The sequence below is a fragment of the Haliotis rubra genome, unplaced genomic scaffold (assembly GCF_003918875.1).
Source record: "Haliotis rubra isolate DU_JTF1 unplaced genomic scaffold, ASM391887v1 Scf63, whole genome shotgun sequence".
NCBI lineage: Eukaryota > Metazoa > Mollusca > Gastropoda > Lepetellida > Haliotidae > Haliotis > Haliotis rubra.
The window spans coordinates 2,700,253-2,835,868 of NW_025767335.1; the positions used below are offsets into that span (position 1 = coordinate 2,700,253).

The following is a 135,616-nucleotide window of genomic DNA, read 5'->3' on the forward strand; positions in this document are numbered from 1 at the left end:
AACACTTGTCCTTTCGTGTGATCCCTTTTTTTGTTTCCTCAGTATATATGAAAACAAAACCCCATAATTCAATATTCTAAAATACGAACACATTCACAAATGTTGAGCCATATTCACACTGATTAGGTGGAATATATTGTCGTTTATCACTGTACTGTCTATCACACGAATACCAGATTAGTGTCGGCTTTTGAGAAATCACAAACTAATAATTGTCTTCCATAAAAGTCCGCTCGATTCCCAGAAGTTCATTCACGGTTTCATACAGTTTGTAACGAATTTCGTTCTATAAATGCACAAAATATATAAATTCCGTTTCCGTAATTGTAAAATAGATATTTCTTTTAACACCGAAATTAATTTTCGGAAATATATGAGTAAGAGTTGTTTTTAACTTTATCCCCGTTTGATCCTTACCGGTCGATATAAGAATAAAACTTTTATTATACCTAATAGATACCTCATGGTGGATTTGCTATCTCACATATGGAGAGAAAATGTGCTTCTGAATATGTCCATCAACCGATAGTGAGTGAGTGAGTTTAGTTTTACGCCGCATTTAGTAATATTCCAGCTATATGGCGGCGGTCTGTAAATAATCAAGTCTGGACCAGACAATCCAGTGATCAACAGCATGGGCATCGATCTGCGCAATTGGGAACCAATGACACGTGTCAACCAAGTCAGCGAGCTTGACCACCCGATCCCGTAAGTCGCCTCTTACGACAAGCATTGGTTTCTGAAGATCAATATTCTAACCGGGACCTTCACGGGTAATCAACCGATAGTCCTGACAATTGCACATTCGTAATTTGGACAGGTTAAGTTAAATAAATGACGAATATTACATAAAGATTATGGTCGTGATGCAGGGATCTCGATATGGTAAGACGCAGAATCAGTTATATTCAATACAACACAAAATGAAAAGTGATGTTATTAAAGTTTATTTGTCAGCTATGTCACATGTTTGGCTTCTTTGGCTCTTCCAAAGACTTCATACCCTGTTGAGACAAATACACAACTAATTAGTTACCGTCTCGTTTACACAAAGCAATTACGTATTTTGAACAACTCATTTACTCAACTTATTACGCATGTGAATGTGAGAATGGAAGCGTATAAATCACAGAGAATATTATGTTTTCTTTAACTTAATTGCTTGATATTACACAAACACAAGAAATGATAAGCTGTTACATCCTTACTTAAACATCTTGAGGATGGCATTCACACTCGTCCAGGTGGTGGTTGCAGTTGACGTTGCCGGTACAGTTAGTGCAGAGGTTGTTACAGAAGGAGTGACCGTTAGAGCCGGCAGCAGCACAACCACTGCCGCACGCCTCAGGTGCTGCCTCTGTCAAACACGTTAAGTTAGATGTAAGAAACATCATCTGTCATCAAGAGTGGCGGGGTCACCTTATATAGGCGAAGTCCCAGTTTCGATTTCCAATGCAAATATAGTTAAGAAGTATACATTTCGGGTTAACCAATATGTCTAATATGTGTAAATGAAAACGGTTACAGTTACAGTTACGATGCAGAATATGCATTATGGTTGCTTGGCCCGTCTTGTTACAATCATATCACGACAACGAAGGTTTATGTCCATTTTGATGTTTCCCTAAACAAACTTTTATCACGTGTCTATTCACAAGCAACTGTTCATATGATCTTTCTAAAACTAAACACTCGATTCATTTAATAGCTAAAATTCAAGTTCTTTACCTCTGCATCAGAGGCAGAAATTTTAAATATTGGATATCCGTAAGAAAATGTTCATCTCGTAAATATTTGGTTTCTCCTGTTAGACAGTTTGCAAACCTTAACCCTTGATCTGATCCCAAATATCATGAGTTCCCTCTGTCAGACATATCATGCCCGGCTGCCCCACAACCTGAATGTTGCTGTAACAGATGGAACGTTGACGATTTCTCTGTGCCATGCCCACACATGTTTACTACTGAATCCCTTTCTGACTCCGCGGGTAGGGGACACCGTGACGTGTGAGCTGTTAGACAACCCAGTCACTTCCGGAATTAGAAAAGCATTAGAAATACATACGTGAGGCAACGAGAAGAGCAGCGAACACTAGAAGGACAGCAAACTTCATTGTAGTTATTTTTTTGTGTGTAAAATGTTACTCTTTTGTGGTACTTATATAGTCTTTAATCGTTTCAAAAAGCCTCGATTTGAAACCCCAGACCAAAATTGAAGACCATGATACTCCAATCACAGACGCAAATCTACACAAGCCCATAGTACAGCTTAACTTTACTGACGTCAGTGTCTGTGGTGTGCGTCTTCGTGACAGCCTTATCGGGATCCCGCCGACATCTGTGTATTCTCACGAATGAATATTTGGACAATGTCGGTATTTGACCCTATATTCTGTTCACTTTTCATTTGTGGATAAGACATACGTGTTGTCACTGATGCCATGTCACAAGATACACAACGAACATACGTTAATGACAGGGATTACTTATTACTTGTAACATTATTTTGAAGAGAAAGTACCGTATATCAGTATGTCGGTTTTATTGTTTTGTTGGAGTATATATAAGTGACATTGAAATGATCAGTTTTCTGGGGAATCTGAAGAGCAATTTTCACGTCGAAGTCAATCAATTTGTCATGGGATTCTTTATGACACATGTGTATGATGTAAAGTTCGCAAGTCGCTGTGTCAAGACTCATATTTCGCTCAAACTATCAGAAGAAGATTTGAAGCTGATAAATCACACACGATATTACTAAGGGCGGCGTAAAATCATACTCACTCACTCAGCACAGTACATAAGATCGTTATGTACGGATTCGAAACAGGACATTCTTATCAAGACGTGCAGCCAGAAATATCAACCATACCATGTCCACCTTTGGTCAAACCGTGCAGCATTATCTTGACAGTTCATTACAGTACGGACATTTCTTTCATCTTTCATTGTACAATTAAGAAGTGATATAGCCACATAAAAATGATAAAATCTTATCCGTCAATAGTCTTTTGATTTACGTTAAACTGGTGTTAAACAAGTGCACGTGTTGTCCACATAAAGGTACACGTTCAAACTATCTACAGCTTGTTCAGCTTGACCTGATCAAGTGAATACTAATGTTTTGCGTGACTGTGTCACAACTGGTTGGGTATATTATTGTGAAGGGGTGCACCTTTGTCAGATGATTGGTGTAAACGAGTGGACTGATTGTTGTGCCCATGTTGAAAATTTGGAAAGCGACTACTGGGACAGAAATATTGCAGTTGAACATGAAATAGAAAAAGTGATAATTGAACTGGGCGTAGAGAGTGATAGCGAGAGTGAATCCGATTGTGAAAGTAACTGACGTCTATAAGTTGTAAAGTTACCAAACCAAACTAGATAGCATATGACTGTACAGACAATTCAGTTAAAACATGACATGATTGGGTGTTTTTCAGAAGTGTTGTTTTCGGGGACAAGTTCTGTAACGAATCTATGTATGCATGCTTCGCACGAACGCAACATTAATAACATTCTCTGCACCCCTATTTAATGACGATAACCCGATCTGCCATTTGTGCCATTTGACCTCCCGGGTCATGCATATGTAGAGTAGCTCAGCTGAACAAGCTGTAATTCTTTATCTATTCAGGGCATTAATCAAATGGCAAAACTAAGCGTCAAATACAAACAGAAATACATTTTATATGTGGAACAGGAATTAGGTGCGATACGTAACTAATCAACATGTCAATGTCGTCTTTCTCCGACGTTGCCAAACACATAAACAAACCATATTATCAACTAAAGTAGTGCTATATTTTCAGTAATGTCATTACAGTTGAAGATAAGGCAGGTATTCCTTTTGTACGATTTCATTAATTGTTATAATGTGTGATACTACCAAAATGTATCCAGTTACAACGTGTTTTTTCGTATTAGAATAGTTCATCGTCAACAAAACATTACACAAATATAGTACCCCTACCCACAACACATTTTGTCCAAGTGACTTGGGTAACGTTGAACTTGTTTAAGCATAGCGGAGATACGCTCTCTTATCATTATGCGTGTGTGACCTCTATGTCGTCCTTTGACTTCCACAGAAGAAAATCAAGTTTTGCACGACATTTTACATATTGCATGTATACTTGTGCACCTGCCTTAATGTGTCTCCTCACAACTTAAATAACAAACTAGGGCATGTCACTTATCAGGATAAGGTTAATGCTTAGTCTCTGAAAATGGGGAAAATGAGAACCTGAATAAGTTTTGTTCATTTACATTTTTCAATTACAAATAGGAGACATTATCATCGCTATCCACAGCAATGGTGCATATTTGCCGTTTATGAATACATGTATATGAAACTCGAAATATCCCACATATCAATGAATGTGCGAAGTTTTGGTGAAGAAATATTGTTCGCTTTTTACGCTACCGAGACCACCCCTTGCAGGGACCCGCGAAAGTCGTTGCTGTTCATAGAAATGGCTGGATTGAATGGGAAATGATATGATTCCGGGTCTGGAAGACAGGCTAGTCTTTTACATTTTACGAATGTGTATTGTATGCAAGTGATATGAGATGTGACAGTCTGAAGTACACAGTCTTCACTTCACCTTTCTTGCAGTCAAGGCTAAAAGAGATAGAGACATCGTCAGTATTCCACAACATAAATAAATAAATTTCAAGCACTGGTATGGGGGCACTTTTGTTAATGTAATTTGTAATTAAATAAAAAATCGTAATGCCAACACGAACAGTGTACTGACAATCATACTCCGGCTTTGAAGTAGCATTTACATTTACTGTGTGTCTTTAATACCCCTCAAAAGAAGTCAAGGAACACCCAATACTTCCATCACTATAGTTATGTACATGGAATTACTGAAACATTAGCGAAGAATGTTATGTTCTGTCGGAAGAAAACTGTGTGAGAATATATAGAGGCATCGTTGTTTGAATCATACACAATACTTGTATCCCACTGAGGCATCTTGTTTCATAGCTCTACTGGGTTAATGCTTTATTAAGTGTCTTGCATACAGTCATAGAAAAAGATAAAGACTCCTCATGGCATTGGTGACCGAAACTCTGTGATGACAATGGTGATATCACATGGTCATGTGTACAATGCACACATCAGGTGAAATTAGATAATATATGATAATGTTTTCATCACACCTTTTACATAAGAAAATCAAACTTGCAAAGTTCTTCACAGAAACTTCACAGAGTTTACGTGACGTTTGCATGTTATGGTTCCAATTTTACTCTTCTTGTTTTCAGGACAAAAGTTAACAGACGTGCCGCAGGTATTGGATTCGGGACATTGAGAGTGCATTTCAGTTTGTTTTGAAGACATATTTGTGGAAAACGTCAGTCCTAGAACCGACTTGATGAAATACTTCAAAACGTTGATTCGTCTCCACACATCAAGCATCAAATGCATCAAACTCTGTGGCCGTTTCCTGATAGTTGTATTGTTGAGGTTTTATTGAATTTATTTTTAATCGTTTCTGTTTTCAGGTTGAGGTTTTATTGAATTTATTTTTAATCGTTTCTGTTTTCAGGTTGAGGTTATATTGAATTTATTTTTAATCGTTTCTGTTTTCAGGTTGAGGTTATATTGAATGTATTTTTAATCGTTTCTGTTTTCAGGTTGAGGTTATATTGAATGTATTTTTAATCGTTTCTGTTTTCAGGTTAAGGTTATATTGAATGTATTTTTAATCGTTTCTGTTTTCAGGTTGAGGTTATATTGAATTTATTTTTAATCGTTTCTGTTTTCAGGTTGAGGTTATATTGAATGTATTTTTAATCGTTTCTGTTTTCAGGTTGAGGTTATATTGAATGTATTTTTAATCGTTTCTGTTTTCATAATTATACCTTTAAAAATTAAAGCTTGTATGTTCACAGCTAATCTTGGGAGACTACCTTTTTTGTGCTATTTTTAGCATGCCTTAGTGCAGGTGCGTTTTCTTGTGTTGGAGCGTGTGCTTGTTTTGCGTGCATGCCTGCATTTGTATGCGCGTGCTTTGGGAAGCATTTGTGCGTACATTCGTTTTTGTTTGTGTGTGTACGTATGTGCGTGTGTGCCTTCGTTTGAGTGCGCGTTTCTATGAGTATTCGAGCGTGTGTTTGTGATCGCATGTGCTTTCGTTTGCTTACGTTGGTACGTACGTGTTTATGTGTTTGGGGGAATCACATCGGTGCATTCATTTTTATGTTCACTTTGACATTGTGCGTGCCTGCGTGTGTTCCCATATACTCTGATTGTTAGCGGAGGTGAAGGCAGGAATAATTTCAACTCCGTGCTTGTTTTCTGCATACTCAAGATATGACCACTCAAATCGAACTAAATGGAATTTACGGCAAGCGTTTGTGGGTGAGCTTGTATACGTGCGTGCAATGTGCGTGTGTGCTTTTTTTCTGTTCGTATGTGTGTTCTCTTTTGCGTTTGATAGTGTGTACGAAACTTTGAAGTTTTAGGTAAACTACAGCCATGAATCATTTTTGCATGGTCAGTATTATTTGTTGAAGAATGTTCAGAATATACGTTCGAAAGCTATCGAAAGAACAATGTTCGATCAACAGAATGCCTCAAGTAAATGTTCAAGTGATATGCAAGCCTAAAACTAACGGAGATTTTGTGTGTGTCTTTGTGCGTATATATCAAATTGAAAATTCCATTTCATCCTTTACATACCTCATAATATACCTGCCATTTTACATATGGAGACGAAACGTGCATATGAATAGATATGCAGACAAAATATGAATTCAATACATCCATCTATCGGTTGACCTGATGATTGTACTTTCGTACTCTAGACTGGCTAAGCTGAGAAACTGACGTATATTACATGAGGATAGATTACGGTGGCGGTAGAGGATTATCTAGATGTGCGGATACTTTTGTAGAAGGTGTCACCTTAAATACAACACAAGATTAAAATTAATGTTATTTTAGAGTTTATTCGTCATCTCTGATACATGTTTGGCTTCTTTGGCTCTTCCAAAGACTTCATACCCTGTTGAAACATTAACAACAAATTGATAATATTTCACTCTCCACAAATAAAAGCGATAAAACCCACTCCACATCATAAGAGTCGATTGTACAGTTATGACTATATCATGAGCATATATTTGTTTCAGCAGTATTACAGCTGTACGATGTTGTTTGTAAACAAATCGAGTCTGCACCAGACAATCCAGTGATTGTCACCATGCGATACGATGACAGAGCATGTGCGTATGAATCACTCGCGGTGGGTGAGCTGGCTAAGGCGCCAGGCTAGTGATCCAGCGAGGTTGAGGTGTTGGGATCGAGCCCACCTGTGACCGGGTGTAAAACCTTGGAGTCAACTTTGTGTGCAGACTCTTTCAGTGTTGTCACAACCCCTAGTGTACAGTACACAACCCTGTGCACTTAATAGAACCCACGAATCCGTTGATATATGACCAGATGGTGGCCACATGAATACGTGCAAACACCTAGTTGCGGGTACAGCAACGTGCAGTGAACTTGGACAAAGTCCTGTGACTATGTGTCCCAGTCCACCCAGCTGTGAATGGGTACCTCGCCACAATAACTCGGTGCGCCTAGTGGCTGCAAGAGTTGTATACTCCCCAGGGAGTTGAGATTGATAATATGATGTGCCGTTAAGATTGAGATCCAATGATAGAGGGAAAAAATACCAGCGCCTTGAGCAAGCACTAGTTGCTTGGACATGTGCGCTATATAAATATCCTATAATAATAAAATAGTGACGATACCAGGTGTTCACGAAAAGGTGAGCGTATCCTGCCCCACCGGTGGAACCCGTTAGGAACAAAGGGAAGTCTAGTTCAATTGGTCACATGAAATAATTCAGGAACGTATGGTACAAGTCAAGATAGGGAATTGCATCGGACATAATTTTTGTCACTGATGCATCAAATTTCGAAACGTTTTCATCCATATGGCTGCAATAATTCATTTTGAAAGCTTTACTGAAGCCTTGAATGTGGTAACCTTGATCAAACAACTTTTGAGCAAGAGCGGAATGACGCTCTTTGAAATCTTGGTTAAAAGAGCATCTTCGATCGTATCTCAAAAGTGAATGAAGTGTATTAAGAGCATTTTGTCACTCAAGACAGTGTCTGGTATGAAACATATGATCAAACATCGCGTTCACGTTTTCAAATGCAAATTTGCCCTTTGCGAGAAGTGCATTTTTACCTAAGGATTTTGCAGGCACTGCTCCGCACATGCATGTGTATCTTGTATGCCATTCGTCCAGATTGTGGAGATCGTGCACGCAACCAGTACAGCTGGTGCGGGTATCGTAGGAAGAGATATACATGTACTTAGGGAAATAGAAACCTACGGCTGCACAGACCTTGCCACAAAAGGCCTCTGCAACCATGGTGTTTGTTCGTTTGTTGTACTCAGTTCTCAGCAACATTCCAACTATATGGCGGTGGTATGTAAAGTGATCAACAGCATGAGCATGGATCTACTATACGCAATTGGCATGTCAACCAAGTCGGCGATGGTTTGTCTCATCCGCACGTCACGATGCATGTACTTGTTAAGTGGCTAGACACTACAGGGAAACATGAAACTGATACACCATGATACAACTGGAATACTGTTAAAACGGCGTTAAACCAACTCACTCGCGGAATATGTACTTAGTCTATATTTACAGCCCTAAATATGGACTATAAAAGTTACGTGCATAGTGATGGTGGTGGAATTGGGTTTAACGTCGTGCTTGAGAATATTTCGCTCATATGACGACGTGCATGCGTGTGTATCTGTATGTGCGGCTGCTTGTACTAGCCCAGACTTAAGCTGGTTTTATAGTGCTAGCCGACTGAGATGCCATGCCACAGTGAAGCATGAATACCCCACTCAGACACATTATACTGACTCCGAGCCGACCAGTCCTTGTTGTACCCATTAATACCGAGCGCCAGGCAGGGACCAATAAGTACCATTTTTTAACGTCTTTTGGTATGACGCGGTCGTTCTAACCACTACACCACGGAGGCGGTCTACGTGCATAGTGAGTATGGTCATTAGCGTGACGCTGGCACTCGCCAATGTGTTTGTTACAATGGCCAGCACAGCTGGTGCAGAGGTTCTGACAAAATGGTGATTTAGTTAGCGCCAGCAGCGACCCAGCCTTTGCCACAGTCGTCGTGGGCTGCCTCTGTCAATGAGATAAATGGGTCTTCGCAGATTTCATTTTTTTTTATTGATTTATGCACCTTGGCATTTTGCTGGCACTCGTTCACACCCCCATACGTACCTTGTTTGTATGATAGTTTGCGAAGCACACCGGTACCAATCGTCCAGAAATTGGAGTTGGTGCATGAGCCCAGAACAACTGGTGCAGGTATCGCAGAAAGAGTTAGAGTTCAGGGAGTAAGGAACATGCCAGAAGAGGCCTCTACAACCATTTGTACTTTTTTTTGTTTAACGCTGCACTCGGCAATAGTCCAGCTATATGGCGGCGGTCTGTAAATAATCCAATCTTGACCAGTTCGATCATTACGGGTTCCCTTCTGCAACTAAACGATTCCAACGGTTCAGGTAGACAGAGTCTATTAACAACGTGAGAAGCAAAGTTTGCTAAAACAAACATTAGAAATACAAATAGCAAACTATTGTTTAAATCAATGTTAATGAAACAAAATGAATTTGTGCTCTGAAGCTGATAAAACACTGTTTGTTATGACATTGAACATTCCATCATAACACAGCGGTGTTGTAACAGGTCATAGATGTTATCAGCGAACGAAAGGCTTGCCGAACTTTGGTAGTTCATAAAATTTATCTTTTAGCAAAAAAATCTTTAGGTTTTACTGATGATAATTTTGACGTCATGCGAAACCTTGCACATTGCACGGGAACCAGCGCAAAGGACATATTTAAACGCGACGCACAGTATTATACTGACATACTTGATCTGAAACACTTGACATCAACGGCTGCAGGATGAAGATCGTGATTCTCCTTGTATTCGCTGTTTTCTTTGTTGCTACTGGTAAGACTTTTGTCAATAAGTATGTTAGTATACCTAACTAATAATTCAAAATGTCAATGACTGGGAATAGAAAGTCAGGAATAATATTCTTTCTCAAAAGTACAAATTATGAAAAGTACATTTTGGGCGTTTTAGAAGTTTAGGTATGAAAATCGGAACACTTTCGGACACAGTTAATAGGCGTGATCGTATGGTTGAAATCTGTTGTGGTTTTTTAATTTTTTTTAATTGATTTATATTTGCACAAATTGTGCCAGATTAATATATTCTCTGGCTTTGAAAACATTATAATTCCTCATCGTTTGTGAGAACCAAAGGTCTTCACAACACACAATAATACCAACTTATCTAACAAACAACGTCCACATTTAACTTCTGATCCCATGATTTAAATATATAAACCTTTATAATATAAAATTCTGTCTTACCCAAAATAATAATCCAGCCTTCTGTGGACAAGCTCAAGTTTACATTTGCAATCATAACAGTGGTGAATATGGTGAAACACATTGTAATGAAACACTAGTACGACTATACGTATTGAGAATATGCGATTCAAAATCACAAGAATGCATCTTGGCACGGTTAGCGGGGCACCTCAACACACAGAAGTGCGTTGGTCCTGTCACTGACTTGTGTCCGGGACGCCGTTTTGCGTTTTGAGCACGGACAGGTTTTCGGGGATGTATACGACCTAAAGGGTAACTGACCACATTTCAAACTGGATTACATTGTCAGTGTGTCAGTAGTTATTGTTTTACGCCGTATAAGCAATATAAAGCTACTCGACGCCATTCGCGATTACAAGGTGGCGGAAAGGATGGAGTTTGGGATCTTAGTTCAACCCTGTTATGTTTACATGATGAAAACCTGGTTTTATTTTCCATTCCACAACAACTGTATATCGCAAATGTTCAAATGAAACGTTTATCACACCAGATGCTGCCTCGGTGGCCTGTGGTACAGGATGTGCTTCCGCAGGCTCCGACGGTCACTCCTTCTGCATCAACCTTTGCACCAACTGTACCGGCAACGTCAACTGCAACCACCATCTGGATGAGTGTGAATGTCACCCTCGAGGTGATGACTAAGCTACATTTGCTGCTTGAATGCTTCTGACATCAGTTCACTGGCAATTATTGTTGACATTAAACTGTTTCTTTAAACTTGTTATGTTAAAGTTGCTATGTTAATACAAGAAAGGTCATGATAGTTTGTTACACCAAAGTGATAGGCTCGATTCACCACATGGGTACAACGTCACAAAGTGTGCTACTGACGTTTTTATGACCCAAATAAAAATATGATAAATTCACAATAGTTTGGTTTCGGAAGGGACGTCACCATGTATGGATGCGTAAGACGTGAGGTTGAACAGGTCAACATTAGACCAGGTTACTGCTTACTACGTAAGCTTGTCGAAAGAGACTTTATGGATCGGGAAGTCAGGCTTGACGACCTTGTAAATTGTGTTGAGAATGTACCGGATTGTCTGATCTGGTAGACATACTGCAAGGATTTGATAAGCGCGCCTGTAAACGACAGAAAACGTAAGGCCAACAATTTTCCGTACGTTTTATAATCCGGGGATGGGATTTGGCTGTACTGATCGCTTGTTTGAACGTGGTCTTTGGATCATTTTCAGTTTTAACAAACATTGCTGGTGGAGAGGTGTCGAACCCTTGAAGAGTTGTTTCCCTTGGCAACCTTTGATCGTAGGTTAAATACCAGTTGGCTGGTTGGTTGAGGTTTAACGCCACACTCAGCAATATTCCAGCTATATGGTCCGGTGGGCGGACCAGACAATCCGGTGATCAACAGCATGAGCATCGATCTATGCAATTGGAATACGATGACACGTGTCAACCAAATCAGCGAACCTGACCACCCGATCCCGTTAGTAGCCTCTTACGACAAACATGAGTTGCTGAAGATCAATTATGGGTCTTAAATACCAGATTCTCACTGATGACGATTTTCGATTGTCAGCACTGTACCTGTCTTGGAGGGTATTAGCAATCACTGGATAAAGGTCTTTTACCTGCATCACTGTCGGCTTTATTTAACATCAGACTAAAATACCCCCAGAGTTGTGTCCCTTGGGTGTGCCAGAATCCTTTGATCGTAGGTCAAATGCCAGCTTCGCACTGATAACCACCATGCATTGGGTTTAACTACTCCCGCGTTAAAGGAGTACGGCCTGCATCACCTTGGGTGTTCCTTGACAGCATCCCCATTAAGACATCATAATGATGCAACATTTATAATATGATTCCACGAGAAGTAAAACCAGTTCTCTTCTCAAGCATATATGTATCAATACAAGTGAATGCCACAATTAACAAAGAAAACAATCAAGCATTCTCACTAACAGTTTTATTTATTCACATAATGTATGACTTGTAATAACCTTCACCGTGTTGAAGCTTTTTTCAAGGCTGCAACAAATAAACATCTGGTCAGTTTTCAATTAAATAATCAATACATACACAATGCGAATACACATAATCCCAAACATAGCACATCCTGTAATTATATTCCGGAATATGAGATTACGTATGCCATATATCAGATAAAGACGAACCAGGGTTTCTTAATGACACTGAGGCGCATCATGACTTGGCGATCCGTGTCCGGTTTCCGATGAAGAAGGAGAGCGGAAGGTCGCGGGTTCGATCCCCGACCGCGTCATACCAAAAAGACGTTAAAATATTGTACTTGTTGCTCCCTGACTGGCGCTCGGCATTAATGGGTACAACAAGGACTGGTCGGCTCGGAGTCAGTATAATGTGTCTGAGGGGGGGTATTCATGCTTCACTGCGGCATGGTATCTCAGTGGGCTAGCACTTTAAAACCAGCTTCAGTCTGGGCTAGTACAAGCAGCCGCACATACACATACACACGCATGCACGTCGTCATATGAGCGAAATATTCTCATGCACGACGTTAAACCCAATTTCACCTCACCTCACCTCACCTCCGATGAAGAAACTGCTTGATGGATGTATAGATAGTATGGAAAAGAAATGGCTACAAAAGACGGATATATCCTCATTAGATTTGTCAGCATCATACCTGTGCTCTCAGGTTTCACCAAAGTAGCATATATCTACAACCTGCAGAGCAGTGAAGTGGCCTAGAGACCAGGTTTCGATTCTCCACATCGGTACAATGTGTCAACCCCTTTTCTTGCGTCCCCTGCGTTATATTGCTGGGATATTGCAAAGACCGGTGTATAAGCATGCTCACTCACTTACTCACACTGAAACCTTTTCCCCGCGTAAAATTGATACACCATGATACGACTGGGATACAATTGTTAAAACGGCGTCAAATTCACTTGCGGAACATGGACTATATTTTCAGCCTCAAATACGGACTAGAAAAATGTACGTGCCTTGTGAGTATGGTCATTTCCGTGACACTCGCACTCATCATTGTGTTTGTTACAATGGACGTGTCCAGCACAGCTGGTGCAGAGGTTCTGGCAGAAGGTGATTTCGTTAGCGCCAGCAGCGACACAGCCTGTGCCACAGACTTCGTGGGCTGCCTCTGTCAATGAGATAAATGGGTCAACGCAGATTTTATTGATTGTTGTTTAACGCCGCACTCAGCAATGTTCCAGCTATATGGCGGCGGGCTGTAAATAATCGAGGGTGGACCAGAAAATCCAGTGGTCAACAGCATGAGTATCGATCTACGCAATTGGGAACCGATGACATGTGTCAACCAAGCCAGCGAACCCTACCATCCGATCCCGTTAGTCACCTTTCACGACAAGCATAGGTCGCTGAAGACCAATTCTGACTTGAAAATTCACATTGTTGAAAACAAATGTTTCCCCCCTTGGGGAAATATCCAATGTTTATAACTCAGATAGACTTCGGAAATATCAGCACGCATTACAAATGAAAGGAATGAATTGGACATACTCTATCATCATCACTTTTGAATTCATGCTTGTGAATGTCTGCAAATCCGGTTTTAGCATACATCAACAGGTCAATGTGCATACGGCAATATACGATGAGCAAATGTTTCAGTGATACAGCTTCATATGAAATAACTACCAAAGTCAGGTAATATTGGGAAACGTCGCAAATCCGGTCATAGCATGCATTGGAGAAGAAGAATGAGGACTATTTTGTCTGGATATACACCTTCTTTATTCTATATAGAATAAAACAGTTGTATATCCATAAAATAGTCCTCATTCTTCATCTACCCAACTTCTAGAATGCCTTTCAAAGAAGTCATAGCATGCATTTCCTACTGTATTTACGTTTATTTCAATTGCGTAGTATCCGGTTCTGGGTCACGTGACATAGCCGCTTGTCACTCTAGTTCCAAAATAATCTTTGAAACTTGGAGGAAAATTGTAAAAACTATCCAACACATAATTAGAAGGGTTATAACAGGACACATTGTTCTGTGGGGTAAATGCAAGGAAACTCTACTTACGGGAGGCCACCAGGAGGGCTGCGAAGACGAGGAGGATAGCGAACTTCATGTTTCTTAGAATGCTGTTTAAGTCTCACAGCCATATATATACCTCAGTACAGAGTCAATATCACGTGTTTCTTATCTTTTGTATTGTTCAGTGACTATGGTATGGGTTTTATTTTATTTTTATCTCACGACCAAGAAACCCATTTTTTTTAATTCTTAGCCAATCAACTGCACCATAGTTTAGACGTTATCTCGCACTTCTGACTCTTAGCCTTATCAATTGTCTGGCGTGTTATTTAAAAAAGGTTTTCCAACCCAAACGAAAAGTAGAAACGAGAATTCAAGATAAGCTCCCATTTGCGACCTGAACGATTGTGATCCAAGGTATCCCTTGACTACGTACGTAACATAACGTTTTACACTTATGATATTAGACTGCCAACGTGCTGTGGTGGATAGGACACCTGCTCGAAGAGCGGAAGTCAAACCAAAAGACGTTAAGAGATGGCACTTGTTGTCTCCCTTTCCGGGGCTCAGCATATACAAATCCTGGGATCATATGGACACGTTTGGTCAGATGGATACGAGACAAATACAGCAGTCATATGGGCAAGAAAGAAATCGATAAAAGTTATGTATTTTCTGTGTTTTCCACATCCTGTTTCACCTGTAATTACAAATATGACAGTTAAATGACGAAGAAAATGACACATTTGCGAGTGTACTATCAGAAATGACAAAGGGCTTCATTATGTCTTGTAAAAAATGGTTTGAGGGGAGATGAGATGAGGTATAGTGTTGCGTTCATGTTTATTAGACAAACACACACACGCACACACACATATCCACACATTTTATATACGTGTGTCTCTCTCTCTTTCTCTGTGCGTCTCTCTCCCCTTCTCTCTCTCTCTCACTGTGTAATTTCGGTTTAATGTTGAATACCCCCCTTGACACAATGTCTGTCATCAGGAACCAACGAACGCAAAGGACATATATAATAGCGACGCACAGTATTATACTGACATACTTGATCTGAAACATTGACATCAACGGCTGCAGGATGATGATCGTTATTCTCCTCGTTTTCGCTGTCCTCTTGGTTACTACTGGTAAATGCTTTTTCAATAACTGGTATGATAGCATCCATAATTAATATTTCAAGATGTCAATGCCTGGGAATAAAAAGTCAGGAATAATATTCTTTCTCAAAAGTACAAATTATGAAAAGTACATTTTGGGCGTCTTAGAAGTTCAGATATGAAAATCGGAAAACCTTCGAATATTGTTAATAGGCGAAATATTAATATTGTTAATAGTTGAAATCTGTTGTGTGTTATTTGTTTAAATTTTTTTGCACAAATTGTGCCAGACTAATTTATTTTCTGGCTTTGAAGTTTTGACATATTTCAAAACATTATAATTCCTCATCGTTTGTGAGTACCAAAGGTCTTTTTCACTAACGTAACACAACACACATTAATACCAACTTATCTAACAAACAACGTCAACCACATTTAACTTGTGATCCCTTGATTTAAATATGTAAACCTTTTAAATATAAAATTATATCCTACCCAGAGTAATAATCCAGCCTTTTGTGGACAAGCTCAATCTTACATTTGCAATCATAACAGTGGTGACAATACAATATGGTGAAACACATTGTAATGAAACACTAGTACGACCATACGTATTGAGAATATGTGAACCATACGTATTGAGAATATGTGATTCAAAATGCCAAGAAATGCATCTTGGCACGGTTAACGTGACACCTCTACACACAGAGGTGCGTTGGCTCCTGTCAGGGCAGATGCAGATTTTGAGAAAGGGGATGGGGTGGGTGGGTGCACACTTCATTTTCAGCCGAGTTTCAATGGTCATTGAACTTTCAGGACAAAAGGGGTGGGGGTGGGGTGTTGTGTGTGTGTGTGTGTGTGTGTGTGTGTGTGTGTGTGTGTGTGTGTGTGTGTGTGTGTGTGTGCTCACTCCTGCACACACACATTCTACCGGATTGTCTGATCCGATAGACATCCGATAGACATTTCCTAAGTGCGCCTGTAAACGACAGAAAAACATGAGGCCAACAATTTTCCGTACGTTTTGTAAGGCGGGAATGAGATTTGGCGGTACTGATCGCTTGTTTGAACGTGGTCTTCGGATCGTTTTCATTTTTAAGAAACGTTGGTGGTCGAGAGGTGTCGAACCCTTAAAGATTTGTTTCCCTTGGCAACCTTTGATCATAGGTTAAATACCAGTTGGTTGGTTGGTTGAGGTTTAACGCCACACTCAACAATATTCTATCCATTAGGCGACGGGCTGTAAATCGAGTCTGGATCAGACAATCCAGTGATCAACAGCATGAGCCTCGACCACAATTGGAACACGATGACACGTGTCAACCAAGTCTCCGAGCCTGACCACCCGATCCCGTTATTCGCCTCTTAAGACAAGCATGGGTTACTAAAGATCAATTCTGAGCCGGATCTTCACGAGTCGTAAATACCAGGGTCCAGATCCACAAGGCGTTCGTAGCGCTACGATAAACTGTACGATAAACTCGAGAGTCACGACAGGTCATTGTGGATTGTGACAATGCTTTGTGGATCGGGACTCTTATTCACACTGATAACGATTCTCGATTTGTCAGCTCTGAACCTGTCTTGGAGGGTTTTACCAATCACTGGTTAAAGGTTTACAACCTGCATCATTTTCGGCTTTATTTAACAGCTTCTACATTTCGTAAACACGCCACGATGCAACAGAAATACGATTCCAAGAGACGGGATACCAGTTCATTTCTCAAGCATGTATGTGTATCCTTACAAGTGAATATCACAATTAACACAGAAAATAATCAAACATTGTTTCCAATACTTTTATTTAATTACACAATATATGACTTGTAACCCCCTTCTCCGTGTTGAAGTTTTTCAAGGCTGCAAAAAATAAACATTTCTAAATTAAATAATCAAGTAAATATATTCATGAATATGCATAAACACACACAATGCCAATACATATACAAAATCGACCCGTGAAGATCCGGGTTTGAATTGATGTTCACTAACCCATGTTTGTCGTAAGAGGCCACAAACGGGATCGGGTGATCGGGCTGACGTGGTGGACACATGTCATCGTATCCCAAATGCATAGATCGATGCTCATGCTGGTGATCCCTGGATCAATGTTCCAAACTCGCTTATTTACAAACCGCCGCCATATAGCTGGAATATTGCTGAGTGCCGCGCAAAGTTAAACTCACTCACATATTCAAAGTATAATATGTGATGTAATTATATTCAAGCATACGTGACTACCTATCCCATATGTCTGAGTAAAGAAATGTTTCAGCCATCATATCGATCAAACTAAAAACGTTATCAATTGTGTACTTCCAACAGACTCACTCTCATCCACGCAGTGAAGCAATACACGTCCGTCTTTGGTAGACTAATGGTTACAGCGTCCGCTTGTCACGCTTAAGAGCAGGGTTCGATTACCCACATGGGTACAATGTGTGAATCCGATTTCTGGTGTCCCCCGACTTCCCCGCCAAGATATTGCTGGAATATTGCTGAAGGCGGCGTAAAACCAGACTCATTCACTCACTCTAAGACCTGCCTCACTCTGTTCTTTCCCCCGCATGAAACAGATGCACCATGATACAGCTGGACTGAGGTCATTGCAGCCTAAAATATGGACTGACCTTCAGCCAGTAGCTTCTTCATCGCAACAGTTAAGTTGGGTCTCAGTGCCATTAAAACACCCTGGCTCGTTCTTTCTAGATTTGTCAGCACCATGGCCGGGCAATGGAATAGCCCAATTGTTAAAGCGTCCCTCCCCGGGCAGATGACCAGGGTTCGATTGCCCATAAAGGTACAATGTGAAGCCCATTTCTTCTGGAATACTGACCTTCATCAGTCTGGGGTTAACCAACATGAAACTGGTGAGTGAGTGAGTGAGTGAGTTAAGATTTAAAGTCACACAACATGAAACTGATACACCGTGATACAACTGGAACACTGTTAAAACGGCGTTAAAATCCAACTCACACGCGGAATATGTACTTTGTCTGTATTTACAGCCCTAAATACGGACTAGAAAAGTGTAAGTACCATGTGAGTATGGTCATTTCCGTGACACTCGCACTCATCATTGTGTTTGTTACAATGGACGTGTCCAGCACAGCTGGTACAGAGATTCTGACAGAAGGTGATTTCGTTAGCGCCAGCAGCGACACAGCCTGTGCCACAGACTTCGTGGGCTGCCTCTGTCAATGAGATAAAAGGGAATTGATTGTTATTTATTGATTGATTGTTGTTTAACGCCGCTCTGAACAATATTCCAGCTATATGGCGGTTGTCTGTAAATAATCGAGTCTGGACCAGACAATACAGAGATCAACAGCATGAGCATCGATCTACACAGTTGGAGTACGATGACATGTTATGTCAACCAAGCCTGCGAACCCAACCATCCAATCCCGTTAGTCGCCTTTTATGACAAGCATGGGTGACTGAAGACCAATTCTGACCCGGATCTTCACGGATCGCAGATTTTAAGACTTATTTTTGTAAAAAAGACCTGTTTCCCGACCTGAGGATAGATACATATTTCCAACCCAAGTAAAGTTTTGAATTCATCCTTGAAAATGACCGGAAATCCGGTCATAGCATACATGGAAAAGGTGCTTGTGCATACGGCAAGATACGATGCGCAAATGTTTCAAATGAGCAGCGGCATATAAAACAGTACCAAAGTTAGGAAATATCTCAAAGTTAGGAAACGTATGCAAATCCAGTCATAGCATGTATTTCATACTGTATTTACGTTTTTTCATACTGTACTATCTGGCTTTTGGTCCCGAGAAGTAGCCGCTTGACATTCTATTTCCAATGCATATAGACGTAAAACATTTGGAGGAAAATTGTAAAAATATCCAACATATATTTAGAAGGCTTATAAAAGGACACATGGTTCTGTGGAGTGAATGTAACGAGACTCTACTTACGGGAGGCCACCAGGAGGGCTGCGAAGACGAAGAGGATAGCGACCTTCATGTTTCTTAGAATGCTGTTGAAGTCTCACAGCCATATATATACCTCAGTACAGAGTCAATATCACGTGTTTCTTATCCTTTGCATTGTGACCAAGTGACCATGGTACGGATTTCAATATTTTTCTCACGACCAAGAAACCCATTCTTATTGATTTCTTTCCTATCAACGGTACCATAGTTTAGACGTTATCTGTCTTGAACTTCTGACCTTGTCATTTGCCTAGTGTTTTATTTGCCGATTTAAAAAACCGAAAGAAAGGTGAACGAGAACTCAAGATTAGGGACCGTTCATAATTTATGGCTAGGGGGGTGATGATGAGGGGGTCACCCATATTGTTCTAGGGAGGTAGGGGGTCATCAATTTTGAACACATGTTTCTAGGGGAAAGCAATTTTGTACATAAAAATATTTTTAAATTATTAAAAATATGGAAAGGGGGAGGGAGGTCATTGACTTTGTACATGACATGCAAGGGGGTCACTTAATTTGTACATTTTAGGGAGGTCATTCACATTGTACATGCTTCTCCGTAAAAATCATCATCACCACCCATCACCCCACCCCCACCCCCCTCCTAGCCATAACTTATGAACGGTCCCTTAGCTCCCAAATGCGACCTGAAAGATTGTGTTCCAAGGTATCTCTTTGCTGCTTACGTAAATAAAAACGTACAGACCACCACGTTTTACCCTGAATGTATTATACTGTCTTCAAGGTGTGGTGGCTTGAACACCCAGCCGGAGAGCGGTGAGGTGAGGTGGTATGGGATTTAACGTCTTACTTGAGAATATTTCGCTCATATGACGACGTGCATGCGTGTGTATGTGCATGTGCGGCTGCTTGTACTAGCCCAGACTTAAGCTGGTTTTATAGTGCTAGCTCACTCAGATACCATGCCGCAGTGAAGCATGAATACCCAGTTGAGACATAGTGTGCTGACTCCGAGCCGACCAGTCCTTGTTGTACCCATAAATGCCGAGCGCCAGGCAGGGAGCAACAAGTACCATATTTTAACGTATTTTGGTATGACGCGGTCGGGGATCGAACCCACAACCTTCCGTTCTCTTTCTGCATCGGAAATGGGACACGGATCGCCAAGTTATGATGCGCCTCAGTACCATTAAAATCCCCTGGTTCGTCCGCGGCTGTGGAAAAAATGATCAGATCTATAGAAATATTCTAACCCATGCACATTCTTGAAATGAACGGGTCAACTTGATCCTTTTCATTTATTTTATATAATTGTTTCAAAGACTATCACTAAGTGATCTAAATGTATAACACATAATAGTGACACAATTAGTAAAATACGTTTGTTTGTTTTTTCGGCCGCCCTTTCTCTTAATTGTTGGGGGCGGTGGTGTAGCCTGATGGTTAAAACGTCCGCTCGTCACGCTAAAGACCCGGGTTCGATTCCCCACATGGGCACAATATGTGAAGCCCATTTCTCGTGTCCCCCGTCGTGATATTGTTGGAATATTGCTAAAAGCGGCGGAAAACCCAACTCACTCACTCTTAATTATTGGGGATGGGGATGGACACATGGATACATGAACACTACGGATGACTTTATGTTTTACCCAAATGTTGCGTTTCTTGTGCTCCTTGTCTCCATATGGCTGATGTGACGTTAAATATTAATTCACTCACTCTTGTGGTCCATAGCACGTGGGACTGAATACATGTAGTCGTGTCGACAGTAGGAGATAAGACACAGTTTACCTGGATCCGTGTTGAGATAAGCATTAGTACCCATTACTGAAACTGACCATGCCCCAGATATATGACCAAGCCCCAGATATACAAGTCAATATGATAAGATCTTTTAGCAATATCCCCAAACAAAACAAGACTGAAAACATTTACCAATCTTTCTCGTTTTATGTATTATGCAGACAGAATGAGAGCAAAGTTAGAAAAATAGAAAAACAGGTATTAAAATTCTAAAGATTCCAGTCCAGCTATACATATATCTGTTGTGAAGCCCATATCTTGTGACACCGCCGATATTGATGGAATATTGCTAACGGCGTCGTAAAACTAAACTCAACCATATTCACATGTTACTAATATACTTTGATGGAGTGAAAGATAATCTATGCAGGTAAGTCCGTTTGATTTCATTTGAAATCGATGAATTGCTTACAAATACAAAATCTAATAAGTGCAACAAAACCAAATTTTGCACAGTCACATGATATCGACAGACCAACTCTGATGATTTGTCTCATAATTTTGGACACCCGAATAAAAAGTTTTCTAACAAACGATCATTAATTTGTTGTCGGGACTTTTCGCTATTTGAGAACTTGAAAGGAAAGGAAATTTCATGGGACCACTTGCTGGTAGAACAGCCATGGTGTGCGCTTTGCATGTGAGAACTTGAAAGTTAACCTATTTTACAATATCTTCGAAAACCTGCATTTTCATATTTTCAGAGTGATAAAAAGAAGTGAGCAAAAGCTTGACCCATCCCAATTTTTCACCACACATGAAGAGAGTAAATTAGAATGCACTCCTAAAAAATTGTGGTGGGTCACGCTTTTGCTCATGTCAAAATGTTTAAAAAAGTATGTTTTTTCTGTTGTATGAAATTGCCCCATACAACATCTCAAAAATCAACATTGGCGTAAAATAATATCTCTGAAAACTATCCGTCACATTTACACAACTATACCATGATTCATTACTATTTTGAATGTTTTAGAGCACTAAAATGAACTTATCAAACATGTTTATTAAAACATTTCAATATCGTAAGGGACTGTCAAGGCTGATTACTTTGAGGTAAACAAGGGTAGTTTTTTGGAGACCCTGTTGATCACTGCTGGAAAAATAAGAAGACATCAGAAGATTTTTCAAAATATGATCAGGCAGCATTCTAAAGGTGAGAATCTGTGTAATTATGCTAGAATTTTATCATATTTGTTCTATCATCTGTTTAGCAAACCCCTCTGTGTCACCTGTCACTGTCAAATAACACTGGCATTCCACTGGATGTAACAGTGTATAAATATACACATTTTAACAAAAATAATGTACCTTGATGTTTTCTAGGATATGTCAGGCTACATTTAATATTGTTAGAATAAGAACATTGTATCAAGGTCTAGCAGATTATGAAAAGCAAGCAGACGTCAAGTGACACATTGTTGCAAAGTGTATATATAAGCTTAAAGTGACAGATAATAACAGTAGAATCTGTAGCCTAGTGGTTACAGTGATGGCTTCACAATTTTTTTTCTGTTATCAGACATTCAGGTTCAAATCCTAATTGTTTATTTCTTTTCTTCTTTTTTTTTTCTTCAAAAGTTAAGTTAAACATTGTAAATTGGCTGACAAAACTTGTGCACATGAAATAATTTTTTTTTTTTTTCTTTTCCTAAGTTGGGTAATGTAAGTTACACTGTTCAAACAAACTTGAATTAACATCATGTAAATCTTGTTTAACCTTGAAGACACTGACTTTTCCACTTTGTCCCCACACAATAAAGAACCTGTAGAAGGTAAGCATTGTTTCAAAATGTTAGTATGGTAATTTCTTTAAGTAAATATTTACAAACTGTCCAGAGCTGTTAATTAGTGGTGCACTGATCACACAAATAATTAGTTTATTGATATTTTGTGGGCTGCCAGTCAATTACCGATAACCAAATCACATAATCAATTAAAGCGTTCACTATTTCTTCTTAAAAATATGTTTACAGAATCAATGACTATTGGTTTCAATTGTCATATTAAAACTGAGGACTGATTACCTTTGTTTTCATGTGCTCTAACAGTTGTTTTTTATCTTATATCTATAATTGATCAAAAGTGGCCTCAACAATTGATGATGCTTTGGAGGTCAATTCCCTCCCTAATAACTATCCTATTGACATGTTTAGCATTAGAAAATTACAAAGCACCAATTTCTTGAACATAATGATAATTCTTTTATGATTTCAAATATTTGTTTTCAGATAAGAGAAATTAGCTTGGACTGATTTCAGGAGTGTCATTTCATGAAGATGACAACTTAAAACTTGAGGTGGAAGGTAAGAATAATGTGAGTGCTAAAAAATAACCAATATTTTTTTCTTCAATTTTCTTATTTAATGTGACAGAATTTCAGAAATACCGATGTCTCAGTGGTGATTAAATCTGCATAAGCCTTCAAGGCCAGACTACTGACATTTGAAATAAATAAGTAATGTTACCCATGAATAGATTTATAATATCAAAGTTTTAATACAGGATTTTCTTTTGATATAAAGTCATCTGTTTTTCAGTTGAGAGAAGATCTGGGTATGGCAGACACCAAGACAATATGCCTGTTTCCATCCATAAAATCCATAAAAATATCTTGGACATCAATGTACAACTTCTAAATGCCACTGAAAGACATCATACGAGATGTTTACTGTATATTTGCTAAAACCGGTTGTAAATACTGACTTTTAACACTTACATGGTGTTAAATCAAGCTGTGCCAATAATGTAATTTCACCTGAAATAGGCCCCTCTGAGGTCAAGACCTGTGCTTTTTAGTGCAACATGATTGGTTATTGTAATAACATGTTGTGAATGAGATGTTCACTGTATATTTGCTAAAACCGGTTGTGAATACTGACTTTTAACACTTACTTGATAAAATCAAGCTGTGCCCAAAATGTAATTAGACCTAAAATGGGCCCCCTGTGATTTTTCGTGGGACATGATTGGTTATCATAAGTACATGTTGTAAAATTGACCTATAGTTTATGTTTGCAAAGAAAGTTGTGAATAATGTGCTTTTTGTAATCAATTGGCAAGTAATTGAATTACTGTCCACAATGTATTGCAACCCTAATTGGGCCCCTTGAAGTTAAAACCTTGTGATTGATTTTGACATGTTTCTTCATCATGATTTCACTACACACGCTTGTTGATTACCTGGCTGTTCTGCGTGATTGTTCACTCGTGTTCAAGGCGAAATCCAAAGATAACAGAGATTACCAAAATGAAATAAATGGGGAAGTTTTCTTAAATTGGGTGAAAAAACAGCTGGTACCAGCACTTCGGATTGTCATTGACAAGGCACCATATCATAGAGTGCAGCATCGAAATGCAAAAGCTCCAACATCCCACAGTAGGAAAAGTCATATGGTAGCATGTCTAGAAAAACCAGATATTCCATCAAAAGCAACTAGACCTGTTTGTATGACATAATAAAGCGCAACAAAACAACACCAACCTATAAGGTACATATACATCAACGTCTCAACGGCTCATGGCCATGAAACTTTACGTTTACCGTCTAACCATTGCGATCTCAATCCAATAGAACTTATCTGGGGTATCATAAAATCTGATGTGGGTCGCAACAATACCCCGTTCAAACATTCGGACGTTCAAAACGAAGTAGACAAAGCCATAATTGAAATAACACCAGCAATCTGACAAACTGTGCACAGACAGTTGAAATGAAATAGAGAATCAGTACTTGATAAAAAGTGGTTTAGACTACAGTCCGTTTGATGTCAGTTGAGACCAATGAATTGCTAACTAAAACAAAATCTAATAATTGCAACAAAACCAAATTTTGCACAGTCACATGAAATCGACAGACCAACTCTAATTTTGTCTCATAATTTTGGACGCCCGAATGAAACAATTGCTTAACAAACGATCATTATATTGTCGTCACCATACGCTGACTTTAACAAGGGGGAGCAGTATCTGGTAGAAGAGCCAGGTGTGCGAGTTGCACGTATGAAATTGAAATTTAACTACAGACGTTTGTTGATTACCTGGCTGTCCTTCCAGCAAGTGCCCCCCCCAAAAAAAAACAAAAACAAAACAAAACAAAACAAAACAAAAAACAACAACAAAAAAACCAAAAACAATAGCGAAAAGTAACAACAAAATAATGATCGCTTGCTAAACGTGTCCAAAATAATGGCAGAAATCATCACAGTTGGGCAGTGTACAATCTGAGAATAGAGAAAGTGAATCTGGAATTTCCTCAGATTCCAGTCCGGAAGAGTTTTGATACGCCCCCTAAGCACTGACATCCTAAGCTGCACGTGCTTCCCGCCCTTGAGAATACATGGATACCACGGATGACTTCATGTAAATATTTAGTTGTGCCCAAATTTTCCGTTTCTTCTGGTCCAATACACCTGTAGACTGAATACATGTAGTTCTGTCGACAGTAGAAGATAAGGCACATTTTCCTGGGATCAGGAAATTGAAATTGACCAAACCCCAGGTGTATGTACAGACAACAATGTCGAGTAATCGGGAGTAACAAAATATACACTAAACGGCAGTAATGAAAAGCATGTTTTATTATGACAAATGGTGACATATGACTTTACATGCATGTTATAATGTCAATGCAGTACACATCAAATACATGGAATTTACGATATATGGCCTCACAATGTGTCGTCACAGAGTATACAGCTTTAATATACTGGTGGGGTAGCCTAGTGGTTAAAGCGTTCTCTCTTCACGCCTAAGGCCCGGGTTCGAATCCCCACAAGGGTATGATGGGAAGCCCATTTCTGGTGTCCCCCGCCGCGATGTTGCTGGAATATTGCTAAAAGCGGCGTAAAACTCAACTCACTCACTAGTATGCTGGTTGTACCACGAAAATCTCTGGAACTGGTACTGAGGAACGCCAACATGATACACACAGAACTTACAAGTGGATACCAAGAGTAGACGGATGCTCATATTATCAACCACCTGTTTAGTTTGTTTGTGCCAGTAATTCGCTGAGATTCATTTCATCCCCGGCTCAATATGTTTCACAAATAATTTAATCAAGCAAAAAAAGAACAGATATGAGAAGTTGTCATCATTCATAAATGAACGTGTTTCTATAACAATGAGTGAGTGAGTTTAGTTTTACGCCGCACTCAGCAATATTCCAGATATATGGCGGCGTTCTGTAAATTATCAGTCCCGACCAGACAAACCAGTGGTCAACAGCATGAACAGTTTTTATAATAAAGCATATTACGTAGAATACTGATGATTGAGACAGTAGACATTTCTGCGCGTACAACGTTTTGATAATATTCAGTCATATCCGTATATGCATTCAACTTCAGACTTAAACGTCTTGAAAAATACCTTCGACTTAAGTTGTGAGAACAACCGAGTGTGTATATGTGACCAGGGAAGTAACCCAACATTGATGACCTAAAACACTTTGTAATTCGTGGTAGCTGTTTTCTATAGGCACATAGTGTTTAAACAGGAATGGCATTCAACTATTAATGAAAGTTCTAGATATGATTCATATTGTCAATTTAAGTCGTTGCTTGAGACACAGTCTTATCTTGCTCACTTCCGCTACAGAAATGTTTGCAATGCTTCTAAACGTTTTAGATTAGGCTTTCATGATTTTTTAATTAACCGTGGAAGATATTTTTCTATCGAAAAAACCAAAGATAATGCCCATTCTGTTACATTATTGAAGATGAATTCCATTTTATGTTTGTTTGTCCTGTATATGAAAATCTAAGAAATATGTATCTACCGCAACTGTCTTTATCTCAAATCAATGTTAAACTATTGTCATCCTTACTTTCCTGCAAAGAATCTCCAAAACACAAAGTAGCCCTATTTATTTACAATGTATTGCTGTAGAGGAAAGAATTGTTTAGTTATGTATCTCTTTTGTATATGGGCCTATGGCCTTTCATACAATAAAGAATTGAATTGAATTGAGTGTATGGAACGTCTTGTTCATAAATACTCCTCATGAACATAGTCAATACCTCAGCCTTCTAATACATTTGAAATATACCTTACTTCAGCACATGACTTGACCACATACATTTATCACAGCATTGATAAACAGGGATATGCTGAAGACAATTGATGAGACAACAAAAGGTGATAGCAATGTTTCTATATACATATATGTACAAGAGCTCCGTCAGTTTGTTAAAGCCATGACGATGACCAGCGACCCTATACTCACATTTTATGACTGCTTCAGTTTGCAAAGCTTTTTGGACGCGTTTCGACATCTGTTTTCGAACAAACCGCTCCCATCCCTGCCTTAATGGTTATTCCATAAACGACTGAAATTGGGCCACAGAGGCTACTCGGCGCTAATGAAGCTAACGACCAGTGCCCCTTTTCCAGATTTCAATATACTAGTCAAAGAGGTTAGGGAACACCCGATTCTTTTATTTAAATAGTTACTCTGGCCTGTCACGACATAATATATCTACAGTAATTTGAACAAAATATTTTTTGAAGCGGTAGGGGAGTAAGGGTTTGACATAAATAATGTAACTATTGGTGACTTGGTTTACTAGGTGTACTTTTCTAGCAGGTGCATGTTCAATGAAAGTTTCTCTCTGATCGATGTTCCAGGAAACATCATATCACATGTATTAAAGGAGAATACTGGAAGATTGTCTTGCAAGATGTAAAATCGGATCGTATTGATACGGTCTAACATCCATTTCAGAAATGACACCAGGAACATCTTTTACTGTTCAGAATCCATGGAAACGTACGTTGTGAGGTAAAATCAAAGAGGAAGTCATCAGCAACAGCCACATATGACGTCATATCACGTGATACCCCCTCTGCTCAATAACTGTCGGGTGTTTCCGTAATAGGCGGAAATACGTGTACATTTTTTGTGTTTTTATTGCGATTTTATAAACTTTTTTTATTGTGACTTTTAGAATGCCTTACCGATATCAAAAGTTTTGTTTTCGCACGTATTCTCCTTTAAGTAAAATCCTCAAAACATCCCAAGGAAATTGAGGATGGTAACTACAAAACACACTTCTTTAATTTCGTACTTTTCATTCGCCTATCACCGACTGAAACGATAGACAAGTTGGTTGTGCGCTGTATCATATTGGTTCGCACACACGAAAAGCATTCGAGAGTTTGTTTGTCATTGCCTAGCAACTACAGAATCCGAGAAGGCCTAAGGTAAAATAACATGCAGTATTGACCCCGTGTGTTGTCCGGCAACTGTAAAGGAGGGCCATGATGAACCAGCATCCAAGACTCATTACGTGTCAGTTATACCAGAGACCATATCTTAATCTATAGTCTCTGGTTATACATATCCTTGTGACGAGCACATCGGTCTGAGAGAGTGTATTCTTTCAACCAGGATGTGGACAATGCATATATCGTGATGCTCTGTACAACAAAACAATGGCATAAAGTCAAAGTTACAGCATACAGTTTCCACAGGATTCAAATGTCACTACCATTAATTAATCTAATCTTTGTCTGACTTGGACTACGAGCTCATGTTCTGTGCAAAACGACTCGCGACTTTACAAGACTTGGTGACTTTACAAGACTTGGTGACTTTACAAGACTTGGTGACTTTACAAGACTTGGCGACGTTACAAGACTTGGTGACTTTACAAGACTTGGTGACAACGTCGCATGTGATATACTAAGTATGTACACCTTATTGTTACATCTTTATGCTCTAGTGATTGATCTTAAGGAGTGTCCGTTTATGTTACGTGTCGTTGACCCACCGCAGCGTCAGAATACAACATGGTGGCTCAGTTCCACAGTTCATGGCATTGCACAGCTGGGATACATATATTGTTCTGACTGGTAAAAAGATTCCAATTTCACTGAGCACTTGGAAGTTATAATTGATATACTACGGTCTCCTAAGAAACATCGTCGCGGGTAGGGATCCGTACAGACCCTTTAAAACTGCCTTAATGCGCCTTCCTGTTCTTCTCAATGCCTTGTCACGGGTTCCACACTATCGCTTTAATACTGGTAGCAATCCGTTACACAAACCTTTCCGAGAGAGTATGAACCCTGAAATTCTGAAGCCTGTCTTCTTGGTTTTGTACTCGGACCCCTCTAGGCCTGTTACCGGGTGGAGGGCTACACAGCACCCCTCAAGCCTGTCGCCCTGGGTAATGATCCACCCTAACGTCATCAAGGAGGATTTCCTCGTTCACTGGTTCCACCATGTGTGCGGTACGTGCTGGGGGTGGGGGTGGTATCCGCCGGGGGTGAGTATCAAACGCATAAGCCTGGTTTTCCGTTCCTGCCGTTGTGTTATCCACGGGCATATAGTTTTTATAGCCTCTGCGCCCTCCCGCTGGGCCGCCATAATTTATACCAGCCTCGGTGTCGTGGTTACTGCTGTAGTGGTTGCCATAGCCACCACTCACGTGATTACCATGGCCTCCGCTCACGTGATTGCCGTATGAGGTACCGAGGTTGCTGTCGTAGCTGCGAGCCACGTGATTTCCGTATTGATGAGGCGCGTGATTTGGTGATGACGTAGTTGTAGGCAGGGTACTGACTTCATCTGTCAACAACGAAAATTTGCCGTTGGTGAATATACAGTTTCAAATAAATCATGCTTCACAATATAATCACCTGTCCGAATTGCAGGTAACGATATAGATACCTTGAAACCTATACACAGCATACACTGTGCTGAGTAACATCCTCTATGCCAGGGTCCGCTGATCGGGTGAATCACTTATTTCTATTACGATCCCGCACTTCATAGCATTGCGAAACCCATAGAGCATCTATTACATCCTTCCAAACAATTCTGACATACTTGATTCTGAAATCAACACACTCACGTAGCGCTGGTTTAAAGTGACTTAGGGGCGGTGGGGTAGCCTAGTGGTTAAAGCGTTGGCTCGTCACGCCTAAGACCCGGGTTCGAATCCCCACATGGGTACAATGTGTGAAGCCCATTTCTGGTGCCCACCGCTGTGATGTTGCTGGAATATGGCTAAAAGTGGCGTAAAACCAAACTCAGTCAGTCAGTCAGTCAGTCAGTCAGTCAGTAAAGTGACTTAACCCCCGGTTAAACATAAAATATTCCACAGATATGCGTACAGTGTGCGCATACAACGGATCGTATTCGTTGAGAATCGGGAATTCGAAAACTGAATTTATAATTTTACAACCATGCACATGCGCAGTATGACGTGCGGGTCGTACTAACACGTGATAAATATATTATTCCTTCAGTACGTAAACCGTAATAATCACGAACGACAACTCTTACCCTCGTCCGGATCCGGATATGATGGTGACTCCTCTACACTACGTGGTTTTCGGCGACTCCGACTTGGGTCGAATATATACTCATATAACAAGCCAGACATTAAACCGCCAACCATTGGTCCAACCCAGTAGATCTGGAAAAGGAGGACCGACTTGAAGCATGTGGTGGTAAACATACGTTCTTGCAGAAGACAATCATTCCAGCCGTGACGTTTGAGGTCATAATCGGTAGTTGGTCATGCTGGCCACGTGTATTTTATACAATACAATACAATACAATACAATCAGGAACACCATATACTGCTTGTAGTTTAAACGATAGAATAGGTGTACTCTGACGACAACTGTTTCGTATCAATAGACTAATTGGCATACATATAGATGAACATTTGTGTTATGTAAAAGAGATATTGAGAATGAAATCCACTTTGTCTTTACATGTCCTACTCTTAATAACCTGACAATTCTGTATATACCCAAAATAGTACTAAAATAAACCACCAGAAATTGCATTCTCTTCTTTTATGACCCCCAGAAAAGATACCGATATTTTACACCTATATTAAAAACATGCAAGAACCTTAAGAAATAAAGTATTGAAAAATAGTATACATCGAAATTGATGAAATACTGCATGTAACATGCGATCGTGAAAGTTATGGTTTGTTCTGTATGTGGGCGGGAGGCCTAAAATACAATAAACCTCTCCCTCTTCTTCCATAGATTAACATTTAGCCCCAAAATACAGGTATCACATGTAGCAACATATATGCCAGAGCTTACAGATCAAAGAGTAAAGTACATATGGAGCAGAGAACAATGCGACATGTCATGAGCTGAGGCAATGAAGACTTAACAAATCATTCAAGGCTTGAGTTGGATTCCCCTTCTAACATATTGTCTAGGGTCTGGAGACAGACCAGAGTACCTGTAGCAGTGATTATTGTGGCGATTGATGACAACAGTAAACGTCACATGTGACGCCAGTGAAGTGACTTACCCAATGGTTCTTCCAGCGATTCATGACAAAGGCGGGGCCCAGAGATCGCGCTGGGTTCATGGAGCTTGTGGTGAAGCGATACTGAAACATCAACAGTTATGGTGATAAGTATGTTTACTTGCACCAGTTAATACCTCCTGCAGGAACCTAGGAGCATACTACCCCTGGTGGGTCTTGATGGCATGTTGTCACACTGTTAAAGTAAGGATTGACACGACGGTATGTTGAATCAATTTTTAAAAGCGAGGTAATTATCATTCTCCAGAGACCAGTTTCTCAAAGCTATCGTAACACGTATGACCTCTTTGAACAATCACAGTTCTAAGGTCGCATTTGGGGAAAAGCATCCTGCTTGACAAATTCAAGGGCTGTTGGTCAACAAATGAAACTAAAAGACATTACTCTGACATATCGCCATGCCAACACACTCACATTACACATACAGTGACTCACATTATATCTAAACTGACTCATATTACGTCTGGACTAACATTGCGTGGATCTGACTCATATTACGGCTAGATTGACACATATTACATCTAGACTGACTCACATTACGTCTAATCTTACACCTTACAACTAGACTGTCCAACATTACGTTTAGATTGACTAACATTACATTTAGATTACTCACATAGCGTCTAGGCTGACTCACATTAAATCTTGACTGACTCACATTAAGTCTTGACCGAACACATTACGTCTAGACAATCGTGCATAACTGACTGACTTGCTTTAGACCAAGACTGATTCACATTACATGTATGCTTAGACTGACTTCAATTACACCTAGAGTGACTCATATTCCACCTCGGCTGATTCACATTACATTTAGACTGACTCACATCACTCACTCACTCAACACGAGTTGATATATAGACCCACGTCCTTACCCCTGCTAGGTGGCACAGAGCTACAGCTACTCCGATGGCGAGCGCCTTGCTACCCAGCTCCTTCCTGTTGGGGTCGATGGTGGCGAACACGGCGAACACCATGATGAAGGTAAGTAAGGTCTCAATCCCCAAGCCCTGCCACATGGACACCTGGGAGTCCAGGATAGTCACCCCTAGCTGCTTGTGACACTTGCTCGGCGTAATCCTGTAATAATGAATGAATGAATTAATGAACGAACGAACGAACGAATTAACGAACGAACGAATTAACGAACGAACGAACGAACGAACGAACGAACGAACGAACGAATATTAATCCCCAACCCCTGACACATGGACACTTGCTCGGCGTATCCTGAAATAATGAATTAATTAATTAATGAACGAACGAACGAACTAACGAACGAATGATTAATCCCCAACCCCTGACACATGGACACTTGCTCGGCGTATCCTGTAATAATGAACGAATTAATTAACGAACGAACGAGTGAGTGATTAATCCCCAAGCCCTGACACATGGACACTTGCTCGGCGTAATCCTGTAGTAATGAATGAATGAATGAATGAATGAACGAACGAACGAACGAACGAACGAACGAACGAACGAACGAACGAACGAACGAACGAACGAACGAACGGACGGACGAACGAACGAACGAATGAATGTTTCGTGTTCATGAATAAACAATCGGTGTGTGAAGTTATTATTTTTCGACGAATATATTTATATTCTAATATCACCTGGCCTAGCTGCAGCATTATAACTCGACACTCCACAAACCACAGTGTTATTTGGTCGGACGCAAATGGCCGCAATATACATAGGATTATTTCACATTGTCAGACTTCGTCCATAATGCATGGCAAATAGTCAACATACACATTGTTTTTGCATGAATATATGACAGCCTTATCGCTCAGAGGGTCATAAAACACAACGCTCAGAATGCCAAAACGTCTATACCACGAGTATGTTGACCAAACGTAATATTCACCCATGAATAGCAAACATAATCAGATCCCATACTGTTTAATGACATAATAAACATGCCTTTATGCATCATTTCGGTCCGACTTACTGCAAGTCTAACATTTCGGGCTGCGTTTTCTGATGGACGTCATAAATAAAACAGCGTTGTTATTGCGAAGACTATATTGATGTCCATGTGTCATTCCTATTGGAAGTGATCAGCATCTATGGCCGTGGGTTAATGCTGCTGTTTGTTGTAACCATGACATTTATTATAACCTAGACCGTGGACCCAATGACTTCAATCAATATCCCGATACATATCTGAAGTGTCTGTATTCACAGACGCTGCTCATTATAGAACACGAGAAGATTGCGTGTACAGTGCACACCAGTGCAGACATCGTACGTAAACAACTCTTAAAGCTCTTTGAACTTTAGGCAGGAAACTAACGGGATACGGTATTGGAATCGGCAGTATTTTAATTGCTTTTTTTGAAGGATAAGTTGTGCAAGTCTGCCGAAGTCCTCGGTAATGCATCGTCAATAATACGGATGAAACCATGAGTGAGTGAGTGAGTTGTGTTTTACGCCGCTTTTAGCAATATTCCTGCAATATCACGGCAGGGGACACGAGCATTGGGCTTCACACATTGTACCCATGTGGGGAATCAAATCCGGGTCTTCGGCGTGACGAGCCAACGCTTCAACCACTAGGCTAACCCACCGTCCCGATGAAACTTCAAAGATGAAACCTATGATAGCGTGTAAGCGTATGTGTGTATGTGCATGTGTGTATTGTTTTACACTGCTATTGGCCAAAGAAAATCGCCTTCACGCGTACCCATTTGGGAATGAACCCGGGTCTTCCGTGTAACCAGCTACAGCTTTAACCACTAGCCTACCAAAAGCTATGTAAAAATATGAGTTTAACGATCACATTGGTCTTACTCCATCACGCAAAGATGGTTTCCTCCCGATACCCATAATGCCAGCGTGACCTTCATGTTTTCAGCCCCAGGGTGCTCATCTGTCCGCACTGTAGCTGCAGTAATCGTGGCGGTAGTCGTAGCAAGGTATCGGAATGATCGTACAAGTAATGCTACTGGCAGTAGTTGCAGCAGTTGAGTGAGAACTTGTCGGCGTGGTCATATCAAACGTGATATTTGATACAAACAAAACAGAATACTATTCATTTTTTCGCATTTTGTGTTGGCGTCAAAGAAGCGGATGTCCGTGATATGACACAAGCAAGAATATATATAGAATTAATGTAAAGACTTAACGAGCCGATTGACAAACTGTCCTATTTATGAGCAATAACAATAAATAATACGCGCCATGGCAGGTAAACAAGTCGATTAACGCAGCTGGCCTGTTTATAAACAAAACAGTTTCTTGCCCTCAACACAACAACTTTCCATTTCTTTTGTTGTAACCGAAGAAGCATTTCCCGCTGATCCTTATTCCGGGCGTGGAGTGGGATGCTACCGCAGTTTCCTCCTCTGTATCCCTCGTACTCGCTGACACATATGAAGCAGACCAACTTGCCTCGTCGTCCCAGACGTAGACGATGCAGACAACTCATACGGTCGTCCCAGAAACGTAGAGGATGTAGCCAACTGGTATAGACGTCCCAGACACGTAGACGATGTAGCCAACTCGTATGGACGATGCATGCAGGAAGTTAACTGCCTAGTCAAACTAAACCAAACTCATACCATGTAATTATTAGACTCTGGGGTTATGAGTAAAGTGTTGGGCATGATATTAAATATGGTCTTGAAGCTGCGGCTACAGTTGTTGCATGAGTTCCTGTACGAACAGTTCATCGGCAGGAACTGCAATAAAACTTTGTAGGCATTACGTGTCCCATGGGTGAGTGGGGTGATTTCGAGTAGCAGCTGTAGTAATTGTCCACAAGTTTGTATTTGTGCACTTGGTGACTGGATGACGTGGATGGAATATGTCTCACGTATCCCGGCCTGTCATATCCGTGTGGAGAACGTCCAAAGGTTTTCACGGATTCGGACCCCCGGTTATAGGATCGTGACACGACCAAGGGACGCAACTCTGCAGAACGCGTCTTCGACTGCATCCATAATGTGCCCAATGATGAAGGAGTCAGGTTTGTCAATAAAGAAATGAAACAAATTCAACAAGAAGACAAAGTCATCAATATCCCCCGCAATGGCAAAATCCTCTTCATGATTATGTCTACGAGTTATGATTATGTCAAATATTTAGGTGTGTATATAGAAAAGTGGAAGGAGAGTATTGAAAGGTTTTTAAAGTTCTGCTCCAGAAAGCAGCACTATCATCAATTTCAGTCAAACTTGTTGCCATGGAAATGCACCAGTACACCACCAGACCAATCTATGTGCCAAGTTTGGTGAAGAAACATTGAACGGTTTTAGAGTTTGCTCGGAAAAGAGCACTACTACAATTTCAGGCTAAGCCATGGAAATGCCAAAAATATTTTTATTCAGAATTCCGGAAAAGAGCACTACCTAATTTCAAAAGGCACCAGTACACCACCAGACCAATCTATGTGCCAAGTTTGGTGAAGAAACATTGAACGGTTTTAGAGTTCTGCTCCGGAAAAGAGCACTACTACAATTTCAGGCTAAGTCAAACTTGTTGCCATGGAAACGCCAAAAATATTTTATTCAGAATTCCAAAACTACCAAAAGGCACCAGTACACCACCAGATCTATCCATGGACCAAGTTTGGTGAAGAAATATTGAACGGTATTAGAGTTCTGCTCCGGAAAAGAGCACTACCACTAATTTCAGTCAAAGTCGAACTTGTTGCCATGGAAACGCCAAAAATATTTAATTCAGAATTCCAAAACTACCAAAAGGCACCAGTACACCACCAGAACCATGTATGTGCCAAGTTTGGTGAAGAAATATTGAACGGTTTTAGAGTTCTGCTCCGGAAAAGACAAATGTGCACGGACGGACGGACGGACTGACGGACGCACGGACGGAGTCCATTTTAATACCCCCCGCAAAACGCGTTGCGGGGGATAACAATCGTAGCTGAAATATCAAATTAGTGAAGTAGCACAAGTAGTAATGACGATTTTAGTATCTACGGTATTGCCACTCAGAAAATAGGTAAACTAATACAAATTATCGACACATACAGAAACAGGCGACGGGTATCACCTATATCAAGATTCTATAGGGGCTCCCTGTAGATGAGAGTTACTTCCCTTGTATTAACACGCGCGTATCATGATGGAACCCTATAAAACTACCAAGGGAATTATAAATATTACATTCAGTAACCGGAATCAGAAAGTAAACACATCGTGCAATACGTCTCCTTCATAGGATAATATTATAACAGTGGTTCATAGATGAATTGGATTCTCGTCCATAAAGGCGAGTTATCCAGCATTATAGATATAGAACAAAGACTTTAATCCCAACGGATAGCACGGGAAATCTCCGTCAAGTGACTCCTCTTAAGTGCACAGTTGGCGTTCTCCCTCGCCTACAGCCTTTATTGCCCATCTATAACCACTGACAACAAAAGTCTGGTGTATCCTTTGCCAGATCGATACCCATCATTCCCTGTCAAACACACCATCCAGACTAATATTTACTGCATCCGTCATAACCTGGGTTGATGATGGAGCTCATCTGATTGGCAATGTTCTCCCGTCATTGATAATTCTCAACGTCCAACACAGGACTCTGTCTACATATCTTATCGACTAACAGCCATTGATACACAGTATACATTTAATCAGTATGAAACAAGTGGTGCTGGGGAGTTTAGAGACTGACCGATGAGTTTAAGGTAGAGATTTGATTATATAATTCTTCACTTATACGTCCGTCTGGTGGTGTGAGATCAGACGGCTAGACCCGACGTTAAGCTGAGCGATCAGCGGAATAAATGCATTGGCATGACAACTAAATACAGGAGAGGCCAGGGAGAAAGACGATTACCAATTATGCTCGCACAGCACCGTCTGTTATGTCTACTCCATGCATATGTCTACTCATGTACCCTCCTGTACCACTCTCGCTTACATTGAACACGTCACCTTAAATACAGTCGACATGGTTGACATAGAAGATAATATAAGCTCCATAGAAGATAAAACAATAACTGGCAGTACGTGCAGGTTCGTCAGCCAGTGAATGGTAAGAAGATAACAGAAGAATGATCTGTTTGCCGTGGACTCGGGATCGCCAATATACACCGACAAGGACACGTGTACTAAGTTCAATCTAGCCCAGCCTTCGGAACCTAGGGAATAAATTAAGTGCGAAACTTACTCAACTTGAGAATGATTTGGCAAGTCTAGATTGACTCAGCTCCCGAAAGTAGGGATTGTTCTCGGCTCCCTTTAGATTATTTATATTTCGGGACTTAATATCAGTCTAAGAGCCTGAAGGTACAGATGATCCACATTTTGCACCAACCTCATTTGAAGAATCCCGACACATAGCAAACGTACATGTATAACTACATGGCACTATCTGTGACGAACCGGGTAAGAATTGATCTTCAGTAACCCATGCTTGTTGTAAGAGGCGACTAACGTGATTGGGTAGTCAGGCCCGCTGGCTCGGTTTACACATGTCATCGTATCCCAACTGCGTAGATCGATGCTCATGTTGTTGATCACTGGCTTGTCTGGTCCAGACTCGTTTATTTACAGACCGCCGTGGTACAGCTGGAATATTGCTGCGTGCGGCGTTAAAATCAAACCAACCAACCCACATGAAACACCTGTGATTAACACCTGCACATACTATATGAGCTCGGGTTTTGATGTACGATTATGCCCAAAATAATAAATCGTTTGTGATTGGTTTGAATTGCAAGTACTGTTTGGATAGTAGTTGCAATTACGTCAATGAATGGAAACAGTTGTCGATATCAACATGTGAATTGTGCAGCTTGCACATCAACATGTATTGCATCGCTCTGCGTCCCCTGAAGTGGCATGCATCATGATACCCGCACCTGTCGATGAATCATTCAATCAATAACTCCAAAACAATTAATTCATAACCTTCATTGATGTAACACGGACCAGTGATGAATATGTTCTGCAATACCATTAGCCCATAACGTCATTATTCTACACAAACAAAACTTGCAAACCGTACATGATTCTCCCAGCTCCGTATGAGTTCCGTCACGAAACCCTGTCTAAAGCCACGGAGTGTCTAACTGTGGCCTTACGCCGCTTTTAGCAACATTATGTCGGGGGACACTTGAGACGAGTTCCCAATACCGCGTCTATGTGAGAAATCCAAATCGGGTCTTCGGCGTCGCGAGGAAACTAATAAACAACAGTCCCAGTCTAAGTCCACCCATCCCGTAAGGATTAGAGCCGAAAAGACCGAGAACGACGTTAATAAGAAAAACATTGATATATTAATGACCCTTGTCACGATAGAGCCAGGGTAATACCACCGTCATACTTACGAAACACTCTCCCAGTTACCTATAACGATGCGTTTATGGAAGCATTACATTCTGACAAAGCATGACATATAGATACCATTAAACCACTAGAGATTCGTTTCGTTGAGAAGTTACGATAGCGATGACACATCGGCCTTGACTAATTTCCCCTGTAATATCATCCAGCTGAACCTTGTTGATATCCCATTGACCACCTGGCTGTCACGAGGAGCATGATAAAGCCGAATTTATTGTCCACTCTGCCAGATGAATACACATGGATCCGTTACACTCTTTGGCCGCTAATGGAATTGGGATGCAGCACTGCCCAAGGGAGCAGGGAGATACAATGGGCTGTTGTTTCCAGGAACAGTTGTTGGCAAGTTTTCGATCTGCCAAGTGGAATATCAAATTCAGATTTTGGTTGTTTCTGGTTTTTGATCGTGACCACATGACAGTGTTAATTAAGCGGTTGGTTTGATAATTGTGTTTGATGATTTTAAGCATCTGATTGTTTTTACTCTTTCTTTACATGGCGCACAGTATATTTCATCTTTTGTATTTACTCTTTCTTTACATGGCGCACAGTATATTTCATCTTTTGTATTTACTCTTTCTTTACATGGCGCACAGTATATTTCATCTTTTGTATTTACTTTCTTTACATGGCGCACAGTATATTTCATCTTTTATATTTTCTCTTTCTTTACATGGCGCACAGTATATTTCATCTTTGTATTTGACTTTTTCTTTACATGGCGCACAGTATATTTCATCTTTTGTATTTACTCTTTCTTTTGGCGCACAGTATATTTCACATGGCGCACAGTATATTTCATCTTTGTATTTATTTACTCTTTCTTTACATGGTGCACAGTATATTTCATCTTTTGTATTTATCTTTTTCTTTCTTTACATGGTGCACAGTATATTTCATCTTTTGTATTTACTCTTTCTTTACATGGCAGAAAGTCATACAGTATTATATTTCATCTTTTTATTTACTCTTTCTTTACATGGCGCACAGTATATTATATTTCATCTTTTTGTATTGACTCTTTCTTTCTTTACATGGCTTTACACAGTATATTTCATCTTTTTTGTATTTACTCTTTTCTTTACATGGTGCACAGTATATTTCATCTTTTGTATTTACTCTTTCTTTACATGGTGCACAGTATATTTCATCTTTGTATTTACTCTTTCTTTACATGGCGCACAGTATATTTCATCTTTTGTATTGACTCTTTCTTTTTACATAGTTGCACAGTATATTTCATCTTTTTTTTATTTACTCTTTCTTTACATGGCGCACAGTATATTTCATCTTTTTATTTTACTTTCTTACTTTGGCGCACAGTATATTTCATCTTTGTTTTGACTCTTTCTTTTTATGGCGCACTATATTTCATCTTTACACTCTTTCTTTACATGGCGCACAGTATATTTCATCTTTTGTATTTACTCTTTCTTTACATGGCGCTTACAGTATATTTCATCTTTTGTATTTACTTTCTTTCACATAGTATGGCGCACAGTATATTTCATCTTTTTTTTTGATTATGCTCATTTTTACATGGCGCATTGGTGCAGTATATTTCATCTTTTGTATTTATTTCTTTCTTTTACATGGTGCACAGTAGTATATTTCATCTTTTTTTGATTTCTTTCTTTACATGGCGCACAGTATATTTCATCTTTTTTTATTTTTTTACATCTTTTTTCTTTATTTCCATTTCATCTTTTGTATTTGACTTTCTTTTACATACTCTTTGCACATTATATTTCATCTTTTTTTTACCTTTCTTTTCTGCATGTGCTTGCTTTCCATCAGTATATTCTTTCTTTATTCAGTATATTCATCTTTTGTTTACTCTTTCTTTCTTTACATGGCGCACAGTATATTTCATCTTTTAGATTCTTTCTTTCTTTACATGGCACAGTATATTTCATCTTTTTTTTTACATCTTTCTTTCTTTATTTGGCGCACATCTTATATTTCATCTTTTAGTTTCTTTGTATTTTCTTCTTTACTTTGGCGCACAGTATATTTCATCTTTGTTTTTACTCTTTCTTTACATGGCGCACAATATTTATATCTTTTCATCTTTTTACATTTGCACAGTATCTTTCATCTTTTGTATGTTACATTTGGCATGGCGCACAGTGTATTTCATCTTTGTATTTACTCTTTCTTTACTTGCAGTATATTTCATCTTTTGTTTTACTCTTTCTTTACATGGTGCACAGTATATTTCATCTTTTTATTTATTTATGATTTTCTTTACATGGCGCTTTCTTAGTATATTTTCATCTTTTGTATTTACTCTTTCTTTACATGGCGCACAGTATATTTCATCTTTGTATTTACTCTTTCTTTACATGGCGCACAGTATATTTTCATCTTTTTATTTACTTTTTCTTTTACATGGCGCACAGTATATTTCATCTTTTGTTTTTACTCTTTCTTTTACATGGCGCACAGTATATTTCATCTTTTGTATTTACTCTTCTTTACATGGCGCACAGTATATTTCATCTTTTGTATTTACTCTTTCTTTACATGGTGCACAGTATATTTCATCTTTTGTATTTACTCTCTTTCTTTACATGGCGCACAGTATATTTTCATCTTTTATGCACAGTATATTTATCTTTTTTTGATTTTTTACATGGTGCACAGTATATTTCATCTTTGTAGATTTACTCTTTCTTTACATGGCGCACAGTATATTTCATCTTTTATTTATTTATCATTTTTCTTTTATATTTCATCTTTCTTTTTACTTTTGATATATTGGCGCATTAGTATATTTCATCTTTTCCTTTTTTTTCTTTTATATCTTTTTGTATATTTCATATTTTTCTTTTACATGTTTTGTGCCAGTATATTTCATCTTTTGTATTGGCGCACAGTATAGTTTCTTATCTTTTGTTTACTCTTCTTTCTTTACATGGCGCACAGTATATTTCATCTTTTGTTTTGACTCTTTCTTTACATGGCGCACAGTATATTTCATCTTTTGTTTTGACTCTTTCTTTACATGGCGCACAGTATATTTCATCTTTTGTATTTACTCTTTCTTTACATGGTGCACAGTATATTTCATCTTTTGTATTTACTCTTTCTTTACATGGCGCACAGTATATTTCATCTTTTGTTTTGACTCTTTCTTTACATGGCGCACAGTATATTTCATCTTTTGTTTTTACTCTTTCTTTACATGGCGCACAGTATATTTCATCTTTTGTATTTACTCTTTCTTTACATGGCGGCGCACAGTATATTTCATCTTTTGTATTTACTCTTTCTTTACATGGCGCACAGTATATTTCATCTTTTGTTTTACTCTTTCTTTACATGGTGCACAGTATATTTCATCTTTTGTATTTACTTTCTTTACATGGTGCACAGTATATTTCATCTTTTGTATTTACTTTCTTTACATGGTGCACAGTATATTTCATCTTTTGTATTTACTCTTTCTTTACATGGTGCACAGTATATTTCATCTTTTGTATTTACTCTTTCTTTACATGGTGCACAGTATATTTCATCTTTTGTATTTACTCTTTCTTTACATGTTGCACAGTATATTTCATCTTTTGTTTACTCTTTCTTTACATGGTGCACAGTATATTTCATCTTTACTCTTTCTTTACATGCACAGTATATTTCATCTTTTTTATTTACTTTCTTTACATGGCGCACAGTATATTTCATCTTTTGTATTTACTCTTTCTTTACATGGCGCACAGTATATTTCATCTTTTGTATTTACTCTTTCTTTACATGGCGCACAGTATATTTCATCTTTTGTATTTACTCTTTCTTTACATGGCGCACAGTATATTTCATCTTTTGTATTTACTCTTTCTTTACATGGTGCACAGTATATTTCATCTTTTGTTTATTTTTGTACATTTGCACATAGTATATTTTCTTTACTTTCTTTGCACAGTATATTTCATCTTTTGTATTTACTTTCTTTACATGGCGCACAGTATATTTCATCTTTTGTTTTTACTCTTTCTTTACATGGTGCACAGTATATTTCATCTTTTGTTTTGACTCTTTCTTTACATGGCGCACAGTATATTTCATCTTTTGTTTTGGCTCTTTCTTTACATGGCGCACAGTATATTTCATCTTTTGTTTTGACTCTTTCTTTACATGGCGCACAGTATATTTCATCTTTTGTTTTGACTCTTTCTTTACATGGCGCACAGTATATTTCATCATTCGAAACAATAAATCATTTAAGGCAACTTTCAGCTACATAAACTGCTTTTTTACTGTAAAAATGTTTGCTTGTTAAGATACACTGCTGGTCATATCTCCGGTCACATCACTGATGATTAAAGTTACCAGCAAATGGAAAGTATTAACATCTGATGAGATGCCTGATCATTTCTTTATTGTTGCCCTACTAAGTAGCGTGAAGTCAGTGGCTCGATCCTCAGTCGCGTTAAATCAACAGACGTTAAAATATGTTATTTGTTGTTACCCTGCCTGGCGCTTGGGTTTATTGGTTGAGTTTCGTTTTTCTCAATCCTGCAACTTCACGGCTGGGACACTAGAAATCGTTTTCACATATTGTACCCGTGTGGGAAATCGAACCCGGGTCTTTGGCATGACGAGCGAACGCTTTAACCACTAGGCTACGCCACCGCTCCCCATCCCTGGCGATTGGGACTAGGGACATATAAGATGGACTTACATGCACGTTCGACAAATAAAACAACAAATTTTGTAAGTGGGTCATGTTACGCCGGAATGAAGCGAATTTCAATTTCAACAGGGGTACCCGGAAGAGAGTTTTCATTTATAAACTATTCTTACTCTACACAAACAAGACAAAATGGTTGCATATGACTTATAACCTACCTCGTCATCTGGTCTCAGACGCGCATTAATAGATTAACGAAATTTCCACTTTCCCAATCTACTGTCTAGCGAAACCATAACAGGCTCCATAACTGATTTACGTTAAGAAGCTATCTTCCCAAGCTAAGCCTCCAGATCGTCAACGAGCCTACGTGCAGGGTTGTAAGCATGACGCATATAACTGATAGTTGAGATGCTCCTGTAATTTCATAACGCGTAGGTAGTAAATATAATAGTAAGTCGGGAGATGGGGATCGAGGTCAGGAATGTTGCCTTATACCTCATTTTTATAATACAAGCGGACTTAACTCGGGTTTTGATGGCTAAAATGGCGGCCAAATATCGAACGTAAGCGTGCTGGGTTTGTGCTGTTTATAGCTTTATTATATTCATATCACGCCAGGGGATATAGAGTATAGGGTTTAAACATTTTATCCATGGGGAGAATTGAACCCTGATAATCGGTGTGAGTGACTTTCAATGTATCCACTTCACTAGTCCATTACACATTAAATACCAATGGCGGCAACCTCTTAGCTGTGAGCGGGAGCTTGTCTTGCGAACTGCGTACACGGGTGCTTATCCTATCATTCACTGGTTTACCTGGGCTAGGTTGGATGACGCTTGGAACCACTTCGGTGTAAGTGTCAAACCAAAAGAAAATGTAAACTGCATTACTTCACAAAAACATGGTTGCCAGTTCATTGGAATCTTCATCCGGATGATAAAGAACGCTTTATGCACTCTTAAATATCCAGAATGGAACGGTTTACAAAAGCATGGCTAAGGTGAAGTTGAGGAAGAACGGTACAATGCAACGTTATGAGTGAGTGAGTTTAGTTCTACGCCGCACTCAACATTATTCCAACTATATGACGGCGGTCTCTAAATAATCGAGTCTGGACCAGACAATCAAGTGATCAACAGTACGAGCATCGATCTGCGCAATTGGCATGCAAAGTTATCTCACTGCACAAGGACAAAACAACCGCAGAACACGTGTGGATTTACCCGAAGTATTTGGTTATGCTCTTGTTGTCTGACTATCCAAATGGATCGGATAGAAAGGCTTGAATGTGTCTCATTCGTATTGAGAGGTTACTGTCACTGGTTTGCCTCGTCCAGACTCAAACTGACTCATTAACTGCCGTTATATGGGTAGGTGAGTATGGTTTTGCGCCGCTTTTAGCAATATTCCGGCAACATCACGGCGGGGACACCAGAAATGGGATTCACACATTGTACCCATGTGTGGAATCGAACCTGGGTCATCGAAAGAACGCACTAACCGCTAGGCTACCAATGCCCCCTGTTGTCGTGATACAGCTGAAACACTATTGCCTCTTGGGTAAACTAACGGTCATCAAACGGTCAGTTACATGCTGGGCACGAAGATACTGTTCTGTTCACATAAATGATGCAGTTTAATCCAGTTCATGACAGATGAATCAAGTAGGTTCTAATCCTTCATATTCCATCAGAAGAGATTCATAGCCTGCGGACGAACTTCTATCAACAATCCAAAGCCAGATAATGTTATCATATGTATATTGAAAAATTGTTATTGCGACCTCCTATTTTATACATTTACTGTGTGACAAAGCTATGTGGAATCCCCAAACTATCTGTCGATATGTCCTCTTAATTCGGTGCACGGAGTACAACCATCAAACAGCATCAAATTCAATGAAGGCAATTTGTGATTTTATGCTAAATTTCACATTAGGGTTTTGATAATAAAACTAGCGTTTTATGAAAAACTGTCTGGATATCAGTTGCACATTATTCCGTTATGATTTTCAATTTAAATATTTCCCTTTTGAAATTCCAAATTTGATTCCTTGATCAGTCATTATTTCTGACGTAAAGTTTTTATTGGATGCTGTGCGAGATTCCCATATGCACAGTTTCTGTTTTATGAAATACCTTGCATTTGGACAAAATGTTCCATGTTCACAGATTAAACTATGTAACTATGCGAATCGGTGCACTCGGCGTACTTGTAGTTCCATTTAATCTTGTATCGATTTCGTGGTATGGTGGATGGAGCGCTTTCTCTGGGAGCAATATCTCGTCGTGTCGATCTTCATACCAAAAGACGTTAACAGGTGGTACTTGTTGTTAACCTGTCTGGCTGATCATATCGGAGTCAGTATATTGTGTCGACTGACTGACTGACTGACTGAGTTTGGTTTTACGCCGCTTTTAGCAATATTCCAGCAACATCACGGCGGGAGACACCAGAAATGGGCTTCACACATTGTACCCATATGGGGATTCGAACCCGGGTCTCCGGCGTGACGAGCCAACGGTCTAACCATTAGGCTACCCCACCGCCCCGTATATTGTGTCGAAGTGGGATACCCATGTTAAACTGTGACGTGCTCAGCATGGTAAACAGTCTGTAAAGCGAATAACAACCACAAGAACCATGGATGTAGCTATACAAGTGCAAAAATGTTAAACTCAACAAACAAATCATTCGTTGAGATTTGTTACATGACGAATGACACAGGTACATCTCAGTAGCAAGTCAAGTTTTGTTTTATCAGCAATGTTCCATCAATGACATGGCAATCTGTGAACAACCCAGTCCAGGACAGACGAACCAGTGGTTGATGGTATGAACAACGCCCCACCTAATGTAACAATGCTGCATAATCAACAAAGTCAGCGATCCTGACCACAAGATTCTCTTTATTACCTCTAATGACAATCATACCTCGGATAGAATTTCTCAGGGGCAATTTAAGCAAATATTATCCCATCTATCAGATAAACTCCCCATCAAAAGTTTAGACTCACTAGTGTACATATAGCCACTCACTTCAGGCAACTGTTCTAAACTAAATTTTGCAAAATATTCCATACTGTTTAAAGGTGCTGTTTATACATGAACTGATGTATTGTAAAACAAATTCATAACGTTGAAAAACTTATTGTCATGCGTTCAATAAATGATGAAACTCGGTTAAAAAAGGCGAATTCTTATCAAAACTTTACACCAAAACGCAGCTGTTCACATGCACGATATTTGCATATACTTGTCAGAAGTTTGATACATAGTCCTGCCTAATCTGCATAAGGTTTGCAGTTGTTTCCCCCGAGTTAGTGGAGAAATTCATCTTCGTTGTAACCATATATACATACATAACATATAGTGAATGTTTTAAGTGAGTCTAAACTTTTGATGGGTAGTATATAGGCCAATATTCCTGATATTGATCAGTTCCCTGAACTTCAGTCTGAGTTTGATTGACTTGTTTTATTTATAATCGGGGGGACTATTTGGTGCACTATGCCTACAGTATATATCATTTCTACAACCACTATTCCTCCTCAATTACCATGTTTGCCTGGTCACCTTACAGTTCCCAGTCTTGCGAATCCAACACCTCCTCTTGTTCCTACTTACAGTAAGTTGCTGTGGCAATTGTTAAGAGGTTGCATGGAATCTCTAGGTTTATATGTCGTTGAGGAATAGTCTAGCAAGAATTTGGACGTTTGAAACACGAATGTTTAAGGTTGAAGATGTTAATATTCATTGTTTTTTGTGAGATCTATAAAAACTATCAATACTCGATGTGAATTATTAATATGTTATCTTCTCATATGTGTATTGCTATCGGGCAATGAATAAATGATCATGAATAAGTTTTTGAAAGAGCAAGAAAAAGAGAGAAACGGAGAGAGATAATGACAATAGGGAGAATGGCTGATAAATTAATTAAAATGCATGATATTGTTCATACAGATTATTTTTAACCTCTTAGGATGAACCTCCAATTTGATTAACAACACGAATGTTCAAGAATGGATATAAAATCTGGCCATAACCTACTATACCCATGTGGGGAATCGAACCCCGTTTTCAGCGTAACAGAGGAATGTGTACTTCACACCGATATACCACCGACGGCTTAACTGAGGAAACAGGCGAAATTTAATCATACTAACAAACGTCTAAACGCCAGAATCTTGCCCTTGTCAGTAAATGAATCATTGGCCTCATTCCACGCACCGCCATAGCCTAAACACGTCACGTTATTGACAGGTAATACATTTCCCCGGGACCCTCAATGACGTTCACCTTGACCTGGGCGAGATGTAAGCAACCGTTGTATGCTTTATTACGACTCTGTAATAGCGCCACTGACACTGATGTGGTTAGGGACATTCTATTGATCATATACAGCGCCCACCATTACATCTATCTCAGACCATTTGCCAATCTCAAGTCTACAGATGCCCTCTGGTCAATTGGGCAGTCTAGACATGAGATAGCCCGAACCATCAGGCCCTACTTTTGTATTTGGAATGTCCTGGAGCTATACATCATACGCATGATGCTTTAGGGGAGGATATTGCGAAAAGGATGAGTTATTACATTTGTCTGTCTTATTGCACTTCAATTCATATAAATGAAAAGTACATATAACGCCCTCTGAAAATTGAGCAATTACTGACTGTCACGTGATTATTCCAGATCTCACAGTGACAACCTCAAGAAAGGATCAACCGTGCATGTTGTCAGTCTGGAGGCAAAACGGTTCCGATATTGTCATTTTGGTATAAGTTTAGTGGAGATTGTTCACATCGTATTTATACTCAGATACTGGGAGTGTCCAGACGAGGGAACATTCGGCCTGGATGTTGCGAGACGTTTGCATGCAAACGGAATGCAATTTTGACATCAAACTGATGTCAGGTGACCCACAGTAAATATGCGAGAGCGATGTTTTCAGAAATACCCGCAATATCCAAACACGTATTGCAAATAGTGGGTGTATGAGAGACACTGAAACTCTGACTTAGATGAAGGTAATCTTCGTTGAACACAATCGTCACCTTTCTCACAAAACTGATAAAAAGACAAAACGAGTCCTACATTCACGCAGAGCTACCATCCCAATAAAAAAAGCTTCTCTGAGATGCTGGGTCCTGAGGCCAACGCATAATTGAAAATTCCCTTCTCCTAATAGTCACTGAAAACGATATATTCACCGAAATTCCTATTTGTGTGATTTTTGATGATTTTTATTTTATTTTTCATATGAACCGTTTGAACCGTGAGATTTATCAGTTTTGTCGTGAAAGACGCGAGTATCGTTCCATATGCGTTAGAGTTGGCAGGTATGTGAACAATACCTCTCACTCTTGATAATGATACAACGTTACCTTATATCATGCGAACAATGTATATTTTTGTTTGTTATGAAATGAAGCAAAACATGTCCGGTTCTATGTCAGACCACGTCCATTGTTATTACAATACAACAACATGTCTAAACATCCAGATTTATCTCCCAACTGGGCTCTCAGAATACCATTCATGTTGGGTAGTGGATATTGGTTTTGTCAGATTCACTGAAAAAAATCAAGTTCGATATTTCACTGTGTGATCAATTTGTTTCAGGACACAAGTTACTCGTGAAATAACATACCAATTTGATAGAAATCTGAAAAACTATTCGCAAGCCTCTACAGTGTATTTGATCATTTGCTTGCTCCTCGGTGAGCGCAGTTAAATAAAACATGATTTTTTTAAAGAGAAAAGGTTTGGTCGTGCAGCAATACGCATAGACAATCATCAGAGCGCATGAGAGATTGCAGTGTTACAAAACGGCTTAAAAAATCACGTACAATTTCAAGTCAAACATCCCATTTGCAGCCAGAGACGAGTATAACTTCTTGGAAGATTATAAAACGTGTTGTATTATAAACTTTATCGTGGTTTTGGGGAAGCTTGCAAAATCAGGAAACACGAAATCATTACAAATATCGATTACGTCCAAATGGCCTCCCTTCTAGGTCAGGTAATATCGTTTACATCCAGTCCCACTGGTGCCGGGCTTAGTTTTATTAAAATATTTATATTACATCATTGAATTCATCAAAGTAAAGAACATCATTAAGTTATTATATCGACGTTGTATTACCCCGAAATCATTTCTTTTACCTCAAGGCACTTAATATATACACGTTTTGTGTGTAGCGTATTCCATATGCAATTTTGTAGATTGAAAATGCATTGTTTTTAAGAGTGGGGATAGTTCCCCAATACTTCAATCGATAACATGTCAAGGGGAGTAATTGATTTTCCACATAGGTCTGAGACTCGGTGGAATCACGGTGCTGTCAGGCAAGTGCAGTGCATTAAGTTCTATGACAGATTGGATTTCGCCAATGACTTACTGCACTGCTTTGGTATGTCGTTTTGCGTGTGGAGTGCACGTGCGTGTTTACCCGAAACGTGTGTGCATTATTTCTTCTGTCATTAGGGCATACTATACACATGTATATTGGATTAATCACATTCAGTTTCTTTCGTAAAAGATGGTAATTTATTTTTTCCATCGAATTATTCATTTTGTGTAAAGAATTATTTGTAGATAGGTTTTCTTTGGTTGAGGCAAATCGAATTTAATACACTACCGGTCTTGTTTTTGTTACCCTATAATATGGTATTATACACGGCAGAGGTAATTTAATCTCGATTGTTTGGTGGATTAGAGGAGAAACCTTCTAAATCTGCATAACCTGGCTTCTATGTTTCATCTGGATTAACTAAGTTTCCGGGAAAAGGTTATAAGTGAATAAATATACCCCAGCTGGGATATGGTAGGGATGTTTGTGAACAAGCCAGATACTATTTTAAACAGACCCGGCGAACTTGATGAATATATAGTTATTGTGCTTCACTCTCATTTACCATTTGGTGCCGACATTGGAGGAAGCTGTTGCGCTGTGGCTCAGGAAACAATGTCGTAATGTATCTGGGAGTAGATCTTGAAAAGAGTTATTGATTATTCACTGTTTACATTTCTCAGGGTTTCAGACGAATGCTATTATAAGGATTAATTATTCAAGCGTATTCTCAACACAGGGCCAACATTTGAACAATGTGCGTCAATACAGGCTAGTCGTTGCCGCAACGTCAACGACGTGATCGACAATACACATGACGTTGTACATCACTACCTCGAGCAAAACACAACATGCCATGCACAACAACGGGGCAGGGAGGCGAGAACCAGACCACGTACTACAGAATACAGGCAGGCGCAGCGGAGATTTCCACCATGTACAGTCGACCACTGTAGGGTACAGGGAAGGACAGCGTGGGCTTCCACTAAAGAGTCGACCAAGGTACAGAGAAGGACAGCGTGGGTTTCTACTGTGTACAATCGACCACTGTAGGGTACAGTGAAGGACAGTGCAGGCTTCCACTAAGGAGTCGACCAAGGTACAGAGAAGGACAGGGTGGGTTTCTACTGTGTACAATCGACCACTGTAGGGTACAGAGAAGGACAGTGCAGGCTTCCACTAAGGAGTCGACCAAGGTACAGGGAAGGACAGCGTGGGTTTCTACTGTGTACAATCGACCACTGTAGGGTACAGAGAAGGACAGTGCAGGCTTCCACTAAGGAGTCGACCAAGGTACAGAGAAGGACAGCGTGGGTTTCTACTGTGTACAATCGACCACTGTAGGGTACAGAGAAGGACAGTGCAGGCTTCCACTAAGGAGTCGACCAAGGTACAGAGAGGGACAGCATGGGTTTCTACTGTGTACAATCGACCACTGTTGGGTACAGAGAAGGACAGTGCAGGCTTCCACTAAGGAGTCGACCAAGGTACCGAGAGGACAGCGTGGGTTTCTACTGTGTACAATCGACCACTGTAGGGTACAGAGAAGGACAGTGCAGGCTTCCACTAAGGAGTCGACCAAGGTACAGAGAAGGACAGCGTGGGTTTCTACTGTGTACAATCGACCACTGTAGGGTACAGAGAAGGACAGTGCAGGCTTCCACTAAGGAGTCGACCAAGGTACAGAGAGGGACAGCGTGGGTTTCTACTGTGTACAATCGACCACTGTAGGGTACAGAGAAGGACAGTGCAGGCTTCCACTAAGGAGTCGACCAAGGTACAGAGAAGGACAGGGTGGGTTTCTACTGTGTACAATCGACCACTGTAGGAAACAGAGAAGGACAGTGCAGGCTTCCACTAAGGAGTCGACCAAGGTACAGAGAGGGACAGCGTGGGTTTCTACTGTGTACAATCGACCACTGTAGGGTACAGAGAAGGACAGTGCAGGCTTCCACTAAGGAGTCGACCAAGGTACAGAGAGGGACAGCATGGGTTTCTACTGTGTACAATCGACCACTGTTGGGTACAGAGAAGGACAGTGCAGGCTTCCACTAAGGAGTCGACCAAGGTACCGAGAGGGACAGCGTGGGTTTCTACTGTGTACAATCGACCACTGTAGGGTACAGAGAAGGACAGTGCAGGCTTCCACTAAGGAGTCGACAAAGGTACAGAGAGGGACAGCTTGGGTTTCTACTGTGTACAATCGACCACTGAAGGAAACAGAGAAGGACAGCGCAGGTTTCCACTAAGGAGTCTACCAAGGTACAGAGAAGGACAGCGCAGGCTTCCACCATAAGTACCTTCGACCACTGTAGGATACAGAGAGGGACAGCGAGGGCTTTCGCTACGGACTGTTGAGGAAAAGGAGCTTCCACCGCGTCAGCTGACCGCTATCGTGTACAGACGGGAACAGACCAGACAGCAGGTATACGAAGACATGCCTGAGTACCCTGTCTTGTTTGGCCCCTGTTGCGATAAACATGGCTTGCTGAAGACCAATTCTAACCCGGATCGCTAGCAGCAGCAACAGCAACAACCTTATCACCATCACCACCATTATCATTATTCCTATAATTGTTTGAAATCAGACACATCCTTCATCACAGACTGATATTTATGGATGCAGTTCCCATCGCCCATCTCATAACGTCCTTTTGATATTCAAAAGAGCCATTAAGTCACAGAAAAGAAACAAACCGTTGCAATCAATACATTGTGTTTGTCATCTATAATGTCAAACGTGTTGTGACAGATCTAATAATGCCCGTACCTTCAGACATTGTAGCAAATAACACCCATAGTCTGCCACAGGCACAGATGAACACTAGATAATTAGAGATCTGATTTCTACGTCTATTTTCAATAAACTCCTTAATCTTGTAGCTTTTGATGACGAAGATGCGAACACTGCCAGATAATGATGTTCTACGTTTCGTAAATGCACCAAGTTTCCTAACGACGCCTATGCTGGTCAGAGGACGTTCATGATTGATGTTTGAGATTGGTTGAAGTAAACGTCTTTCGCAAATTGGTGCTTTCATTTTCAATTCCAGATAGTTCACCTCGTCCGTATCTGACAGCCATGGCTACGCCACGCCTGCAACTCCGTCGTATTAGAAGCTCTATCACTCACACACGTCCGCAGCCATGGTCACTTCGGCATCCTCCCATCTTCCAGGAATCAACAGGAATGTACAGTACTGTGTTGTCCTTTTGTCCTTGTGCTGAGCACAATGTAAGATCTTACTCCCACCTAAAGCACACGTGCGTGTGTGTCTGAATGTTGTTTTACGCCACACACAATATCTTAGCCATATCGTTACGAACTGTGAGCTATCGAGTCGGGGCCAGGCGAGTCATTTGTTGCTTGCTTCAGCGCTGACATGGGTACTAGGGATATATTCCCAACGTGTAACCATCGGGAATTGCTTACCGGTACAAACCTAACTACCAACAAATGTTAAGCATGTATGGAATTTGTTTCATTTTGACCCTAACGTAAAAATTTGAGAAAATCTGTTCGTATGCTCTGTTGTTTAACCTTACAGATAGAGGTCATATGTTTTGAATCAAGGATATTGGGGATGAGGAGGACGATCACAGCTTCAGCTCCATGGGGTATTTGAACATTTTGAACTTCTGTGCATGCTTTTGATATCACTCGATGTTAGTAATAACTGACATTCATTCATACTACACTGTGTCGGTATTCCCCACATGGTTACTAAAAACACGGTCAGCTAAAACACGGTCTTTATCATTTGTACTCTTTTACAGTCAATAAATATCAATATCACGTTTGCTCCGTGATACATGTAAGTGAGCGAGTGAAAAAAATAACGTCGCATATTCATTGTTGCAACTGATGATAAAAATGATTTTAAAGATTACGTATACATTAGAAGAATAGGGTTCCTGAGTTTTTTTCCGAATACATAGTTATAAAAAAACGGGCAAAAGAATGCACACACCGTCATTTGATGGTGACCAGAAATGAATGAAACTAAAACCGGTTTTTCGATGTTGATGTTTTCTATCTGCACGGACATCATAGTTGTGTGTTGGACCTTAAAGTTGGCTGTGTTTGGGGGATTATTTCAGACAAGTAAAGGTTTTATAACGTTTGTAGTTTTTGTGAAATGCAGTTGTATATTAAGTTTTCTCACACCAGGATGTTTACATATATAGGCGTATGTGTCCCAAACACATCCCATCATGATGTATCATATGTCGACCAAGTCATGCATTAAAGCCAAGTCGGGGGCGGTGGGGTAGCCTAGTGGTTAAAGCGTTGGCTCGTCACGCCGAAGACCCAGGTTCGATTCCCCACATGGGTACAATGTGTGAAGCCCATTTCTGGTGTCCCCCGCCGTGATGTTGCTGGAATATTGCTTAAAGAGGCGTAAAACCAAACTCAGTCAGTAAGGCCAAGTCGTGTCAGTACGCTATAACACAATATACAAAACACATATGTCTCGACCCCTGATTAGATATGTCGTGTGTATAACGAGTTATAATTTCATGTCATGATTGCCATTAATAATATATGATTTATATTAGCACAAAAATACATCCATTGCGCCCCAAGACCTCCGAGGTTATGCCCCCCGTTATCAATGATATTTGCCCATGTCTGAGTGGTTCATTTAACGGTGACGATGGAACGCGAAGAGTCCGGCAAGTGCCAAGTAACCACTGTCACAAGTACTGGCACTGTGTCTATGCTGACAATTAGCTGCTCAGTTCTGTTCCTGCTCAAGTGGCCAGCAAGGAAATAGCTGCATAGTAATCCCCCTGTGCAATCAGCTGACCAGACAATAGCCAGTGGTCAAGGGGAAGCGGTTGTCAGTCAGGCTGACCAAGACCTTTCACACATAACCCAATCTTGAGGTGTGTGCTTAAACATAGAGGAAATGGTTTCTCCGCCAGTGTTTATGCAGGACGAAATAGGTTCTTTCAGGTTGACCGAGAGGAAGCAAGGTCTGCTAGATGGAGTGTTTGATGAATTCTCGTTATATAATCCAGCCTTATAGGCTTCGTTTAGACAAGGGCTTAATTCGATGTTGACCCGAGCAAGATGTGCCTTGTAAAACCGTCCCGAAAGAGTTGAAGACGGCCATGTGGGAAGCGGAAGATGCAAAACAATGAACGATTCTTCACTGCATGCATTGTTTGAAGATTCGCAAAAACGATATTATCGACAAATTATCGTATCATTGACAGCACTAAGACCCAAGATACATAAACACACGAATGTAAGAAACTGGTGTCAGTAAAGACGAAAATAAACATTTTCAGCATTACACACTCACAAAAAAACCAGCGATCAGGGAAAGAATACTTTAACAAGTTTATCAGGTAGGCAAACATGCTTCGTTATTCTTTGTATGAAACAAGCGGATGTCAATAACACTAAATCCAACACATTTGCCTGAGCCTGGGATGGAGGTCAACTAGATCTTGACATTGGATGATTTGAACGTTCCTCAACAAGAAATCCTTTGTAATGTTTTCGAACTGGGCAATGTAGAAGATAGGTAACATGTTCTGAATATTTTCGAAGACGTATGATGAATTACATCAACTCTATATACCAAATATACACACACGGTTATTTCTGTGCGTGTGTTGATGCCAATTGGTAAAGTTGAGAACCATCTGACAATGTATGTCCATGAAGAACTTAGGAAAAAACAAATTGTAGATTAGTAATGTGGTGTCTGGAAAAGGCTGTGGCCCGCTGACTTTCATCTATAATGGTAAAACTATGACAAACAAGCCTGAAAAAAACAGATGTAGGTTCTAATTTGTCGGCCAGTGTGTGGCACAATTAGATTTAACCCGACGTCTTGAGCTGCGAGATCTGTCTCCAAATCAACATATTCTGTATTGAATCAAAGGACAAATTTAAGTAATAATACAACCCTAAGTGTTAAATTTAAGATCTCATATTTTCTCTGACACTTATGAAAATACCCCCAATCACCAAGCAGATTCAAAATCTCGAGATTCAACATCGTTCAGTTTCGATAATATCCTTTTTCGCCAAATATCAAAGTTAACATTTTCTGGGAGTCTTTATACTCTGCCTGAAATCATTAAAGGTTCAACGGGATCTTAGCCGAGGGCTTTTTTCATAAAGCGCCAATCTGACTGAAAACAAGTATATATTTGCTTTTAAAATGGGTCTAGGTTTTCGCTCAATTACTCCGCCATGAGCCTTTGATATACTCCATCAGAATGTTTGCTTTCTTTGAGCACTCGGACGAAACTGTGTCAACAATCTCCGTAACGTTGAAGTATTACATTTGTCAAAGTAAACCCACATATTTCCATAATCATATATATCGATCTAGTCAGGGGTAAAATGTCTTCTGGCTTTCTGAACAATTTCTGTAAATATTATATTTACGTGGAAAACAGCCTCATGATGCTGATCCACATACGTCTCTGACATTTCTCTTCCTTTTGATGTGTCCCCTGCTATCTAACACGGGAATTATCTCAGTCTAAGGACTCGCGTATATTTGCTTTATGATGAATTTCTCTGCTTTGATTCGTCTCCGTTTACTGATGGATTTACTGCCTGGTGGCATACACGCCTGAATGGCCCACTGACGTGCGACAGCTTATAATATACCATCAAGGTATATGGCTCATTTCTTTGTGGCTGGGGATTTAGTAGGATAAGTAATTTGGCGTTACTTCTTGGTCTACAGTCTACAGCCATATCGTGCCGACTTATGATGGTATCTCAGGAACCAGCGGTCGCTTTTAGCAATATTCCAGCAATATCACGGCGGAGGACACCAGAAATTGGCTTCACACATTGAACCCATGTGGGGAATCGAACCCATGTCTTCGGTGTGACGAGCCAACGCTTTAACCACTAGGACTACCCCACCGCCCCGGTCGAAGATGTAAAAAACAAATTGCACTACATGTACATACATCTTGGTAGGATATGTCTGGATAACATATAAACTAAAATATTATTCATAACCATCGGCCATTGTGCCCACCCAATCCACACTCTATGGACAGGTATGGAAGGCCGGTGTGTACTAGTGTCACTCCAAACTATTGCCGTCATGTGACGTGTGCCATCTGTGGGTCAAGATACGCTTACCTTTTCGCGATCATCCGGTATTATCGCTGACTGATTGTGGTTAATAATCTCATGAATTCGTATGGACGTAGGAAGGGTGTTTTTATTCATTGTCCCTGTGAGGGACAGAGGGCCGATGATTGATGTTAGTTTTCGTGGATGGGGCAGATGAGACAGATGACATGGATGGGACGGATGAGCTTTGCGGTCACTACTTCAAAACAAATGATGCTGTCTTCGAAGGACGGAGCCTATACTCTTTTCAATGGCCGATGGTTATGATTCGTATTCCCATCAATTTGTTTCCCATCTTCTTATACTCTCTTCCGTTTGAACATAAGAAATCGGCCCTGATGTAACAAAGGCGCGAACAGTAAACGGGGTTCGCACAGATTGTCGCCCAATTTAAGAAAATCAGGCGGAAACCAAATCACAGCTGGTTACAACACTCCACGACAATGATAAATGCATTTCTTGTAGCAATAATTGTCTCCATTGAAAAGAAAATATAGAAAATTTCCACAACTGAAAAAACATATCATGAACATATCAGCTAGCCAGAGAGCGCGACGAGCACAAAGGACGTAGATCATGGAACCAGTCAAACGACAGTAATAAATTTACATAACGGGAAAGTTTGACACAAAGCCTTCCTAAAGCTGAAGAACATCTCAAAAATATAAACAAACATAGCACCAACATCATACATGTTTTGTCTCCAAGGTTTCCTGCTCTAAGAACCGGCTCCGTGTTTCTCCCAAGATTGCAGGGACTGCTTGTATGAGGAATGAGCTTAATAGAGAGTCTAGAAAATGTCGATTGCTCTAGTCAATGTTCTGGAGACTTAAATGAATAGGCATCGCCCGAGACTGTTGATAAATAAAAGGGATCTACTCTGAAGATCTTTATTTTGGTGGCCAGACGCCATTTATTTACACATGTAAGAGGTCGGGCCCCTCTTGGTTCTCAATATCAGTCGCGGCTCTTTGATTACCTAAAAACATCTCACTGTGATCTGCAGCTGCTTCTGTGACGTGTACCCTTTCAGTGGATCCACTTAGATGAAGCACTTCAGACAGGTCGAGTCTTTTTATCATACATAGTGTCAGTTGTGTAGCCTTCTTATTGCGTTACTTCCCACTTTGGTGTTCTTAATTAATACATGTTTGACAGGATACATTGACAACTTAAATAACGAGACTGAATGAACGTCAGGGGATATAAATCTTAATGAATGGGAAGAGCTGATTGGTCGACAGAACCGGAAGTGCACCGTCGCCATAACGGACGTTGGACAGACTTGTGTCGTGGTTAGTCAAAAGATGTATAATCAAAGAAAACTGAACCTGCACTGCACGTAACCTGCGCAAGAGTAAATGGGAAACGCATCTCTGATAAAATTCCCATGAGATAAATAATTCCAGATGCATGTTTACACAAACCTAGTTAGCTCCTATAATTAAGCCTACGTGATCGTATTAGAGATAAAAAACCACAAAATATGATGAAGTTAGGTGCTTAAACTGAAAATCACACTTCCCTAAGAGGCCATGAATTGCGTTTATTTCTGATGTAGAGGGCGCGAGGCAGATCGTATGACCAGCCGAAGTGCTGTCAGTGCCACAGAACTGGTTATAGTAGACGCGTTGTACTTGACAGTGTCTCTGGGGCGAAGTCAAACACACTGATACGGCAAGTGAAGCATCTCGTTGTTTTTACAGCTTACAAACAGTTATGTAATTTGCCATCGACAAGGGCTTAAGAAAACGAACGACGTGATAACGTGCACCTCGGAGATGTAGGTTTTGTTATTGATTTCTCAGATTTGCCCACGATGAACTAACTGCTAATGGTCCAGTTTGGCTACACGCGTCAGTGAAGACTTAATTTCACAATATCTCTTGTTATTTAGAAACAAACACATCCATCTTCAAGATTCAATTGTTTGTTTCCAAATTTGACCCATATGTGAGTTAAATGGTATCCGATGGAATTTCCCTATGACTTGCGTCTTGTTCCTGATGGGACCAGTTGATTTGTGTATGTGTCGGGTGTCAACGTTGGGACAGTAAACACTTTCCGCGAATATCTTGTACTATCACTAATAGTATAGAACAAACTTTATTGATAAGAACTTCTTTTATTCGTGATTGCGACGTTTCGAAACGTCGCACTACGAATAAAAAAGTTCTTATCAATAAAGTTTGTTCTATATTGTACTTCCCAACTTTTAAAATTCCACTCAAAGAAGTTATCACTTATAGTACTGAGCAATATGTACACATTTTCACATATCAGTGCTATCGCCATCCTCTGTACCCACGGTACGCTTCATATATCACTGTAAGAGTTGGAGTCATTATTAAGGTGAGGTGAGGTGAAATGGGGTTTAACGTCGCGCTGGAGAATATTTCGCTCATATGACGACGTGCATGCGTGTGTATGTGTATGTAGGGCTGCTCGTACTAGCCCAGACTTAAGCTGGTTTTATAGTGCTAGCTCACTGTGATACCATGCCGCAGTGAAGCATGAATACCCCACTCAGACACAGTATACGACTCCGAGCCCACCAGTCCTTGCTGTACCCATTAATGCCGAGCGCCAGGCAGGGACCAACAAGTACCATATTTTAACGTCTTTTGGTATGACGCGGCCGGGGATCGAACCCGCAACCTTCCGCTCTCCGGGCGGACGCTCTAACCACTACACCACGGAGGCGGTCCATTATTAAGAGAATCTGAGTAGCAATTCATGAACACGTGATCATGTTAAGGGCGGTATCATACAAGAGTCACTGCTTTTATCAGAAATATTTTGTATGAATATGGAAAGGGTTTCGTCGCTTCTCTTTACGTCTTCTAATGGTCACTTATAATTAAGCAGAAGTCTGTAATGATAAAAGTGTTTGAGGACCATGGTGTTTGTCATAAAAGCAGCATCTGTGTAAAGAGTATTGGGTGGTCAGGATCTGTCACCTGACATGCTGTGTGTTATCTAAACCCGAAGGCATGGGGATTGCTCACAATGTCCGACACTGGCTGGGGTGCTGGAATATCCAACAACATCCACTGTTATTTCCTGATCTGTCTGAATATCAACAATATCGATAATCATCACAGACGCAGAGTGAGTTTAGTTTTACGCCGCTTTCAACAATATTCCAGCAATATCACGGCGGGGACACCAGGAATGGGCATGACACATTGCACCCATGTCGGGAATCGAACCTGGTGTGACGAGCGACCGCACAAACAGAATTTATTCATTGGTTCAATGTCAGGCTTCGCTTCTACAAGACTAACCTGGCATAGCAATGGTATTGGAGTAATATATTCACAGCTTCAACTAAGAACACTTAATCACTAGTACTACATCAGTGTTGTGGGTATACCAGAGTACTGCTTGGTTCGATCGCTGTATGTATCTTCATGAGTGATCCAGACCTTACACATGGATCAGCAACCTGCAACTGTGGCATGCTACAAATATTTATCGTTCCCTGTGTATATATGTAACAGGTAGAATTTGCAAATATGTACACCAAGAGTTTGAAGATTCAAAGACGGCAGAATGACAACTTGCTCTGAGACTCTTGAACGACGAGGTCTAAAAACTGGTCAAACATGAGGTGTAAAGAAGTCTCATGGAGACCCTTCAACTTGCATCTGCGCATGTGAGCACCTGCAGTGTGTGAGTGAGTTGTGTTTATCATCCAAAACTGTGTTCCACAGGAGATATAGCTTGTGTGAGATCATATGATATCTCCTAGGAGATATGGTTTTGACAGTAGATTTTGTACAAAGCACTGACAATGCTATGACGTCATGAACTTGATGACATCACAATGCTATGACATCGCTGCACTGCAAATCTAAAGGCAGAACCGTGTTTAGAGATGTACATTTTTCATTGAAAACTAATGAAGAGTGATTTTGGATGATAAATGGAATCTCACCCTCGTGTCTTCTGAAATCAAATATATCAACAATCGTTGATAAAAGTTAAAATATCCACGGCAAGCCTCGGATATTTGTAACTTTATCAACTCGTATTGATATAATTGATATCAGAAGACACTTGGGTGAGATTCTCTATTTAGCACCACGTGATGCAGTATGACACCTGCATCGCTCCTTGTCGACTTAACGCAGATCTATAGTATAACCCATGACGGTGAGCAAGGTACCCTAAAACATCATCAGCTAAGTCTAGGATTCAAACTCATGATGCCAATAAAACCACGTGCATGAATACCGATGTATTGGTTTCATCACACCGGGCTTTCGTAGCCGAAATCGTTCGCTCGTCTCGCCGAACCCTGGGTTGGATTTCATCATAAAGACAAGGTGTGAAGTGAGATGTCAGTGTTCTCTAGCGTAATAGTCAAAGAATGTTGTTTATCCCGGCGTAAAGTAACACTCACTCAAAGCCTTGTCAAATAGTTCCAAATATATTTCTTTTGAAAGTGCATTTTTTTATCAGAGACTACACATCATTGGTGCCACAACGACAAGTGCATTTGAGTGAGTCTGGCTTAACCCTGGTGTAAGACATTCCGCAGAAAATTCACGGTGGGGGACACGCAAATGGGCGTCACATATTGTACCATGGGTCAAACCAACCTCGGGGGCATTTGAAGGACGAAGATCCACGGCAGGTTGAACTGCATTCATTAGTAATGTCTTTGATAGACCAGAAATAATTTTATTCGAACAAACATCCCATCAATCGACTAAATAAAACATTAAATGATGGTTGAGATATTCCATGTTTATTTAATAACTCTGAAGGCCTCTTCATCAACATGATCAATGTTATCATCCGCGTAATATCCCACCGAGGCATCTCTACACAAATACACACTTGTCAAGGATGAATAGCGGAAACTCATATACGACAGAACCGCTATTATGTAGATTGGAGAATGATTTCCTATTCCCTAGAACATGAGCATGAACAAAAGCAATACCAAGAAAAACGTTAAGTTACAAACACCAAACTTTGAAATGTATTTGTCAAAGGTTTTTCGTTCAAAGATCTTATTTCAAATAGATCAACTTTATAATCAGTCGTCCGGTAAATATCATGTGGCAGCCTTGACTTTCACAAACATCCATCAACAAATACACACCTTATCAGATATAAAGCCTAATTGTAAGCAAATTGTAACAAAGGTTCCACCACGTTCAATCCTAGTATATTTATCGACGTAAGACCAAACACGCTATCCGTATCAAAGGCTCAAAACGTCCACTCTGTACAGATCCGTATCATCCGACATCTGAAGAAAATTGATACGTTCCACTCAGGATAAAATACGACCACTAAGTATCATCGATGAAGACTTATAGTCCTATATAAAGAAACGCTATGCTCAAATATGAATGCAAAAAGACGTCACTTTGAGATTCGTGGAACAAGTGTTACAGACGCGAAGTAAATTGTGCGTTAGATCAAGAAACAATCTTCTCTGGGTTATAAAACAATGGATTTTTATGGAAGCTCTACCGGTATGGCATGAAGGGGGTTTCGACTGTTAACGTGTTATTGATCGTAGTTCCGGGGGGAGCGGGGATTTAAGTGCAGTCGTTAAGAGGAGTTAGTGCCTCAACTAGAAAAGATCTGTCATCAAATTGCAATTTTCCACTTGGCTCAAAACTAGGACATAATTCATCGTCGTATGTTAGAAATGAATTGAAAAGATTTAGAGCAAGAGAAAATGTTTTTAGATTCATTGAAACTGATTACGAAGTTTTTTCCTCATGAAAAACGATGCCATTTCAAATTACTGAAAGCGTCATCAGTCGTTGAGTGTTTCATTGAGAGCCTGACTGATGACAGAAGAATGTTTTCTGAAGAATAGACTCAACTCTACTTAGGTCAGACACGGCCTGTTTTCAATTTTCTCTCGTTTAATTCAATACGAATGTCTCGAATGCTTAAATGTACTTTGATTCCTCTAAAATCTGAACCGTCAAAGAGCTACAACGAAAACCAGCGGTTTGCTGTTTACACCACTGCTGCGACAGTTTCAAATCATAATCAAGTTTGATTTAAATTAATTAATTCTTCTCGTGTTAAACTCCCATTAGAAAGGAACACCATTGCCGTTTTACACTGCCTAATGCATGTGTATTGGTGCAGAATTAATTTATTTCAATTTAACTGAGCAAATGGTTTTGCCAGGGGCAGTTTCTGCTAGTTGAAATGGCTGATAACGTGATTGCTTTGTTTCGATTTCGGAACATAAAACAGACAACGCTGTGAAGTCAGCCCCGTCTCGAATTATTGTGTCCATATACATAATAACAGTTGGGAACAATTTGTGTTTTGGCATACATACGTGAGTCCATTATAAACGCATCAAATGGGTTATTAGCCGCTGGCAGACATTTGAGGAAATATGAAGTTTCTAAATGAAAGCGACATTCAATCAGCGACCAGCCCGAATGGTGAAAACACAACGCCCATTTCCACTCATGAATGTCCTGTCTGGCGAAGGGTTCTCACTTTGGCCTAATATCAACATGTGCAACATCCAGCCAGGGTCTAGACAACATCATTATATTATATTCGTGTCCTATTTGATGATGGCGGGCTGTCATTTCTAAGTGGAAGAAAATGATATTATATGCATTTTGTGTGTACGTGGTAAGGGCAAGCGATTTGAAGGTTTGGTTTGAACCATATATCATACTCCGGTGAACAATCAGGAAATATATAGAAATGCGATTTTAAAAGTAAATGAAGAAATGATGTTACTCGGGGGATGTTGATCATGTGCTTAAATGTCATGACGGCAGCCAAGCTCTTTTGTCAAATTATGAAGCATCAAACATTGGTTTATCGTGAAACCAAGATTTTATTGGCGGAATAATATAGCTGGTCTCGGAACACCTCGCTGTAGAGATGGAGGAGATGCTCCTGGAGGACGTCATTGTATTGACGATAGTCTGTCTCACAGTCCCTGAACCGCATCATTTTCCCCACAGCCTACCCCTCCCTGCAATGCTAAAGCCCTAAATGAAGCAAGTCTCGATTTCCTCAAGTTCAGTAATCTCTGGTCTCCCTGGGGCTCCTTTTCAATTAATCATTATGGGTATATTTGTTACAATAAAAATTATATATATTCAGAGACTAAGCGTTAGTCTAAACTGGTGAATGCGATCCTCACTGAAGCCCCAGCTGCTGTGGTGGAGGTTCTCTCGGATGACCTAACATTATTGCTAGAAGAGATCAGTTATTACAGTCAAAACTGCATTTGTTGAAGCGGAGACGCTGGTATATTGCCCAGGCGTCGAAGTACACCGTATGGAATTGGACGTTCCGATGATCGTTGGTCAGCATCCCATAACGATCATACCATCACGCTTACTGAGAACGATCACTGTATAATCAGCGCCAGCCGTGCTAACTGATTTCATCAGAGAAGTTATAGCCTTGTGCCTGGAGAATGCTTGCATGTGGCGGGCAAATGGACCATTCAATAGTTTCATATGAAACCTTGCACTTCATCATCTCACACCCACGTCGGGGCAAAATGTATTGTCTCATAGATAAAATCCCAGGAGGATCTTAACTTTACATGACAAACATTTTGGTTGGAGCTTATGCTGAACGTTAACTTTACATGACAAATTTAAACGTTTTGGTTGGACCTTATGCTGAACGTTAACTTTACATGACAAATTTATACGTTTTGGATGGACCTTATGCTGAACGTTAACTTTTTATCACAAATTTAAACGTTTTAGTTGGAGTTTATGCTGAACGTTAACTTTACATGACAAATTTAAACGTTTTAGTTGGAGTTTATGCTGAACGTTAACTTTACATGACAAATTTAAACGTTTTGGTTGGAGTTTATGCTGAACGTTAACTTTACATGAGAAATGTAAACGTTATGGATGGACCTTATGCTGAACGTTAACTTATCATCACAAATTTAAACGTTTTGGTTGGAGCTTATGCTGAACGTTAACTTTTCATGACAAATTTAAACGTTTTGGTTGGAGCTTACGCTGAACGTTAACTTTACATGACAAATTTAAACGTTTCAGATGGACCTTATGCTGAACGTTAACTTTTCATCACAAATTTAAACGTTTCGGATGGACCTTATGCTGAACGTTAACTTTTCATGACAAATTTAAACGTTTTAGTTGGAGTTTATGCTGAACGTTAACTTTACATGACAAATTTAAACGTTTTGGTTGGAGTTTATGCTGAACGTTAACTTTACATGAGAAATGTAAACGTTGTGGATGGACCTTATGCTGAACGTTAACTTATCATGACAAATTTAAATGTTTTGGTTGGAGCTTATGCTGAACGTGAACTTTTCATGACAAATTTAAACGTTTTGGTTGGAGCTTATGCTGAACGTTAACTTTTCATGACAAATTTAAACGTTTTGGATGGACCTTATGCTGAACGTTAACTTTTCATGACAAATTTAAACGTTTTGGTTGGAGCTTATGCTGAACGTTAACTTTACATGACAAATTTAAACGTTTTGGATGGACCTTATGCTGAATGTTAACTTTTCATCACAAATTTAAACGTTTTGGTTGGAGCTTATGCTGAACGTTAACTTTTCATGACAAATTTAAACGTTTTGGATGGACCTTATGCTGAATGTTAACTTTTCATGACAAATTTAAACGTTTTGGTTGGAGCTTATGCTGAACGTTAACTTTACATGACAAATTTAAACGTTTTGGTTGGAGTTTATGCTGAACGTTAAGTTTACATGAGAAATGTAAACGTTTTGGATGGACCTTATGCTGAACGTTAACTTTTCATGACAAATTGAAACGTTTCGGATGGACCTTATGCTGAACGTTAACTTTTCATGACAAATTTAAACGTTTCGGATGGAGCTTATGCTGAATGTTAACTTTTCATGACAAATTGAAACGTTTCGGATGGACCTTATGCTGAACGTTAACTTTTCATGACAAATTTGAACGTTTTGGTTGGACCTTATGCTGAACGTTAACTTTTCTTGACAAATTTAAACGTTTTGGTTGGACCTTATGCTGAACGTTAACTTTACATGACAAATTTATACGTTTCGGTTAGACCTTATGCTGAACGTTAACTTTTCATGACAAATTTAAACGTTTTGGTTGGACTTTATGCTAAACGTTAACTTTTCAGTAATGACAAATTTAAACGTTTTGGTTGGACCTTATGCTGAACGTTAACTTTTCATGACAAATTTAAACGTTTTGGTTGGACCTTATGCTGAACGTTAACTTTACATGACAAATTTATACGTTTCGGTTAGACCTTATGCTGAACGTTAACTTTACATGACAGACGTTTTGGTTGAGAACCTTATTAACAACGTTCAGTTATCGTCCCATGAGGATCTTAACTTTACATGACAAACATGTTGGTTGGAGCTTATGCTGAACGTTAACAACACATGACAAACATTTTGGTTGGACCTTATGCTGAACGTTAACTTTTCATGACAAATTTAAACGTTTTGGTTGGACCTTATGCTGAACGTTAACTTTTCATGACAAATTTATACGGTTTGGTTTGAGTTTATGCTGGACGTTAACTTTACATGAGAAATTTAAACGTTTTGGATGGACCTTATGCTGAACGTTAACTTTTCATGACAAATTTAAACGTTTTGGTTGGACCTTATTCTGAACATTAAGTTTACATGACAAATTGAAACGTTTCGGATGGACCTTACGCTGAATGTTAACTTTTCATGACAAATCTGAACGTTTTGGTTGGACCTTATTCTGAACGTTAAGTTTACATGACAAATTGAAACGTTTCGGATGGACCTTATGCTGAACGTTAACCTTTCATGACAAATTTAAACGTTTTGGATGGACCTTATGCTGAACGTTAACTTTTCATGACAAATTTAAACGTTTTGGATGGACCTTATGCTGAACGTTAACTTTTCATGACAAATTTAAACGTTTTGGTTGGACCTTATTCTGAACGTTAAGTTTACATGACAAATTGAAACGTTTCGGATGGACCTTATGCTGAACGTTAACTTTTCATGACAAATTTAAACGTTTTGGATGGACCTTATGCTGAACGTTAACTTTTCATGACAAATTTAAACGTTTTGGTTGGACCTTATTCTGAGCGTTAAGTTTACATGACAAATTTAAGCGTTTTGCGGATGGACCTTATGCTGAGCGTTAACTTTTTCATGACAAATTTAAACGCATTTTGGTTGGGCCTTATTCTGAACGTTAAGTTTACATGACAAATTGAAACGTTTCGGATGGACCTTACGCTGAATGTTAACTTTTCATGACAAATTTAAACGTTTTGGATGGACCTTATTCTGAACGTTAACTTTACATGGCAAATTTAAACGATTTGGATGGACCTTATGCTGAACGTTAACCTTTCATGACAAATTTAAACGTTGTGGATGGACCTTATTCTGAACGTTAACTTTTCATGACAAATTAAACGTTTTGCTTGGAGCTTACGCTGAACGTTAACTTTTCATGACAAATTTAAACGTTTTGGATGGACCTTATTCTGAACGTTAACTTTTCATGACAAATTAAACGTTTTGCTTGGAGCTTACGCTGAACGTTAACTTTTCATGACAAATTTAAACGTTTTGGATGGACCTTATGCTGAACGTTAACTTTTCATCACAAATTTAAACGTTTTGGATGGAGCTTATGTTGAACGTTAACTTTTCATGACAAATCTGAACGTTTTGGTTGGACCTTATTCTGAACGTTAAGTTTACATGACAAATTGAAACGTTTCGGATGGACCTTATGCTGAACGTTAACCTTTCGCGACAAATTTAAGCGTTTTGGATGGACCTTATGCTGAACGTTAACTTTCATGACAAATTTAAACGTTTTGGATGGACCTTATGCTGAACGTTAACTTTTCATGACAAATTTAAACGTTTTGGTTGGACCTTATTCTGAACGTTAAGTTAACATGACAAATTGAAACGTTTCGGATGGACCTTATGCTGAACGTTAACTTTTCATGACAAATTTAAACGTTTTGGATGGACCTTATGCTGAACGTTAACTTTTCATGACAAATTTAAACGTTTTGGTTGGACCTTATTCTGAACGTTAACTTTACATGACAAATTGAAACGTTTTGGATGGACCTTATGCTGAACGTTAACTTTTCATGACAAATTTAAACGTTTTGGATGGACCTTATGCTGAACGTTAACTTTTCATGACAAATTTAAACGTTTTGGTTGGACCTTATGCTGAACGTTAACTTTTCATGACAAATTTAAACGTTTTGGTTGACAAATTTAAACGTTTTGGTTGGACCTTATGCTGAACGTTAACTTTTCATGACAAAATTTAAACGTTTTGGATGGACCTTATGCTGAACGTTAACTTTTCATGACAAATTTAAACGTTTTGGTTGGACCTTATTCTGAACGTTAAGTTTACATGACAAATTGAAACGTTTCGGATGGACCTTATGCTGAACGTTAACCTTTCATGACAAATTTAAACGTTTTGGTTTAAACATTGCTTTTGGTAATGGAATTTAAACGTTTTGGATGCTGAACGTTAACTTTTCATGACAAATTTAAACGTTTTGGATGGACCTTATGCTGAACGTTAACTTTTCATGACAAATTTAAACGTTTTGGTTGGACCTTATTCTGAACGTTAAGTTTACATGACAAATTGAAACGTTTCGGATGGACCTTATTCTGAACGTTAAGTTTACATGACAAATTGAAACGTTTTGGATGGACCTTATGCTGAACGTTAACTTTTCATGACAAATTTAAACGTTTTGGATGGACCTTATGCTCAACGTTAACTTTACATGACAAATTTTAACGTTTTGGTTGGAGCTTATGCTGAACGTTAACTTTTCATGACAAACGTTTTGGTTGAAAACCTTATTAAGAACGTTCAGTTAACTTTTCATGACAAACATTTTGGTAGAACCTTATGTTGAACGATCACTTAACTGTATATGACAAACGCTCGATTGGAGATTATGTTGAACGATCACTTAACTGTATATGACAAACGCTCGATTGGAGATTATGTTGAACGATCATTTAAATTTACATCACAAACTTTTTGGTTGAGAACCTTATTAAGAACGTTCAGTTAACTTTTCATGATAAACATTTTGGTAGAACCTTATGTTGAACGATCACTTAACTGAATATGACAAACGCTCGATTGGAGATTTTGTTGAACGATCATTTAAATTTACATGACAAATGTTTCGGTTGGAGCTTATATTGAACTTTCACTTAACTTCATGAAGACACGTTCGGGTGGATGTTCTGTGTCTAAATAAGATAAGATTATAGGGATGAAGAACCCCGAAACACCAACATCGTTTAACGGATATCGAGATACGTATAGAAGAGTTCTGAGCATTACTCCATATCAATGACCCAGTCCTATTGCACGTGTGCACATTTCTGCCTGTCCTTTTTCAAGTTTCTGTCAGTCGGAAAAATTCATTTAACACAAATACCAGCAGGAAACGCCGACAAATGTACATGCTATATTACACAGACGTTTGCGTAAAAGCCGGCGATGAGTGATGAACAGTAATACATACCATTTACACGTGTCTTCCAGATCAGCTGGGTCGTACACAACTATCGGTACACCGCTACACATATCATTAACATGTTCTCTTTCATAACAACCAGTGGTTAAGTTAGAAAGTCGATCCCCCTCACACCCCTGAGTAAGCGAAAGAATGAGAGAGGGCTTATTTAGGGTTAGCGTTAAATATTTGTTGAGGGGTTGTTTTGAATTTGTATCCTAGAGATTGGTTCTGCCCTTCCACATTGCTCATTACATCTCTTTCAAGATGGTGTCGAACTCGTCAACAGGATATACCCGCTATAAGGCAGGAATGTCAGCATTTGCAAGAACGTTTTGATATACGGTGATAAAATGCATTAAAGGATATACACAAAGGGTCATTAAAGGATATATAGGCAGACAATGTTACAACAGCATGTGGCTCTTACGCTGATAAAAGAGGTAGTGTACATTCTATGTGTAATACACCCTTTGCCATCTGTTGTTACTGCTGTTAGCTTTGTCATTGCAGTCGTATTCTCGAGACTGTTCTTAGATGTTTGTTTGTGTCTCAAGGAAACAGAAAATAACTTTTCAACAAAACGTATGAACCAGCCGCGAATTTAAGACGAAACAACAAACACTGGCAGGAGGTACTTAAATGTACTTAAATTATCTTCTTTCAAAGTGTAACGCCCACGGAAATGATATCTTCGCCTCATATAACTCGTTTCTATATAAGGAAACAGACATTGGGGCGTAAGTGTTTTGACGAATTTCGTAATTACCCTGAATATATCGAGAGATTGGATCGCAATTACACTACTTTAACAGTGTCAGAATATGTATGAGACATTAGCATTAACACAACAAAAATAAACCAATACATCGATATTTTCCCCAACCCTGCAAAACCAGTTATACGAAACTATATAGACCAGGAATAATATTTAAACGAAACCCTGTCATTCAGCTATAAGAATAGCAATACCATCTCTGTTGCACGAGATACGGTTTCTGAAACCAGATTTTGCACATTGCACATGTAATTAAAACGTGTCGTCACATGTAAATGGGTCGCATACAAAGAAAAAGAATGCCTCCTACCGGAAATGAAAAATATCGCGCAAAAAAATATCGGCATGAGTGAAGCTGGCCATTCGTAGATTCCAGACATGAGGTAAATTTAAACTGTGGCTGGTGGAACGATGTTTGGGTTGGTTCAGATGAGCGTTCAGATGAGCGTTTGCAGAGGTATAGGCCCATAAAGGCAGGATCGATATATGCACCATCCCGCTCAGGAACTACTTTCTGTACAAGCACTGGGGGTAACCTTCAGGAATCAGTTTCTGAAACCAAGACGTCCTTCCAGGGGAATGTGCTTGACTATGGCACTAATACGTCTACGATGACAATGGGCACGTCATTTTGGAGGTCATCATCAGTAGCACTGGACATACACAATGTTTTCTGGTGGATCAGCAGTCAAAGGACGCGACAGGTACAATGTGGCGGCATCATGGTCTGCGACAACAGGACTGGTCTGATGATCGTGCGAGGGATCTATGTCAAGTGGACCAAATGTTACGGCAAGAGGTCACCAAATTTCCCAAGCGCGCAAACTTTGAGGTCGAGGTCCACGCACGTTTTCAAACGGCCCGTGTTGCAGTCCGAGGCAGCAAGGTGTCATAATATTCCTGATCAGCCAAATGTCCAGATATATCACAGCGCGAACACCGTTGGTATGTTTTGGGCCGAAGGGTTGTCAATCGACATCAGCTTATCCAGAATATACAACAGCTTGGGCAGGCCATACAAGAAGAATGGTGAAGGGCACCACGGAAGACAATCCTCCGTTTGATACACAGTATGATCAGAAGATGTCCTGCCTGCGTCGATGCTAGTGGAGCATGGGCCGGATGTCGAATTCCAGAATTCAACAACGCCATTTCTTTTCGTATCATATCTGAATACATTTTGGTGTTCCCTTAAATACTGTTTAGGTATATATCATTATAAGTAACATCGAGTTGTAAAAACATTCTGAAATATAAAGTCACATTTCAACAAAATCTCGCTTACTAACAAGTGATTGTATGTTTACAATTTATGCCCATGTTTCAAAAATGACAAACGTGAAAGTAGTGTTTCTGAAAAAATGCCAGCTCTTACGTTGTAGATGTTAAATGTGTACAAGCGGTAAGTATTCCTAAAATGCGCCTATACACATTTAAATAGCCTTTCCTGCTCGGAATCTGGAAGAAATATGCCTGTAGCCAGGTTCGGAATCTCTCTATTTGAAGTTAAGCCTCTCATGAAGGCAACGCACAAAGACATTGCTATCTTCCCTTATCTCCAAAACAGGACGGGCAGGATTGTTGAGTAGTCCATTCATTTAGCATACATGGAGATCAAGCCAGTCCAACCAGATACCACTTCTCCGAGATCCATTAACCAGAGCTTAGGTTGATAAAAATACACGGGCAAGTTGTCAAAATAATAATCCTAATGACAATGATGCATAGCAATCGGGCAAGGGAAAGATAGTTGTCTGCCTTTGTAAGACAGATCCCATTGTTTTCTCCACACTGATAACTTAGATAGGTTTTGTCTCTCATCGGTGAGGCTGTGAAACAGATCATGGCTTTACATACCGGAGGTCGCTGATGTCTTTTAGTCCCTTAGCAATCGTGGAGGATTTTGTTTTTAGCGGAAAAGGCGTTAGCCGAGTACAGCCAGCGTTAATTTGAAAACATATTTGTCAAATTAAACAAGCTGCGTTAAACACTTGAAGCTCTATTTAGGATTGCGTGACCCGCAGAGGTTCGTGGTGAAGAATACCCTTTGTTCTCGTGACCCCTGGAACACCCACGTGGGCACATCAAGGGGGGAATAAAAGCAGTTGATTGGTTACATCACTTTATCATCCTTGAAAGTGTTTCGGCACAAAGAAGTGCCACGTGCACATCTACTGAGATACGCCATGATGTGGTTCTGGAATACATATTGCCCTGCCACGTCATTGAATGGCGTCGCTCACTACTCGATTGTCCGGATAGGACTCGATTGACTCGCCGCGGTCGTATGATAGGAGTTTATTAACATTTTATTTCTAGTCTCTGTTACAGACAAACCCAAACACCAAGGGTCGTGCTTGGCCAAGATCAGATAAGAAAGGATCAAGATACAATTAAGGTTATTACATGAGTTCAAAGACATTTATTCTGCTGGTAAGGTTCGTATTAGAAATATGATATTATGGACTCAGATACTCGAATGTTAAATTAACACTGAAATAGACACTTATTCACACTCAGATTCACTCACATTCTGCACTAAACCATAAAAAGTTTAATATAGACACTTAATATAGACACACATTTAAGTAATGATGTTGTATCCATTAAAATCAAAATCACTGAGCTTCCGAAATTGACACATCGACATATGTCTAGTTCATATTACAACATCCACTTTATAAAGAAAAGGCACAAGTTTTAGAGGCGTTTCGCAAAAGACAAATGGTAACCTTTGCAAATTGTGTGAGTGGCGGGTGCTACCGGTATGACATGCCTATACAATGTAGGTAGGACACGACATACCTAACCTTTTTGCAAACACCGGGTGTTTTCACTGATTGTCAGTCCTATATTCATATTTTCGTCACCGCTATATGTTGCTTTTCATGTTTTGCTGTTCATGTTTCAGCTGATCTGATTATTCTCGGCCTTGCTGTCATCCTTAACTCGTGTCATTCATAGACAAGGAGAATGGCGACTCGTGTCCCTCTCAGGGCTATTTATCTGCGGGTGAGCGGAGAGAACACGTAATCATGAGCGATAATTGACGAATGTGTGCTTGCTCTGTTGTAAGCAGATAATTCCTCCATGCCTCCAAGTCGCGTCTTTCCGTAACACGCTAGACGATTTGCCCCATGTCGATCGACGTTATGCGTGAAAACACTACAAAACCAATCAGTTGTCACGTACTACGGTTAACTGACTGACTGACTGACTGAGTTTGGTTTTTACGCCGCTTTTAGCAATATTCCAGCAACATCACGGCGGGGGACACCAGAAATGGGCTTCCAACATTGTACCCATGTGGGGATTGGAACCCGGGTCTTCGGCGTGACAAGCCAACGCTTTAACCATTAGGCTACCCCACCGCCCCTACGGTTAACAGATCCATATCAAGATGCGTGAAAACACTACAAAACCAATCAGTTGTCACGTACTACGGTTGACAGATCCATATCAAAGATATGTTAAGGGTGCATAATATGTTCTAAACAAAATAACAAGGTGACATTTGGAAATACCAAAATGTTCCAAATGGCTGAAAAAGCAACTTAGCCGAAGAAATGATAAATAAATAAATGAGCCGAATTGAAATCAGTACTTAAAACAAGTTCTAATACTGTTTTCGCTATGGACTCAAATCGATTAGAGACGAACCATTTGATATTCCAATGTTTCAATTTGTTCATCTACAACTGCACAATAACATATTCTTTTCAAATAAAAGTTTGACATACCAAAATGTTCCAAATGGCTGAAAAAGGAACTTAGCCGAAGAAATGATAAATAAATAAATGATCCGAATTGAAATTAAAGCACTTAAAACCAGTTCTAATACTGTTTTCGCTCTGGACTGCAAGTCGATTAAAGGACCCCAGAGACGAACCATTTGATATTCCAATATGGTGTTGGGGAATTGTTTCAGCTACAACTGCACAACCACGTATTTTTTTCCAATTAAAAGTATGAGCCTTAATATTAGTTTTATGAAAAACACATTGCAACAATGACTGTATTTTTGTGGCAAACAATCTCATTTATCCAACAGTCTGAAACATTATTATTTTTCCTAGGAAGTCTCGACCTTCCGAATATCGAATGGTCTACCGTTAAGCCCTTCGTCTTGTACCAGAATGATACGAGTGGGCATGAAAGGAACGACTTACAACTGCCTCTTACTAAGGTCAGCTTGAACCAATGTACTGAGATGAATTTAGACAAAACCGAAACAGGCTTCAATATTCACAGCTGAGTGAGAAGAAAATCTTAACGTCATTATGTTATTCACAGTTCAACGTTAGATGTTGGACGTCGAGATGGACCCCACATCGATTAAATGTTTTTTCATGAACATCATTATTATAGCATAAAACTATTTCAAGGCTGCACTCGCAACGAACCAACGCAATACGCGTTACAAAAACAATCCGAATTAGGAACGTGACGAAATCCAATTCAAAGATGAATGAAATCCAATTCAACATTAATGAAATCCGATTCAAAGACACATGAAATCCGATTCAAAGACTAATGAAATCCAGTGTCCACTTTTGTTTGTTAATATTGGCTTTAGAACAGCACTCCAGCGGCCTTTCTTGGCGGCGGGGAACTAGCCGTCGTGCTGGTGGAACACACAGAAACAAGACGCTGTCGTGAGATGCGACTAAAGTTTCAAGTGCGCTCACTGTTATTAACTTAAAAGTATCGAGACAATTAAAGTCGGATACAAAGCGTGGGTTATTGAAGATTGATATATGATATTCCGGATTTTTATACCAAGTTATTACTGCCGTTTTAGTTAGAGTTAATCAAGTTCACCTCAAAAGAAAATAAGCCATGATTAATTCTGACACCATGAAAGAAGGTATTACTGAATAACCTCCGAATACTTGTACTGAGTACGCCAAGTCTCCGTGAAGCGCTGAACTGAAATAGACAAGTCGTTCCCAGCCGAATTTATGTTCGAAATTCTATGTTATTCTTTTAAGTTGAGCATTTATTCTATTTTGAAAAACGCCAATGAAAGATCGCAGTATCAGAACAGGAACAATCCAATTTGGTTGTTAATATCTTCAGAGAAATGGAATCTGATGATGCGATAAACAACTGTATCTTCAAACGAAAGCATCATATTTTTCACATCCGTAGTTCACAATGACGAGGGATACAAATAAGCTCCATCTTCAAAAAGGCTGCCATATTGGATGCTCGGCCGTAATTTCCTAACAAAATCAATAATTATTAAATCCAAACAGAATAAATATTGATTTTTTTTTTCAAAAGTAATGTTTCCATTTTCATTCCCCTTCATTTATCAATTTGCATTGTTAGAAACAATAGCACAAAAACATATTTGAAGTTCCGCAGGCATATTGCTTTACAGCAATTAGGGACTGATTTATGTTGTTGAAGCAAATATTGAAACGGTTCGAGACGACTTTGAAAGCAATAACACCGACTATTGCTCCCTGAAAGAACGATGTTGACATTTAACGTTATTGCCATAAATTGCAATTAATTATCAGTAATCTCTCTCGTGAATCAAAGATCCTCATAATGAAGGCTACACCGTGGGGAATTCGATTCTCTGCAATACCAAGGTTATTAGCCGACCACCTGAAATGTCCAATAATCAAACAATTTATCATTCATACCACTAATTTTGGTTCCTCTTAATTTACATTTTCTTTGACCACAGTCTAAATATGTCCGACAGTAAAAAATATTGAGTTTAAGATGTGTTTTATTGACTTCCAAAAGAATGATTAATGCATTAAAATTTACACCGTTATGTGATGACGATTTCATCAGCTAAACTGTGCGATCTCTTTCTGCTGTTTATCTCGCTTAGACAAATATATATCCATGAGAGAGGCAAATATTTCACATCATAACAAATAACAGCAAATTAGGAAAATATACGACTATTCTGAATGTACATTATCTTGGCAAAATAGAGAAAAACCTACTTGGGCCTTACAAATATTTTGATAAGAAATATCCAAGGATTGAACAAATAACACAGATTGAACGATTTTTGACTTTTCGTCATTGAAATGACACTTGTGTGAGAAATGTCTGTGTTAGTGTTTACTCTGTCTACGAAGTGTGATGCATGTCAATATCAGTGGGCTGAAATTGACATCTCATTGCTGAAATAAGCACCCAGTGAGTCCGTAATGCTCCGTTTACCATATACATACAGAGAAATACACAACCAGTGGATACAGCGTTCGGGGAATGTGTCAATATATGGTTATTTCAATTTATAAAGTTTGAGCCTGTCAGATGATGCGGTGTGGCAATCGGAGTTAATATTGAAACCCAAGAAGTATATTTGTTTTTGTGTATGTTCTGTGGTGTTAAAGCGACAGAACCGTACATTGTTTTACAGTGACTATAAGAACCTATAGTCTGTTTGCAGTGAAAACGTACCGATGAATTTCACTTTAAACAAAAAAGTAAATCAAATAAAGTGAAATTAAGACTGCGAATCTTGATAAATTTGCCTTGCCAACTGAACATTTAAATCTCAGAAATTTATTCATTGTAGGACAAAAGTTGTTTAACAAACGATCATACATTCAAATCGCTATTATTGGTTTGTATTACAAGGGGGTGAGCGCAGTAGATGGAACAGTGAAACAAATGCACGTGCGGCTCGTGATGAGCGTTAACTTAGACCAACTCTAATTGTTCTCGGTGTTTCATTTAATGTGCATACCCCCTTGTAATTAATCAATAATAGCGATTTGAAACTATGATCGTTTGTTAAACAACTTTTATCCTAAGTTTAATAAATTTCTGCGATTTAAATGGTCAGTTGGCAAGGTTAAATTATGAGGATTCGCAATCTTAATTTCATCTTATTCGATTTTACTTTTGTTTAAATTGACATTAATAGGTACGGTTTCAATGCAAACAGATTATAGGATTGGTTGATTTAGTCGTTGTTTAACACCACACTCACCAATATTCCAGCTATGGCGGCAGTTTGTAAATAATCGAGTATGGACCAGACAACCCAGTGATCAACACCATAAGCATCGATCTACGCAATTGGAATACGATGTAGAACCTAGGAAGGACTATATATCATGAATAAAAAAGAGAAAGTTGTTGTTTGGTTCTCGTCTTTTCGGTTTGAGAAAAAGTTTAGTTTCGTAATTTTTCCCAATGGTCATACTGTCACCAACAATAATTCGCAATATCTTTGCAAGCGCATTATACATGAAGGACCAACCGTAGTTCCTAACCGTCTCTACTGTTAACAGTTCCTATTCTTGCCTTGTTTAACATTCTGGATGAGGTTCATGTTTGTAGCAAATGCTTTTTGGAACGGATGCCCTTAGTAACGGTTTCCACGTTAACCGTTTACCACTGAGCTGCAAGTGATCCCTATCAGCCTGGACTCACGTGAAACACCTATACAACGAAACCGCGTTAATACGGACAATGCATGGGACCAATCCACGCGAAATCTTCCAGATGAATGAATTTCAACGCAATGATTGTCACGGTTGCAGAGTTCTGGTTCACGAGGTTTCCAGCTAACGAACCTTCATTGCATATGTACATAAAACATAAACAACTATAAAACAACACAGATGACCCTGGGTGTACTAGGGAAACTAATAGTGACAATTCTATGAATTGATCACTGAAAATCTGGGATAACACCGGGCGTGCTCGAACTGATTCATTCGGAAATGTGAAATCTTCACTGTAACGGGATCTTCTGGATTAAGTGGTATTCACAAACAAATGTGTTCCAGTCACGAATGGTATAAATGGAGTTTACAATCGCGACCACCTGGTGTCATGGGTGTTATCTCTGCGGCTTGTAGTTTGTGATGTTTTAACAGTTGTGTGATTTGACCCTGAAGTTTTAACATTTGTCTCATTGGACCCAAAATGTAGTTCCTGCTATTTCTTAATTTTGCTGACTTTCACCATTGACGCCCGAATGGCGGGTTTGCGCTCTCGGTTAATTCACAAGCAGGTCATCTCTGAAGGCTTCCCTCGTCGCCATCAGTCCCCAGCCTCTGTATGCCCTAAAGTGATATTTATCAACGTACCGACAAAACATGTCACGTCAGCAGGAAGGAACTCAAGAATGAAAAAGTAAAGAGCTTCGTTCCCGTGACGACGGGAAACTGAAAGCACTGTTATTTGGTTGATTTAATTTTGTCTTTTTACTATTATCCTTATTATGCATTCATTCGTTTTATATTTTTAATAGGGGAAGGGGAGAGGGTGACTCATTTACAGGAATCGACTTACTACTTACGACATGTCGTAAATGGGACGGCAGACAATATGAAACAGATAATACGGAACTCTGGGCAAAATATCCCATATCCTCATTGGCAACATCAAAGCCCTGAGATAATCACATTCAGGTATAGCACATTTATTACACGAAATTAAAACAACTTTATGAGACGGCCCCTAACCTAACTTGATAATTTTGAAAAAAGATTATTTTGAACTTAAGACAGTTTATCAAAAATAAACAATATGTCCATGGACTGTTTAACAAAACATTCCCTAATCCACACAACATACACCGACAGGGGGCAGCTGCGTATTCACTCCGTTCCTCCTAATCAACTACGCATGCGCAGTTTTTCAAATCAAGTCCCTTAACCGAAGCATGTAATTTGTACCACTTCATTTGTTGACAAAAGTAAAACTCAAAGGGGGTATACATTTAAACAAACTGAGTCGCTGATCCTTTAGTTCAAGCACGCCGTTCGCTTCATCAGTCCCTTTAACTATCAGACGGTCTGCTTCTAAAAGACACGTCAGCCCATGTATAATGCAAGTAGCAGCCCAGCGTTATGATGTAATTACCTAATACAGTAATAGCACATCTGGATAAGTGAACTGGGCTTTTCTCTGTTTTGCGTGCCCTGAACATGTCAGGTCTAATTTGGACTCCCAACCGGGCGAGAGAAAAAACAAGATGGATTGGAAACCAACATGGAGAATGGGGCCGAACAATTCTGGCTATTTCCTTGGCAGATGTGGGACGGTTTCACTTCCCAGATAATCATGAAGGTTCTTTTCGTTTTAAATATTGATATTTACATAACGCGATATGAAACGCTTGTTCAAACGTTTCGCTTTTGTGTTCTTAAAAACGAAATGTTCTTCTTGTCATGGCTCTGTTCGAGATTGTGTTCAATAATCGATTGATTTCTCCCAAATGATAGCTGAATTACAGAGAAATATCAGAATTCAGTCTGCAAAATGTGTCATTTAAGAAATGTTAAAGATTTCAATAATTCTATTCTCATTTAACCAAATCCATCCTTTTCGAATTCCGAAGCGGTACTGAAGCTCAACATGCTAGACGTTAATGGAACGATAACGTGTGGACAAAACCTAATATCGCCAGAACATCTCTACACATACATCACGCAATGTTAATAAGAAATATCAAAATACATGTATATCTTCATGCACCATTTTTCCTTCTGCTGTCTAGCATCGTACAGTCCCTCGGTATAAGAAATGAAAGACTGATTGCAGTTCATGGTTGTGACTCTAATTCGTGAACTTGTAGCGGTGCCATTGTAGTAAGGAATCCCATCAGTTAGTAACCTAACCTGGCGATGGCGCAAAACACATTTGTAAACTTTGGGGCCAAACAGCCTGATGGGAACAAGATAAGATCTCACTTGTAGCTTTTAGTGCCCTATTATGCCTACACGTAATGATTCTTAGCCAACTGTCGCTTCTAATATGCCCCAACACATAAACGGATGTTTCTAAACTGAATATCTGTTTCACCATGGTTACCAGCTATTGAAGAGCACAATAATATTTGTACAGATTTGCTTCTGTTTTCTGCACCCAAGAATCTGCTTCAAAGTGCCGTGTATTTGTTCCGATGCGGCCTAAATCAATATTCAGTCATCCATTCACAAGCACACCCGTATCACATGCAACCAAATTCAAGCATACTGACCGGGCTCCGTCTTCGTGTGATGTATCTTATTTCAAACTGCGGGGGCACGGACAGAACCTGTCTAAGACATTCTGTCTTAAAATTTTTTATTCTGACGGGCGCGGTATCTCAGTTCGTATATGTCAACATCTGTATATCTTGTGGTGAAATAAACATATTCTGGGACAACAGCAACTTCATAAGCTAATTCAAAAAAAGTGCAGATCTATTTTCACTCTTGAAAATATAAACGGCAAGTTTCAGGAAAACTACAGCTACCCTTGCTCCGAAGTAGCCATAACGATGTCAGTATGGGGTCCTAGTCTGACATATGGCAGAAATACGATCTAACATTGAACACTCTGCACCAACAAGCCAGCCTGGATCCAAGTGGGAACACTCCATGTGTAGAAATGTTGGACATTTTATACACATGTGTTGAATTGAGATGTACAGGGCTTTGAGACAGCACATTTTTTACCAATCTTCTTCTTAGTACGTAAAATGGCGTGACGGCTGTACAACAGGAACGCGCCTGGATTAATGTCGCGCGTTATCTTCACAGAGGAAAGACACATTATATGTTTGCTGTCGAGTGGATCGTAAAGAGATCTATGACAAGTAGATATTGCACATGGTGTGTACGTTGCCTACATGCCTGTCACGATACGGTGCTGCGAAGTCAGTTTTATGGTTCGTGCGTTTCAGAACGTTTCAGAGAGCGATTTTGGGATTTCAGCGTGTTTCAGGTCCGATGAGGACAATGAAACCATTCCGTATGATTGAGTCGACCCATGTGGATGCAACAGTCTTCTCACAGTCCCCGAGCCGCATTGTTTCCTCTTCTGTCCATCCCTTTCTGTAATGCTGAAGTCCTACATGAAGCAAGTCTAGACTTCCCCAGGTTCTGATTCTCCCATATCACATTGGGGTTCAATTTAAGTGAAACTATTTGCTTCTTAAATTTTATATATAACATGTATATTCAGAGACTAAACATTAGTCTAAATGCAACATTAAGAGTGTCATCTGAGAGTTGATTATTATAGGTGATCATCCTAGGTGGCCTCTGGTCAAGGGAAACCCTCTCTCAACAGCATTAGTGAGATTTACATTCTCCCTAGCCCTTTACGGCCATTGTTGAGTCACCTAACCTACTAGGAACCTACTTGTAACCTATGGTTGTCGAGTCAGAGTCAACACGTAGTTGTGTCAGTTTCAAAGAAGTAAACCAATATGAAATCCTAACTAAACTGACGTTCAAAAGAAAGTACACACCTGGTGTTTGGGGATTATTTGAAAAGTGTTGTGATTTTGACTGGCAACTTCGCAATTGGGTACGATATCTGTGACTCTTAAAAACTCTTTTCAAAACATTTACGTCGCTTTTTGGAAAGTAATCCAAAAGCACCAGGTGTGTACTTTCTTTTGCACGTCAGTTTATATACTCCATTATTAACGTCATTGTCGACAACAACATACCCGACCAACGCAGTCAATAACGCTGTATTTGTCAGTAACACGTCACATGGTTGTCTCATGTGGTTTTTCATTATCCCTGTTTATCGAGACACTTCTAATCAAAGAATAGCACATTCTTGCAAGTTCTATAACGGTTGCAAGCAAACGCTATATTTCAACACACATTGCCCAAAGCAGCACATGCATAACACATGAAGAACATACATATTTATAATTTCTCAATCCTTTGAGAGTGCGTAAATGAATTGAAGGAGTTTGTGTCGGTCATGTAGAACTGAAGTGACCGGGCAAGCTATAGATTTTCTCAGTAAACCCATGTATGAACCGTCGGGATGTTTCCTCACAATAAGACCAGAACACGTTAAACTCACCATAAAACAACAATGGCATGTCTGAAAAGCTGATGACTATGAGAAACACCTACAGGAGTTACAAGTGACACAGACAATAGTGGACGAAAAGTTAGCTTCTTTCTCAGTAGGTACTCTCTAACAAGAACGGTATGTCATCAAGTCAGACTGGGCGGACAACGAGGCCGAAAATCCCTAGTCTGACCTAACCTGACTGCTTATGTGAATTTGTGAACTCACCTTTCTATCTTTAGGCTTTTATCATACATTGCATCTAATTAACTTATGTTCTTTACACTTCGTTTCTACTGACTTCTGAATTAATTACACTTAGGGCAAAATCATCGTCATCAATCGATACCAGCATCAGCCTTTCTTGCATTATCTAGTATTCTCCTTGAGTGTCTTGTTTCGTTATTCCTCGGAACCACGATAAATTTAGTGGGCTTTCTGTTTGAGAGTATGTGAAGGTGATAGATGCGACAGGGATATTGCAAAGCCAGTCTTCTTTGCGTTACAAGGAGGAGTATTTCACGTCCGAACATGAAATTGAGCATATGATTGATGTGTGTAATAAACGTGAAGCACATCTATATAACGCCATGGCATTTGGGCGTAACAAGTAATGTTAAAGGCTGTCGCAGATACTGTGTGATACTCAACGTAACCTAAACCATCTGTCCCATTTCAGGCAGATTATGACAGTTTACATATTTCTTGGCAAGGTCCATGTTTACCAAAGTATAGCATTAATAAATACACCTCCCAACATTTCATCTTTTTCGTCTTTGAAGACTTTTCCATCAGTTCATCCAGTCTCATGTGTTTTTCTGGAATGGTTTAATATTTTTAGATCCTGGACTATATGTTATGGTATATCATATTACCTCACACAGGCTGTTCGCAATGCTATCCATATACAGCTGGGCTACCATACGTGTAATGTGGCTGGTGATGAAGCTGGAGAAGCATTGGTGGCCCAGAGGTCGATGGTGCAGCTGATTGTTGTACAGAGTATCGTCGTTTAGTCGTGCCAGGATAGGCTGTTTGTCGGCTCGACTCCAAGATCCGTACTGATTATAATCCTTGGTTTGTCGGCACCGTATCCGTAGTGGCAAGTTTCGAAAATGAAACTTGGCAGAGTTATTTCCCCTTGCCAGGATCCGCTAGAAGTGTATCCAGGTCCAGACTCGTCATGAGTGTGACATAAGTGGACCGCAACAACGACCTGCGTAGTATTTCCCTCAGCATCAAGCTGGCTGATATGACAGAAATGCTGTTTAAAGCAAAGTTAAACCAAACTCACTGACGTTCTCATTGATTCAATTGCCGTTGCCTTATTGTGCTATCTCTCCAATGCATTTTGACTACCAAATTCCGTGGATGATGATGATGATGATGATGATGATGATAATGATGATGAATTCATTCCAATTACACGTTGTTTTCAGGTGCATAAGCGAGTGAAATTGGCCAAAAGGCTTCGGTGATCTGTATCATAACATCCATGCTTATTTGGGATGACTTGTGGCGTTTTCATACACGCTCCGTTTGCACATAGGAAGAAGTCTAAAATTCAAACATACCTCCACTCACGAATCGCCTAATAAATCATCATAATTTGACAAAGGTTTACGAGTCCCCTAAAACCTACAATACATAATTCATTCACACGTTCTCCAATTGGCTCCTAAGAGGTTTTAGCAATTTGTTATCAGTCGAACGTGCAGATTCCTGTTCAGAAGCGCAAGCACATGGAGACGATTGCAAACATCCACAAGAAAACAAACACAGAGAAGACAGCAAATACTCGACATGCTTCCCATCCCACGGGAACTACATATCCGGCGAAAGAATACAGAGGGAGTAATTGGCTCGACCATCGCGGAAGATTACAAGCAGATGCAGTGAACAGGTTGGGGTATCAGCAACTGTCTGTAATCACAACCGAACACAGGCACAGGTGACGAGAGAAGTATTACCCACTTAATTACATGCAAATGGAGCGAGGTGGGACTGCTTTACTCAACCTGGGGGATCCCAATCTGTGCATACAAACATGATATAGAACATCTTCGAATAATGACAGCTTGTAAAGATCGGTTTCCACTGATGAGGGATTGCCTTACATGCAGATTTGGTTTGAAATGAGAAAAAGAGTCGTATTTTGAGTGTTTGTTTTGTAAAAACAAAGCTCAGGAAAGCAGCGTGCCTTGCAGTTGTTTATCTGAGAGAACTATAGTGCGGTTAGAGATACGATTACTAAACTGAATGTATAAGTGATGTACCTGGGTACTCTAGCCATATCATGCTCACATAACGATCACAGATATCAGTTTAAGTGTCCATTCATTTAGACCATAGATGGGTTGGAATGACATGAATGCCTGAGCCAGTCCTGGCAATAATGTTGCAAAAATGGTATTATTTTTCCTAATTCGTACATGGTTAAGAGGTTTGTGGAATTTGGCCAATTACATACAAAACACTTTTTTGGAAAAACCTCATTTACCGGAAATTGGTGCGACGCATTTGAACAGAAGCGACAATATTCCGTGTTGTCGAGGTATCTTGCCTACACAGTCTAATGCAGAAAAAAAGAAGGTTAATTTAATCCTCACAATATTTGAGCCGATGTTTCTTTATGGGCTTTATAGAGTCTTTGTCGAGGTTTAACTGATTGTTGATCGAGTTGGTTTTGAGTTGGTCGCGACCTCAACGATGTACATGTTGCAACCAATATCTTAGGTGTTATTCCAGACCAAAGGGCTTGTGTCAAGCAGAGGTAACGGCACACATCATTATGAGTGGCAGACATACGACATAAGTACGTGCAGACGTTCACTGACGACGTCAGGTGGTGAAACTCTACCACAATCACCGGCCCACATGGTACATACCATTCAGATCAACACTCCCAGGGGATGTGACAGGGCGCCTCACTGATACCCGCCTCTTTGGATGTAGGTAGTGTTTACACACCTGTCCGTGTTGGGGAGAGAGGTTAGGGGGTATATCGGGGTGAGGTCGTGCTCAGGGTGGGGTGAGACCTTTATGAAGCAGGGGAGGCTACTTGAAAGGGTAAGATACGTTGCGAAGCGCTGGGCTGAGGAGGTGCGAGCTTACAGCCGCCATGTAGGCTGTAGACAGTGTTGTTACAGCTGGTACTTGCTGCCAACTGAGGAAGTGCAGTGCACTGGGTGAGGGAATGTTTTCTAGTTGTGGGTGTGGTTATTCCGGAGAGGGGGTGGGAAATTAGAAAGTCTTGTCACTTCCTCTGGCGAATGATGAATAAATAGAAGCATCGTGTATGTCAGTGGACCAGCATTTCATCTGAGAACGCAAGGAATACTTGCACTACTACCGGAACAAACAGCAACAGCAAGCACGTAGCCTTGACCAGGGCGGTGTGGTAGCCTAGTGGTTAAAGTGTTCGCTTGTCACGCTGAAGGCCCGGGTTCGATTCCCCACATGGGCACAATGTGTGAGGCCCATGCCTGGTGTCCCCCTCCGTGATATTGCTGGAATGTTGCTAAAAGCAGCGTAACACCATACTTACTAAATGACTGACTCACCCGTGACCAGCTTGCCAGAAATCAGAGTGTTTACAAATGTTTCGTACAAACCCCATAAATCATATTTAACTAGTGATTGATATAATGAGCAACAATCCCGGCCGTCGGGGAACGTTGACGCGCTATCGTCCAAGTCACTGAACCCTTACCACTCTATCCATTAGGTCGTCTCGTACATCCTAAGGCAACCCGTGAAGATCCGGGTTAGAATTGGTCTTCAGTTACCCATTCATGTCGTAAGAGGCGACTAACGGGATCGGGTGGTTAGGCTCGCTGACACATGCCATCCTATGCCAATTGCGTACATCGATGCTCATGCTGTTGATCACTGGTTTGTCTGGTCCAAATTCGATTATATACAGACCGCAGCCGAATATTGCTGAGTGCAACGTTAAACAACAAACCAACCATCCAAAGGTTGCTGGGACAATTTCTATTCCCGACTCCCAACGAGATGAACATAGATTAATCGCTAGGTTGCTTTTGTTTCGGTAAAAGGTAATTTGACTTCACTGGAATCCTCCAATTTATTGACATTGTACTTGTTTTAACATTTATATACATGTATATAAAACTCAACATAAGCAACACATCATAACTGAGACTACTTTGATCACAAGGTAAGACTGCATAACGCTATACTGGCTGATCAGTGTTCTAACACAATTATAATCGTGTTTACGTCAACCACAAATTCAGACATCAAGCGACTACTATAGAGGAAATGAGAGCAGTTGTGAGAGGGCCGTATTGATTGTCTTCTACAGATTGGACATGGATAGCGTATGAATTGTGAGAGCGGATTTAGAGTTTATAGCTGAAATTAAGTTGTTAATGGGAAATGTTATGACGGAGTTCACTTAAACTTGATCAACTAGCACAAATCTATAGGTGACAAGTGACACGAAGCATGCTCCAAATCCTGATGTATGTCTCCATTTTACAACACAGGATGGGCCATAAATCATTCAGTAGATTTGATTTCATCGTCCCTGTAACAAATGATTTAGAAAACAATCGCGGCGTTGCTGTGATGTGCAACAGACAGATGTAAATCAATGGTAGCCGCGATGGACGATCTCAGTGGGACCCGGTTTATTACAGCAACTAAACAAGACCTTTACCAGCTGTACGGAGCTTGGTCCTGTAGCAGTGGTCGATCTTACGTGTAGTGTGGTTTGACTTGGTCGCCTTGTATATAAGGCAAAGACACGTGAAGAGGATAGATTTAACAGCATGGTACATGGCAGCATGGTACATGACAGCATGGTACATAACAGCATGGTACATAACAGCATGGTACATGACAGCATGGTACATAACAGCATGGTACATAACAGCATGGTACATAACAGCATGGTACATGACAGCATGGTACATAACAGCATGGTACATAACAGCATGGTACATGACAGCATGGTACATGACAGCATGGTACATGACAGCATGGTACATGATGGTTCGTTTGTTCATTAACGCTATCCACCGCAATATTCCTGCTATATGGCAGCGGTCTGTAAATTATTGAGTCTGGAAACAATCCAGTGATCAACAGCATGAGCATCGATCTATGCAATTGGGATACGATGACATGTGACAAGCCGACCCCGACAAGCATGGGTTGATGAAGATCAATTTTACATGAACGGTGTACATGAACGATATTTGTCATATTGGTGTTGATGCCACCTGAACATTATTTCGGGTATATGACGAAGTGTCTGTGTAATGGAGACACCATCCCGACGGTGTACGTCATCGACGTTTCCACGTTGGTAATCCCCGTACAGGGATTGATGTTGGCAGCCTTGACTCAGAAACGGGATAAATTTATGATTCGAACCCGTCATCGGAACCTGGCAAGAAGGAAGCGATTAATTGGGTGTTTTATGGCAAAGGATCATCAATCTGACCAACACTTTTGAGATGGAAAGTACATGGAGAGCTAACGAGTTTTCCTGTTGAATTGAGATATGGCCCAAGGTTGATACTTCAAAACCGAGAAATTGGAGCTGAATTCACGTTTCAAATTCTGACACCCCCTTGCTTCATTTACGAGCACGAAGCGACAGGGGCTATCTAATTATCGAAAGTGGCTGTCGGGAGTAAATGTCTGTATTCTTACACGATGAATGGTCCGTGTTTGTATACGGCATATCAATCTACACATTTGGTTATGATATTCAATAACCTGGATCGCTAGTACACATCTAGTGTTCAGTTCCGGCTAGCCCGGGCATTAGCTCGTTATTTCTTATCCGATTACTGAGCCATAACTTGTGACAAGTCCGCCATGTAAGAGTGAATCAGCCCATTGGTGCCAAAGGTGCGCAAGTAATCTACATCGAGATGTTACTAGCGTCTTGGAATTAGACATGGAATAAAAAGGGTGAAACTGATTGGCTTGTTCCGTTTTAGTTTCTGAAAGTGTTGACCTATGCCAAATGTACACCAACTTCTTTTAAGAAAGGACTAAAGAACTGAGCACATCGCCTTAGGCGTACGTCTTACATAGACGCAGAATGGTTAAAAGAGGTTATGTAAATGAACCATCACGTTAAAAAAAATCGATTGGAGCTTTTTCCAAAGTGAATGATTAACAAATCCTTCAGAGTCGTGACAAGAGGCAAGACCAGGTTGCGAAGTGCCTCTGTTTGTCTGTGAGGTTAGATTTACGGATGTTTGTCTATACCATGTAAATGCGTGAGGACTATTCCCCAGTTCATCCAGGCCCAACAAAAGGCATATGACAAGGGGAATGCTTCTGGAGACGCGTGTATGGGTGTGTTGTTGTGTTGATTGATAGTTCACGTAACAGAGGGCTTTCAATCATCACAAATTACTACGTATCTGCACTTTATAGCAACATAGTTGTTGGGTCGAGATGAGGGTGATCGATCGTTTTAGAGATGTGTTGGTGCAGGATTCAATCATGAATAGCTGTTGATGTGGCATTAAGAAATATTCATTCACAAGCAGGAACCCCGGTATTAAAGTGTCGTGATTTCGAATGAGTCAGCTGAAAAATCAAGGCAATGAAAATTGAACAAAATTGTCTTGAAAAATTTATAGAACATTAGGCGTTCAAATAATTCTTTTCACCTTGATTTACATTACTCTACTTCTTCCGATGTACATATATCCTGAATGACTCGATGAAGCAATTTTGAAACGTTTCGGTTCGTTTTAACTAAGTTAATCTCGCCATTGATGTCCTTTGAAAGCAGACCTTCTTCACCGCATATCGACGTTCTTCAAACTCGCCCTCCATCTTACAATCAACTCACAATGGCGTTTCAAATTAGTTCAGAGCTAATTTACTCTACAAAGAACATGTCATGCACGTGATACTCGCGGATTAATCCGACACAAAATAGTTCTTCGTAGGTCTGTTGACTTTACCGCGGGTTAGATCAAATTGGTTGAGAGTTAATTTGTTAACCAATAGCCCCTTGCTGTTGTAACAAGGAGCATTCTATTCTCATTTTTCATCTCAATGGTCGATTTTCTAGTCCAGGAAATTCGCTTCTACTGTGTAATGGGTTTGGACACATTTTAGCCAAATAGAACGGTTCCAAGGGATTTTGCAAACGGTTGTTTTCGATCAATACTCGATATTCTTAAACGTTTTTTTACTGCAAACGGATGCAAAAAATGCCCGAACGTGCAACCGTCACGTCTTTGCACTTTAGTTCCACCTCAAACAGGAATGAATAGCGGGTTTAGGTCATAAAAGGAGAAATTGAATTTGGATGTTTTGAAACCGAAGATTTCCATGTCAGGCCATAATCATTGTCCTTCTAGCACTCAATCCTCAAGCCATAAACGATTAACGTGTATAAAAGTTCATGGGAAATACAAATAGTACTTTTTTCATCCTCCCCACGTGAGGTTTCAGAACATCTTTTAAAATGAAATAGAAAGATAAATGTTTATGTTATTTGTATCTTTTCGCATATTCATATTTCCATGTCCTAAATTGAATTAAATTATAATGCGTGGTATGGTGCCCAACACAAAAAAGATCCCCCGTGAGATATCTAACAAATTAAGCATCAGAATGGAATGTGAGAACTCAAATCCCAAAACTCAAAGTTTCCATCAATCTCGAGTTTTTACTAAACTTATTGAGAGAACTAATGCAGGTTGGATTCAATGGGATGTCCTGACTTCAGAGTCTCCTTGACATTCACATGCCCACACCAGATCTTGAGAGATCTCGAATGTCAAACATGGCCGACAAATAAAACCTTACAGCACAATAACGACAGTAATATTACTGGTAAACATTAACATTACCACCACCGTATAAAATGAATTCTCATACACCAGATAACGAGATTACTGTAATCGCTCTTGACGTAAATTGGTCATATCACTAGACGGCGCCCAGTCCTTCAGGGAAACACGCAAATGCACCCACCCATACAACAACGCACTGCTGTGAGTGTATGATCGATGACCTCAGCATAATGACTGGGTTTCTCTCCTAGCCGCGACATGACCCCAGTTTGTTCATTACTGTCAGGGTTAGTTCAGGTCAGGGTAGGTTAATTTCACTGTCTGACTAAAGAAATTGGCAGCTTACACGGGCAAGTAATTCGTCATTAATCGTATCTTTCCGTAAACTGCAGGACTGCACGGAATGAGACGAGTGCAAATTCTGAGCTACACAGAAAAAGACATTCTTATACGCCTGTGTATTCTTTAGAAGATACATGTACTCTTTGTTAGCACGCCTGTTTCCCTCTGTATGTGATGACAAAGAATTCGCCAAGTTTACACCAGACAAATCTCGATACCGACAAAAAGAGTGGCAAATATGTCATGCGCTAGGTTAAACACCCTGTGTAGTGAACTGGTTCTCGCCTGGGACAGCTTTATCTAAATACTCTGCTGCTAACCAGAGACTGATTCTTTTACAATTAAAATTAATCCTCTGTGTGGAATGACTCTCTGTTTAACTTTCTCAGTCTTGTCTGACAATAATGTCAGATTTTTAAAGATTTTTATCCAAATCAAATGAAACATAATGAGCTTTAAAGTTTTTACGTCACTGGCGTCACCGGTTTCCAGTATGAAGGAGAGTCATGTACTGCTATCCACACGTCAGTACTTTAACGGATTTCGTAACTTCCATTTCTATATGAAAAAAGATATTCTTCCAGAATGCAATACGAAATTGAAATTATAACATTTATACTGACATGTTTGTTGTTGACTTTAAGGTACACTTCAGTTTATCGCACGTGACGGAGACTGTAACACGAAACTGGTTACCCAGGTGCGCTTTCCGAGCGAAATATAATCTCAGCATTTTCTTCTTTTCACTTAGAAAATATCAAATCCAACTTTTTTCCTCTAAAAATATTAACGAGTTCCATTTTCCCCAACGAAAACCATGACTAACACATTTTTTTCTATACTGAAATGACAAATTGATAATTTGTCGAACTTCACCGGAACGGCACGGTCCAATTCAATTCAAAGCAAGAAAGAAAGCCGAACCCAGGGATATTCCAAATCTATATCACACTCACTATGTTATTACACCCTGCCATCAATGCTTATAGGAACGCCGAATAATGACATGAGATAATGATAGCGTATAACTGACTCGTGATCCGCCATGACTTCACCAAACATGTCCAGGTATTCATGGGAGCTCTCCCTCGCCAAACGCATCATGTTCCTGTGAATACAGAAAGACCATTTCCTTCGTGGGGGACGAAGAAATCAGACCCGCTTGTGTGCGCTTACCCTATCATTCCGATCCGAGAACTGTAATCGTGGCCTGAAATAATGTCAACGGCCGTAACTATGTAAATCCGAATGGATTTTGTAATAACATACAATAACAACCAACTCCTATAGATATTTAATAAAGGAAGACGTGCACATTTGGAGAAATGAATGAAACTCTGATTCATAGTTAAACCGTTTCAGTACGGCTTTCAGAGCTTCTACCGCTTTGTGTGAAAATGGATGCCTTGCTCCCATACGAATTGAAATTTTGTGTATCGTTACAAAAGAAATCAGATATGAAATGGATATGAAAGAATTCTCCCGTTATTTATCAGCACGTGCACGCATACCAATAGGACGCCCGGATCTTAAAGATGAGTTTTTTTGACATATCGGATACTTTATCACAATGATTATATTAATAGAAAATAACGACCGCTTGAGGAATGAATAGGCTGAAAAACACCCTGATGACTTCCATCGAGCTGCCATTGATGGCGCGGCCTAATTCCTAGCCTGGGACATTATGATTAGAAAACTTTCTGAGGCTAGAGATTTTAGCGAGCATCAAATTAGTAAAACCCTTCTTTGGATATGCAACGAGCAGTCGTTGGAATTAATCTCCGTGGCACACGTATCGATTGGCCATAACCTTCTTAATCCCTAATCGAAATTATGCCTTTAACGGCCTCGTTGAAAAATTACTTGCCCGTTAGAAGCATATCATGTCTAGAGTAGTTATTGCAGCTCGCAAAACAGAGCATTATAATCCGGGTCGTTTGGTCACGTGACTCATCATTGCCATATCAGGGTTGATGGCGGATAGTTGGCAATCGATGGGCAATAAGGCTGTTGTAAAGATATCTTTCCTCTAAGCTTACTGAACTGTGTTGCATTATTTTCTGAATTCTTCGCAGACACGACACTGGGAGAAAATGTATTTCAACGAAATCCAATCGTTGGCGTAAATAGGATTAGACGGGTTTATATTGCATAAGTTCTGTTAGTTTTCTCAGCGGAAAACATTGATGGATTTTGTCCAGACGAACAGAAAGTGTAGATTACCCCTCAGTGTCAAAGGGTCTTTGAATGAATCTTCACCATGCTTTAAGAGAAAAACAATTTTCACAGTAAAATTAATGGTTATTGCTAAAGGTTCAGATTTAATCATGCTTCAAGGGCAGGAACAGATCGAGTTCTTACCGGTTACATGTTATTTCATCCCCAAAGAGACATATGTCTTTCTCGGAATAATATTTCTACGCATTCGTAGAACCTGTTTATATCGATAATTGGGAAACATGTTCATATATACTAATTAATCATTAAAGATCACTGATCTATAATCATGAGGTACACCCTTGACTGGGGCCTGACGTGTATATAAAATCACATCATGATTACGCATTGTACTAGTCCAGTGGATACAGCGTTAGCTGGTCACATAGGAGGCTGTTCGATTCCTTACATGGTCTCAGTGACCTGAAGTCCACTACAGGTGCCCCCATCGCCACAGGTGTATGGATTACAAGTTGCTGAAACCGTAGACTAACACTTAGTCTCTGAATATATATGATTCTGATACAAACAAATAACTTTTCAATTGGAAAGGAACCCCAGTGAGCTCGGAGATTCTGAACCGGGGGAAAATCTAGACTTGCTTCAGATAGAGTTCTTAAAGTGCACGAAGGGTTGGGCGATGGGAAGTAACGTGGCTCTGGGACTGCAAGACATACTACTGAAACCAAACCAACTTCATTAGATTTCCTCATTATGGTACAAGCATTCCCATACAAAAAATAAACTGATGGGGAAATAATAGACTTGCACATGTCTCTAAGGTAATAATTAATAGTATAAATGAAAATTTCTGAAAAATATATAGAACAGACTGGCGTCTTTGTACTGTCCGATTATTTAGATTTGCATCTTAAAGGATAGAATTACTGTACGTCCATGGACTCAGCATTCAGAACCGCCTTGGAGCAAGGCTAGGGAAATACGGATAACTATGCACCTTTGTTTGTTGTGGCTAACACTGAAACAAGCAGGAAATTGTTATTCAGGGATGGTTAGAGACGTCTCGATAAAGAAATATTCTTTTTTGGGTTAAACCCAGTTTTTCCGAGTACACCTCATTTTGTTCGGCAGTATTTTGAAGGAACTGTAATCCATCTAATCACGAACCATCGCATACAATACAAATTGTTGTTTAGATTTATGATAAATCGAGAGTTCACTCATGGTCTAGAAGGCAATTTTCCTCCAAGCAATAATGAAAAGGGGTCGAAGATTGGTCTAGCGTTCAATCGATGTCTTCAGCTCTCGCTCAGATGATCAAGTTGGGCTTCATGTTTGCATTGTACGTTTTTGCACTCCTGTCTGTTTAGCCCTTCGCTGCAACACGTTGCCGGTTACCATATAGGCTAAAAACTTGCCCTGGATCTAGTCTGTCTCACAGTCCCTGAACCACATTAATTTCCCTACTGCCAAGCCCAATCTGCAGTGCTAAAGCCCTAAATAAAGCAAGTCTAGATTTCCTCAGGTTCAGGTTCTGAATCTCTGGTCTCCCCTAAGGGCTCCTTTTCAATATAAATGGGCTTGTTTGTTACTATCAAAATTATATATATTCAGAGACTAAGCCTTAGTCTAGCCGTGGATCATACGTACAAGCGGGCAACAGGCATTCATACGTACTGACTGGAATGTCTGTTCCATTCGTGCAGCCACGTCAAGCAGCGGGATCCGACTAACCTTATCAGGCCACAGGAACCTGATTACTGCGATAGGGTAACCGACCAGATGACTGTTATCAGATGCTGTTATTCGACGTCATGGCTTATCAACGTCACTTATCCATTTCTACAGGAACATGTATAAAAACACGGGAAAGTAGTTTCACGTTCGAGAGACTCCGCTAACATGCAGTAGATGGAGTCGATGGTTGCGCGGGCAGTTTTGATATCTAGATGGGTCATTTGACATGCAATTCACGTGGTTTCTAAATCACACGTAATGTCCTCCCCGCTGCGTCGCCCCTTGACCTGACATTCCACACTATTACTTAAATCACTTAATTAATGTGGTGAGGTTCATAAAGTTACACACTCGTGTTGAGACGTCACTGGCGTTTGATCCTACAACTGCTGAGTTAAATCGCCCGAAAATCTCAATTGCGATGCCCCCGGTTTAAATCGAATACTGGCCATTACTCTGCACCTCGGTCTGGTCAGGCGTGAACTGGACAAGAATTCAGGGGTCGTCTCATAAGTTAGGAAAAAATTCTCTTCATCAGCGAAGCGGCTATTTAAAAGTTTTTATGTCCCCACTTTCTCCAGAAATTCGTTAACTGGCATGTTTTTATGCGAATTTTCTGTCTAGGTTATTTTGAGGATTTAAGTTGGTAGAAATCCCCCAGGCTGTTACTATAAATCCTAGCTAAGTGCAACCGTTCTGTTCACTACAGTCCCAGAGTCACGTTGTCCTCGTGTGGATGTTGTTCAACAAAATAAAATGATCAGAAATGAAAAGAAGTTTGCAGTGCTATTTCTAATATCATCGACTATTTATAGCTGAAATACAGTGTTTCTTATGAAAACAAACAACGACGGGTAATATGTGTATCATTCACGAAAATATTAAAAGCTGTGAGAAAAACCCCACAAAGGATATAATATTTTCCTGCATGGCACGGGGCGATATTGTTGCTCATTTAGAATGCATGAATATATGTTTATTCTTGTTCTCGCTTACACCACTGCCGGTGATAAATAGATAAATATATTTCCTTCTCTTTCTCCTCTGTTCTTAGAGTAGTTTATATTCCATATAAGAATGTGTGCCGTTGAGATCTTTTCGAAACCTTAAAAACTGACTGAGTTTGGTTTTACGCCGCTTTTAGCAATATTCCAGCAACATCACGGCGGGGGACACCAGAAACATTAAAGACGCCCTGGTCAAAATAACGTATAACACGTAATAACGTTTTTTATCAAACACTTTAGTCAACGGATATTAAATGACAAAATGAAAAAAAAAATGTTATTTAAATTTTAATATACTGATCTGTATATCATTACAATACAGAGTGTTTTGATATTGCTATATACAACTGATGAAGATGAGGATTTACTCATCTTGTCTTACAAGGCATTATTTTCTTCGTATCCGTGAGATGCTCCCTCCCAATACCATCGAACGGCCCTGAAGGGCAAACTTGAAGAGCGATGTGTTTGTTATGAAGGAATGTGTTCTCAAGGCTCCAGGGTGTTGATTCAAAAAGTAGCAATCACGGTTATCATAATAATATCTCAAATTAAAAGTTATTCCAGTAAGACCAAGTCAATATTGTATATGCCTCAGAGTCGTGAGGGACAATTGGCAAGCACCGAGTTGAGAAAGTGTTTGGCAAAGACTATTACCAGTCTTATTCTGTGTTTGATGAAAACCGCTGTGAATTTTCTTCTGACTGAATTGATTATCTGCCTTATCAACATGGCTTTCAGTGACGCAGCTGCCTTCTTTAAGCTACCAGTATTTGTAATAAGAATCAATATCATTGGCATGATCCCTATCGTCTCTTACTTAGCAATCAACATTATCATCACTATAACTATCATCACTTGGGTCTTCATTACAGGTATCTAATCGAGTTTTCACCATCATAACTAACCTTAAACAACCCTATGATGACGTTGATGATGTTGGTGGCCGTGACCATCATCGTCATCATCATCATCATCATCGTCGTCACCATCATCATCATCATCTTCATCACCATCATTATCTCCACCACCATATATATTACTTATATGGGGGCGGTGGGGTAGCCTAGTGGTTGAAACGTTCGCTCGTCACGCCAAAGACCCCGGGTTCGATTCCCCACATGGGTACAATGTGGGAAGCCCATTTTTGGTGTCCATCGCCGTGATATTGCTGGAATATTGCTATAAGCGGCGTAAAACCATACTCACTCACTCATCCTAATACCCATATGACCCCAACTCACCACAATCTCTACAGCATCAACACTGCCCTCACCACTACTGCCAGAGACCCACCAAGACAACGAGAGGGTGACTTTCATGACTATTGTGTAGCAACATCCCCTGATATTGCACCCTGTAGTTAAATAATAGGTTTCATTAACTCTGACTTCAAGGGATAGTATAAATGTCCAGGTTCACACAGTCGTGATACTAAATAAATGTGTTTATATAAGTAGACACTCCGCTTGTCCATTGAAGGGTGTTAAATTACAATCGATGATTCTGTAAGAAGGCAAGAAACGTCGAGAATGAATGAATGAATCAGCGAATGTGGTGACTTCATCTTTCCGACAGTCATCTTTCCTTTGTTGAGTAATACCTCAGCAGCTATGGCCTTTGGCTGTCTACACTTCACAATTCTAGAGGTACAAACAAACATGCCCTTTCTACCTGATTTCAAGGAGCGTCAAACGACTCTTGGCCAGGAACACATTTAAGATCTCAGTGAGGATCGATGTAGTAGTCATCCGGAGGACATTTCAAAATGTGACGCCACAGAGACCAACTTATGTTTTACACAGTACCCTATTTAACTTGTACCATATATTAGCGGATTCATTGGGTTGAACAATTGTCTTGGCACTGCATGTGTTTTTAATGAGTGTCACTCGTTGATCAGGATAAGCATTTTCAAGAACATCTGGTCTGATACTATCACCACTCTACAGTGAATGACTGACTGACTGAGTTTGGTTTTACGCCGCTTTTAGCAATATTCCAGCAACATCACGGCGGGGGACACCAGAAATGGGCTTCACACATTGTACCCATGTGGGGATTCGAACCCGGGTTTTCGGCGTGACGAGCCAACGCTTTAACCACTAGGCTACACCACCGCCCCCTATAGGGAATGATAAACCAACAGTTACGGTCGAAAGTCGAAATGGTCTGTTTATGGTCAGATATATGAATACTTTTAAACTGCAGTCAATAATATTTTCGGCTAGTTTACGACAGTCAGAAAGTAATAGAATGTGTGTCAATAAAACACGTGGATGACGGCATGAGCATAGATATCGACAGAATCTCATCGGTATGCAACAAGAGATAAACACTGGGTACTGAGAACACTGTCATGGGATCCCCCTGGGGCGGAAATAAAAATCCCAGTTACGTCTAAGTCTGAAAATGCCAACTAAAATGTCAATCGATGAAAATTATATCATTTTAGAGTAGAAATCATGGGACATTTGGTACGTAACCATTTGATGCAACGCTGAAAGCGCTGCCATCTCTACCACAACCACAAGAGCAACAACATCTTCATCTCATCACCACCCACCATCATCTTTGCCGTTAATAACACTTACTACCGCTATAATTATGATAACTTAGTTCAGCCAATACTATCGTATGGCTCTGTTGTTTGGGGAACACGTGAATTCAGGTGTATAAATGCTATCCAAAATAGGGCATGTCGTTTCTTTTTGGGTGTAGGTCGTAACACCCCGAACTTAGCCGTAAGAGGCGAGAGGGGTAATAAAAATCCCAGTTACGTCTACGTCTGAAAACGCCAACTAAAATGTCAATCGATGAAAATTATATCATTTTAGAGTAGAAATCATGGGACATTTGGTACGTAACCATTTAATGCAACGCTGAAAGCGCTGCCATTGCTGGTGTAGGTCGTAACACCCCGAACTTAGCCGTAAGAGGCGAGATGGGTTGGTATTCTAACCTCACAAAACATCGTATTAAATCTGTCCGTTATTGGAAACGCCTACAGTCTTCTAGGCCCGATAGTATTATAAGCAACATTCACAACTGGTCATTGTCCTTCCGTAAGTCATGGGATAACAAAGTTCTACAATTATCAAATTTTGGGGATTTACCTCTTGTTGATATGTTGCATATTTCACCAATGGATTTCATTTTCATTAAAGAGAAGTTGTTTGATATTCATTATTCTAACTGGTATTCACAACTATGGGATGATACTGGTCGTTGTTACGGCAATAAACTACGAACGTTGAGGATGTTTAAGACCTCTTTATCAGTATCAACATATGTCCGTCCTATTTTCAATAGGTCGCAGCGAAGTACCCTTGCCAAACTACGATGTGGAACTTTACCTCTGGAGATTGAGCTTGGTCGTTTTTCACGGCCTAAAAGCCCTCTTGAACAACGGCTATGTAAATATTGTAAGAATAGTGCAGTTAAAGGCGAGGACCATTTTCTATCGAAGTGTTATATATATTCCGATATAAGGTCAGTTTTAGGGCAAAAGGCACGCTCTCTTAACCCTCTGTTTAGCTTGATGACTCCTGTTGACCAGACCATATTTATTATGGAATGTGAAAACCTAGTATATCCCTTAGCTGCTACAGTGTTATTTATGTTTAAAAGAAGAAAATAACGTACGATATTACACCACCCACCTTTTCTGTAAGTTTTACTATGTGTGTATGGAGCTATATTTTATTTATGCAATGTTTTATGGATTTTATGTGTCTCGTAGGCCTGTAAAGGCCGGGCAGATGTTTCATATATGATACAGAAGATTTTATATATTTTGTAAACATCTGCGTGACACAATAATAAAATACTCTCTCTCTCTCTCTCTCTCTCTCTCTCTCTCTCTCTCTCTCTCTCTCTCTCTCTCTCTCTCTCTCTCTCTCTCTCTCTCTCTCTCTCTCTCTCTCTCTCTCTCTCTCTCTCTCTCTCTCTCTCTCTCTCTCTCTCTCCCACAACCATCCCCTCAAAGCATCACCCAGTGTGATATATACAGTGCCATTTAGGAGGTTTAAGCCGTTTTGGCTGAGTGGGTTAGATACCTGACTTTGTGTGCTTGCGATTTGGTGCATGTGGGTTCGAATCCCGGATGGGACTCAACCCAACAAAAGTACTAGAATCTGTAGTTTGCTGATAAAGTACAATCCCAAATATAGCATGTGTTATCACCCAGTGTAAGTAAGCAGCAGTAGAGAGATTGTTGTCGTATCTAAACATCTCGCATTTAGTTTAAATTTCATATTGTAAGTTTATTTTGTTGTTGTTGGGATTAATTCAACACCTCAATACACCTTTTGAAGCAAAATAAGTAGGAAGTTGATAAATAATGTCACAATGCTCCTTTCAAAGTATGAATGTTTACTGAGTAGGGGTGTCTTGCTACGTCCAATACTATTAGTACTATATTGCCTTTGTGATAGTAAGAACGCACTGATCATTGCAGCAGTAGGATTCTGCCTGGAAATGGCTATGGAATGTATATCTACTTCGGTATGATGGATGCTACGCATGCACACTTCCAGACCCCGAAATCATTATTTACAAAATATGGAAGTGTCAAAAAGCGAACAAAGGCAGCGAACATGCTTCGGTAAATGAACATTCCGTTCACGCGTGGTTGCTGTCTGGAGTCGACAGCAGCACGGGAGGCACGGATCAAAGCGAGGGACATTCCAGTGAGAATTGGCTGAGGTCGTCTTTAAGCCCACGATGCATATGTGCCGAGCTTCAACACAGCCGTGGTGGGTGTATTTCGAGCCAAGGGTGCAAGTCATTTATCATAGTTTACACATGTACAAAGTACAACCGACAAAACTCCAGAACGAAGCCTCGAATGCATTCATACTTTCTTTTCAGTTTCTTGTCAAACTAAGAACTTTCGACATTTGTAGTCTGTTAATGCGTAAGATAAAGCACGTGCTTCATCTATATCTAGTACGAAACGAAGTCTGCAATGAGGTCGAAAGGAGGAAGTAATTTAAATTATCTGTTCAATTGGCTTCACGTTTCGTGTAGGTGTTGAGACATCTGTCAACAGCCAACGGTTCCAAATGACTAGCATCTTATGGTAAATATCTCGTTGTCAGCAACAAAATTGGTTGTGCAAGTGCACATATGTTTCCATCTCTCGCAATTTATCAGCCATTCCGTGTTCCACATGCATAGCGGTTCCTATTTTACATGACACCCACTAGCCGGGGCAGCTGGTTCTGTGTTAGTACGCCAAGCACCCATTGCGCTAATTGATTTCTATAGACTGCGCCCTGGTCTGCGGGTGACATCTGGTCGCGGAGCTAATGTATAGTTTTTTTCAAACAGCCGATCTTGTCACGCATGTTCACTTGTTTCTTATTGCTGAGTGCATACCATTCCGCACTACACAGTTTACAGTACCACACAACACCAGTCAAGCTGCCAAGACGGGGTTCCGTTGCTACATTGTGTAAACCGTGTCCCACTCCGGTCTTCTACAGTTGCTATTTGCCATTACTTAACAACAGCCACTGGTAGAATGTAATCGCTGACTAACATCTCTGGTGATTAACTGCCTTGATAAGTGTGCATCAATCACAATGTCAGACTAATGGAAGTCTAGTATTACTTATTTGCATGTTATGAGCATATGGCATTTTCATGTGGAGCTTTGCGCATTATATATACGTGGATTACTCAGTAGATTTATGTGGTAGCCTATGGTATGTGTTTTATAGGCCCGTGCGAGTCCTTGTCACGAAGTGTTCACATCCAGCAGAGCGCTGTGTGCTCAATAATTGGAAGCGATGGGAGATTACACAAGCGTATGTCTCAGAGAAATACCAAGAAGATATATGTCAGTGTGACAATATATGGTTATAAGCTTGTTATAAGCTTGTCATAAGTTATTACATACGCTGAGGTTAATACCCTGTTGATCAGTATAAGACCATATCGTTATAAGCTGTTATAGACGCTGAGATTAATACCCTGTTGATCAGTATAAGACTATATCGTCATAAGCTGTTATAGACGCTGAGGTTAATACCTTGTTGATCAGTATAAGACTATATCGTTATAAGCTGTTATAGACGCTGAGATTAATACCTTGTTGATCAGTATAAGACTATATCGTCATAAGCTGTTATAGACGCTGAGATTAATACCCTGTTGATCAGTATAAGACCATATCGTCATAAGCTGTTATAGACGCTGAGATTACTACCCTGTTGATCAGTATAAGACTATATCGTCATAAGCTGTTGTAGACGCTGAGATTAATACCCTCTTGATCAGTATAAGACCATATCGTCATAAGCTGTTATAGACGCTGAGATTACTACCCTGTTGATCAGTACAGGACTATATCGTTATAAGCTGTTGCAGACGCTGAGATTACTACCCTGTTGATCAGTACAGGACTATATCGTTATAAGCTGTTGCAGACGCTGAGATTACTACCCTGTTGATCAGTACAGGACTATATCGTCATAAGCTGTTATAGACGCTGAGATTACTACCCTGTTGATCAGTACAGGACTATATCGTCATAAGCTGTGATAGACGCTGAGATTAATACCCTGTTGATCAGTATAAGACCTTTATTATCGTCATAAGCTGTTATAGACGCTGAGATTAATACCCTGTTGATCAGTATAAGACCTTTATATCGTCATAAGCCGTTATAGACGCTGAGATTAATACCCTGTTGATCAGTATAAGACTATATCGTCATAAGCCGTTGTTGACGCTGAGATTACTACCCTGTTGATCAGTACAGGACTATATCGTCATAAGCTGTTATAGACGCTGAGATTACTACCCTGTTGATCAGTACAGGACTATATCGTCATAAGCTGTTATAGACGCTGAGATTACTACCCTGTTGATCAGTACAGGACTATATCGTCATAAGCTGTTATAGACGCTGAGATTACTACCCTGTTGATCAGTACAGGACCATATCGTCATAAGCTGTTATAGACGCTGAGATTACTACCCTGTTGATCAGTACAGGACTATATCGTCATAAGCTGTTATAGACGCTGAGATTACTACCCTGTTGATCAGTATGGGACCATATCGTTATAAGCTGTTGCAGACGCTGAAATTAATACCCTGTTGATCAGTACAGGACTATATCGTCATAAGCTGTTATAGACGCTGAGATTAATACCCTGTTGATCAGTACAGGGCCCCGTTCCTCAAAGCGATCGTAGCGCTACGACAGTCGTAAGTCTATGATAAAGTATGGGAGTAACGACTGTCGTAGCGCTACGATCGCTTTGAGGAACGGGGCCCAGGACTATATGGTCATAAGCTGTTGTAGACGCTGATATTACTACCCTGTTGATCAGTACAGGACTATATAGTCATAAGCTGTTATAGACGCTGAGATTAATACCTTGTTGATCAGTATAAGACCATATCGTTATAAGCTATTATAGACGCTGAGATTAATACCTTGTTGATGAGTATAAGACTATATCGTTATAAGCTGTTGTAGACGCTGAGATTAATACCCTGTTGATCAGTATAAGACCTTTATTATCGTCATAAGCTGTTATAGACGCTGAGATTACTACCCTGTTGATCAGTATAAGACTATATCGTCATAAGCTGTTATAGACGCTGAGATTAATACCCTGTTGATCAGTATAAGACCATATCGTCATAAGCTGTTAAAGACGCTGAGATTAATACCCTGTTGATCAGTATAGGACCATATCGTCATAAGCTGTGATAGACGCTGAGATTAATACCCTGCTGATCAGTATGGGACCATATCGTTATAAGCTGTTGTAGACGCTGAGTTTAATACCCTGTTGATCAGTATAAGACCATATCGTTAAAAGCTGTTAAAGACGCTGAGATTAATACTTTGTTGGTCAGAGAATCCTTGTGGGATCAGTATAACACTTTGTCGTTATCAACTGTTATTTTCTGGATCAGTCTGACGATATATCGCTTTAGGGTGTTGTAGACGCTGAGATTAATACTTGTTGATCAGTATGACGATATATCGCTTTAGGGTGTTGTAGACGCTGAGATTAATACTTGTTGATCAGTCTGACGATATATCGCTTTAGGGTGTTGTAGACGCTGAGATTAATACTTGTTGATCAGTCTGACGATATATCGCTTTAGGGTGTTGTAGACGCTGAGATTAATACTTGTTGATCAGTCTGACGATATACCGCTTTAGGGTGTTGTAGACGCTGAGATTAATACCCTGTTGATCAGTCTGACGATATATCGCTTTAGGGTGTTGTAGATGCTGAGATTAATACCCTGTTGATCAGTCTGACGATATATCGCTTTAGGGTGTTGTAGACGCTGAGATTAATACCCTGTTGATCAGTCTGACGATATATCGCTTTAGGGTGTTGTAGACGCTGAGATTAATACCCTGTTGATCAGTCTAACGATATATCGCTTTAGGGTGTTGTAGACGCTGAGATTAATACCCTGTTGATCAGTCTGACGATATATCGCTTTAGGGTGTTGTAGACGCTGAGATTAATACCCTGTTGATCAGTCTGACGATATATCGCTTTAGAATATAGGTGTTGTAGACGCTGAGATTCATACCCTGTTGATCAGTATAGGACTATATCGTCATAAGCTGTTATAGACGCTGAGATTAATACCTTGTTGATCAGTATAGGACCATATCGTCATAAGCTGTTGTAGACGCTGAGATTAATACCCTGTTGATCAGTATAAGACCATATCGTTAAAAGCTGTTATAGATGCTGAGATTAATACTTGTTGATCAGTATGACAATGCAATTAGATGTTATAGACGCTGAGATTAATACCTGGCAAATAAGTATGACAAATGTGGTTATAAGGTGTTATAGACTGTTAGGCGATTATACTGAGGCTCAGCGTGACAATATGTAGTTATAAGATTTTTAAGAAACTCACTTTTTTGACAGTGCCTTTGCCTAAGCGCCTCTGAGCAAAGTTGTTGGAAAAGGCGCTATATAAATACTAACTTTATTTTTATTATTATTATTATTATTATTATTATTATAAGCTATTGTGGGCCTTCAGATAAAGTAGTCAGAGAGCCGTGTGATATGGCTGGGATACTGTTGAGTGTGTCGTAAATATTATAACCAAACATTACATAAAATCTTGCTTTACTGCTACAACTGCTGCTACTACTAAGACACACGCACACACGCACACACGCACACGCGCATACGCACACACGCGCACATAAAGCAAATTTACACCCGCCGGGACTGACTCAACAAACTTGAAGAATTAGATATCGTAAATCACTCGGAAACTACCGATGCATTCCAGTTAAGCTTCTGATATACTGCACAACTGCTGTATATACGTTAAGGTGCTAAAATATCAGTTTATATCAATTAAGATACATCCCTAATGGAATAGCGGTGCCTCGGAAGTGAGCCCAATAGATGCAGCCCGTCGCTAATCGGCTCAAGCACAGAAAATGTGTTCACACCATCACGCAAATCTTTCCACCGAGTATCGCACAACGAGTCTCCAGCGTGAACTAATCGATGTGTATACAATCAAGTGCATTTCGACGTACTTAAATCATTCTCTGTGACCGTCAATACAGTGAGTATGTATTATAAACCAGTTACGTTCCCGGTGTTGAAAACACTCCATTTCTAACACTTATCAGAAAAAAAATATGTTAGGCAGAACATTCTAGTTTTAAATGACACAAACCCGTACAAAGGACATCTGGCACTTAATTTGACCCGAATTGCATTTCAAGTGATCCAGAGCCCTATTTAGAGCGAACATTGTTTTGCAATTGTGAGAAACAAACCGACGGAAGGCCAATTTCATTAATGTACTTTGTATTGCCCGGCTTTCACGTGCTGAGCACCTGACTCTATAACCGTGCAGTTAAACGTGACATTTACACGTGACGAACTGTTGTAGATTTCACATGTTCCGTGCATCTGATCGACACCGCCTGACTAAGCGAGGATTGTTATCTAATCAATTACTTGTACATTTCAGCTAATACATACACAAGCGACCTACATAGACGCCGGTTTGAAAACAACACATACATACCAACGGCCAATTCAGCTCTCTCTTGGGAGTTGCTGACAACATTAATATGTTGTTGACGAGAAAAATCGTTTTGAAAAAGACAACTGAAAAGTCAGCTGTTCAAATTAATTTGAACCTCTTGGCTGGTTATGATTAACAGAAAAATGTGAAGTTTTGGCATACTTGGCAATTACATAGGAATTCAAATAACGAAACGAAGCCATCATGGCCTTATCTTTGTCGTCAAGCCGATAGGGAACTCGAAGTAATGCCCCTATTTACATTACTAGTTTGCGATTGTCGTATTTTAAGAAGAATATTCGGGATTTATTGTGGCATCAGACCAAATATATCAACCTACATTATGCAATATTTTGTCGAAATTGCTGCCATTTACATTCTCAGTTGGTTACGACGGCAAAATCTGATAACCCAACTCAGAGGCCTCATCCATCAACTCTCATACGGTGCTCCAGGTTATATAGACGCAATGATTACACAGTTTGGTTATAAAATTGAAGTTTTGCCAGGAGGAACCATGCACAGTGTGTCAGGAACGTTGTCTTTTGTTCATCCTATTTCTCAAGATATTCGCTATCGATCGTTACATCACACTTTGTGGCTGCTGTTTGTTACAGTATTTAATTGACTATCAGGATCATCACCATCATCATCGTCGGCATCATCATCATCATCATCATCATCGTGTCTGTCATTCAAACGCCAGAAAAATTAATGAATAATTAGTATTGTAATACTATAGCAATATACAGTCTTCAACATAACTGGTTCAACATAACCAGCTTCTTCTACATCATAATCATCATCAATCATCATCACCATCATCATCATATTCGTTTCAGTTTTCCAAACTCCAAGAGTACTATTCTCTTCTCCATCAAGAATTAATTAATTAATTAAATTTGATAATTATTGTATTTATTTAAGATAATTCTTCCGCATAACTGGTTCATGAACGTATGTCAGTTTCTTCATCATCATCATCATCATCATCATCATCATCATCACCGTCGTTGTAAGTTAACTCGTAAATAAAAACCTGTAGTCACATTCCAGCGTGTAACAAATGAGAGTTTATAATGAAGTCCTCCTGAGGGAACTCTTTAGGAATTTCGTGATTAATCATATTTCTGTATGTTGAAAGTCTGTGCCTAACGACTTCAGTCTCATTACCTTCGCTGATAACGGACGCCGCATAAATAACCCGTCTGGTCGCATTGTCTTGGACAGGGCAGCTTTCCAGCCTACGTTATCTATGTATCTAACAGATATACGTGCATGGTCCTGTCACCCTCCCACTGCAGTCATTTGTCTCCGTGAGATATAGGCAATGAGATCGTGATGGTGCAAATCGGTCAGGTTTAGGCTCCGCGAGCATCAGCGCGTACATTTGAACCTCGCCATGGAGGCGACAACTACATCACACGTGGGACTTGTTGGACTTTAAAATGGCCAAGGCGAGGCTATCAGGTGACCAATTACTGCTAAAGTCTTGACAAAGAGGGAAAAACAATATGTCAGCACTCGCTGAATCTGAACAAAAATCAATACATGATTGTTAATTCGTGCTGTAATTAATCCAATTACTGGGTAGTGATAGACACAAGCATCCTTCAGTTAGCCGAGCAGTGTGTCGACTCTCATAGCTCATTACAACAGCCAATTTATACTTGTTGATGTAACATTCCCCTTGCTGTTACAGATATGACACGGTTAGATTCATTGACAATCCTGAACGTAATGTTGTACTCGGTCATATTGACAAAGCGGGAATACACCCCTGACTCATCTTTCAATGGTATCAATAACTAGGAAGGCAAGGCCTTGTGAATCTTTCTATGAGCCTGTCTAGCTTATGTTATTGATCGTAAGTTTAAACGTTACACGAATCAAACATGTTAAATGTTGTATGAGAAGACAGGATTTCAGCCTTTTTAATTCTTTCAGTGACAAATTTAGGTACAGATGCTGTATCACTAGAGAGAGGAAATAGCATCTGCATTGCGTAGATCGATCACTGGATTGGCAGATTCAGATCCGATTTCATACACATCGCCTATAAAGCTTGAATATTGCTAACTGGTGCGTTAAACAATAAACAAAAAACAATGAAATCGAGAGTGCATCGTGATAACGCTGATACAACAAACTGGCGAAAGCGGATTTCTTTTCCTTAATTGCATGTACTCGGTCCCAATTTTCAAATAACAGACCGACAAATAGTAAAGGGCTTCGGACACAGTCCCTTACATGTCTGGTAATAATAAGCTGAAGTAGGTTCTCAAGCTTGAACTTCCTGCTTTTCGACACGCTATACAAAAATCAATAGAGACATCAAAAGAATGTTTCCTGACCTAGTCTCACGATTACTCGTGTTCTTGGTACATATAATTATATTGAACTACACCTATCTAATACTGTACTGAAACCACTACACAAAAGACTACTCCCTTTAGAAGACTCGACTACATAGCCCTACCTAATGCACGTTATACCACACCTGTAGCACGCGTGGTACAGAGATCGATAATATATAAAATAGTAATGTCCTGAACAGAACTACACTGTTACTCCGTCAGACGGTTAACTCCAAATATATAATCAGAAAATCAACTTTCATTCACGATACTGTTGAAGCAGTGTCTGGAGTCCTGGACAATTAGCTAGAGATTTCAAATAGCTGTTGAATTCAGTAACGACAAAAAGAACGATTTGATCTAATCCCAATGATTTAGAAAGTGTTAGCGTTGGTCGATAAAAATGACTTTTATTATGGGCTAGTTCTGGTAACCCTTTCTACAAACCGAATGTTGTTTTTCTGACATATACATCACTGAAAAACATGAGATAAAGAGGGTTTATTATGTTTGCAAAGATGTAAACTATGATATGTGGGTCTTGTATGTAAATGAAAGCATAAAAACACGATATTAACTAATGAGCATTTCTATAGCGCCTTCTCGATAAGTCATATGCTCAAAGCGCTGAACATGGCAAAGATGAAATCTGGATACTTTTTTTAAAGAGATGTGTCTTCAAATGGGCTTTGAAACTCTCCAAAGATAGGCAAGTTCTCATGTCAGTAGACAGACATGATAATCTTCTACTATTAATGCAATATGCATGTTTATAACACAATTAGGTGGTACTTACCCATATAACACGGCCGCCCCTGCTATTCCTCCCCCACACTGGGCAATACAGTACAATATTCCCCTCAAGGGGGTCACTTTGCACGTAATCGTCATGGCAAGGCTGACGACTGGATTGAAGTGGGCACCTGATATATGTCCAAAACACTGGACAAGAGTCGCCATTGTAAATCCGAATGAAAACGACACCAGCAATATATCGTATCTATAGTCTCTAAAATTCTCACAAAACAACGTGGCGCTGCACCCAAGCAGAACATAGAACATAGACCCTAAACATTCCGAGATGACGGCTCTCCAGAACTCTATGGTCTTAATCTCGGCCTTCATCACCATGTTGGCTACCTCACACAGCCGTAGTTGTCGATAGTTCCTGGCCACCGGCTGACCATTGTGGACATGGGAGTACTGGCCTGGCATCCTCCCGGCGTAGGATCGGGAAGACATCGAAGGAATGATTCCAATGGATTGATTTCTCCGCCCTCTTGTAGTAGACGAGGCCTTTACTGGAATGGTTCCTTGGGTTTCTTTTAATGTTCCGTCAACTTTGAAGATGCCGGATACGGAACGTTCTTCATTGCTTCATCAGTCCTAATCTTCAAATAGACAGTTTTACTCACAACTTGAAATTTATTTTTTCCTTTCAATTAATTAGCTCCGTTTGTTGCCAAGAAAGAAGAATTCTGCTGCTCATGGGTGCTGTAACAGAGGAAAACTCTCACTAAGGGCGATAACACTGCTGAGAACATTGATCAGGGAGTTATATTAAAACTGAACCTAATTTCAAGCATTTCTCAAAACCTGTTATTGAAGTTCAAATGCAATTTCCCGATTTCACAAATTCTCTTGTAGTCATTCGCGCTTTATTTCCAGATACGGTTTTATTTGACACTGAAAAATGAACTTATCGAGATGTTGTTGACAGACTGTCACAAAAGTCGGATCAATTGAGCTTTCTCATACCCATTTGGTCCGTGCTACAAATTGGCATGCCCCTAGTATCCCCCACTCCGGCACACGTATCCTGGTTTTTCAAGCCCGTGAACGTTATTTGTCAATTTGTTGACATCAGCTTAGAAGCATCTGTCAAATTACTGTTCCCATCAATACAGTCTTTTCACCCTCCCTGATCTCCCCTCAAGAAGTAATTTTCCTCAGATGATATTACGAGATGCTGTTCTGATGAAGAAAGATGAAGATGATACATCAATATATCCTCAGCTGGCTGCAGGGAAAATGAGTACACACGCTGAAACCAATTCTACGTCAAATATGTTCCACCGTTTCAATTTGGTTCAAGCATTAAATGAGGAAGTGATCTTACTGGCGAAGTGAATAAGCATTTGTCTTTAAATTTTAAAACAGTTCGAAAGTTTGTAAGACATATGTCAAAATCATGATTATACATACGTGTTGGCTTGGTTGAAGTGACGCCTTTCCCTGTGGAGCGGAGGTAGCAGACTGAAGTTCAAAGCAGCAAGTTTTACTTTTGAAATGCAAAAAATGAAATGGATTCCAAGTCTGGGGTTGTCAAACTCTGCTGAAACCCTCCCCGGACTGTTCTGCGCGAATATAAGAACTGGGTTCCAGTCAATCTCTTCTCTTTACCTTCGTGAATTTTAACTGTGAACAACTCGTTATGGTGTGTTGAAGTTGTTTATCTACGATAAATTACTACAAAAAACGGCGAATGATGACACGAAAGGATTTACAACACATGTAATACTTCCATGCGACAAGTGAATAGCCAACTATTCTCACTCTCTTCTGTTTGTACAACCCTCTCGTCTGCCGCTTCTTTCAGTCTTGAGCAGACGACAAACACACATGGCGGGAACCTCTCGTACAGGCTCAGGTAGACTCTCACTCGCAGATAGTTCCTGATTCCAAAGCCTCTGGCTTCAATCCATATCTACACCACGAACAAAACAATCAGACTTTTGACGTAACATCCTCTCCTCCTGTGAACAAAACCTCCGGTCAAACTCTGTAACTGCTATGAGAACTTTTAGTTTGGTATTCATTCAATCTCTGCAGCGCCGCATGTCGCGATACAGCTGAACAGGACAATATTTGAGTTCCCTCAGATAGATCTACTTATCGCGGGTCATAATTGGACGAGCTCGGCCAAGCTTCATTCAATTTGCCTCGATATGTTTGCTCTCAAGCCTCCGATCTTCGAACGTCCAACCAGTCTCCAATAATTCTTCCCTCCAACTTGTTTGAGTCGTCTGCTGCCGAGCCTGAGTGTCGTCTGCTACAGCATGTGGTCCTCAGAAGCTCACAACAACGCTACTTGCTTTCGACACCACCATTTCCCGATGCCAACCTTTGTCCGAGGGAGCAATTCTATTCTAACTCGCGCTGCCTTCTCCGTTTTGACGATCGATCCAACAGCTGTTGGGTGTGTGAATCACGCTTTAAGCTGTTACGTTAGATTATTGTTATACAGTGCTAATGACTCTTATGATCGATCATCAAGCGAAGTATTGAACAACAGATTAAATACAATAGAACGTTAAGATGCAATTCAGATACTCTACATTACCATGGTGGGAAGTCAGCCCTCTGAATACAAGAGACTTGATGCGAAGACGTAATTGTTGAAGAAAATAGCGAAAAAGTGAATATGGGGACTCATTAGAAACCGATTACTCTTTTCAGCTTTTGCTCTGAAGATCAGACCCGTTATCTCTAATTATAAACCTTATCAGCATCTTTTTTAACCCAAACCACGTAATCAAATAGTAATTCACCAAAATCTTTGTAGAGTACAACACTAACATGGCCGGAGTGATGCTTGTCTGAGAGGAGGGAAGATAATAGGAAGCCAGACTTCACATGCACGGTGGGACTCGATATCGCCGAAAACAGCAGATTAGTCGGAAAAAAGCATTGTCCTTGGTGGACACTGTAATTGATGTGTGTATAGGGAGGAGGGAGAAAAAATATGTATGTGCACCGGAAAAAAATATGATTGAGCTGGAAAAGCTTTGAGGATACATGAATAAAACATAGCTTGTCTCAACAAATCTTACCACTTGTATTAAATCAATGAAATCAGAGATATCCTGATGATGTTACTTTTTAATGTCTTTCACCGTTGCCATATCGATGCCGGCTTGATTAGCTGGCAACACCGAGTAATGCATCCAATTACGTTATTACTGAGTATTCTGATTATTGTAAATATCAAAACATCACGGTTTATATTCAAATTATTTTCTCATTTTTGTTTACTTCGCATTCGCAACTATAAAATATACATTAACCGATGCAGAAACGGTGTCATGTTGCTAAACGCTCTCTGTTTTAGCAGTTCAGGTGACTGAGAAAAGATTTTGTTTATAAATCTGAGAGCCCTGAAATATGTGATAACTCTATTAAGCGGAACAATAACGAATGATTGCACAAAGCTTTAGTGATGTATAGACGTCGGAATGCGCGATACTTCAACATAATGACAGTTGTTTGGCAACTAGCACGCGTGAATTAACTCAGTGTAAGTCAGTCGGGTAATATATGCCGAGCATTGTTCAATGTTTACCTGTAAATGAGGGCGGTATACACTTGAACGAACCAGGACAACACATTTTAAGGGGACCAATGGGAAGTGATGTAGCACTGTTTATATTGCAAATGATATAAAAGATCGGCTGTCACAGGTGGGAAGTATATAATCAATACAGTGAATTATGTAACTTTCAGAGTATTGTTCAGCTCTGCATCCGCGCAGTTGGCCTAATGCATGGTATATGAGACCCAGTTTTTAATATAGCTAGATTGTATCACAGTAATTACAGGGCCTGGCAGTGATACGTCTTAAATATAGGAAACACAACTTCAGTTAATCAGGCCGTTGTCGAGCAGTGCCACTTTAGCTGAGTGTTTATTTCCTTTCATTTATGTATTATTGGGGTCTGAAGCTCTTGCAAAGAAGGCAGGCTCCGATTAACGAAAGCCTAATGATGCCATTTTGGCACCATCAGTTACTTTTTAAATCGAAATTGCTCCTCATTTCCATTATTTGAACTATTTTCGATTATTTGATAACTTTTAACTCACTCACTCGATATTTTGAGTATTTTGTTTTTAGTGAGATTGTATTTTCAAATGTCTTTTAAAAACTCGAAATTTTGAATTTTAAACCTCGTTATTTCGATGATTTTCGAACATGTTATCGAACTTCGAGTTTTGAAAAATAACGTGAAATGCAGGAAACAAATAATCGAAATTAGAACATAACGGAATTAACGAGAAAAACTCGAAATTGACCAAAACCCCAAAACCTAAAAAACCCACCACCAAAACAACAAGAACAAATAACTGAAATGACGAGAAAATTCGGTTTAGAAATATAACATATGATACCGAAGAGGCACCACTGGGATTTCATACAGACTGCAGGATAATATCGTGCTTTTTATCATTACCCGGATACATAAACGACTATTCCCGTGGGACTGTTCGTCTCAATCGTTTCGATGAAGTTTCTGAACATGCTCGTGAAATATTAACGCGTGCAGGTTAATGTACGGGTCTCATTGTGACTACAACAGTGGACAGGTGATAATGGCATATATCTATACATTGAGAAAACAATGTGTCATGCATTGTTTAATTGGCGCATCGTAACATATCATTGCTGATTAAAGGAGTGACTGAATGAGTGAGTACGGTTTTACGCCGTTTTTAGCGATATTCCAGCAATATCACTTCGGGGGACAATAGACAGAAATAGCCTTCACACATTGTACCCATGTTGGGAATCGAACCCGGGCCTTGGCGTGACGAGCGAACGTTTTAACCACTAGGCTACCCCACCGCCACCGTTAAATAAAGGAATATAGTAAACAATAATCGCTATACGATAATACACGAATATCATAAAATCTTTGTAAAAAATTAACTAAGTCTAATGAATTTATCTTGCTTGAAAATGTTATGAGATAAACGCTTGATTGAACAACAGGCACCAACAATTGGCTTCAAACACCATACCAAGGTGGGGAATCGATGGTTTTAACAACAGCTATTGCCTACGTAGTAGCCCCTGCTTTTATTGGAAATAGGTCAGTAAGATCACAGACAATATATCCGTCATTAAAACGGTTTGTAAATTCTTGTATCCCTCATGTCGTCACAGAGTGTCCAAGTAACAGATACTACAGCTATCAATGTATCCTCTCTTGTCTGAATCCAAGGCTCTCAGAGACCAATCACCACGGCAACCGGAAACTGGAGACCCAGGTGGCAGGTGCGTGTAATGGCACCGGTGACGGATATTCCGGCTATCATGTGTCAGAGCGGGAAGGTAGTTAGCCAAGGTCGGGTGTCCCAGGGGATGTCAGCAGTCTGCATAGTAATTGATGACTAATCGGCTACACATCACATGTAATTGGCGTAGTTGTGGGGCTTTCCCCTGCATTAAACAGACCGCGGTCATACACGCAAGACCAAAAGCACAGGCATGGACAGACTGGTCTCTGAAATGAACATATTTTACGGAACATTATAATAATACAATGTCATAAAAAGGAGCCAGAGACCTTCTTCCTGAAACAGTGGTAGTCTAGACTTGCCACATATTCTGGACTCGCATGGGCTTTCCTGGATATATTTGACAGGTATCATTCATATAACTTTCTTTATCCTAGGGTCGTTTGGGTAGCCCTGTGGTCAAAGCGTTCACTTGTCAGGCCTGAGACCAGCGTTCGATTTTCCACATTGATACAGGGTGTGATAATTTCTCGTGTCCTCTGCCATGATATTGCTGGAATATTACTAGAAGTGGCGTAAAACTTATACTCACTCACACTCATTATTTTCTTTATCACATGAAAGGTAGATTTCTGGGCATGCAAAGGCCAACAGATAAAACGGTGTCCTTTGAGGTCCTATACGGATAAATATGCAAATATGAAGCCTGGTAGTATTTACAAACAAAACGGCATCATCCTTGTCAGTCGGGGATCGAGTTATAATTAACCATTGGGGTACATTGAAGCAGCTGTTCAATATATTGTTATCCCAATATCAAAACAGTTGTCTAAACTCGTCTACGTACACATAAGCTGAACACATCGAACAGGACATTTATCAAGTTAAAGCCCCTCTTCTACAAACACATGCACTGAACACGTCGAACTGGACATTTACCAAGTTAAAGCCCCTCTTCTACAAACACGTGCACTGAACACATCGAACAGGACATTTACCAAGTTAAAGCCCAACTTCTACAAACACATGCACTGAACACATCGAACAGGACATTTACCAAGTTAAAGACCCTCTTCTACAAACACATGCACTGAACACATCGAACAGGACATTTACCAAGTTAAAGACCCTCTTCTACAAACACATGCACTGAACACATCGAACAGGACATTTACCAAGTTAAACTCCCTTCATCTTCACATACATAAGCTAATCACATCAGAAAAGAAAGTGATTATCACAACTCTTTTCACCTACAAACAAATACACATATATCCTGAACACCGTGGAGAGGGCATCGACCATATTCAGCTCCCTTCATTTACATACACTGGACACAAAGGGCATCACATCGACCAACACAACCCTTCTTCTCCTATTGTACATCCCCTGGAGATTTTGTTAACTTATGAGATTTGCGTTGATGCTCAATGGCATTTGGCGTCCAAGAAGATTTGTGTTATTACCTAAGGAGATTTTTGTAGCCGCCAGATATGTTTATATTGTACCTCGAGGTGATTGGTAATATTGCTCAAACAGATTGGTGATGTCGCCATGGAGACGTTTGACGACTGAGTTGTTTGTGTTGTTGCTCTGTGGCATTTGTGCTGTCCACATTTAGGTGTTATCGTATGGCAAGATATTCAACATGTCTGTAATGGCCAAAGACCTATGATGAAACAAATATTGCTCTGTGTGAATGCATAAAACTCAATCGACCATCTCTGATAACGCATGGCACACACTAAGCTTTCTGTGATCAACCATGGTGTTCAACTGTGATTTTACCGTGAAGCATGAAACAAAAAGATTGTATTGGTAAAGCATGATACACCTTGCGCTCTCTGTAATATAGTATGACTTATAAAGTATGTCTTCACGAATAAAGCATGACAATAAAGAAGACTTACGTATAAAGCATGACACCTGTTACTTGTATATTCCCAAGTTGAAACTAAAATATTAAGCATGACAATAAAGAAGACACAGAAGAATGACAATAAACAAAGAAATATAATGTAATCAACAATTGTTCACACTACAAAGGTACCTCTACGGTAGTACAGAACAGAATGGCAACACAGATACACAGGCAGTGTAATATACTGAACCACAAAAGAAACGTCGCCTTTCAAAACCAAATGGGAAATTTTGTTCTTAAAAGGGGGTGTTTTTATTATGATTGTACCGTTTTGTTAACATGCTTTTCAATCCAAATTGACAGTTATTACCAACATCAGTGTGTTTTCTGATGAAAAAGCACATCGACCAAACGCACCGTAAAAGGCAGACATGGTAAAAGGTTCCGTATGACATTCGTGAAAATGAAAATGCACGTGCATGTGGTGACAACACTACCAATGAGTACAAGTCCCAAACTCGCTTGAAATCTTTTTTTTTTTGACACAATCGCCATGCCACGACTTACGAGAGATCAGAGGAACCAAGTCTTGGGTCGATTGCAAATTGTTTAGACTGCACGGAGGATATCCAATCATTGTAATGATCCTGTTAGGACAATCAATTGACTACAGGAGTGGTATCAGGTCACCAACAGCATCCAAGACCGTCAACGTCAAGACCGACAGATTGTGAGCGACCATCTGCAGGATCGCTTCCTCAGAGCGACGGAAACAGCACGCCAGACCATTGGGACTCACATCAGACCCATCAGTGCCGATACAGTGCGTTGACGTTTGCACGGAAAAAAACTCTGTTGTCACAGACCATATCGTAGTCCTGTCCCCATCGCTCATCATCGTCAAAACCGACTGCAATGGGCAGCTCAGCATCGAAATTGGCGTTATCGTCAATGGAGAACTGTGTTTTTATCTCATGAAAGCCGATATTGTATTTCGACAGTCTATGGCAGAGTGAGAGTATGGTGAAGGCGTGGGGAACTGTATCCCAATGAGTGTATTGTTGAAAGAGACTCGTGGGGTGGTCCAAGCATCATGGTGTGAGGTGCAATCGGTCTGAACCAGATAGTTGGTACAGTGGTGTTCCAGAATCTCGGTCCAGGATGAGGACATGACGTAACAGCTGCTCGCTATATTGACCAAGTCATAAGACTTCACGTTGTGCCACATTTTGGACGTTACAGAAATTATATCTTCCAGCAAGACAACGCTCGTGCCCACACTGGCAGAGCAACATTGGACAACATGACATCCAAACCCTACAATAGCCTGCACTCAGTCCGGATTTAAGTCCAATAAAACACCTTTAGGGCGAGATTCAAAGAAGACTGAATGACCTCCAACCAACTGCGGCTGGACTCGATCAGGCATTTCGCAGATTATGGACCCAAGTGCCTATGGTCTTAATCAACCGGCTAATTCATTCCATGTACAGACGATACAACGCTTTCATCGATGCACATGGAGACTACACACTATACTGACTTTGGGGTATCTTAATGGTACCATTTTTGGTGATTTTGTTTGTGTGAACTCTAAATGTGATTTCCGAAAATGTGTTAACCATAATTGTTAAGTTTGAACACATTCCTCCTTTTTGATTGTTCATTAGAGTGAATTAAAGAGTGTGCTGTCAGAAAGCGCTATCGGTGCGACATTTCTGTTGTGGTTCAGTATACAAGGGCGGTGATTATCCCAATAAAGACAGCAATGGCAATGTTCACCACCCAGCAACAGTCAGCCAACTTGTGGGGCGGTGGGGTAGCCTAGTGGTTAAAGCGTTCGCTCGTCACACCGAAGACCCGGGTTCCATTCCCCACATGGGTACAATGTGTGAAGCCCATTTCTGGTGTTCCCCGCCGTGATATTGCTGAAATATTGCTTAAAGCGGCGTAAAACTAAACTCACTCACTCACTCATCCAACTTGCAACAAGGCAGAGTAATCAGGGACATAATGAGCACCACACACAATTTTTCTTCTTCATGTAATGTGAGATAAAAGTTAAGAGTTAACTCCCCTTAAATACAAAAGAAAAAGATGCAAGGCAATTCTCCAAATCCCTGGGCCTGAACAGCCCATAGGGTGGTAGTATACTGTATAGTACGTTCCAGAACCCTGTCTCAGTATAGAGCAAGTCTAAATATAACACAGTTGCCCCTCACTGGATATCACATGTACAGCTAGTGTATCACACTTGGAACGTTGTTACATAACACATGTCACAATCATGTAACACAACCATCAAGCCTTCACTCATGAAGTATTTTCTTCAGCAACTCTTCACTTATTAAACTTGGCATTCAGCAAGCCTTCGGATATACAACATGGCATTCAGCAGGTTTTCGGATATACAACATGGCTTCAGCAAGCCTTCCCATATAAAATATGGCATTCAGCAAGCCTTCGGATATAAAACATGGCATTTAGCAAGCCTTCAGATATAAAACATGGCATTCAGCAAGCCTTCGGATATAAAACATGGCATTCATCAAGCCTTCCCATATAAAACATGGCATTCAGCAAGCCTTCGCATATAAAATATGGCATTCAGCAAGCCTTCCCATATATAACATGGCATTCAGCAAGCCTTCATGGCATCAGCAAGCCTTATATAACATGGCATTCAGCAAGCCTTCCCATATATAACATGGCATTCAGCAAGCCTTCCCATATAAAACATGGCATTCAGCAAGCCTTCGCATATAAAATATGGCATTCAGCAAGCCTTCCCATATATAACATGGCATTCAGCAAGCCTTCCCATATATAACATGGCATTCAGCAAGCCTTCCCATATATAACATGGCATTCAGCAAGCCTTCCCATATAACATGGCATTCAGCAAGCCTTCCCATATATAACATGGCATTCAGCAAGCCTTCCCATATATAACATGGCATTCAGCAAGCCTTCCCATATAACATGGCATTCAGCAAGCCTTCCCATATATAACATGGCATTCAGCAAGCCTTCCCATATATAACATGGCATTCAGCAAGCCTTCCCATATATAACATGGCATTCAGCAAGCCTTCCCATATATAACATGGCATTCAGCAAGCCTTCCCATATATAACATGGCATTCAGCAAGCCTTCCCATATATAACATGGCATTCAGCAAGCCTTCCCATATAACATATATATAACATGGCATTCAGCAAGCCTTCCCATATATAACATGGCATTCAGCAAGCCTTCCCATATATAACATGGCATTCAGCAAGCCTTCCCATATAAAATATGGCATTCAGCAAGCCTTCGCATATAAAATATGGCATTCAGCAAGCCTCCAATATTACATCCTCTTCTCATGATCCATGACACCTTATAAATCATCCATGATGAATAATATGCTTAAAAGCCCGCTCTATAAAAACAAGAAAAGCTTTATTGCCATATTCATTATTACCGTCCAAATATATTATTTATAATAACATTCATCGATCTGTCAATCAAAGTAACAATCTGTCCATCATATTTTGTAGCATTACAAAAATAACACAAATAAGTTTTAATGACCCACAAAGTGGGTGGATATGCAGTCAACAATTAAAATGTCCTCACAGTAACCACTTTAAGAAATATGCCGAAGTTCAGCTGCACCAGTCTAATTGAGAGTCGTGTACACAGGCAAAATACTTTCAATGTATCAGACAAAAATGGTCTCATTGATGATACGTACGCAAGAATATGAGCCATGGGTATCATCCCAGGTTAAAATCACTCAAACGTAAAATGGTGACAAAATTAAACTTGCCTCCGCCAGTGAGGTTCAAGTATTCAGAACATGATGGATCATATGCTCACAGATCTTTTAATGGGCATATGAGGTTTCAAACTTTCACTTAGATCGATTTGCATGGGGACAGAATCAGGGTCAGAATTTGAAATATCAAGCAACAAGACCCTTTCCACAGACCCTGCTTAAAGTAGGGTCGATTGTACAATCCGACTGTACTAAGAGCATGTGTTTATAAATCGCTATCAAGTAGTGTTGATATCTGGCCCCGATTTCTCGAAACAAAACTTAAGTTTTTACTCAAATTTCAAACTGAGTTTGACAATTTGAAACAGCTGAATTTTTAAATCTGCTGCATTTTTAAAATAAAAAAGCCCAAACAACTTAAGTATTCTATTCACCAAACTCAAATTGTCTATGTTTGAGTTTAATATCAATTTCAGTTGAACATGGGAAATGCGTTTTCTCAAATTTGAGTAAAAATTCGAACTTAAGTCAAAACTCAGACTTAAGTTTGTTTCGAGAAATCGGGGCCAGGTGTTCGTGAAAAGGTGATCGTATCCTGTCCCACCAGGGACAATCGTCATAAACAAACTTTAATACAAAGTTTTGTCAATTATTCATCTGATCAAAAAAAAACAAAAGAAACAAACAAAACATTTGCAGGACGTATGGTTCAAGTAAACATTGGAATTGTCATCGGACATAATCTTGTGTCTGATGCGTCCTCCACCTGCCTCCCTTCCGAAGGCTTTACTGAGACCTTGGATGTTGTCACCTTCATCAACCAGCATCTCAGCAAGCGTCCATCAAACATTAATATAAACTGAGGGGAAAATAAAGTATAATTTGTTGTTTATGTGAGCGAATGTTGACCAAAACTGAGTTTGACAGTCTTTTTAATTATCACTCATTCCTGCATCAGTTTGTAAAATGGAATTATTTACATATAGGCAATATTGTGTAAACATATAACTGATTTAATGGAGACTGGCAACAAATAAATGTGCACCCACATGGCGTGACCCCTACTATGTTTATAATGTAAGTTTGGGAGAAGAAAGTAAAAAAGCCAATGCCCTTCTAACTTGAAATATTTTCAACTGAAGATCAAATGTACCGTAACATCTGTTGAGAGATAGTTTCTTAAGCTTCTCTGTTGATTTGTTGAACACACATATTGAGGTATTTCAGACAATACCTCTGAACGGGGACACATTAAGATTAAGACAGGTTGGATTCATCTTAACATTCATCTGAGCTAAACAAATGTTTAACTTCAACGCTGTCGGGTTTTATTACTTATCACAGTTCCATCAAAAGAAGAGTCTTCTCCTTTTTCATTCGAAATGCATCCAAAGTACACTTCATCGTGTAGAGAGCCAGGTTCCCGGACTCTAGTGCTTCAATATTGCTAGTCTCAGCTACACTAGTACCCTGTCGTTGGACGAGGGTTGGGAACAAACTCAAACCGTCCTATTGATTCGAATCAGGCAGGGCTATAAATTTAACTAAATCTTTACCACCACCGTATTTCAACCGTACAGCGAAATACTTTTACGGTCGTTCTCTTACTAATGGATATACGATCGACTTGAGCCAAAATTGTCAGATATGGATATCGGTGCCACGGCATGACATTTTAACTGTAAAATATTCCAGCCAGAAGAATAAAACACAATTATTTGAATATTAACGGTTGGCTTATCATCAACAGTCAATACGGACTAGCGGTGGAAAAAGTAAGGAGAAAAAACTCAGTTAATTTAGGTTTGTTTGATTAGAGGAGACTTTAAGTTCCTGTTTGTTTGACTTTTCAAGCGGAAAAATATTTGACGCTATTACCATTTCATGGGTTATCGATTAAAAGAATTGATGACTTTTAAGGAAAATGATTTGCGTGTGTGCGACGATTCGTAATATCTTTAACGTTGGTGAAATGCAACAGCAAAATGTTTTCCCAAAATCTTCAGCGATGTATAAATCACGTATAAACCATTTATAAACCATTCAATAATCGTGCCTAAATCGTATATTATCGACGTATAAATCATACATAAACGATGTACAGATCATGAATGTGTTTTCCTGCACTCCTGAAGCCGCGCCCGTATTCAGTGTTTAGATCACAGATCCCCAGGGTTAATAAACCAGTGTCCTCTTCAACGCTTCAAGCCGTTACTCATTAAACAAATTCATCGCTCTTGCCTGGATAGTAATTTAACGGGTCCGCAATTCGCCGATTTTATCAACAACTGTGCAATCATGGCCGTGCTTTATGCACGGTAAGGGTAAACACGTACATTCTGGGATGTTCCGATACGGACATGTGGCCAAATTGGAACCACGAAGATCTAGGCATGATAAGATTCTGCAGAAAATGCTTAGGTGTAATGATCCGAAAAACATTGAAATATTATGGACTTTATCAGTCATGTTCAACTGGTTGATAATTTGCCCCTTTGCTATTTACATGTGCACGTTTTCGAATCTGATGAATCAAGACATGATCGTGGTTAAGATGAATGCACATGGTTAGTTTTCGAATTTCAGTAGATAACCATTTCTCTCAGTGATGATCATGGCATATGTTTGCACAGTCAAAGTGAGTAATTGTGAGTGAGTGAGTATGGTTTTACGCCGCTTTTACCAATATTCCAGCAATATCTCGGCGGGGGACACCAGAAATGGGCACACATTTTACCCATGTGGGGATTCGAATCCGGGTCTTCGGTGTGACGAGCGGACACTTTAACCACAAGGCTACCCCACTGTCCCCACCGTCAAAGTCAAATTAGCTTACATATCTATAGTCCGTTTGGGTTCAAATGAGAATAGCAAACGGTTGATGGAACAGCGATTGATGGGCTGGGGTCATCTTACCTGGCTGTGCTGAGTTGCACCTGAATATGTGCTGGTGCTGTTCCACCAGCCGTTTGTCACCCCTCGGTGTGAAGCGTGAAAACAGCACAATATTACGTGATGTTTTCTTAAACAACTTTATCCGCGATTGATCATAAACCGTAAGATTTCCGATCCTGTTGGGTACAGAGGTTTCAGGACCATGTGTTTTATGTATGTTTTGTGCACTTATCCCTTTTTCGAGATGTTTAATCATTCATCGTTCTCATGTGAACCCAAACGGGCTATACATATACTTCCACATCGGTTTCTAAACGTGTTCCATTTGTTTTAAATTATGCCACAAGTGATGGTCAAAAGAGGTTCGTATCGACCTTGGGGGCGGTGGGGTAGCGTAGTGGTTAAAGCGTTCGTTCGTCACGCCGAAGATCCGGGTTCGATTCCCCACATGGGTACAATATGTGAAGCCCATTTCGGGTGTCCCCCGCCGTGATATAGCTGGAATATTGCTAAAAGCGGCGTAAAACCGAAACCACTCACTCACTCACTCGTATAGACCTTGATCTGGCCACTTAAAGGAAACCTTGCTCTGTGAATTACTATCATGAACGTTGTCGGGTGTTCAAACAGACTACCCCTAATCTGTGAGTGAGTGAGTTTAGTTTTACGCCGCACTCAGCAACATTCCAGCTATATGGCGGCGGTCTGTAATAAATCGAGTCTGAACCAGACAATCCAGTGATCAACAGCATGAGCATCGATCTACGAAATTGGGAACCTATGACATGTGCCAACCAAGTCAGCGAGCCTGACCACCCGATCCCATTAGTCGCCTCTTACGACAAGCATGGGTTGCTGAAGACTCATTCTAACCCGGATCTTCACGGGTCCCTGCTCTGTGTGTGTCACTTACACATTAAGGACTTGCTTAGCGCCATCACTGACTTTCAGCGATACACTTACAAAATTGTCATCTCTGTTTTGCTGTCTCGTTGAACCTGTTCCGGAGGATAATCGAGACTGGTGATTCTCTGGCATTGACGTTTTATATTTACGACATATTAAAGTACATAAGTATGGCTCATGTTAACGAAATATGACAAAAAATGTCCGATAGAAACCCTCACTAACTGCAGAAGAAATGAAAATATGGTCTTGAAAATTTGATTTGACCAGGAAACAGTCCTGGAAACAGTTCAAACCTGGGTTCCAGAACACACTATAATGCCAGTATCAAATTCCTCATCAAACCTCCGTCAAACCTTGAATAGATAGTGTCTTCTATGAGCAGAATGAGTTCTGAATAAAGCAAGTCTAGATTTCCCTAGGTTCGGGCTCGGAATCTCAGAGTTCAATGGGACTTTTGAATTCTGGAGTTCTTTGTCTGTTTCAGAATTATATATATCCAGTGACTAAGCGTTGCTGTACTGATTCCGTCGTCTTTGCATTTAGAAGCGGTAATTGTGGTGTAACAGGGAGGAGGATTGAACAGCCATTCAAGCCAGTCACTACGCTGATGTTGTTTGTGGTCCAGCTGTCACACTGGATGTGAGGGTGAAATTTGCTCGCAACATACGGCGTTACGTCAATTCACATTGACTACGTGACTCCATGGGACACAGCTCGAGCACAAAACGCTCATTCAGACAAAGAAATGTTTCGAAATCATTGCATGAAAGTGAATACTAATGTCCTTTTTAAAATACGGTAACGGCTGGGACCAGGACGTTGTGAAACGTCTTTGAAATCGCGACCATCGCGGCACAATTTCCGAAAAGAACAATCATCTAGCGTAAGTGCTAGAATCAAAATGTCTACGAAACGACAAAAGTAATGCTGTTTACCATATAAGTATCAATTAGTGTGCATTTGTATGGTATCTGCTTTCCATAATAGGTCGAGTTGTGTGGTCTGAGAGTGATTCCTTTATATACTCTTAAAACAGTAGGGGAACCTGAACTTTCAGTTTGGATAAGAAGTATATATAAGCGTTAACAACCTTTACAAAGACAGACATCTTATGAACGCACCAGCATTTCCCTTTATCACCACCCCTAAACACAACGCATTCAAGAAGGTCGATAAATCACTGTAGGCCATTCATTTTGACAATCATCTTGCATCACACAGTTATTACAGACTGTAGTGGTTTTTTCTAGCCGTTTTTGTTTGTTTGAAAATGAAAATCGTAATCATGCAAATTTCACGTCATACACCAATCATCTTTCAAGAGCGATTACTGTACAAACAACTATGGTCATAAGGAAGTGCAAGTGGTGATGCAATCTCAAAACATTCATTATCATATCAACATTGATTGACTCCGATATATCTCCCAATCTTTTAATCGGAAATTAAAAATGAAATTCCCCTACTTTCAGAGTATATTTAGTAAGCAGACTAGAACAGTTAAACCTCGTCGTGTCAGCTCTTAGGTCGTAGATGTAGCCCTTGGAGCAGGCAAACCAATGATCATGATCGGTATGAAACTGGGATTCGATCCACTACCAGCACATCTTGGTTACCTATGATGCAACCCTTTTCATCAGCTGGCGGCTTTTTAACCTGTGCTCTTTTCAAGCTGCGCTGGGAACATGCAAATGTTTGCAATTTGTCTGCTGGGGAGGGATAGTAAGTAGGGGAGATGTTATATAGCACTGCGCAAGATTAAATTATACTTTTTCATTCCCTTTCTGTAAACCCACTTATTGCTTTCATATCACATTCCATATGATTGAATATGTCATTTCATGATTAAGACGTTAGTTTTTAAACAGATGAAGATGTTACTGTCGATGACGATGACGCAGTGCTCCGCACGTTGTCCACACACCAGTTCTTGTTTCAAACAAACCACAGAACTGGAGACATCTGCATTTTTTTTAAGATTTATAATTTCAACGGATTTGACATTTACTCAATATTTTCTTTCGACTGCACTGGACGAAAATACCCTGTGTAATTCGCATTCGTGATGATTTAAAGATATGCGTCCTTCTTTGAAGTCGTTTTTGTGTTTTTAATGAAATTATTTCATTCCTGGACATTACCGCGGCATGACGATAACCTGCTTAGGTTCGCCAAAGGAAGATTATTTTTCAAAGAGGTTTATCTGAAACACGATGAAAGGAGTTTTGTTAGACGCTTCGTTCTGTTTCAGGATACTACAAACGTTGTTGCGTTACTATCTGAACTCTGTGTGGCGTCTTCAGTTTATATTCTAGAATGAAAGTTACGGTATTCTTAATGCTAAGATTTCTTTGTGGATCGGGCCCTGATGGCTCTCTTGTGTTTCTCACTAATAATGTTCCAATGCCGTACAACTGAAATGCTTGTGCTGAATCAAATGAGGACGTTCATACATTGTGAGTGACTGTGATTTTGTGAGAGATTATTCAGAAAGTGAGTGAGTGAGTTTAGTTTGACGCCGCCTTTAGCAATAGTCCAAAAATATCACATCAAGGAACGCCAGAAATGTCCTTTTAGAAAATTACGCTAAACTACCCATACCTACCACACAAATACCCTTACATAATCCGCAACACAACTATCCTTACGTAACCCACAAAACATCTAACCCTACATAGTGAGTGAGTTTAGTTTTACGCCGCACTCAGCAATATTCCAGCTATAAGGCGGCGGTCTGAAAAATAATCGAGTCTGGACCAGGCAATCCAGTGATCAACACCATGAGCATCGATTTGCGCAATTGGGAACCAAGTCAGCGAGCCTGACCACCCGATCCCGTTAGTCGCCTCTTGCGACAAGCATGGGTTGCTGAAGACGTATTCTACCCCGGATCTTCACGGGTCTCTAACCCTACATAACCCACAAAACAAGTAACCTTACAGAACCCACAAAACAAGTAACCTTACAGAACCCACAAAACAAGTAACCTTACAGAACCCACAAAACAAGTAACCCTTACAGAACAAAACCACAAAACAAGTAACCCACAAAACAGTACCCTTACAGAACCCACAAAACAAGTACCTTACAGAACCCACAAAACAACAACCCTTATATAACCCACAAAACAAATTTACATTACAAACTGCATACAGAACCCACAAAAAACAACTACCACCAAGTACCCCTTATATAACCCATACGCAACCCACAAAACAAAACAAGTACCCTTACAGAACCCACAAAACACATAACACCTTATACATAACCCACAAAACAAGTACCCTTACATAACCCACAAAACCACAAAACAAGTAAAAACAAGTAGTACCCTTACATAACCCACAAAACAAACATACAGAACCCACAAAACAACTATATAACCCACAAAACAAGCTAACCCACAAAACAAGTACCCTTATAGAACCCACAAAACAACTCCCCTTATATAACCCACAAAACAATTACACTTAAATAATCCACAAAACACATACACTAACATAACAAACAAGACGACTACACTTATATACTCACAAAATAACTACCCTTACATAACTCACAAGACGTCTACCCTTACATAACGCCCCAAATATCATGAGGTTACAAACACCGTTACGGATAACATTGTCACAAGTCAAGCCCTCGGTGTGCGGAAAAAAGTCCTCGGAAAAAAGTACCGGAAAAAAGTCCTACATTTACCTAGGAAATAAAGTCCTCCGGAAAGAAAGTCATATTTTGAAAAAGGAGGTTTTTGACAAAAGAATAAAAAGTATTTCATAGTTGTTCATAGCGTTTATTGACATATTCATACAACAAATGTAAAACAGACAGATCCTGTATATATTACAGGTTAATATTAATGAATATTAATGTATACTCACGAATATGTAAGTACTTCATGTTAATGTAAGATACTTTGACACTTACAACTCTGAAAACACAAAAAATGGAAGTACTTCATGTTGTTAAATGTCATTTAAAAGATCAAATACCTATTTAATATTTAATACGTCATTTTAATCACCCTTTGTATGTGAGTACTTCATGTTTTATAAATTTCTTTAAAAGGATAAAAGAAAATTTAATCTATCTATAACCCATATGTGTGAGTTATCAATGTTTTTCAAAATCTTTGACCTCAAAGTTGATGAATAAATAGGTTTTTATTACAATTGGACTTTTTTTCCCGAGTACTTTTTTTCGGTACTTTTTGACCGAGGACTTTTTTCCTACAATCAATCGTCACCCTCAATGCATCAGGAGGTAATTTACAAATTATGGAAAACATCGTGACAACTCAAACCCTCAGTACATCATGAGGTAAGATACAATTTATAGATAACATTGTCACAAGTCAAGCCCTCAATACATCATGAGGTAACATACAACTTTATTGATTACATTGTCACAAGTCAAGCCCACTTTATGGATCTATTGCTTAAAACTGTACCTGTTACTACAGTATTTCCAAAACTGTTATAGTCACCTGTACTTGTAACGTTCTGACGTTGTTACTCGAGCACAATGTTCAGGAACACGTACAGATGACGAGTGCAGATCCGGGTTAGAACTGATCTTCAGTAATCCACGCTTGTCGTAAAAGGCGACTAACGGGATCGGGTGGTCAGGCTTGCTGACTTGGTTAGCACATGTCATCGGTTCCCAGTTACGTAGATCGATGCTCATGGTGTTGATCACTGGATTGTCTGGTCCAGACTCGATTATATACAGACCGCAGCCATATAGCTGGAATATAGCTGAGTGTGGCTTTAAACAACAAGCAAAGGGCACAGACCCCTTACATGTGTGATGAATCAGGGAACGGCTCTCTTGGTCACAACAGCGAAAATGCGTTTCAAAGATTACCTCAGTATTCAAACAGAAATAGTTAGTACACTTCAGTTGATCTGACATTCTGTATGCATAAATAAGACTCTTCTGTCACGAGCTTTTTAAATCGAAATAAGGTAGGAACCAGGCAAATAATACTCTCGGTCGCATAAAACCATCTCCCTCTAACCTCTATGTGTATGAACCATTCAATCAGCTTAATCAACCATGACTAGTATATTTGTCTCGTGTTATTCACCAAAGTTTCTATACGGCGGGAAGGCAGAGGAATGCGAGTGTGTTGTCATGCAAACATTAGCCCAGCAGCATGGGATTCATCTGTCCAAACTGTTGCATAAATGTATGCTGTACTGATGGATCGGCTAATTTCTTAACAGAAGACTGACGGTCGGGGAAATAGGAATAATTGAATTATTTTAGATCAGACGGGATAACGCTCCAATTGGTTACCGCTGCTTGGTTGGAATACGATTGAACAAGAGTCGATATCTATTTCCCATTTGTTGAATATATTTGTCAAAGCGCCCATAAAATCATAGATACAAGGCAATCAACTTGTGATTTATGTGAATAGCATAACTGAGTCCGTCATCATACAAATATTAACGAAGATATTTCCACTGTTCTGTTTTTGTTCGACATGTGCAGGTGTAAATTGTTAAACTCGGAACTTGGAGACTGCGCGAGTACACCTATATTCTTTTTGGGATAGTATATTTCCGATCAATAGGAAATAGAAAAGGAAAAGTAAGAAAGTAAGCATCAGTACCATTCATCAGCTTACATAAGGCTACAAAACACAGTAACATGTTCCATATTTCTTGATAACCTTACTTTAAAACACATGCTTGAGAGCGGCATGGGAATACTGCTTATCAGGGACGTTTTAAAGTCATGGGTCACACTGTCCCAATATATCAACATATCACATGTTTTAGATTGTTTTATCGTCCGCCCGGGAGAGCGGAAGGTCGCGGGTTCGATCCCTGATCGCGTCATACCAAAAGACGTTAAAATATGGTACGTGTTGGTCCCTGCCTGGCGCTCGGTATTATTGGGTACAACATGAACTGGTCGGCTCAGAGTCAGTATACTGTGTCTGAGTGGGGTATCTCAGTGAGCTAGCACTATAAAACCAGCTTAAGTCTGGGTTAGTACAAGCAGCCGCTCATACACATACACAGGCATGCACGTCGTCATATGAGCGAAATATTCTCAAGCACGACGTTAAACCCAATTTCACCTCACCTCACCTCACCTTAGATTGTTTTATTGATACTGTGCTTTATGATTCCCTGAATATTTTCAATTGGGTCACGTCCGGACTGTATCTGGGTCACTCGGGAAGCGTAAAATTCTGCTCGTTAAACCATTCCTGAGAATGCCCCGCTCTATTACATACCATTGTCTTGTTTGAGTACACACCCTCACCATAAACATCTTGAGCTGTTGGAAGGATAGGTCCCTATAGAAAAATCAGTGCACATTGCACTGGTCATGTTACCTTAGAAAAACCCAGATTAATGACACCCCACACCTGCCATTCAATATCTTTGGCTTACCTTACATCTCCACTTTCTATACCTTTCGGGGATATCTATTTCTCTCTTTAATGATTTGTTGATCTGACTCTTGACAGTATAGTTTCAGAAATCGTATTTCTTTTTCTCAAAGCTGTCATTTCCATACTGGCTTGACCCTGTTTGACGTCTGCTGGCTTCTTTAACAAGGGAGACAACTCTGTCCATTTTTCTATAATTACGAGATTTAGAGTTATCCCAAATGAACGTAGAGTCAGTACACCTTCTACATACATCTTTGATATGTAACTATTGATGGCCAAATGACAATTCTCAGTAATGTTTGGCCATAGCCTACTCCATGATGCAAGAACGATGATGCGACAAAACCGAAGTAACTTTAATATCAAATAAGGTTTGAAACACGGGCGGGGTCAGAAAAAAAGACGACAGTTTCACTACCACTGTCAGACCACAATGTAAAGACAGAAAGATGTTCCTGAAAACCCCAGCACACAACATCTGTCACAACGCTCCATCTTGTATGACCTCCCTGGGCAGTTATGCAGGCAACACCGATGAAATCATTAGGGTTCTACGAAAGTCTCATGCTGTCACTTTTGAACCATGAAGTTTTATTTTCTTCGATAATTCGAGTAATTTCTCTATTCTTCGAAAACTTCAAATTTCGAGTATTTTCTCGTTGCTTTGAATATTTTCTGGATACTTTGATTCTTTTGTCAGTGGATATATCAAAATGTATTAATTAACGCAATGATAAATTATGCAACAAAAGTGGAAGAATTTGGCTTTCGTAGGGTACCACTCGTCTAATAAGGTTTGTTCCAGATCAGGCAAGGGTCTCAGTGTGTCTTAGATGTCTACTCAAGTGGTTCTATGGGCGACAGGTCCGGGAACATGACGGCCATAGCAAATGGAGACTGTTACTTCAGGCCAGAAAATCCTGTGTTAGCCAGGCGGTGTTTGGTCTGGCGTTGTCCCTTTGGAGAATCCCCTGGGGTGGATAGCGAAAAAATGGGACCGCAAAACGCCAAGAACTTCATCCGTGAACCTGTGGGCGTTCGAGTTGCCTCGCATGACAGACGTGTCCACCTACCGCTACAAATGATACCTTCTTACCATGTTACCTTCTCCACGAAAGGGCTGGACTCCCTGGACGATTTGGCACCAGTCTTCAAAGTCGATACTCTCCAACATGAATCGACTTCCACATGTAAACGGTACAATCTGCCAGTCCGCCGTTGCCAACCTCGTACAGCGCGTGTCTAAGGGAATCTATTTTGTCGATAGAAACACGTCAAGGTGTTTCTGTGAAAGGTCCGTGAAGGTCAAATACTAGACTTGCACAGGTTTCTAAGGTATTAATTAACAGTTTAAGTGATAATTTCTAGAAAAATACGAATAACAGACCGGCGTCCGCTTATCAAGACTAGCCTCTTTAAAGGATGGAATTCCTATACATCCATAGGCTTAGCATTCAGTACAGAATGAAGCAAGGCTAATCAAATACCTACTGCCCGTAATCTCCTGGCCACTGTGGAGGTACTGATACGACGACCTGACGCTGTCCTGGAAAGGTTGCGCAGATGTAGCGTGCGCAGACAACAGTCCTCGGTTTATTGCACTTCTATAAAACAAAGTACATACAGACTGTCTCACATTTCGTGAACTGCATTATTCTCCCTTCTGCCCAACCCTTTCTGCAGTGCTAAGCCCTAAACGAAGGAAATGTTTGTTTCTATCAAAATTATAATATATATATATATATATATATATTAAGAGACTATAGTCTAAGTACATAGTGTATGCACTTGTGTGTGCACTGTGTACTCATGCCAGTTCGTGGAGCCATCTCTCTCTGATACCAGCCCACAGTTATAACATGAATATTCTTCTCAAACTGACTCCGACAACATCCTTAACTTATTCTCTTAATGTCGAGCGGTAGACATTCAGAAGTACGATCTTTTAACTTTTTATTTTAATTTTTTTTTTTTTTATTGGTTCCCAAGATTACAATATTGCAGATATACCAAGCCGTGATACGTACGGCTTAAAGTAATATGGCTACATGATGTACACTGACTGACTGAGTTTGGTTTTACGCCGCTTTTAGCAATATTCGAGCAACATCACGGCGGGGGACACCAGAAATGGGCTTCACACATTGTGCCCATGTGGGGATTCGAACCCGGGTCTTCGGCGTGACGAGCCAACGCTTTAACCATTAGGCTACCCCACCGCCCCTACATGATGTACAGGTGAGATATTTTTGTATTAATATATTTATAGCATGCATAATTCATTAAATTGATAATGTACAGATGTACAGGTGAGATATTCTTGTATTAATATGTTTATAAACATGCATAATTCATTAAATAGATAATGTACAGATAACGTCAGGTCAATACAGTTCAAGTCTTCTAAGTACTGACGATGACGATCTTTTAACTTGTTATGAGGTGACCGGGAATCGAATCTTCTATATAAGCACGGGACCAGTTCCATGGTTATATTGCACCAGATACGTTTCATTTACCATTTCATGGCTTGTTTTGTGGTTAAAGCGTACGTTTGTCCCGCCGAAGGTCAGAGTTCGATTCCCCACTGGGTACAACGTGTGAAGACCATTTCTGGTGTTCTCCGCTGTGACATTTCTAGAATACTGCTAAAACCTCACTCACTCATCTGTGTCACATTTCGCTTTGCAGGGTTGCGTCCCTTAGCCGTGGTGGGTTGGATCAACATTTCGACCGCGAACTGATTTTGTCAGCCACTACTCGAGTAGTAATAGCGAGAGTTATCTCCCTTGGAGTACGTGGCTTACCTTCCTTGTGAGAGCCAATTAGAATGAGTGATCAACATCATGAGCAACGATCTGCGCAATTGGGAACCGATGACATGTGTCAATCAAGTCAGCGAGCCTGACCACCCGATCCCGTTAGTCGCCTCTTACGACAAGCATGGGTTGCTGAAGATCAATATTCTAACCCGGATCTTCACGGGTCAGAGCCAGTTAGATGTGTCGGATACAAACAACTGTGGTTATGGTTTAAATGTCTCTAATGACAAATGATTTGTTGAATTTGTTGTATGTTGATTTTGTTGCAGACAGTTGTCTTTTTAAAAAAAAATCCACTTTCAAAAACGATGATAAATCATCTCACGATGAAGCATTCAAAGATGATGGACAGTTCTGCATCGACAATCAGCTTCAGGAAGGAGGTTACAAATTACAAGCTACACGATTGGCGAGTTCAGCGGCACATTATTCATATGAATATGTGTAATTACGACCTCGTTATATGTTTTAGTATTTATCTATAAGTAAGCAGACATCATGACGTTCTATGGTCGAATGTGAATTTGAATTTGGCGAAAGTGGATTTAATCTATCATCAACGGGTTTTCAGACGCTATAGAACATCCGTGTCTCGATTATCACATGAACAATTGTAAAACATGCCACTATCTTATTAAAAAAACACATCTTATCTATGAAACACAAGGTATATTCTGAGTTCTACAATGTCTGTGTGACGCCTCGTTATTTAGCGTCAGTAAACACTGCCTTACAGAAACATGTGACGTCCGAAAACCTATGATCCGACAGTAAATACTAAATAATGATCAATATAATGAGTGAGTGAGTGAGTTTAGTTTTACGCCGCACTCAGCAATATTCCAGCTATATGGCGGCGGTCTGTAAATAATCGAGTCTGGACCAGACAATCCAGTGATCAACAGCATGAGCATCGATCTGCGCAGTTAGGAACCGATGACATGTGTCAACCAAGTCAGCGAGCCCGACCACCCTATCCCGTTAGTCGCCTCTTACGACAAGCACAGTCGCCTTTTGTGGCAAGCATGGGTTGCTGAAGACCTATTCTACCCCGGATCTTCACGGGTATCAATATAATGAAGCAAAAAACATCATAAATAAGCCACAAAGAGTACGGAGTTTTTACCTGTACTGAGTTTCGTGAACAAACCCAAGACAATCAATAACCAATTCTTAACTTGACTTGATAATCGACCACTCTGCAAATACACGTCTGTTGAAGTAGAAATATAACCTAACATATCAGTACAACTGTGGTGCAATTCTTCAAAGGCATTTAGAAGTTGGTGTGGTAATCAAGACAAATAGATGGATAACAACTTCTTTATTTGTCTCTCCCGACGTTTCTGGGTTAGTTCCTGTCCCGTCTTCAGGTGGGTGAAGGGGAAAGAACAATTTCGTACCTAATGGAATCAGACTCAGATCTCCTGTCCAGATTTGCATCCCATCCATCTCGAAAATTCTACATCAAGCAGCAGAATCCTCAAAGAAATTCATCCACCTGAAGAAGGGACAAGAACTAGCCAGAAACGTCGGGAGAAACAAATAAAGAAGTTGTTATCCATATATTTGTCTTGATGACTGCCGCATATATTAGTAAATGAACATGAAGCAACTCTTGTAGGCAGTAGGCAGTATCTTGTAGGCAGTAGGCAGTATCTTGTAGGCAGTATCAATTCAGCCTTGACTCAGTAAGACATTCCCTGTGGCCCTTCAGCCGGGTACATCTGATGAAGTCAGTTTTTCAAGACTTAACTATACAAGAAAGCTGTGTTTGTGGTGTTGAGAGACCTTCGTCGCCTTTTAATTGTCGAAGAAGAATGGGGATTTTTTTAAATAAAGAGTTTGCGATGCGCTAAATCCACAATACAGTCACCCGTGAAGATCCGGGTTAGAATTGGTCTTGACCAACCCATGCTTGTCGTAAGAAGCGTCCAACAGGATCGGGTGGTCAGGCTCGCTGACTTGATTGACACATGTCATCGTATCCCAATTGCGTAGATCGATGCTAATGATATTGATCACTGGATTGTCTGCTACAGATTCGATTATTTACAGACCACCGCCATATAGCTGGAAAATTGCTGAGAGAGGCGTTAAACAACAAACAAACACAATACAGTGCCCCAGACATATGATTATACATAAGTACTTGATGCTTGTGTGTGGTAAAACACCGAAACGTTGAATAAACCTTCATTAGATTTATACATGCCAGTAAGTATTGACCAGCGAGTACTCGATACTCGATTCGACCCATTTCAACCTTACTTACTCACTCACTTCCTCACTACAACATAAATTACAAATATATAACAAATATATAATGTTATATTTCCTATCAAATGATGCAGTAGACTAAAACGTAGCACCTGAAAACATATTAACTTGAGAGAAAAAAGTAACTCAATTTACATTGAAAAGGAGCCCCAGTAAGACGGGAAATTTAAGTCATAACTTGGGGAAATTTTAGACTTGCTTCATTTGAGGCGTTGCATTAATGGCAGTGCTCGTTTGAAGAAAATATAATATAGTTAGGGACTGAGACGATGGCTATTGATGCAGCTACCAGGCGCGTAGCAAGCCTTGTTTTTCGTGTAAGCCCGAGAGGTTACAAAGCTATATATTTAGATGGCATTGAGGGCTTTCTCAACCTTCATGGTGATCTTTAATTAGCAAAAATCACAAGTTTGCCCGGGCTATTTTTCATATTGGTAGCTACGCCCCTGGCTACACCAGGCTGTGTTTCAGAAACGTGACAAGTACATTCACGTATTTGATGCAGTTGATGCGCTTTCGAGTCCTGAAGGAGTTATTCCCCTTGCATTACAACCCGTGATGGAGTTAGGTGTGATTAACTGCCGTACCACATACAGACTGGTTACCACGGTGTGCTTCGCGGGCGCTTCTCTGACAACGTCGCTGAAAATCGGTGAGAGCGCCAGTACAGCATACCCCGGGAACCAGACTACACGATGTGCTCGTTTCAGTTAAAACAACTTGTTGGGACAGGTATATATGTGAGTGAGTGAGGTTTTACTCCGCTTTTACCAATATTCCAGCAATATCACGGAGGGGGGACACCAGAAATGGGCTTCACATATTGTGCCCATGTGGGGAATCGAACCCGGGTCTTCTTCGTGACGAGCTAACGCTTTAACCACTAGGCTACCCCACGCCCCCGATATATGTGTATGCCGAAACACATATATTGAAAATAAACGTGGACTAAATGCAAACGCAAACTGTCTGGTTCACTTTAAT

General features: G+C 40.0%; 1 protein-coding gene and 5 long non-coding RNA genes across 6 annotated transcripts; 2 read left to right on the forward strand and 4 right to left on the reverse strand.

Moving 5' to 3' along the window:
- Window positions 1-931: 931 nt before the first annotated feature.
- Window positions 932-2,243, reverse strand: LOC124256474. The gene is made up of 3 exons (XR_006892931.1): window positions 2,065-2,243; window positions 1,209-1,357; window positions 932-1,004 (listed from the first exon to the last, which is right to left on the reverse strand). It is a non-coding gene; the product is annotated as an uncharacterized LOC124256474 (long non-coding RNA).
- A 7,633-nt stretch (window positions 2,244-9,876) lies between these two features.
- LOC124256561 lies at window positions 9,877-11,196 on the forward strand. The gene is made up of 2 exons (XR_006892957.1): window positions 9,877-10,030; window positions 10,970-11,196. It is a non-coding gene; the product is annotated as an uncharacterized LOC124256561 (long non-coding RNA).
- Window positions 11,197-13,424: 2,228 nt separating this feature from the next.
- LOC124256553 lies at window positions 13,425-14,717 on the reverse strand. The gene is made up of 2 exons (XR_006892955.1): window positions 14,492-14,717; window positions 13,425-13,582 (listed from the first exon to the last, which is right to left on the reverse strand). It is a non-coding gene; the product is annotated as an uncharacterized LOC124256553 (long non-coding RNA).
- Window positions 14,718-17,346: 2,629 nt separating this feature from the next.
- On the reverse strand, window positions 17,347-19,764 carry LOC124256563. Its single transcript, XR_006892958.1, has 3 exons — window positions 19,497-19,764; window positions 18,601-18,755; window positions 17,347-17,421 (listed from the first exon to the last, which is right to left on the reverse strand). It is a non-coding gene; the product is annotated as an uncharacterized LOC124256563 (long non-coding RNA).
- Window positions 19,765-26,044: 6,280 nt separating this feature from the next.
- Window positions 26,045-50,514, forward strand: LOC124256520. The gene is made up of 3 exons (XR_006892941.1): window positions 26,045-26,230; window positions 34,401-34,403; window positions 50,501-50,514. It is a non-coding gene; the product is annotated as an uncharacterized LOC124256520 (long non-coding RNA).
- Window positions 29,220-110,797, reverse strand: LOC124256518 (aquaporin AQPAe.a-like). The gene is made up of 6 exons (XM_046690508.1): window positions 109,874-110,797; window positions 108,465-109,162; window positions 32,463-32,667; window positions 31,570-31,650; window positions 30,571-30,703; window positions 29,220-29,850 (listed from the first exon to the last, which is right to left on the reverse strand). Exons 2-6 carry the CDS (start codon window positions 108,908-108,910, stop codon window positions 29,432-29,434), a joined length of 1,284 nt encoding a protein of 427 aa, XP_046546464.1. The 5' UTR covers window positions 108,911-109,162; window positions 109,874-110,797; the 3' UTR covers window positions 29,220-29,431.
- Window positions 110,798-135,616: the final 24,819 nt, after the last annotated feature.

Bases quoted from the DNA above. Each gene is read 5' to 3' on its own strand.
- LOC124256518 (XM_046690508.1), bottom strand. From the start codon at position 108,910: ATGTCTTCCCGATCCTACGCCGGGAGGATGCCAGGCCAGTACTCCCAT. The intron at 30,704-31,569 runs GTAAGTCACTTC...CTCCTTTTCCAG, and splicing joins ATCGCTGGAAGAACCATTGG to ATCTACTGGGTTGGACCAAT. The intron at 29,851-30,570 runs GTAAGAGTTGTC...CGTTGTTGACAG, and splicing joins ATATCCGGATCCGGACGAGG to ATGAAGTCAGTACCCTGCCT.